Source organism: Cyclopterus lumpus, chromosome 19 (assembly GCF_009769545.1).
Source record: "Cyclopterus lumpus isolate fCycLum1 chromosome 19, fCycLum1.pri, whole genome shotgun sequence".
NCBI lineage: Eukaryota > Metazoa > Chordata > Actinopteri > Perciformes > Cyclopteridae > Cyclopterus > Cyclopterus lumpus.
This window is the reverse complement of record NC_046984.1, coordinates 7,922,140-8,051,171: the sequence shown is the minus strand read 5'-3', so window position 1 is coordinate 8,051,171 and position 129,032 is coordinate 7,922,140. Positions and strand designations below refer to the sequence as shown.

At 40.9% G+C, this 129,032-nt stretch overlaps 11 protein-coding genes across 28 annotated transcripts; 4 read left to right on the top strand and 7 right to left on the bottom strand.

Annotated features, from left to right (window-relative positions):
- Positions 1–17,756: 17,756 nt before the first annotated feature.
- Positions 17,757–29,175, bottom strand: LOC117748837 (vesicular glutamate transporter 1-like). Its single transcript, XM_034558937.1, has 13 exons — positions 29,114–29,175; positions 22,878–23,130; positions 22,504–22,622; positions 22,294–22,408; positions 22,092–22,179; positions 21,560–21,646; positions 20,900–21,036; positions 20,094–20,243; positions 19,799–19,931; positions 18,938–19,048; positions 18,581–18,708; positions 18,267–18,336; positions 17,757–18,087 (listed from the first exon to the last, which is right to left on the bottom strand). The coding sequence occupies exons 1-13, from the start codon at positions 29,173–29,175 to the stop codon at positions 17,792–17,794; spliced, it is 1,749 nt and encodes a 582-aa protein (XP_034414828.1). The 3' UTR covers positions 17,757–17,791.
- A 1,534-nt stretch (positions 29,176–30,709) lies between these two features.
- LOC117749180 lies at positions 30,710–32,834 on the bottom strand. The gene is made up of 4 exons (XM_034559418.1): positions 32,565–32,834; positions 32,060–32,261; positions 31,805–31,954; positions 30,710–31,304 (listed from the first exon to the last, which is right to left on the bottom strand). Exons 1-4 carry the CDS (start codon positions 32,733–32,735, stop codon positions 31,081–31,083), a joined length of 747 nt encoding a protein of 248 aa, XP_034415309.1. The 5' UTR covers positions 32,736–32,834; the 3' UTR covers positions 30,710–31,080.
- Positions 32,835–34,308: 1,474 nt separating this feature from the next.
- LOC117749176 (sodium-dependent neutral amino acid transporter B(0)AT2-like) lies at positions 34,309–45,022 on the bottom strand. 3 transcript variants are annotated; one of them, XM_034559409.1, is made up of 12 exons: positions 44,909–45,022; positions 42,475–42,694; positions 41,366–41,523; positions 40,859–40,979; positions 40,115–40,290; positions 38,348–38,458; positions 38,013–38,254; positions 37,703–37,886; positions 37,401–37,602; positions 36,882–37,041; positions 36,626–36,788; positions 34,309–36,315 (listed from the first exon to the last, which is right to left on the bottom strand). In XM_034559409.1, exons 2-12 carry the CDS (start codon positions 42,692–42,694, stop codon positions 36,073–36,075), a joined length of 1,980 nt encoding a protein of 659 aa, XP_034415300.1. In that variant the 5' UTR covers positions 44,909–45,022; the 3' UTR covers positions 34,309–36,072. The 3 variants fall into 3 exon arrangements, with proteins under 3 accessions (XP_034415300.1, XP_034415299.1, XP_034415301.1); XM_034559408.1 differs by lacking the exon at positions 44,909–45,022 and adding an exon at positions 43,577–43,674; XM_034559410.1 differs by lacking the exon at positions 44,909–45,022 and adding an exon at positions 43,286–43,395.
- LOC117749177 (epidermal growth factor receptor kinase substrate 8-like protein 1) lies at positions 43,204–54,694 on the top strand. 5 transcript variants are annotated; one of them, XM_034559411.1, is made up of 19 exons: positions 43,204–43,316; positions 46,453–46,489; positions 46,589–46,747; positions 46,884–47,033; positions 47,156–47,238; positions 48,348–48,460; positions 48,777–48,823; positions 48,917–49,046; positions 49,161–49,249; positions 49,343–49,417; positions 50,449–50,597; positions 51,222–51,354; positions 51,965–52,011; positions 52,103–52,211; positions 52,320–52,445; positions 52,559–52,712; positions 52,941–53,106; positions 53,279–53,411; positions 54,193–54,694. In XM_034559411.1, the coding sequence occupies exons 1-19, from the start codon at positions 43,300–43,302 to the stop codon at positions 54,277–54,279; spliced, it is 2,004 nt and encodes a 667-aa protein (XP_034415302.1). In that variant the 5' UTR covers positions 43,204–43,299; the 3' UTR covers positions 54,280–54,694. The 5 variants fall into 5 exon arrangements, with proteins under 5 accessions (XP_034415302.1, XP_034415305.1, XP_034415303.1 ...); XM_034559414.1 differs by lacking the exon at positions 43,204–43,316 and adding an exon at positions 45,019–45,248; XM_034559412.1 differs by lacking the exon at positions 43,204–43,316 and adding an exon at positions 45,342–45,653.
- luc7l (LUC7-like (S. cerevisiae)) lies at positions 54,678–61,197 on the bottom strand. 2 transcript variants are annotated; one of them, XM_034559417.1, is made up of 11 exons: positions 60,935–61,197; positions 59,368–59,438; positions 58,178–58,272; positions 57,899–57,997; positions 57,479–57,589; positions 57,201–57,344; positions 56,914–57,090; positions 56,681–56,769; positions 56,556–56,585; positions 56,289–56,444; positions 54,678–55,926 (listed from the first exon to the last, which is right to left on the bottom strand). In XM_034559417.1, the coding sequence occupies exons 4-11, from the start codon at positions 57,992–57,994 to the stop codon at positions 55,806–55,808; spliced, it is 924 nt and encodes a 307-aa protein (XP_034415308.1). In that variant the 5' UTR covers positions 57,995–57,997; positions 58,178–58,272; positions 59,368–59,438; positions 60,935–61,197; the 3' UTR covers positions 54,678–55,805. The 2 variants fall into 2 exon arrangements, with proteins under 2 accessions (XP_034415308.1, XP_034415307.1); XM_034559416.1 differs by lacking the exon at positions 59,368–59,438 and having other exon boundaries at positions 60,935–61,177.
- A 2,911-nt stretch (positions 61,198–64,108) lies between these two features.
- On the top strand, positions 64,109–69,152 carry fam234a (family with sequence similarity 234 member A). Of its 2 annotated transcripts, none has more exons than XM_034559146.1 (12): positions 64,109–64,275; positions 64,933–65,234; positions 65,321–65,431; positions 65,538–65,723; positions 66,037–66,161; positions 66,290–66,422; positions 66,692–66,824; positions 66,949–67,092; positions 67,319–67,400; positions 67,499–67,651; positions 67,734–67,836; positions 67,973–69,152. In XM_034559146.1, the coding sequence occupies exons 2-12, from the start codon at positions 64,964–64,966 to the stop codon at positions 68,182–68,184; spliced, it is 1,653 nt and encodes a 550-aa protein (XP_034415037.1). In that variant the 5' UTR covers positions 64,109–64,275; positions 64,933–64,963; the 3' UTR covers positions 68,185–69,152. The 2 variants fall into 2 exon arrangements, with proteins under 2 accessions (XP_034415037.1, XP_034415036.1); XM_034559145.1 differs by having other exon boundaries at positions 64,109–64,280.
- A 2,265-nt stretch (positions 69,153–71,417) lies between these two features.
- Positions 71,418–77,049, bottom strand: LOC117749084 (DNA topoisomerase 2-alpha-like). Its single transcript, XM_034559298.1, has 18 exons — positions 77,032–77,049; positions 76,776–76,922; positions 76,530–76,620; positions 76,359–76,422; positions 76,063–76,208; positions 75,461–75,558; positions 75,161–75,373; positions 74,520–74,693; positions 74,126–74,227; positions 73,811–73,948; positions 73,578–73,716; positions 73,347–73,504; positions 72,988–73,113; positions 72,627–72,737; positions 72,200–72,305; positions 71,957–72,066; positions 71,644–71,736; positions 71,418–71,561 (listed from the first exon to the last, which is right to left on the bottom strand). Exons 1-18 carry the CDS (start codon positions 77,047–77,049, stop codon positions 71,418–71,420), a joined length of 2,178 nt encoding a protein of 725 aa, XP_034415189.1.
- Positions 77,050–86,082: 9,033 nt separating this feature from the next.
- Positions 86,083–91,324, top strand: lrrc3ca (leucine rich repeat containing 3Ca). Of its 2 annotated transcripts, none has more exons than XM_034558271.1 (2): positions 86,083–86,618; positions 89,621–91,324. In XM_034558271.1, exons 1-2 carry the CDS (start codon positions 86,138–86,140, stop codon positions 90,496–90,498), a joined length of 1,359 nt encoding a protein of 452 aa, XP_034414162.1. In that variant the 5' UTR covers positions 86,083–86,137; the 3' UTR covers positions 90,499–91,324. The 2 variants fall into 2 exon arrangements, with proteins under 2 accessions (XP_034414162.1, XP_034414163.1); XM_034558272.1 differs by having other exon boundaries at positions 86,557–86,622.
- Positions 91,325–97,295: 5,971 nt separating this feature from the next.
- Positions 97,296–99,751, top strand: csf3a (colony stimulating factor 3 (granulocyte) a). Of its 4 annotated transcripts, none has more exons than XM_034558276.1 (5): positions 97,296–97,426; positions 97,846–98,018; positions 98,659–98,766; positions 98,859–98,999; positions 99,091–99,751. In XM_034558276.1, the coding sequence occupies exons 1-5, from the start codon at positions 97,411–97,413 to the stop codon at positions 99,277–99,279; spliced, it is 627 nt and encodes a 208-aa protein (XP_034414167.1). In that variant the 5' UTR covers positions 97,296–97,410; the 3' UTR covers positions 99,280–99,751. The 4 variants fall into 4 exon arrangements, with proteins under 4 accessions (XP_034414167.1, XP_034414166.1, XP_034414165.1 ...); XM_034558275.1 differs by having other exon boundaries at positions 97,302–97,426; positions 97,843–98,018; XM_034558274.1 differs by lacking the exon at positions 97,296–97,426 and adding an exon at positions 97,433–97,585.
- A 468-nt stretch (positions 99,752–100,219) lies between these two features.
- Positions 100,220–109,780, bottom strand: med24 (mediator complex subunit 24). Of its 6 annotated transcripts, none has more exons than XM_034558264.1 (26): positions 109,667–109,780; positions 109,230–109,360; positions 109,035–109,117; positions 108,910–108,948; positions 108,751–108,824; positions 107,946–108,178; positions 107,559–107,670; positions 107,267–107,417; positions 106,818–106,931; positions 106,379–106,432; positions 106,133–106,215; positions 105,955–106,041; positions 105,608–105,707; positions 105,212–105,354; positions 105,053–105,090; positions 104,772–104,944; positions 104,461–104,639; positions 104,051–104,150; positions 103,473–103,648; positions 103,089–103,353; positions 102,598–102,779; positions 102,410–102,503; positions 102,138–102,237; positions 101,044–101,124; positions 100,770–100,918; positions 100,220–100,527 (listed from the first exon to the last, which is right to left on the bottom strand). In XM_034558264.1, exons 2-26 carry the CDS (start codon positions 109,357–109,359, stop codon positions 100,411–100,413), a joined length of 3,057 nt encoding a protein of 1,018 aa, XP_034414155.1. In that variant the 5' UTR covers position 109,360; positions 109,667–109,780; the 3' UTR covers positions 100,220–100,410. The 6 variants fall into 6 exon arrangements, with proteins under 6 accessions (XP_034414155.1, XP_034414158.1, XP_034414156.1 ...); XM_034558267.1 differs by having other exon boundaries at positions 104,862–104,944; XM_034558265.1 differs by having other exon boundaries at positions 107,952–108,178.
- Positions 109,781–115,967: 6,187 nt separating this feature from the next.
- On the bottom strand, positions 115,968–126,510 carry kcnj12a (potassium inwardly rectifying channel subfamily J member 12a). The gene is made up of 2 exons (XM_034559484.1): positions 125,892–126,510; positions 115,968–120,480 (listed from the first exon to the last, which is right to left on the bottom strand). The coding sequence occupies exon 2, from the start codon at positions 120,329–120,331 to the stop codon at positions 119,033–119,035; it is 1,299 nt and encodes a 432-aa protein (XP_034415375.1). The 5' UTR covers positions 120,332–120,480; positions 125,892–126,510; the 3' UTR covers positions 115,968–119,032.
- Between the last annotated feature and the right edge of the window lie 2,522 nt (positions 126,511–129,032).

Below are 129,032 nucleotides of genomic sequence, written 5' to 3'. Positions count from 1 at the left end.
AGATCTGGAACTTTGCCAACAGCCACCTTAATGATGGTGAAGTACGCAGGGAATCTCCCAGTGTCTCATTGGCAGTTTGGTGCTTTAAATATCATATGACTTGGGAGCCTGAAATAGATGCTTATCAGGACAGATGGAACTCAATAAAATATCAGATAAAATTAGGACACAGATCTAAAATCATTCAATCTGATGTGACCCCTCTGATTCATTTTGTGATCCGTCATGGGGTTATTGACCCCTCAGATTGGGAACCTCTGGTTTAAGATGAGGCTCAACTTTAGGGAAATCAATTTTTTTTTACCTTTTAAAAACAAAAAGAGAGAGGTTGACCTAGATATTACTCAGTATATGTACACAAACTAGACAGGTCTGTTTAATGCAATGGAACAATACGCATTACAGTTACTGCAACTGTCTAAAGGCCATAATTCAGTCAGCAGTGTTGGATTGACAATGATTGACTTGATGCATGCATACAATCCAAGTCTGGACTGTTTATGTCTCACTAGCCAAGAGGAAGTCTTCTAGTTTCTGGGTAAAAGTGCAATACCACAAAGGGAAGAGGATTGGCAGTGGTTGATTCCCCAAGATGCTCTGAGACTGACAGGGTGGCCACTTCAACACAAACACAGCACTCTCTCAGAGCAAGCCATACGAGCAGGACAGAAAGAGCAAAAAACTCAAGGAAGGAAATTGTAACCACTTGAGAATAAAGTGTGTGATTAATGGCTCAAAAATGTTTTGGAGAAAATGTGTGGCTGGCGAATAAATATACAACTTTTATTCATTAAGGTATTCTAGCAACGGCAGCAAATGTAAGGGTCTCAATCGCCATCAGAGAGCTCAGCTGTTACCAGTGGCCTGCGTTTGTAGGGAATAGCACACGACACAACACACCACTGGACATTTTTGTATGTAGGATTTACAATGTATCATATTTAGGCCGAAAACCTCTCCAATCAAAAGCTGATAAAGAGTGGAGTGTTAACACTCACAAGGTTTTGCAGATTAACACCATCATTCAAGTACACCAGGAGGGAGCAGAAGAGGTTGATTTATGAACAAAGTCTCATCAAATATTGAACAACATTGAGTCTGCATTAGGCAAGATAAGGAACTCAAAGGACAGGCTGAGAGTAGACGGCAGCCTAATAACTGGGATGTAAAAGCAAAGGGCGGAATACACAAGAGAGAAAGACGAAAGGAGTTGTAGTTTGCATAAAGCAGAGTAATCAGATCGAGAGAAAAGAAGGGGGTGAGAGGACAGCCGTGACTGGAAGAGGAATGAGAGCGAGTGGAGAACTGAGCCAAAGTCAACAGTAACGTGAGGATAACGACAGGATGAGAGGAGGCATCGCCATGTTTAAAGTGATATTTGATTTCACATTCTAACTATGGCAACTCCAGTCAAACCTCTTGAAATGACCTCCTCAGCCTGTGCAACCCATTATAAACATCGCAACTCGTCTCGATTGACTTCCCCGTCACGTCACTCAACTCCCACGCTCTTCCACAACAATAGCTCAGAATTAGTCGGTTCCTTTTGCCAGCTGTTTGGCTCTCCTGTCTCTGTGCTGGCCATCAGCTGTCCAACTAGTCTTGACTTTTCTATCTCATGGGAGAACGGTGGTGGCAGCGAGGAATGGATTTCACTCCCCTGACAGAACAGTCTTTCTGCACCTTGTCAGAGGCAGAAAAACTCAATTGTCACCGTGTAACACCGAATCTCTTTTTTTTCAGCCTCTCATATGAGCCGTTCTTAAATATGTTTATTTGTATATTTCGCTTACTCTCTCTATCTCTCTCTCTTATTCTGGTAACAATGGTCAGAACATCCTACACCTCCAAAGTATGGCTTATGTGTATTGTCAGCAAGGAATTAAAGCTTATTTCACTGTTTAACTTATGGAACATGATTTAAGACCAGATTCAATACCTTATTTTGCTGTGATGGCTGATTATAAGATTGTGGAGAGGCGACAGTGATCTGCGGAAAGTGCAGGCCACCATGGACAGATAACATCCGGAGAGCAACCTCTATTGTGTGGTGTACTAAAAAGATAAGCGTGGGAAGATCCTCTCTTGATTTATCTACAACTTTGACTGCTGAAGCGTCATTTTAGCTTCAGATAAACTTTGAAATTATATTTTGTACACGGAATGAAGACTGTAAATGTGTTCCCGACTCCTGTACTAAGACAGACTTTAAAAAATGTGAACCGAGTATCTTGTAATGTCTGAACATTACACTACTATATTATATCATTTTGTCCTACGCTTGCCTTTTTTCCTGATCTCATGAGCTCTTGTCTCAAAACTTGGATAAGAATTTCAACAGTCATGTAATGTTAGTCGAGAATAGAGACATCTGAAGAGTTCAGAAGTAGGCGAGTCCGTCTACCGATGGGAAACCAATAGAGCAGCTTGACTTCTGAGGGTCTGAAGCCATGTGGAGACTTGGAGAGAGGAGTTTGATAGATTTTGGTGAGTGAGAGTAAGATGAAGAATCAGACACTGATTAAATCCTGATAACGAGGACAGGGATGGATACCCTCCTTGAGCACCAGGAAAGCTCAAATGGATGGATGTAGAGATTTGCAGAGAGAGAGCAGCGATATCTCTCATCTCTACTCGTCTTTGCCTTTTCTGAGATCTTTTCTGTACATCTTGCTTCATGCAAAGCTGCAATAATGACTTTGAAGCTTGTTTGGTTGCTTTAGTCCTTGAAGGGTTCCTTATAAACAAAACATTATGCAGCATTTTCAAGTCAAACTCAAATTTCCGACAAATAATGTTGTCAGGGTTGGACTGATTAAAAAATGTCATGCCTATTTAACTGTATTTAGAAAGAGAAATTACAATTAATATTATCTTCTGTTGAAATATCTAACTGTCTCTACTGTGTAGTTTGCTCTGTGGTAGCTGGCATGACAGTGTTGCCTGTTAGCTGCAGAGGGTTTCTCTTTCAGTCTCAAATGAATGAACTATAAAGACCATATGGACAGTCAGTTCAACTACTCACATTTCATCTTTGTGTCAATCTCTCTCTTTCACTCACCCACTCACTCTCTCCCTATGTAGGACAGAGCATGTGTATAGATATATTTTCAGTGGATCGGTCCCCGGAAAGTGGAATTGGAGATCATCCAAGGAACAGATTGTCCCACTTTTACGTCCTGCAAAAGTGGAGCGGCCAAGTTCTGTCCTCTATATCCCTCTCTTTCATTGGGTCTCTACCCTTCAGCCTCTTTCACACCGCCAGTGACGAGGAACCACCAAGAACACTCTCGGCCTACTCCAACACAAGATGGATGGAATGAGTCACTAAACTGTTTTATATGAATGGTGCATCGCTAGCCATCAGGTCTGGGGGTGGTGCTCTGACGTAGCAGTTAAAGTGGGAAGGGCTAAGCTGGGGTATGATGGGTACCCTACTGTATATAGCTTCAGCACTTAGATATGTTTTCCTATCCAACACAAACAAATGCATGTTAGTTAATTGCATATCTGATATTCATCAAGTACAACATTATAATCTTGCTAATCAGTAATTAGGTGAATGATTAAAATAATTACTCGCAGCACTCCCTTTCACAAGAAACATCCGGCTCTGTGTGATCGCACACGCAGTTTGACTCACACACACATGTCCTGAATGTTGGCAGCAAGCAGCATGAAGTACCAGACCAGTCAGCTTCAGTTTGGCTGGTGGTCTCCTGCAGATCAAAGTGGGCTCTCTTTCCCCTCAGACTGGGTATAATTGGGTCAGGTGGAGCATGCGCTAAGGGCCTCGCTTGGGCTAAACTCGGCTGGATGGGCTGGGAGACCTCAATGCAGTACAGATTTAGGAGTGTACGTCTCCTGCGCAATTTCTGAGACTTCCCCCTTCCCGTAAACATTGTTTAATACAGTGGCTGAAGCTCCTTTTTCCCATTACACAACAGAAATCAACTTTTACTTTACTGGCAAATAACTCTAAATGGACGATATGAAACATAACATGTATCCCGATTCGAATCTATTATTAAAATATATCAATGATATGACAGAAAGGCAACTGTGAAGCAGTTTTTGCAACAACGAAAGAAGGAGGAAAGCCCCGATGCGGAGTAAAAACATTTTCAATAAAACAGACCATCTTTTCAATTCCTGGTATCAAGTAACTTTTTCGAGAGCATCTTCTACTTTTTATTTGTGTCCCAGAGCTCATGACTAAAGACTTCAGGCCTTAAATACAATGAAAGCAGACACACAGTGATGCGCGCAAGATTAAGGTGGATTTTATGGCAGATAATGAGCCACTAATAGACTGTCCACTAGTGACAGTTTCACTTACCTTGCACATCCATTGACATAAAGGTAACAATGAGAGAAAAAGGTCAACAAGATACTAATAAATGTAGTTAGACATGGCTGACAAAGTGAGTACCATGTTGATACCTGTCAGGTCACATAACAGTCCGTCCACCTACCATGTGATGGGGTGTAATTGGCTCTACAGACAGGAAGACCCTTCATTCTTAGCTTTATGCATCTACTTATGAATATTACTCTGTTATCACTGCTGTATACATGGGATTTTCTAATAAGCCTTTTTACTAAGTAACATGTATAACCGTGAACCAAGAGGGCGAGAAATAAGAATAGTGAAATAAGAAATCCTCAAATGAATGTAGTGTTTGATATCAAATGGGACCATCACCTGTTTTGGGAGAGCATCTCTCCAAAAAACGAGGTTAAATGTTAGACTGGAAAGAAAGTATTAAATGTGCCGCTTCCATCCAAGATATTTTGTGCACTGCGTGTTTTTTACACCTGCTCTGGACTCTAATCAAATGTGCACTACCTTGTTACGACCCTAAATTGAACCAAAATTCACAAGCTTCAGGGCTTTTGTACCCTCCTGGCTTGAAACAGGCTGCTCAGCTGTTTTCATGTCATGAGATTTACATAATTTAGACTGGTGTTCCGCTGGTTCAAAAGTTAGCAAGTGCATAGTAGTGTTTCCTTCATAAATTCCCTTTAAGCAGTGCATCTGAAATCCAGTTGTTCCTTTCTGAGCCATCTGAAGAAGAATGTACTTGAAGTTGTGTTCAGACATCGTACAGATCGAGCTTTTGCAGCTCTTCATAATGGTGGATATGTTGCATTTTGTTGTCCTCTGTTTTTATGGCTTAGAGCAATCCTCCAGATCTTTCCCCTGGCGGAAATCTCCCTGTGTGTAATAATGAAAAGCCAATGGAAACAACTCTTCTCTCCCTCTCCATCTTAATGAGCATAACAATAAGACTGTGTCAGTTCCACAAATTACAATTAGAAGTTAATTACAAATCATATTAGATGACAATTTATATTGAAACATTAAATTAATTATTTTATTTGATGATGCCACTTTAAATGCCAGACAGAAGATGGTATGTGGCCTTTCTTTACAGATTCTGAAGTGTTTGTCCTTGAATTAAAAGCTAATGAATATGCATGTGTGTATGTGTGTATATGTGTGTGTATGTGTGTGTGTGTGTGTGTGTGTGTGTGTGTGTGTGATTTGAATGGGCACATGTGTGTATTGTATTTTATAACTACATACAGCGATAGCCCAGTTTAATACTCCCATGGGAGTGATTTAAGGAACATTTTGTTGTGGGTTTTGCATTTCTGCTTCATAGATACCATAGTAACTTGCAGCTAATAGAGTCTAACTGCATTCCTCCACAGCAGTGAGCTGTCGCTAAAAATAGTCCCTCAGCATGTCTGTCTTTTGTCCTACATCTCTCAATACCAAACCCTGGAGAATTACTGGACCATATAGCATTGTCACATCTGCTACTCTGGCCGGCCTGTGTATCGACTCCTGCTCTTCCTGCAGAGGTCGGAGAGGACAGAACAGGACTGAAAGAACAGCATGACAGTGGACAGGAGGAAGTGGACATAAGTAGGCAGTAATGGTGGAATCAGAGAGACACAACTCCACTGACAAATCAAGCTTTCTGGCCAATTCAATGTAATTCATGTCCGTCATCTTCCTCCCCATTGTCATAATCACACTCTTTTGGAATTGCCCACACATCACGTATAATCATTCAGTCTGCATTGCTAACGTTACCTGATGTTGTTTGTTCCATTATGATCAATTGTTCTGCGTTTCTTAGGAAGCCATTAATTTCAATGTGCCCACTTTGCTCTAAATTGCCTGGTTTAATTTCTGTCTTTTTCCCAAATGAATTCCGCCAGGTTTACTTCGCCAATAGAAAAATAATCTTTAAAGCCAGAAATGCTTGTTGTGCATTAATTACACTGTGATCTTAAGAGGCTGTGCAAAGTCAATTATGTTGCATCTGAAGGATGAAAGTGCACAGGGCTGGAACACACCAGTGTTTAGGTGTGTGTGTGTGTGTGTGTGTGTGTGTGTGTGTGTGTGTGTGTATGTGCGTGTGTGTGTGTGTGTGTGTTGTTCTATCGGGTCCTCAGAGGCTCTCCACCTTTCCACCATCTAACACAATAAATACTACGAGCAGGTAACGATTTTGACAAATCGCAGCTAAAGAAGTGTGTAAGAATATAGGAGAATATATGTAAAATATGAATATAGGAATTATGTAAATCTAGGATTTACTTAAGCAACATTATTAGTATTTCTTTCTCCTAACTCCCAGACTGATTTCTACCATATATTATCTACTTCAATTATTCCCCCATTAATTATGTACATGTATCACTGTAAAACAACAGGTCATAACCTACTTTGTAACTGTTGTACATACTGCAATGTATAATTCTGATTCATAATGAACATGGAATAACCTACATAAAACAGGGTCTTAACTAGTCACAAGGGATTTAATTATGGCCACAGAGTTGGATTCAGCATGAAAGACTCATTTAGTGAAAGGAACTTTTCCACCATCACTGCCCACTTTGTCCAGTAGAGAATGCCTGGCAGAGAGCCTTTCAGTTCAAATGTCACCCAAATGTGTCTTCGTAATTGTATTCCTTTATTCACATTAACCACGAGCAGAATTATCTGCATACCCTTCATTAAAGCTGCCTTATTCTATATACCATAGATACTAAAGCGTATATGCACAACAGCAGAGCACTCTAAATAATCAGTCTTAAAGCTGTTCTGGATTGATGGGCAATTACTTTACTTTGAAGGCTTGGTAATCTTTGTAATTCCGACTCTGTCCCACTTTGATCTATTTGCCCACCTACATAATACATGGGAATACGACCTCAGAGGACATTTACATTTTTTTCAGTTTTTGTATCATATACACTTTACATTACTTTGATTTTGAGATACACACGTTATTCAATTCCACCAAAGTAGAGTACAAATGAACATTTAAAAAGTAAATACCTTTTAGTCTGCAGTTCAGGCTGTGTTGCTCCTCATTGTATCCGCAGTGAACTCCTTGATAAACCACAAAGAGAGTAAAAAGGGGGCCGGGATTAGAAAATGAGTGAAAGATCCAGTTGATAAAATATAGATGAGAAAAAAACAAGAAAAAGTGATGTGCTTTTTCTCTTGCAAATCACATTTTCATGGCTTCTAGTCTTTAAATGTGCAGCGCTGTGAGCCAGCCGGAGCTACTGTACTGAGCCTCTCTTTCTGTTTTTCATTCACACACACACACACACACACACACAATTTCACCTACTCTATTCCCCAGCTCTCTCTCTCTCTCTCTCTCTCTCTCTCTTTCTCTCTCTCTCTCTCTCTGTGTACCGACTCTAGACCATCCATCTGTCAGTTGCTTCTTATGCTTTTTTTGTCGTATCCAAGTGCTCTTTCTTCTTTACTCACTCTCACCTTTTGTCACTCATTGTTCCACCTCATTTTATCCTCTCCCTTCTCTCTCTCGCTCACTATTTCAGTCACTCTATCAATCAAACACACTTACATTCGTCCCATGATGTGATTCCCTCCCCTTTATCTTTGCCCGCCTCACACAAGCATTAGATGGATTCAGGCCACTTCTTTGTCCCTCTTGTGCCTTTGAAGTTGAGAGGTTCTCATAGAAATACAGAAAAACTGCTTTTCTTAACAGATTTTTTTTCCATTCATAAAATGTGGCTTTCACCTATTCAGAAGAAATAAAAGACGATGACAGATAATGCATTTACATGTTTATGAATCTGTCAAGAAGGTGACCGCCCACTCGTCTGACTTTCAACAAACTTGAAATGTAAAAGGGTCTCCCGAAAATACAAGGACATATTTCTCAGTTTCCCCTTGTGGGATCTTGCCATGGAGACATCTCTGGTTCCATAAAATTAGGTTTTAAAATACTTGGTGCTGGAGCTAAACAACATTTAGTTTGTTATGCTCACCAGATTGAAAAAATGCATTTGAAAGACTAAGCAGCAAGATAAACAATGTCCTAATTATAATGGATGATCCACGGACCTCACCCTACAGTTTTAGTGTTTTGGGTGAACTAACCATTTAAAAACAAAAACATAAACTTATTAACCAGGTTGGTTGATAATTTCCCTACTTCAAAATGGCACAGATTGGCCTACTAAGGATGGTACAATTATAACTCCTTACAAAACACACTGATACATTGTACATAGATGTTCAAAAAGACCGCACTCAAATGTAGAGAGGGGCATGACATGATAACCGTTCAAATTGAATGGCGATAAATAATGTCTTGGTCGTAAGCTCGAAGGTGACGGAAGAATGAAAAGAGGGAGCTTGACAGAGATGTTTCAAATCAACCTAACTTCTCACCTCTACACACCTCGTTTATCATTAAGTGAATGTTGGATTGTCGGTTTTGGAATGTCAAAGGAGCTATGCGTTGGGAGATGGTTTTAAACGCTGTTCAACAAGCACTTCAGTTCAAAAATACTGACACGATAGTCAAATGTAGATTTAAATTTGAACAGATTACGTTTTGTGGGAGTGTTATTTAACAAATCCACTGATTGGACAAATAGTATGATTATTTCAGTGGCATTTTCACCTCATTAGTAAAAATGTGGGAGTGAAGAGTTATAAAGAGGTATATGACATGCACATTGCCATAATGTGATATGCACATCACCTTAGATTAGATTAGATTAGAAAACGTATTAATCCCCAGTTGGGAAACTCATTTGCCACCAAAAATGTATACAGACAACAATAGACAAAGTCCACAGATCACAACAGACAATAAACACACTACAAGGAACAAACAAAACCAGAAGATGCCCAGAAAACGCAATCATTCAGGCTATCAGGACTATAGCCAGTCCAGCTCTGATGAATCCGAGTGATAAATGTTGTCCGTGAAGGACTCAAGGAAAATCATCATCATCAACAGTATTACGACAATGTCCACAACCACAAAGGGAACAACTTATATAAGAAATTATATATTCAGTATGTAATATGTGGGATGATAACAAGAAAGATTATATCATCATTCTTAGTGAAGTGTTTGAGTGATAACTGTCCTTGTGCTTGCTTTGGTTGCTCTTAGAGCCCATCAAAGAGAAGGAAAGAGGACAGGAGAAAATGAGCTGGGTTGAAATGCATTAACAGTACTCAAACCTGTCATATCCCGCCTCTTGGACGACATGACACCTGCATTGTAACCCTTGACAAGAGCTCTAGTGGGTGCTCTCCTTTAATGGTTCACCACTCCATGTGGTTTGTATTTAATACACTTCCCTCCTACCGTGGTGCCACTGATATCTTTGCTGCCCATTGTCCTTATTCTGAGAAGGAGACACTAGCTCTCTTCCAGCTTTCGGTGTGAACGTCTCTCATGCCAAAAGGCAAGGAGAGAAAAGTGGGTCACAGGCAGATGGACCATACAGTACGAAGAATATGCTGGCTAGGTTGTTTTGTCGTTGCTTTTTTGCTGTGTGTTTTATTGAGTGCACTTACTTAGTAGAGGACTAGAGGAAGAATGAAAAAGAAGAGCAGAAGACAAGATGGGAGTATAGAGAGCTGGATGACTGAAAATTATTGATTTATGAAATCGAAGCTGTGAAGCACAGAGAAGGTTTTGCTTTCGAGCACAGGCTTGAAATGTGTCTGGTTATAAATTATATCTGTACATTTTCAGTGAGAGTATACACTGTCCACAATATTTATACTCTTATTAATAAACGATACGATCACTGCTTGTGACTGCTGCATAAATAAACCAAGACTGCTTTGCAAATTCACAGCCCTGTATACAGTTACTCACTCCTGAAAGGAAACATTTGATATATATCCTATGATGTAGAGTATAAAAGCTGCTTCCTGTATAGACGCAGTCAGCGACATAAGGCCTTTTTCCTGAATTATTTTCTCAAGGAAAACCGATGCAGTGCTGGACTCTGGTGGCCATTTCAGGTTACTGAAACAGAGACCTCAATCTATTTCTAAAATGTGAGCAATAAAACGGTTCTCTGAATGTTGCTCGTATTTTCAGAAATATGTCAACATATGCAGTTTTCTAGTTCTTGGAATGTAGTTGCTCAAAAGGCTTTATCTTCCTCTTATAAAAGTCTGAGAATCATGGAAATACACTTTGAAATAAAGATAATAAACTAAAGTAATATTTTACTTTATGAAAAGGATTAGGCTCTTTTTGAAGAAGTTTGTTTGAAGAAAATATTAACTGCCCTCTGTGAAGGTTTATAGGAATAATCTCAGAGTATTCTCAAGCATCAACGTCCAGTTTTTCCTTCTTCTTTATTTGTCTTATTTACTTTGAATTCACTCTGTGTCTCTGTCTTTCTTAACAATGAGCTTGTGTGCTTTGGTTCCTTAATATAGCATAAAGTATTTTTGAGTCGCCCTCTTGCATTCTCTGTCACAATGTATGATGTACTAGTTAAGTTCTGTTAAGATGTGGTTTGGTATGCTACTTGGAAAATGTTTATATTTATGGATGCAGAAAAAAAGATGTAACTTTTTGTTCTTTCTGCAACTCTTGTGTGCTTGGCTCAGCCCCTCAGCTTCCTCAACATGACTCAAAACAGACACTTAGTGTCTGGTTACTTCTCAACACATCAGTCATTTTGTTGTTGCTCTTGTCTGTTACTCCGGCAGTGGCATGAGGGGAACACAACATCTGCTGCTCTTGGCAGGTAAGAGGGACCCAGTGAACGGGATTGCAGGATTGCAGGGGTTAATAGTTTGCATTTATATATATATATATATATGTATATATATATATATATATATATATATATATATATATATATATACATATGGTATTCGTTTTTTTGTAGTTATATATATATATATATATATATATATATATATCATGTTCAAAGTTATATATAGTTATATTATGCTCAGCAGGAATTTTGTGAGATTTGATATTGCTTTAATACCAATTTTTGCATTCACCATTTAACAAATAAGATAAGGTGTTGCCTCCACAAAGAGCACAGAGGTGCCCTTTAGCAAGGCATTTAGGTGTTAAGCACTCTAACACGCTAGACGTCAGTGAGAGAGAGAATTTTCATTATCTCCAGGCAAGGCAAATAAAGGTTAAAACAAAATCGTAAAACTGATACATTTTTATTTAAAGGTGAGATAATATGAGGTCATTTATCTTATTATCTTATATTTTCTCATGTTTGACACTCCATAATTACAGCATTTTAAATGCAATTAATTTGTAATCAAATCGAAACCTTTTGAGTATGAAGTCAAATGTTTTCATGAAGATTTGTGATTGGTTTTATTATTATTGTTATAGTAATTGATTAACACTGGTACTGAACATGAAAGTAAAGCAATTAACAATATTGTTGAACAAGTAATAGTTGATAAATGTATACACTTATACTGATGCACATGCATGCAGATACTGGCTCACATATACTTGGGAGGATACTGGAGACTCACACTAACCCTATTAACTCACTGTGTTTGGCTCAATTTAAAATTGTATTTTTAATTTCAATTTGGGCAAGCTGATGAACATTGTGTAATAGTGATACTTGTTACCCAGAGAAGTTGGAAGGAGATGTATATGTTTCAACAATGTTGTGTTTTCTTTACTAAATACTTAATCAAATTAACCATTCAAATATAATAAAAAAGCACCACCTACAGAAGGTTTAGCTTATTGAAGGAACCATCACACCGTTTGAGTCGAAAGTAATATATTTCACTATGTCAACAAAAAAAGTGGATTTTGCAAATCAGCGTTTTTTTAAATGCCCTGCTCTCGACGGCAGAGACTAATGTGTGTGTATTACTACAGAAAGTGTATTACTACAGAAAGAAAAAATAATTGTTTTACATTTTGTTACAGAGTTTGTGCTCCTGGCAAGATGTCAGCAAAAGCCACAAGGTAATCAGTGTTCACAGATGTGTCAGCCCTCCATCTTCCCTGTATTCGCTCTCAGACATGTACAATCTCAATTGTTGGCAGCAATGACCATGTACGACCACCCTTTGACATGCCTCCACAACCTATGTGTCTTCTTTTCCTTTGTGTCCTGCCTCCTTAGTGTATATCTCACCCACACTCAAGCAGATCTTCTCAGGGGACTTAATTTTTCTGAGCTGTGACAACAGCACACGTGGCAGCGGAGTCAAATGGTACTTTGACGGCATGAAACAAACGCAGACAAGCGAAAACGTTAAGATCAGAGTTGCTGCGCCCGAGCACTCAGGCTCTTGTCAATGTGAGCGCAACGAGGAAAAGAGTGACGGTTCCTCCTTCAACGTCCTGGGTAAATGTACCACGTGAACATAAGTATTACACCTCAAACTCCCAGAGATGTAATGGGAGATACCCAAATAATTGTATAATTGATCTATTTACCATTCAGATTACGCTCCCAGTGCCTCACTCACCATCAAGACAGGCCAGCCAGTGGTGCAGACAGGAGGTTCTGTTGTCCTGCAGCTTGACAATGAAGATGGTCTGCAGGGATGGAACTGAAAGAAAAGACCCGGAGACCATTTTCTGGTGTACTGATACTCAACAGCGCAGAAATAACCAAATCACGGTCAGGACCTCAGGTAGGCCTACTGTTATTTTAATGCTCTGTTGTACTACTAAGCCAAGGGTACATGTAGGTTCAGGGCAATATTGTCTCTAGGTTCTTCACTACGAGCAACCCCTTTCACAATGTAACATTATCAGCATCATCTACATGGCACTAGCCTCAGAAGTGTTTTTTAGTCATTTAAATTACAGAGGTTAACTCAAATGCAATCATCTTCTTCTTTCAGAGAAGTTCGTATCGTTGGAAATGTATCCTCTGCCTGCTGTGGTTGGAGAGAGTCTGACTCTGAATTGCCTGGCCTGGGGCGCCAATCAAATTAGCCACACTATTTTCTACAAAGAAAATTACGTCATTCTGGAAGGCCAGAGTTATACCTACAAAATGACTAACGTGACAGAATCTGCAAAGGGGAGATATAAGTGTGATGTCACCTTCACATACAAGGAGCACGCTGCCGGGCCCCCATACCAACAGGTCTCTGATAATCAAGATGTGTTTGTCCAAGGTACGCATAATCAACCAACACCCTTTGACTGCTGGTGGACTGAATGAAGTTGCCCCATTTTGTGTGATACTGCATGCTTTACACATGCATCTTTTTTTCTCCAGGAGACATCTTCTCAAGTCTGTCTCCTCTTTTGTTCTTTTCCAGCACCTCCTATGAGGGCGGTTCTCTCTGCAAACGTTGGCATGTCGTGTTCTTGTCCACTTTGTCCCAGTTCCAGCACCTATCGTTGGTACTACAAGAATAATGGTCCGCCATGGGCCCTTATAGATGCCAGCCAAGGATCCATGATACCAAAAGCGAGTGGTACCTATGCATGTAGAGCTGTGTGGGAGACTGGGAGGTCTTTTCTCAGCAATGGTCGCTTTTGTGAGTTCCTGCTTTTGTTCCAGCTAATGGAATTGGACATTGTTTCCCTTGACATATTAATACACACGAAAAGCCGTTTACTCGTCATGAGCACTATCCAGCTGTGTGGGAACAGTTCCATAATGTATGTTGTGACCATGGAGAGACCTTATCAAAAAGAAACTGATGCCGTCATCAGAGTTATCCCACCTTCAGTTTGGAGACTTTTAATTCTTAAAAGAAGACTGGACACACTGTCACACTTTCTTACAAAAGGGGGGATGTGGAGTTTGAAAGATGAAGGTATTAACCAAGCAGGGAGGTTCTAGAAGATGATGCTACAGAGTTGCATGATGGGAATTGCAGGACAAACTGTGTTTTTGGCTCTTAATCCATGCAATGGAAAACAAGTCAGGATATATATACATCTCTGTGGCATCAATTTGAACCATTTTTAAAATGTTGAGCCCCCCCAACTTTATGGCAGTGCAATACTAGTTTTTAACTAATTGGCACTTCTGTTTGCTCAGATTATTTGGAGCTCTGTTGGTTGTTACACATTTCTTTAAAAATTCATATATCAATAATTAATACTGACAAATGCTGCTAATTCAATTAATATTTACCATCACAAGGTCACAGTCACAGAGATTTCAAGTTACGTATGTTCTGTCTCTGTTTCAGATGCACCTCCGATCAAATCCATTGTAATTGGTGTGTTTACTGTGCTGCTGATTTTGGGATTAGCAGCTGTGTTTTTTTATATATGTTATAAAAAGAGAAATACCACAGGTGAGTAACTATTACTCGTTTTCTCTTTTTTTGGTAAGCACACTATGGCATCAAATAGCACTTTTTTTCCTTCTTTTTAGTACCAATTTATGAGGATGTGCCGCTGCGTTCACGAGACATCGGTGATGACAAATATGAGGTGCTGGAGAAGGGTGCCCAAAGGGAGGGTGCCTATGACACCCTTCACCCAGAAGCACCAGACAGACAGATGAAAGACGGTGAATACGATGCACTGAAGAAAGAGGAAATGGCAGAGGAGATATACCACACCTTGGAAATGGAGGGGGCAGCCGGAGGTGAGTAAGGATGCAAGACCAGGGAAGGACAAGGATTGAGAATAGGAGATAGTGGAGGAAAAGAAGGAGGCCACGGCAGAGGAACAACAGACTGAGCCATAAAAAGATAGACTCAGTTGCTTTTATGCTTAAGAAAAATCAAATTTACCACAAACCACAAACACATACAACTCAGGCGTTATCTCTCTAAATGCGTGTGATGCGGAGGAGAAAACAAAAGTCAAACCAGTTGACAAAACTGGTCTTTAGAATGGTAGTGTCAGGTCAAGACAACAGCCAGTGCAGCCAGTTCAGAAACAAGAGCAAGCAACAGTTCAAGCTTTGGGGAATACAATCCTAAAACAATACCCACTACTTACTCAACAGGACTATACTCTCTTTGATTACAATCCAAATGTTGCTTTTTGGTCATTTTCCGCCATTAGCCAGTGAGTAGGCCGATTGAAAACACAGCGGCGTGTCCCTTTAAAGTCTTTCGCCCAGTCGGCAGTTGAGTCTGGATTATTTGTGATCAGATTCAGGCCCATTTGTGAGTACGTCACATCCCTCACGGCCATCAACTCTGGTGATTGCCAATAACGAGTCCTGTGTATAGCAGCATGGTTATTGTAAGTTAATGAGTGTGTGCGTCGCCCTCTAACTACAGGCCCAGCTGGGCCCTGTTTAAAAGGGAGATGGGTGTGCTGGTGTTTCATAGTGTGTGTTTGCTACCTCCTGATTGGGCGGTGAGTGCACAGATCATTATCACGGTGCAAAGGCAGAGCCTGATGAGATAACCCGATATTAAAGCCCGTTAGAGGGTCCAGGTGAATAGTATTTCTCTCACAGGCTGATGGATGCAGTATGATCTCATTGATTTTTAGAGACCAGAGCAGTGAATCCCTGAACCAAAATCTATTTTTCTTCTTTCTATGCTTGTATACTTTAGCTCAGTGATCGATACACTGTCTGGAGAGGAGTACAGCATTATGGGTAACATGAAACCACTGTATCCAAAGGTTTAAAGAGCTGCATTATCAGTGCCTGAATCATGCATGAAGCAGAAGGAAGTTGGCTCGATCGCGACGAAACAGGAGCTGAAATGAACATTTTAAAATAAGCTCAGCTGTAATCATCTTCTTTTCTTTCTTTTTCACCATGACAGTTTATACATCACCTAATAATATTGCAATATAAAAAATTGGAGTAATGCATAAGAATAAAGAGCCTATAAATAATAACTTAGATCTATAATTATTGTGCGGGAATTATCACCTCTAGGTTTTATTATACAATGCATGTACATGATTTTTACATATACATTTTTTGTTATCAATCCAGAACAAAACATTCAACAACGAAATAAATGAAAAATGAGATCACATGAACAATAAAAAGCCTAACATTTATTAAGCTAATTAATCAATGAACTCCACTTTATGAAACAGTATCAGCCAAAGGGATATCTTTCCATGATCTAACACAGGGATTTGTTTCCGTGCTTAACCTTCATTTTGGGGCTAGATACATTACAACATCTACTAACAAAAGTAAAACAAATTGCTAATGTACAGTGAAATGTCATTGTTTTGTTGTCCATAATCAGCCAGTTTACTGATATTTTAACATATGTTCAGCTTGCTGCACTATAAAATAAAGCGAAAGGTAATGAAAGTCCACCTTTAATTGACTGATTGAGATCTATGTGAGTTTTTTATTTCGACATATGTTACATAGCTGGCACCACACAACAGTCTCGGCTCAGGGTTTTTTGTGCCTTGCCGCTGTGACAGAGAGCAGACACTGGCATGTGTGGTGGATATTAGGTTATAAACTGATGTTTACACTTAGATCATCAATCGCTTTCACACAAAAGTAACATAAAATACAATCAATGAAGCATACATTACAAGTAATTTATACTGAACATAATTCTAATATTGGACAATTGGAAGAAAACGGTCTCAAAGAGACTCGATAAAAGTGTCTTTAAACTACATGGGTAATGACATCGCTGTTAGTGTTGTACGAGGCATTTTCATTCCCCAGTTTGTCAGCAGGCAGACAGGTTCGAGGCCTCGTACATAAGGAAAATCAAAATGCTGCATCTACCAATATCAGTATGGGCTATTTAGACTTCACAGAAAGATGTGTACATTAATATTTGCAGGTGTTCAATTATTTTCTTAGTGGATGAGTAAACCAATACTACAGAGCAAAATATGTTGTTGTATTGGCACAAGTAACATGCTAATTCTTAAAAGTGTGCACATTAAGAACAAGACTTAACATTGTTTTTAGGAGAAAAGCTTTTATAACATTGTGTGAAAACCATTTAGAAAACCATTTTTTACCTTTTTTTTACCTTCATTAGAGGGCACACTTTTGGTTGTGGAGGTTTTGATTTCAAACTCAATAGTTTTTTAAACAAACGACAGAAGTGTGCATGTGACCAATGTGCGCCGAAAGATTTGTAATTATTCAAGTGAGAAGCATACAAATGAAATCCTGTCAGATAATATAGACATTTCTACAATTATTACAGTGAATAAACACCAAAGAAAGCCACAGCAGGCCTAAAACCCAACCGCCCTCCGAGAAAGATTGCAGGGAGGGGGATGAGTCCTAATACACTCTTACTTAGGTTGTCTGTCACACAAGGTACACAATTGCACACACAAACACACATTTTACATTTACTAGTGTCTTCACCTCCACTGTGGAGTCTCTTTGGATTCAGTTCAGTTATGATAATATAGTCAAACTTGCTGAAAAATGGTCCGCTCCCGCATTCGATTTTATTCCACACTTTCAAAGTTCTTCATGCCATCAGATGAAACTCCACGCTGTTGATGTACTGTTTCTGCCTCACTAAAGGCTATGTGCAGAAGATCTGCAGCTTTTATGTTAACTCTCGCTCCCCCCCTCCTCCATAAAGGTAATTATTGGTTCCTGGTTGGACATACTCCTCCGTTTTGTCCCAGTCTGAGACCCAGCCTCCTCCTCCTCCTCCAGCCATGCCTCCGGCTCCATTGGGATCTACGCCCTGGTTCATGGCTCCATAGCCTCCTCCGCCACTTGTGCGATACAGCTCCTCTGTCTCGTTTGCAAGCTCATCCTCATCCAGGATGCCACATTTATCATCACTCAGCTGCTCCGGCTCGGCCCAAGCTTGCTTCTCTCCAGATGCAAAGAGGCCTTCAGCAGCCCAGAGACATGATCAATCCGTTAGATACAGAGCCGTTGCACAGTATTCAGACTTATGGCAACCAAACTACAGAAGATTGCATGAAGAGCAATGCACAGATTGTTGCATACTTGAACGCTCGACTCTCTCTGGTTCTGGAATAATTTGTGAAAACAGAAGTCATACACACCATAGAATATAACACCTCCATAATGAACAAGTGAGGCAATAAGAAACACTCCCTGCCACTCCTCTCGCGTCTGTCAAAGTAGGGTGAGAAGAAAAAGAAGAGGAAGAGCATTAAAAAACCAAAAAGCATGAAAAAGGTATAAATGAGCCAATACTCTCAGTACCTTTTACTCCTGTCAATGAAGTTGCTCAAACAACTTAAGGACATGCGACATACATGTTTGTGGAATAATCCATGTAATAACAAAAGCACCCCCTCAGACAACAAAACAAGAACAGAAATTGTTGCATGTATTTTACAACACAAGCTCTCACCTTATGCTTCGTCATGGCACCAACAATAAGTGGGCAAACCATACCAGACAAGGTGCCCACACCGTTGGAGATACCCATGAGGATACTAGCATATCGTGGTGCAATGTCCAGGTGGTTGACATTGAAACCTTATGAGGAAGGATAAATACAACATTAGCATATAAATGATAGGAAAGTTATATTCACAAGCTCTAAGGTTTGTGCTTTAATATTTGTGGCTAAAAGGTTCAAAAAACAAGTTGATGTCCTCCATAAAAAAGTGGCTTCTTGATGGGGGCAATGTAGATGCATTGATACAATATAGAACTACGACTACTGAACAGTAAGAATCATTACAAAAAGAAAACGTGCTTTCACCTGAAATGGCAAAGCCAGAGAAACCCACAGCCAGGACCAGGAAACTGATTGCAACAACTTTTGTATGAGAGAAGCCCACCACGAGCAGCAGGGTAGCCTCCATCCCAAACCCTGATGTAGACAAGTGAAAGAGAATCAAAACAAAGAATGGATTTAACTTGTTAATGGAAAACATTAACATTATAACGCAAGGCTTCTGTCATTTTGAAGTGGGGTTAAATAAGGTACTCAGTGTGTGATTCTTTTAGCTAAGTCTTACTCTTACGTGTCTTACATTTTGCTGCTGCCCCCGTCTACAGTAGTACACATTGCTTTGCTCCTGTACTGGTAATCATGTCTGCTTGTCTACTGCGGGTCAGCAGTATACCGACTATGATAAGTACAAAAGACCATAACTATCCCTTTAGGTCTCAATGCAAAATGCAAATTCAAGTCAGCTTAAGTCTGTCTTCCTCAGCCCTTTTTCTTCCTGTTTCATGAAATGCTGTTGACTGAACAGTAACCTGAAGTACCGACAGCTTCCCACAAAGTGATATGTACACTGTACACTTCTCCTTTTCACTTTGCTATCGATTTATCTGAAGTTCAAAAATAACCGACAGAAGCAGGGCTTCTGCTTAACAGTGAGTCATCATTTCCCTTATGCAGCAACTCTTTTCTCAGTACAGCTGACTAAATACTGTAGTTAACCCCACCATTAGCCAATAAGGTATATACTGTATATATATATATATTTGTTACATCAGTTTTAATGTCTTGAGGGGAAAAGAGCTGCCATTAAGAGCACAGCAAGTGAACTATATTAATTGTGTACTACATCTATGTATACCCCTTTCTGCAATTCAAAATGTGCTTTCTTACCTCCACAGTTCATAAGTTTCCTGACGTTAGTGGTGGTCATGATTTGGTTGGAGCGCAAATAGTCCGCAAGTTGGCCACCAATGGGCACGATAATGGTCATGACGAGGTGGGGAAGTGCAGAAACTATGCCCACCTGAAGAGAGATGAGACAAAGAAAACAATATTGTTATGGAACCGAACCAAACCTGGAAACAGACTTTCTAGAGCTTTGACATAATTTCATGTTATTGGACATTTGGCAAACATTTGTTCGTGGTGCAGTACACTGCACATAACCACATCTGGTTTCTGTTACCTTGCTTATCTCAAACCCAAACACCTCTTCAAAATATGCAGGCTGGCTGATGAGAAGCAAGTAGAAAGTCCAACTTCTGCAGAAATTTGCCACGATGATGGCATACACTGGCATGGATGTGAAGAAGGCTCTCCACGGCGTGTTGAATTTCTGTAACACAGCAAAAAATAAGTTACTTATTTCACTGATTTTGTCATGGAATTTTAATCCTGTGACTTGTTCCTCATACATAAAGGTACATAATAACCAGTTTTGTCTATTTGAGATTTTATTGTGGTCATAAATTAAAAACCAGCACATTGTGATCAATAAAATGATGGTTAGAATAAATTGAACACATGAATGCCGAGACAAATGATCAGAGGTTAAAACTTATACACACTTTCTAAATGTATTTTCTAAATTCTTTCTATATTTATTTCCGTGTTGCTTTCATTTTCATCTACTATACTATTATTAGAAATGGCTCATGACGATGTTTGACACCCTCTTAAGCTTCATCCAGGCAAACTTCCTTATTACTATTACATTGCGTTCCTTTTCAGCCTCTCTTCATTCAAATCTACTTTCAGTCTCGTCCTCATGTTATTTGCATTTTTGTAATTTTATGTAGCCGTAAAGCACTTTGAATTATCTTGTGAACGAATTGTGCCCTATAAATAAACTTGCCTTGCCTTGCCGTAACATTTTACATTAAACAGCAGCAACTCACATTCAGTTGAGGGAAATGTAAATAACAGGGTAGGCCACATTAGTACTGTGTTAGAGTTTGAATCATATTACACAATTCTATTCTACGTACTGACCGTGATTGCCTGTTGGGCCGACTCTCCAATGCTTTCCTCAATATACGTTCTCTCCTCCTCTGTGATGGTAGGATGGGCTGCTGGACTTTCATAAGACACCAGGAACCAGAAGCAATACCACATGATCCCAAAGCTTCCTGAGGGGAGGAAGAAGACAGGCAGGGAAACGGGAAAAGTAAGTGTCAAAACTCGTAACACAATATCTCGGAAAAACAGTAACGAATTTCTTCATCTGGACTCAAAGGACTGATAGGATTTGGTGTTAAAAGGTAACAAAACACACCTACCGTTTACAATTTCACACAAATGTCTAATAGAGTCAAATTAAAAGTAATGACCATTTGGAGAGACATGGATGTAAACTGTAACATGACTGGACTAGTTTTTTCTGGTTCTCATATTTATGGTGCTTGCCTTTTTGCCGTCTCCTTGTCCTTCTTTCAGTATGTGTCAGTATCTGCTGTGTAACTTAATATTGTGCATAGGTGTTGTCAATAACCAACTAATTACTGCAGGACTCTGTTGTTATGTTTATTATGACAACAATCACATTGTATTGTATTTCACTAAAGATAATGTGTATTTTCCCAAGTTATATATATAGAAAAAAAGTAGCCTAAGAGTAAAGTATCTACATTTGATTTGACAAGGGTCTCATACCGTAGACATAGAAGACTGATGACCATCCTGAGTACTGGACCAGGATTCCAGCTAATGGCATGGCAATCACAGCCCCAGCATAAGAACCTAGAAAAAAAGAAAAGTATGTGTTTAGGGCTGCCATTTAAATTCATTTAAATGACCCTGACACTTACTTTGACACTGAACCGTTAACTCCATATAGAATGTAAAAAAGTTGAAACCATATTGCGATTGGATCACATGAGCCGTAATGGCAAATCGGGCCAGGGGCATAAAGTGGGGGGGGACAATGGCCCCTTCAAAACTTCTTACCCCCCTATAATAAATGTCTTCCGCACCACAGTTTGCCTTGATGACACACACACAGACTGAGAAGGTGAAAACAACACCAGCCGCATGCCGTCCAAAACCCAAACAAGCTGGAACCAAGAATTTTAAATTATTTTTGCTAGCAATAATAACTATAACGTTAAATCAATTATCAAAATAGTTGCTTAGAATTTTTTGTTTTAATTAGCTAATGTATTAATTAGAGTGATAACGGACTCACCACAAAAGGCTGTTGTGGCGAGGCGACTTCTTTCAAGAGGCGGGGCCCATTTTGCCCAAATGCCATGACAAGCTGGATATGAAACCCCCTGTGAGATAGGGAAGAACATTACACTATGCTAAATGTTTTGAATAAAATGGCAATTGAAATATTTATTGTTCCCAATTTATTGTGTTTATGAGCAAGCTATATGGTCAAGCACCTCCACAAGTCCTTGACATATTCTGACAAGGATAACACAGCCAAAGTGCATCCGTGCTGCTGCAGGGATGAGCATGTTCAGGAAAGACGTGGCCACTATAGCAAAGCCAAACACTCTGGAAGAGGAAATAAGAGACAGGAAGAGACATTCAGTATGTATACAAGAATGTACAATTATCCCTGGCATACAATAAATAGTGCATTAACAGACCTGTTTGCTGCAAACTTTTGACAGATGAACCCTCCTGGGATTTGGGTTACTATGTATCCCCAGAAGAAGGAACCATGGATCATTCCCACTGTTTCTGGATCCCAGTCAAACTGAGCTTTCTGTTGGGACAAATTTAATTAGAGTTCGATCCCTTAAATGCACTGCGGTGATCTGCCCGTGCAACATATACATATATATATATATATGTATATATATATCTCAAACTACAAAAATCAGAGGAATCCACATGCTTTTGGTGGTATGGTGTGTTTCACCTAACATTTATCTCATACATAAATAATAATTAGATCATCTGAAAACCCAACATGAACACTTGCGGTTGTAGACTTCCCAACTCGACCACTGCCACTCACCACTATGACCTCCTTGTTGTCTTTAAAGATGGTGTGGCTGTTGACCATGCTGACGATGGCCACGCCCAAGTTACATCGAATACCAAAGGAGATACAGAAGCCAAAGCCTGAGAGGATGGCGATGATGTAGCGCCTTGGCAGGCCGAAGCATGTGCAGTCCACCACTGGCATCTCCTTCTCCTCCACCAGCTCCGGCCGGCCCTCCGCCGACAGCTCGATGGTCTCGCCATTTTCTTGCTTCTTCTCAAGAGCACTGTTCAGAAGGGATTAGAAAAAACCCAAATAATTGAATGGAACATTTAATATGTAAGCTATTGTAGTTTGGAGATTCAAGCCAGCCACTTGGTCCTGTTCCAGAAATATACACAGTAAACTGTCTGAAGTGCTGGTGAATCTGTTTCCTAAGAAGTTATATTTAATAGTTCAACTTTGATGGGCTGCACGGTGGTGTAGTGGCTAGCACTGTCGCCTCACAGCAAGAGGGCCGCGGGTTCAATTCCCGGACGGAGCGGTCCTTCTGTGTGGAGTTTGCATGTTCTCCCCGTGGCAGTGTGGGTTCTCTCCGGGCTCTCCGGCTTCCTCCCACAGTCCAAAGACATGCTGCAGGTTAATTGATCTCTAAATTGCCCATAGATGTGAGAGTGAATGGTTGTATGTCCCTACATGTGCCCTCGATGGACTGGCGGCCTGTCCAGGGTGTCCCCTGCCTTCGCCCTATGTCAGCTGGGATAGGCTCCAGCGCCCCCGCGACCCTAATGAGGATAAGAGGTATTGAAAATGGATGGATGGATGGAGTTCAACTTTGATATAGCCTCAATCCTTGTATATCTGTTTTGTCAGCTTGTGTGATTGCCTGGGTTATATCAGACATATAGCAATGTTGCTATCAAGACAGCTTTTCACAAAAACAACCTTGACAATAAGACATAAGAAAAAATGCCAGTCAGTGTTCAGTTTGCAGACTCACTGAACTAAACAGCTGTTCAAAATGTGTTTAAAGAGCCAGAAAACCACCCATTTACTCTGAGATTTTTATGTTAATGATTTTCTTTTAGAGCAGTCAGTCAGAGGGTGAGCAACCCAGGTTTTTTTCTAAACTCAGTGACAACAGATCCTGTTCTGAAGGCTTGCAGACTGACAGCTTGGCTCGATAAAAGATGTCCAGACAATCTTTCTCGCTTGTCAATTTGACTGGTAACATCTTAACAAGAGACAGTCGGCACAGTTATCTGTCAGCCTACCACCACTGGAGCTTGTTGACATAACTTTGACTTATCCTGTCTTCTCAAGGTGTTCATAAATTGGGTATTATTATAGCAGACATTTGTCTCCTGACAGACAGTGAGGAATACCGTGAGAGTTAAAAAATAAAAACCTGCTTCAGCATCCATGCTCCTCTTCTCCTTCCAAACAAGGTTAACTACTTTACTCTGTTTCTGCCACTGTCTGTAACTTCTGTTCATACGGTTGCAGAGAAACCCTGAGAAACCATGACCTCTGCCAGCCTCCAGTCTAACAGGCATCAAATATGTATCCAAAGGCAGCAGGTCATCTATTAAACATTGTAGTGCAATGCTGAGTTCTCAAACAGACTCAAGCACTGCAGTTCCAAACGATGGAGCAAAGAGCTCCTTTTATATCACAGCGGTATTGATTGTACATATTTAGTTTTTCATACATGTAAACGTTAAAAGCAAACATCCCTGTGGCCTTTGTCAAGTAATTGTAATTCACATCCACCATAGAGAGACACATACATGAGAGTATGTATCAGTCCACTCAGCCCTGCAGCTTTAAGCCAAAATACAACACCCAACAGGGCAGAGCATGAATAATGCTTGGACTGGGGGATGGGCATGTATTCTATAGACTACTCTATTTTACAGCTGGTTGTACAGGACAGGAAATGTGACTGGGATCCTGGGCTAGAACTTAACCGCATTTAAGTGTATTATGACTGGCCGGAGCCACTAGGGCAAACCATTGATAACAGTAGCCTACACCCACAGTGGCTATTGTGAGCATTCATCATGGTTGGCTTGAAAATCCAACAAACGCACTGCGATTACACAAAGTAATCTAAGCAGTAGGTCAGTGTTTAATGCCGGGTCAAACTACCAATGCTGTACTGTTTGGCAATGGTGACTTTCATTCAACCTTTATTAAAACCTTGAGAGACTTTCAAGGACATGCGATGCCCTCATTTTCAATGATGTTGAGAGTATAATTAAAACAAAAATAAATAGACATAAGAAAATAATAAATAAGATTGACATTCAAGAGCAGAGTAGTTTGTCTTCACGGTTTTCTGAACCTTTGTGTTGTGAAGTGTTCCACGTGCGTGAGGCACAAACACGAAAAGCAATGTTCCCAATTTAAGTGTTTGCAGCCACGACTTTAAGCCAATCACAAGTCAGATAATGACAATAGGCCCAATTTAATAAGGAAGTGATATATGATGACAAGTTGTCACTAAGGACTATACAAAATGTAACAGCCAAAGTTAAAACTTTTGTTTTCAAAGACCCCATTGCAACAACAACAAAAAAAAGCCAAAACAGCTGTAAAGCTTTGAATAAAATGTACTGAGTGTCATGCCATGTCAAAAATACTTAATCACAGCTTAAACTATTATATTGTGTGTCGACCAATCAGAGCCAGCAATACGTGATAAGGCACGTGCCAAAAGCATATCAGTAGGAAGTAATAGATCACTCTTTGTGATATACCTTGTTGATGTGATCACAGTGAATTTCTTTTGCATCATGACACTGATCCTAACTTCATGTTTTAACAGGAAACTGAAGGTCTGCTGAAACTGCACACGCACTGACCAGCAGCTTTAAATTGTTTAGAGAAAATTTAAAACTGTGCCATGGAAATACTATATTTTCACGGTGTGCATTGAGTATATGAATTAAGATAGATTAGGGTAAACTAGCAAACTCCCTTTCTACATTATTTAATTTGATATGTTATTTTATTTACATTATCTATTTATTTTCAAGATTATATATATATATATATATATATATATATATATATATATATTATTTTTCCCGCATATTTTTCATCAGATGTTTGATGATGCAGAGATTTAACACCCATCCAAAATCTCTTCGTCAGCACAAAGAATATTTTTAGATGCTTTGCAATGTCAGGACCAAGGACACCGTCATTGCGACACAAGCCTCACTCACGTTGTTCATCCTGCTTACATGTAGGCCTTTCCCTTTATTATCTCCGCTGTGTGCTGAGTAGCATTGTGTTCCTCTCCGTACTCTAACACCCTTCCTTAACTAGAATGTCACCGGGAATGAGGACCATAAAAATTCTGAAATACCAGGGAAAGAAAAGCAGCAGGTGATCTTGAAACAGCCATTATTGAAGCTCTCTGGCGTCAGGAGCTGTATACTTCCCATGGAGACTTAAAAGTGCATGGATACCAAAATATTGCATGAGAAAAAGACCGGTCTTCATGTTCTTGCTAACAAACCTTATCACAGCGGTCCCTTAAAATCAGTAATCAGAACAGGGAAAATAAAAGCTACACAATTATAAAACCTATAAGCTTTGTAAGCAGAGGTTCTAACAGTCTTCGTGACTGATCAAGTATTTATGATTCTCACTCTTGAATTATTAATAACTATGGCTCTCTTGGACTATTTTTGTCTGGGCGGTCTTCTGTCTTCATTCTTCTCCTCTTCATCTTTTAACCCTGCTTTTTTATCGTCAACTCCCCTGACTTGCATCGTCTCTCACACAATTCGCAACATTTCCTTCTTCTTCAACACCAATTTGTTTTCCCCGGTATCCAGAGAACGTCCACGAGGGGTTTTCATTCTCGGCAATACAGCAGCCAACACACATAGCACATATCGTATCTGCTGCAGTGACTTTACACGTCTGACCCTGAGTTAAAGAAAAGCCGTTGTAATCCTCACAAGCTACCTGACGTTCTCTCCGCTGCCCCTCGTCACCCCGTGAGGAAATGTTTGGGCGCTTCTTGTGAACCAGTTTGACTCGATAAGAAACGTGCTCAGTTTTGATTCTGGAAAGCATGAAAGAAAGCTGAATTCACATGACCTATTGTGCTAGGTGAGTATTCCTGGTTATGTCTTAGTTAATCTCTTAATTCATACGTCAAGGACAAATGTCAGGGCGGTCAACAGCTTGGTCCAACAGCTTGGATTCATTGATCGGATAAAAGAGAGTCAAATAACTGGTGTAGATTGACAACATAAAAATCCTATTTATACTAAGGGCAATTTGTCTAGCTAAGAGCCTCAGGAATAAGATGCTGGAAGAACCGAGGGGAACTGCACAGAATTTATTTGGAAATATTTGTACAGAAATTAGACTAACAATGATAAACTCTGTAATCCATTAGTCCATCTGCAACTATTTTGACAATTTATACTGTTTTAATGTAAAAATCCAAACCTCCTCTTGTCTAAGGTTCTCAAATGTGGAAATATTCAGTTTTCCTTGTCTTTGCATTTTAGTAAATTGAGTATTTTAAGGTTTTGCACTGATGGTTAGTTGCAGCCCAGATATAAATAGCTGAATGACAGGATACTTTGAGTGGGTTCTACTTCAATGAGATCACGTTTCTGTTTTGTCTCGACTTCAGGGGATTTAAATACATATTATAAATTGCTTAATAGGAAAGGACCATAGTTTTTTTTTTAAAAAGGGCTGATTTTATAACTGTAATTACACAGGGTTCCTATGCTGTTGACCGGATACAGCTCCACACATATAACACGTCAACACGGCATGCCTGTCTTCCCCTCTGAGCTCCCGTTAAGCATGTTGCGTGCAGGGAACAGCACCGGGGGACCGGCCGGTGCGCGTTGCGCACGGCAGCAGGGTACCATGAGCACGTGCGCACCACGGAAATGAAAGCGTTTAGGCCGCTGTGAGCTCTCTTCCGCGGGTTGAGTTGCCTAATCCTTGCTGTGAGATGTCATGCCCTGAAGAGGTGGGGGGGGGGGGGGGGGGGGGGAGAGAGAGAGAGAGAGAGAGAGAGAGAGAGAGAGAGAGAGAGAGAGAGAGAGAGAGAGAGAGAGAGAGAGAGAGAGAGAGAGAGAGAGAGAGAGAGAGAGAGAGAGAGAGAGAGAGAGAGAGAGGTGGCCAAGGTGTGCAGGGATTTACGTGGGCCAACAGCTTGGACGAGCAGAGGCTATTTATGGAGAGGATTTAAGTGTTTAGACGCTCCATCAAATCCCGAGAGGAAGAAAGGGGGATTCATCAATACCTTCTCACGTTCAGATATCTACCATACTCCTCCTGACTCCCTCACCTCAGCAGGGGAAGTTACGCTTCTTCTTCTTCTGTTGCCAACAGGACTGTTTGTGTAGAGCTGCGGGAGTTCTCACCAACACACTTGATTTCATTCATGTGTCTTGAGAGTCTAAAATCCCACACGAAGTAAAACATGATACATTGCCTGCCAAGTTCCGCCCTTGTCCACCATCACAGGGTTTGAAGCCTTTACTCGTGAGGGTTAATGAAGGTCCTATACCAAAGGACAGGTGACACGTAACAGGCCGCACGTCGTGTTTGACATTAAACACAAAGTCCCCCTCATTCAATTTGGTCAAATGGGCACCCTCTATCAAACGTAGCACGGAAACCCAGTGCCATGATACACCTGCAACCGTGAACACGCGTCCATGATGTAACAATGTGACAGCACTGCAGATAATGCCGGGGAGAAATTAATCCAGCTATCGATTCAACGCTTCGTTTTACACCGATACGACCGTTTTCACGCTAAAATGAAACCTTAATTATCTTTGATTGTTTCTCTGTAATAAAGGAGAAAGATACTTTGGGAGACCAATTCAGGATCCAACGCATTACGTATTGAGAAACAATATGTGTAACTAATATACGAGTATAACTAAGCTACTGCTTGAAAGCAGTGTCTTATATCGGATACATTGTGTATGTCTTATGTGACAGATTCATTATTATATAGAGGGACAGATGTTGTGCGAGGTCATCTATCCACACTAATCAAGGCCTCTTGACACCTTGATCTTCAAAGGAGCGTGTTTTCTTCTTCTTAAAATCAATAACTCGTAATACAACCAGGTTTTGAATGTAGACTGTATCGGTAGTATTCATTTTGAAAGTATGAACTTTCTTTTTTAACACAACAAGGCAATTACGCCTTTAGCTTTTCAACACGTTATTGTTCTAATTTGTCCCAGACAGATTTTACATACCCGTATATTTTCCCGAGAGTCTTGGCTGCCGCGACTTTAAACCTGTCCGGTCGGATCTCCATCCTCACGACTCCAGGATCCGACCAATGTGCAGTGTTTGCGCGCTCCCGATTGAGCGCACAGCCTTCTCCTCTACTCCCTCCGCCCCGTCCTTGTTACTCACACATACAAAAAGAAAAAGAAAGAAAAAACTTGATTTGACTTGATCGCTGGACTCCTTAACCCGCAGCTTCCTGTGCACCGGAAACTGTAGTCAACGACACTGAGGTGTAATCTGCTTCAAACGCCTTTATATACATTCAACCGAGCAAACATTGTCTGTCCCCTCGTTTGCCAGAGTTCTTCATGTCCAAATGAACTTCCTCACACTCGTTGGTCTCCGTGAAGGTTCAGCGCGCGCCGGACGCAACTTTCGACGGGATTGGTGGCCAAACGGTGTCTCTGGCCGTGGTCCTGAAACCAGATTACCGTTGCCTGCGCGCTAATCTCTCCCAGTGTGTGTAGTGAGTGGAAGGGAACATGTCACTTCCTTTCTCGCAGCCAGCCGGTCGTTTTAAGCACTGACTTTTCAAGCAGCGTCTATTCTTGGAGCGACGCAAGACTTGAATGGAGACAGGAGGAGTAAACAATGTCCGATCGGAGCTTGTGATCAGAGTTCCCAGGTATTTTATATTTGGGAGTGGCAGGCTGCTCCTGGGACGCTGCCAATGTATTATGGGTTGGATTGACGAATATTTGAGTTTGATTGGCCTGCGATTTAAAAAAGAAAAGAAAAGAAAAGAAAAATAACACGCAACAGTAACGGAAAACAAGAACAATAGGATTTTAAAACATCAGGTTTCCGATTTTGTGGTCTACCTTCTCGTCTCAGCATTGCGTGTGTCAGATAACATAGACGAGAGAGGCTAACTGATATGGAGATTACTGTATATATTAAAGCAGCCAAAAGGAATAAAAAAGACTTAATATTTATAGTATTTATATTTATATTATTGATGTCCAATCTATTGAAAACCAAAGTTTATAAAAAAAAAGGATATATATATATATATATATATATATATATATATATATATATATATATATTGCATTGCAGCTAAGTGTGTATTTCCCCTTCTTCCAACGACAATGTGTCATCAATATGTTCACAATATTATTGAATGCATAACTTGAAAGACTTTAATTTATTTCTTTTTTTAAATCATAACATCATGAGAAGTGACGCACACGTTATTTTTTTATTCTGATATCTTAAACCTAAGGTGTAGCTGAGTCCGGAATAAAGGTCCATGACATGTGACAGAGGACATGTGTCACTGCGGGGGAAATCCGAGTGTAACTAAAATAATCAATAATGGCTTGATTCCATTGAGCCGCATCAGTTTCAGGGTCCTGGTATTGTGCATGCCGGCTCACTGTGAAGGCTTACTAGGCCACTTAGAGCTACCATTAACGTTATGACAAAGTATTCTAATAAAGTCTGATGTGGTGTAACAAGAGACTGTAATTAGAAATAAATGCGAGACAACATTTCTTTAATGACTGGACAGTTTATTTGTTTCGAGTATACCATGCAAACCACTGGTTGGCCGATATAAGGTGCAAGAAATAGTTTAATGTAGCTAATGTACGGCTGCCGTTTCTACATAAGGTTGTGTTGCAAAGGCAAATATTTAAGGCAGATTAGGTGTGTGGGCAGTTAAAAGGCAACAGGTCACGAGGTCTATGGTGGACAATCATAACTGACAGATGTAGCAATTGCAGCAGGTGGTGGAGATACTTCTTGTATCACATCAGAGGACTCTCCCATATCTAGTCTACCACCAAATGCCGCCGAAAAAGTCCCTTCATTTCTAGAAGGGTTGTGTATGTGCAAAGAAATTTGCCTGCAAACATGTGATGTGTATAGATATTGGAAAACATTGTGCACATTCAAAAGTCTCACACCACTCGCTAAGCATTCATTATCAGATACAGCCTTTCTCCAGATCCCTTGCTGATATAGTTCTCAGGGAGTGAGAGGAGAGGAAGAGGGGAGGGAAGGGCATGGCAGAGGGAGGAGGGGACAGGCTGGGTGGCACAGAGATGATGGATGGAGTGTCCGAAAGCGAGCCATAACCAGGCCTCTGCACATCTACCACACTGGAGCCAGCAGAGGCGGAGAAGAACACGGGGGGGTCTCTGGTTAAATCTGCAGACAGATACATGAGGAACCGCTCTTAAAAAGTTGTAGATATTTTCTGTTAACATTTTATTTGATTGATCTACTGTGTTAACACGTTTGCTATTGTATTTCTACTACTAAAGCAACACATAATGTATTAGTGTCTCCAAATTACAGCAAGTAGGACGTGTTTCAGTTCCAGGAAGTCCATAAACACAATACAGCATGCTGGTGTTTAATAACCCAGCCTGCCTGTGATGCTTTACAGCAAATGATACCCAAGAGACGAGAGAGGAAAAAGATCAGATGTTGACAAGCCCAGTCTTCTCTCTGTGTCTGCTGAGGAGGAGACTGTCTGTATTTAAATCTTTAGCTTCCTTTTATCACTGAGTTTCTATTCCCATAGCTATCACTTTTGTTTGAGTTTTCTCTGTAGTATCACGTTTTACTGACAGTCCATGAAGGCAAGTTTAAGACCGAAAGAAGCTTTAATACAACAATAATTTAATAAAAGTCTATTTATCTACCCAAGTCATCGTCAAGCTGGGTGTGCAGGTACTGGTGTTTGGTGTAGAACTTGTTGTAGATACAGTAAACTGCAGCCATCAGAGCGAAGGTTCCTGTCGCCGCGGCGATGAACAGACCCACTTTGGCGTTATCTTTGCCTACACGTGCATCTGTGGAGGCACAATGACCATCAGTCAGACTTTTCCTCACCCAAATTCTGTTTTGCTGCAAATATTTGCAGTTGTACTGAAAACATTTCTCTGAACTGGACTCACACGTTCGCTTTGCATTTAAATGAGTGGTTTCCTCTTTTCTGAGTAGGTCCCGTATGTGTGGGGGAGGAGGAGGGGCGGCCGGGGCCTGATGGGCGTGGATGTCCTGCTCAGACTGCAGGGTACTCTGGGAGCTGCTCAGTGGAAACGCCATCAGCAGGCAGAGAGCTGCAAGGCCCGCCATGTGGGTCATCCACTGGTACGTCTGCAAGTGGATATTAAGACACTTAAAAATATAATCAATGAAAACAACAATAGCATTTGTATCTGAAGGTTTTCTACTTGTTTTGTTATATACATGCTTTCTCTTTGCCACCAACCGTGGAGTTTAATAATAGTAAAAATTATATTGCAGTTGTTTTTCATACTCTACTACAACTTGTTGTTCATAGTTATCCTGTCCCAATAACTACATTTCAAACTCGATACTATACACACAAAAGCAATTCCACTGTTATTCAGAGGCAAGTTTTAACATTTAAAAACGTATCTTATCATGAGTACTTACCTGAGGTGGAAGCGAGTAAGTGTTGTGCTTCTCTCTGCCGGGTGTTGGTCCTGTTCTCTCTGCCTTTCTGGCTGACTGATGTGAGGCTGCTTCCAAGACAACTGGACTCCCCCGACACCTAATATTTCCAAGGGCACACCTGAGAGTCCTCTTCCACTCGCGCATACACATATGAGAATGTAAGTGTTTTGTTGAGTCCGACAAAGGGAAAATTGATCGGCTTTCCTTTCACAGTAGTTCTGCTTTGGCACAATGTTTAGTAATCTTTCAAATATGTTCATGTTTAAAAAGGAGCAGAGAGAGGGCAGGGCTTGCTTGTCCATAACAAGTGAATTTATTTTATTTATGTCTTTTCTAAGAGCAATGTAACTAGATAAACTTAAGTGTAATTGTGTTTGCAGGTCACACAAGCTGCTGGAACACAAGGGTGATCAGCAAAGGCCTCTGATATGAGTGCAACAGAGCTCCCTGCTGAGACATAAATGTACTGATTTAATCTCATATGATTGTTATGAGGTCCCAACAACTATTATGCAAAAATATGTTTTAAGATTTAGAATTACAAACCTCTCTGTTTTATTTAAGTGTGAAAAATAAAAGAATTTAGCAACCCGAGGGACTCTCTGGACAAAGACATTTTTGTTATTGTTACAATAATGCATTGTATCCACACACACACACTCTGCATTACTTACTTTTTTTTATTTCATGTTTAGTGCAATTAAAGACATGCTTTTGACATCTTTAATGCAATATGATCAATGCAAGTTACAATGCTAATTATCAGTACGGAAAAAAATATATCACCCTGTCTGTTTACCGTTACCATTTTGATTTGATTTTTGATATGCTTGATATGTAGGTAAAATACCACAACGATGTGTGTGTGTGTGTGTGTGTCTTTAGTCCTCCCATATGGGTGTGCTGGCGTTTCCTGCCCAAATGCGTGCCGGACACGATGGGGAGCTGCACGCTGACCGTGCTGTATGAAAACACCCTGCGCCTGAACAACATCTTCACCTCTGCCGACATCCACTGCCTCGACATCAGCGTCCGCAATGACATCAGCAAGTTGCACACCTCCTTCAGCCTCTATGTCAGGAGAAATGGTGAATGAACACACACACACACACACACACACGCACACACAATGGTGTAGATGGGCCGCAGCACTTAACGAGTGATGGAAGTGGATTTTGGTGGCCAGCATGTTTTCAGAAACAGTCCACAAAGTATTAATCATGTATTTCCATTGTACATCTTTAGCTTGAATATGGACATTGTTTTATTCAGTTGTGCATTTATTATACTTTTGACAAGTTATAAAAATCAATTTCGAAAAAATGAACAGTGCTCTGATCCAGATTGTTGGTGCCACTACAGATACTAATCATGGGGTCTATTTGAAGCTTTGTATTTATTGTGTAGGGTTATATATTCATTTATTTAACTATTAACATAATTGTATATAAAGTTTCAAAATTAAGAAATGAGAAAGTATCAAGACACAACTCACAACTGGTGGTCATTTTAGTTCAAATATCAATTTGATTGGCTCTTCTGGTCAATCTTTATAGATTACCGATTAAACCATTTAGATTGCGATTGGTGGTCATCAAAGGGCACACTTACTATAAATGTAAATATACAACACCAAGTCAATACTGAGACCTTGAGAATGTCTGAGCAATGTTTAAATTGCCAGCTGAAGCCGCATGTCAAACAGTAAAGATTATTTCAATAGTCATGCTGAAAGAAATGCTTTATTGAAATGTCCAAAATATATTACATTATCTCACAAATTCATTTTATGCAGAATTATAGAGCACATAAACAATTAAAAAGTCGCTCTAGTCTGCCTGACTAAATCTGAAGGCACATATATACAGAACAACGTGAGGTCAATTCATTTTGATACTAGCCCACTGAAAATGTAAAATAAACGACACCTTGGTTTTCCGAAAGATGACCGTAAAAAGACAAAGATGACCTTGAAAAGACAAAGATGACAAAGATGACCTTGAAAAGACAAAGATGACCTTGAAAAGACAAAGATGACAAAGATGATCTTGAAAAGACAAAGATGACCTTGAAAAGACAAAGATGACCGAGCATTTAAGTCTAACAAAACACAACATTTCACAAAATGAACACAACACATTCTATCTTACACTAAACTTCCCTCTGAAGTAAAGGAGTACTTGTCTGGTCCGTGGCTTCGTTGAGCCGGTTTAACTCAAACACGCAGCTAGTTTCCTCTTAAATCTTAAAAGAAAAGAAACATGTATCATACAAATTTACAAATATTAAAAGACGTATTTCCAATTACATTTGTTCTTAAAGAGCTTCTACAAGTACTTTATACATATTTACATTAAAAATAGGAGTTAACTTTAATATTTGTACTATGACAAACGGCAGCAAGCTGCCAACAGCCCGTGTACCGACAAGAGGAAGTAAACTTTCATGTTCAGTCTGATTTGATATGTTTACCAACGTAACAAAAAGAAAGTCATGTTGAAATAATAACCAGAAAGCTATAAAAAAAAATTATTAACAAACGACTGCAGCAGTTGGATTTAAGGTTGGTTTGAATGGAGGATGTTAACATACGTACATGTGTAGTATGAATTGTTGTATGAATTGCAGTATGCTCCTGCAGACATAAAGCACACCAACAATATCACACTGTAGAACCAAAACAGTTTTTAGCTGTACACATTGCGAGAGGACTTCCATGTAGTGAATAGCACTAATACTCTACCCGATATCTGAAGTTAATCTCCGTTAGCTGAATTTACTCTTGCCTGATCCAACAGTCTCACAAACTACTGTAGTTGATTAGCTTTGAGGAAAATACATCGACGTAGCAAAATAGAGCAGATCCATTTCCTTTAACAGTATCTCCCCTTCATCCACTGGCCGTCCTGGTTTGTCCAACACTGAAGTTACATTACATTACAATACATGTCATTTTATCCAAAGCGACTTACAATAAGAAGTAACATCCAGCGAGAGCACAGTGCAGCATCTGACTAGACACCATCTGTGCACTAGAACAGTGTACTGCACCTATTGCTGCCTTACACACAGATACGGTGACAAATCATTTTTCATAACAATTCATTCATTCACTTGTCTGGAAAATAATTTGATAAAAAGTTGGATAGATGGACAAGTAAACTCTGCGTACAAAACTAAGAAATGACATGTCTATGGCTTGTAATGAAAACTAAGCTCATTTGGACAACTCTAACAATGAACAGTTATTGGAAATTCTACCAACAGCAATAAGTTGTTTATTCCATATTTTTTATAAAAGTTGCCCTCGTTTGGATATGTTGGACTTAATTTAAATAAAAATACAAATAATTTAAAAAAGTGGAAAGCTTTTAAATATTAAAATAACATTTGTCCCACTTTCCCACCAAAATCTGTGTGATTCAATTGTCCTTCACTGAAATTTGTATTGCGTTTCCACTGTGCATCATCATCATCATGCCCAGGTTTAGGAAAAGGAAGCCGCGGTACCGTTTCTTTGACTCAGTTCAGTCATAGGAGTTTCACAGTTGTCATCAGTGCTAACAATGCGGTACTGACCAGCAGTCTCTGTACCTCTGGCTGTTTGCTTGGTCCTGTCCTGCAGAACAGCATGGATCAAGCCCACTGGGACAGGCATCATAGCGAAAATGATCAGTAAAGCCATAACAGCCAGAGCCCAACCTGGGTACTCCAGGTACTCCTCGGAAGCCTGAAGAAAAAGGAATGGAATAATCACTAAAAGACCATACAACTATTCTGCTTCACAAGAGAGAAATACACCATCAATGCGTTCCTTCAGGTTGGGAAGTAGGTGTGGACAGAACATTTGCTGAAGTTATTTAAAGGCTGTTTGCCTTAAACATCTCTTGCTGTCATAGATAGCTGAGTAAATAGTTTTCAGACTTGATTGTACTGAACAAACTCCATAAACAGAAACGCACCATCCCATCTTAAATAGCTGGTTTTCCTTTCAGCATTACAATGTTACGGTTGTATTATTTCCATACAACTATCCATACCGTCTCTCGGTTCCATGCCAAATAAGTGGGGCGTTTGATGAACATGCGAATGGTGGTGGCACCCAGCAGCCCCAGCATAGCAAGCAGGCATATGTATTTCCAAAGGTACTTGTAGATCACATGGGGACGCCAGCCCAGCATTGCCTCAATGTCATCAAGGAACCTTCAGAAACACAGTTTACAAATATGAAATTTGTGATTATTTGACAATTACATTGAATTTAAGATTTCTAGAGCCAAGACAAATATACCTCACCTATCAGCTCCATATAGCCAAGACACACTGAAGGTCTCAAAAACCACCACAATGATCAGGGGCAGAGTGGCGGAGTAATCATCGAACATCATCACAAAGTAGTTCCCACAACGCTGGCTGAAGAGCAGGCCAATTAGAAAGCCCACGATACAGCTGAAAACTGCAAGAACATCAACATGTCAGGGTGAAGCACAACTTGCATACGCAATCCAGCACAATGGATACATTTATGGATTATTCTGAATAACATTAAAAGGAACATTTATTAATTTTGCTACTTCTCTGCTTAAGGTGTCAGTGAAATCTGCATATAAGTGTGAAAAGACATTCATATACTTGGTAATAACTTTTTAGGCAAAATGACAAGTGAGGTAAGATTTTACTGTCCAATAGCACTTAATGGGAAACACACAATTCTCACTGACACGGTGTTGTTGTTGGAAGCATTGTGCAAAACGTTCCATCTCCCTTTAATAATAAAACTTGATGGCTGAGGTAACAAAAGAAAAAGGTATGTACTTGTGAATTTGGTCTTGTTGTTGGCCAGAGTTTTGAAGCGGTCAGTGAGTGGGGCGAGGATGCCTTCCATGGTGCCAAACATTGTGCTGAGCCCCAAGTTGAGCAGCATGAGGAAGAAGAGCGCTGACCAGAAGGGGCTGCCAGGCAGGAGTGACATGGCCTCTGTGAAGGCAATAAAAGCCAGGCCCGTGCCCTCCACTCCCTGAAAACAAACAAGTGTGTCAACTTTAGCTTAATGTACAATACACCAAATATAAAAAAGAAAGAAAGCATTGAAGTCAGTCCAATAACTAAATATGTACCTGCTGCATCTCTTTTTCCAGGTCACAGTCTGTTAAATTGCCAGGCACCTTACTTCCATACTGATTAAACCAGTCCCTGTAGACCTCTAGTGCCACAGAACTGGGATCAGAATAGTTGAAGCTTGGCATCAGGTTTGTGTCCACATTATTACTGAGAAACTGATCTGATAACTCCTTCATATTACTAAGAAAAGGAAAAGACAAAACACAAGATGCTGTTTTTGAATTAGTAAAACAAGTCAGATGCCGAGTGACTTACAATTGAAGGCATCATGTTTTTGCATAACTTTTATACTTAGATTAAACATACCTGGCCACACATTCCAGGGCTTTCTTTTTGGCTCGGAAGCCGAGCACAGAAAACACCACCAGAGAGGCAAGCACAGATGTGAGGAAGTTAATGCTGGAGACAGTGAAGGCATCACGATGGCAGTTGTTGTTCTTGGGATTGTAGGAGGAGTAGGCGATAATGGACCCGAAGCCAAGGCCTAAAGCAAAGAAGACCTGAGTGGCTGCCTGCCGCCACACCTGGACGTCTGCCCAAATTTCCAGCTAGAAATGCATAGAAGGAACAACAGGTGCGTCAGGGAAATATTCATATCTGCATCGTTCTTCTCCACTTAACCCAACATGTTACGCAGATACCTTGGGGTAGAACATGTAGGCAATTCCATCCAAGGCCCCATCCAACAGGAGCCCTCGGACGAGGAAGCAAAACAGCACAACATAGGGGAAGATGGAGGAGAAATACATCACCTAGGGAGTGTCAAAGAATTAATATTATAACAAAGGAATCCACAGATTAGTTAGTTGGTTTTGCCTGTCCACATAGGCACCGTGGGATAAAAAAGGCACAACTTTTCTGAAGTGGCTCTCTATTTGTTCAGTCTTTTAGTGAGTTCCCTGTTTACTCCTACTAATTTAGCTGCTATAACAACCTTTTACCCCCACCGAGACAACTTATGTTTCATCTAATCTTAAAATGCCAGTGTGCAGCATTTCTAGTGATTGGTCAGCAAAAATAGAAAATACTATTCATAACATTTTTATTAATGTATCATCACATAGAACAAAAGTATTGTGAGCTAGGAAGGGGCCTACATAGGAGTGGGTCCACTTCACAGAGTCCACTGTGGACAAACTGCCGTCTGACTTCCATTGCTCCTTAAGTTGTGGTATTATGGTATGGATGGTGAACGGCATTACCATGGCTTTGCCTCGGCGACTGGCGTGACTGCAGTCTTGAGAAGGGACTGAGCAGAGGGGTGTACAGCTAGTTGCAATCTGCAACCACATCTCTAGATGCCACCCAATCCTACACACTGTCCCTTTAAGTGTAAAGCCTGCTGCTTGTCATACACTGAACATATGGCCTTTGTAATAGAGATGATTAAGTCGGTAATTGTGTGAAACACCTGATGAGAGACTAAGCAGTGTTAAACTTCCCCTCAGATATTAGCTTTAACATCACCAGTAAATCCTTTTTCCACACCTGATGCAGTATGTTTGCTCCAGGCAGGGTTACATTCCTGTGTTTGTTAAGTAAACATGAACCACCACCGGACATGGTGACACATCGTAATACAAATGCCACCTGATAGAACTTTGGTTAAAGGTCTGAAAAGCTTTGCTGTTAATTATATTGTATATATCTAAAAAATTCTGTTTGGGAAAACAAACACAGGATTAAATAAATGCTAAATTACACCCACAACTTTAGGACAGAAGGTCCATGTTGCTACTTGAATTGGGTCAACCTCTAAACCAGACATTCCAGGGAGATTACGTCACCCGCAATAACCCTGAGATCTAAGCCCCAACACATGACTGGGATTTGACCAGAAAACATGTACCAAAACAATGTAGCACAGGATACAGTTTTGTCATTATGTCACTCTTTTTCATTAAGGGTTTTGCTTAAAAAAAATGTGGTTATTTAACAAAGTAATCACTGTAACGTAATCAACTTATCACCACGGTTCAAATGCAATGTTGTGTTTAGTGAAAACAATTAAAAGATCTTTCTAATATCACACCGAATATTCCCAGCACAATTTCCAATATGAACCATCTGACTCTTATATGCACATCATAACAAAGATAAACAATCCTTAAAACTGTAATGTTCCAAGTAATGGAACATTACTTATGGATGGAAAGTGTTGGGCGCTACTATGACAACAAATTTCACCTTGGGGATTAATAAAGTATCTATCTATCTATCTATCTAATAGCTCATCCAGGAAAATGCTGCAGTTCAATAGTTAGTGTTCAAAGTTCCTGATTATCAAAACTCTACTGAAACTTCTGAGAGCTGTTCAACATCAGCAAAAAAATACCACATCTTGTGAACAGCACAGCTTCATTGATAGTCAAATCAATAGCAGGAGCCACAACAGAACACCCTGTTACCTTGACAGAGGACTTGATACCCTTGAACATTCCCAGGCACACGATGGTCCAGGCCGCCAGCAGACAGCAGATGATGTAAGGGTTGAAAGAGCCCACCTCATCAATTGAGTCTGTGATATCCAAAGCTTTGCGGTACCAGAAATACGATGTGGGGGTGCTCTTGTCGCATTCTTTTACTGGTGTTAAAAGAAGAAGAAAAAAAAGATGATTTACTATTCTTACATGTGACTCACAGCAAATACTTAAAAACTCATCTTCCCCAGAAAGGAGAGGAGAGCCGAGATGGACGCCAACCCAGCTGGGACCTGAGGCTGCTCCACTACTACTGTCTAATGGCCGGTCGCAGAAAAAAAAGACTTGGGCGAACTCGGCAACGGGAAGTGAGTATTTTGTCAACATCTTTACAGAGACCTGGCTCCATCATTGCATCCCAGCTCAAGCTGCAGACCGCAGGACAGAGCGCAGGACTCCGGTGGGACGAGAGGTTGTGCACTCTGTGTTTGCATCATGATGCTTGGTCCTGCTGTCGAATTGTAAATGTTAAAATGTCAGCCATATTATCTGCCCAGAAAAGGTTTTTGTTTGTTTTTGTTGCTGCCGTTTAGATTCCTTATGATGCAAATTCAAATGCACGATAGTTTTTGTTTTGTTTGTCATGTTTTTTTTGTGCTCCAACTCTTCTCTAACTGCATTTAGTTGTACATCCCTGTGTTGCATAAAGGATCCTTAAATCTGTGTGTTTACCTGTTAGATTCCCCTGTTTTGGACACTGTTCCCAAGGTAAAGGGAACTGGAACGAGTTCCCAAGATAGAAAATACTCCACGCAAGGATCACATTGTAGTAGAGGGCCACAAAGAAACACACCTGGGGACATTTGAGAACATTATTATCGAGTTCATTAGAAAATTATGTGAAACCAAAAATATGTATATGGTTGTGATGTCAGTCCAACAGAGGAAGTGCTCCTTTCTACAGCTGCAGTTGCATGCTGACAATCGAGATAAAAGAGAAAGTCGCCACATGTTTTAACTAGACAGACGATAAAGCAACTGAAATGGCTAATTATTTTATCAAATCTGATAAATTTGCACTTTTACAGCTCTTTTCTAGACGTGTCAAAACGTGCGCTGGCAAACAGATAAATAACTGACTGAAGCACAAAATGACACCAGGAATACATTTTACATCATATATTAAACAGTCTGATAGAATAAGAAGGTGGGTCAATCATTTAACAAACAGTATCTTACCACACAGCTGGAGTAGCCGATCCCTGCCAGCCGGGGGGAGATGTACTTCCACACACCGATGCTGCCCTGTCGGATGGCCTGACCAGCTGCCAGTTCCAGGAAGAACAAGGGAATGCCCACAACCAGCATCAGCAGCACATACAGGAGGATAAAAGATCCTGAGGAGAAGAGGTGACCAGCCCTCAGTTAACAAATGAACGCCCCAATTTGATACTTTGAACAAAATGTATGGAAAGGAGAAGCAGATATTTGTGCTAGATCGTGTTCTTTAAATCTCCCGTCAATCTAATTACTGCCACCTACAACACAATGTTATTTTCTCTCATCTAGGGGTGTCCCCAGCTAGGAATTTAAACAGTCTTGCCTATCAACTGATTGTCGAATTATCATTGTTTTTTTTGCATAACCATTTCCTGCCACTGTGGCGATATGACTGTGAGTTTGGCTGTCAAATCAGGCTCCGTAGATCGAATAGTCAACAATTTGGTGTCACCCATAGTTTTATACAACTGTCAGGGTAAATAACACTCATGAAGCTCTTTTGGATTCTTTTTTTTTTTTTTTTAATCTAGAAAAAAAATGCAGTTTCTTGGTGACTGGTTAAAACGTTCCAGGTTAAATTTCAGCCAGGGAGCTTTGCTGCATGTCACAACCCGTCTCTCTCTCCCCTGTTTCCTGTGAGCCTCTACATAAGGCGCCAAAGACAAAAGTCAAAGTTGTGGCTGTCGGAAACCAAAAATCTATTAATTCGTTGTGCGAGTAGTTTTCCGTTGACTTAACATTGTTTCCCCGGGCAACAGATGTGAGCAAAACGTTGAAACATCAGACTTCAGAGCAACAGTGTTAAGTGTTGACAGATAGTCAATACATATAAAAACAACTTGTTAAAGTGTGTAAACCGTGTACTGCTCATTTGGAGGCGTTGGTAGTAAATGCATTTACACCCATGCTCTTTCTGGTACTCTCTCTCTTTCATCCTACGCTCGCCCATGTGACAATGTCGCTGACGAATTAAGCGACTGTATTCTCTGCACCCACAACATTTGCGTTTGGTCCCATTGAAGTCCTGTGATAGCTATCTAACATGGATGACAATAATAGGCACTCACCGCCTCCATTTTGATGGCACAAATATGGAAACCTCCAGACGTTGCCGAGCCCAACACTGAATCCCACCTGAGCCAAAAAATACTCTATTTTACTGTTCCATCCTGCTCGAGCGACAGGCTCAGATGAGCCCTGCTGGGTGTCCTCGCCAGCGTAGCCCTCCATCTCAGACTGTCTGGTTCCGGTATTGTAGTCATCTGTTGGCAGGGGCTGCTTCTCCATCTGATACGGGGGGCAAAAGACAAAAAAAGAAAGACACTGGTCAGAATGTGGATTGTGAAGTAGCACATAACCCCTGCATTGATTATGCAATACTGTGGCTGATCGTCCATGATGATCCACACAGTTATGCTGTTGATTCCTTATAGATTCATGGAAACTATTCTTCAGCTGAAGGCCGTGTGTGTGTTTGTGTCTGGACAAAATATTAGGTACACTTAACAAAAATAGCTGTAGTGTAATACAACAGTCCTGTAATGAATCCTACCTTCATTGATGTGTCATGTTCTGTTTTATATAGTTTCTTGTGTTTTGGAGGCTGTAGTTGTGGTGTTGATGGATGTGTTAGAATAGAAAGTGTTTCCTATCTTTTCTATCAAGAGGACTTGTTGCATGGGGCAATGCATTGGACTGAAACTGGTACACAGTCCTCGCATTCTCCACCTTACTCATAGCAGTTAGTTCCTAACACACGTTGACGTCATTTCCCCTTTTAAAGATAGTCAGTTGCTACGTTAGCTTCACCCCGGCCGCCTGTCTTTGTCTCGACTCACTGAACACAGCCAACTGACACTTCTCATGAACCAAACTGACCTCGTCTCCGGCAAATGTCGCACGCGAAGAGGTAGAAGAAATACCGGAGATGGCAGAAAATAGGAGAATGTCGGCACTAATGTTGTATTCTTTCGGTCCGTTCAAAAGGAGTTAACGAGCACGTGTGGCTGCTGTTTGGTCTGTCACTGTGTTATCGGCCACGTCGCGAGTTATTCTTCTGTTCATATTTGTCAAATTAAATGCAACGTGATGACTTTGAGGCCGATATTTAACTAATATCTAATTAAATATATAACGTTATCCTGTTAACGTGAGTTGAAATTATCTTACCGCCCGCGTGCTCTCGCGGTTCATTGGTGGATTCGTGTTTGTTTCTTCCGCGTGTTGTGTGGCTTACAATAAACCGCACCCCTACGATGGAGAAAATGCTGCTTTCAGGGGCTACACGAGATCTGTGTATCATAGCACGGAAACAGGTATCCTGTTGCGAGCGACTAATAGTTATTTTCATTAAAAAGAACTATTCATTATGATCTATAAATATATGAACTTTAATAGATCTACACAATTATATGAAGAATCCAAGACCAACTCCCCCCCCCCCCCAATGCATTACATTTAATTGACGAAAACCAGCAAATTATCACCTTTGAAAAGCTGGAATCAGTGAATGTGTTTCTTTTTCACACCAACAAATAATTAATTGTGAAATTAGTTGACCATTGCTTCCTGTCAAAAAGAATAATGATGGTGAGTAATCGCTTCAGTATAACGTGTATAAAGTTGCAGAAAATACTCAAAAGTACTCAAATAAGTTCATGTAAATAAAAATGATGAGCTGCTTGTATATAATACTGTAAATAGTATAGTAAATGTTACTTTCCATCACTGCTATGGTTCTGTAGTAAAAGGGTGGCTGGAGCTGTTTAGATTTAATGACCAAAATATGAAGCTTTTAGCTCGTTTTAAATAGTCCTATAGATTCAGGAGCCCTGAACGCAGCATAAATCCAAACACGGATCCTGTTAAATTTTAGGCTATATTCCGAAACGTGTGACTGATGCTGCAGGGTTAAACCCCCAGTGTAACAGTGGAAGTGGGACCAACACCTTTCTTTTATTATTTGCCATAGCATGGATTGTCTGTAATTGACATGTCGACACGGTTGATGGATTTCACCATTTGATCTACGTGGCATATATTGTTGAACATACCACGTGGAACATATACACTTTCTCCACCACACCTAAAATGTTTATATTATTACGAATTCCCGGTTTTAGTTCACTTTAGTTCTAGACCATTAAACGAAAGACGTGGCTGATGCAATAGTCACCCCGTGTCATCGAGCATGGTTTTCTGTTAGACTGGACGTCCTGGACATGTTTTTAATTCAGCAACATGTTACACTACTTTTTCTTTAACACCTCTATCAGTCCCATGTTAGTATTCATCAAAGTTCACGTGGACCTGCAGTGACATTTCTCTGGACTGCACCGCATAGTCACACACACACGCGCATGCATACACACATGTGCATGCCACGTAAGCTTGTTTTGGAGGCAACTAAAACACAGTCTACAGTTACTATCAACTTACTATTAAAGTACATTGCATGCACTTTGAAATGTAGTCATCTAGTTATTAATAAGGGAAAAATACCTTGTGGTATGAAATTATAGAGATCCTTGAGAAGATTCCAGGGTCCTCTAAGCAGGTCAAATGGCGCTCTCCTCGCTGGCTGCCATGCACTTTCCCCGACTCCGCCTATCTCCTCTATTGGCTGATAAAATGAAGGCTTGTCCACCTCCGATAAAGTACTATTATGACACGTGACACTCCACTTCTTTCAACTCTAAATGCATGATTGCCCCCAAACCCTTATGCACGTGGTATAGAGATGTTTAATCTATTTTCAATGTGCTATGAAGTTACTAATATAACTGGCTGAACAAGGCAACGGTCCAATGATAACGTGTTGTCCTTCCTGAATCATGTTCTGGTGAGTAACACGTGTATTGTTGTCCATATAATTTGTCAAAGTAGTCTAATTTGTATAATAAGCTTCCCTCAGGTTGCTTAAAATCCCAAATTCCAAGAGAAAATACAGAGAACATGTCTTAAGTGTTGCCAGTTGTAGCCCTGTACACTATTTATGTTTCTCAGTGTGACATCTGTACACGTGTTAGTAGGTGTAAGGGAAGGAGAATAAGTCAATATGTGTTAACTCTCAGGTGAGAACTGGGCGGGACTGCAAAAAGTGACACACCTCTGTTCTGTAAAAGCTTTCAATTCCAAAGAGAGGCGAGTGAGTTATACTGAGACACAGAACAGGTTTTACTGTTAGTAGAAACAAACTCACACAGCCATTAACCAGGAATAACATATTGGAAGCCTATCAACCAAGGTAAGTTAATATGGATTCGCTCTCTCACTACGTAACTCTTACATTCATGTGTACACCACGTACAGAGACAAGGACTCAGAAACTGCACCGAAAGCTATTGTGAAGTTTTACTAAAATCAAAATCTGAATCATGGGCCATGCAACACATTTCTATTATTTTGCAAAATTACAGTTATATGTGGCATTTTCTGTAACCTATCAGCGTCAGTCAAGATCTTAAAATGTATTATTCCTTATGATTAGTGTGCACAAATTGCCATGCTAATTAAATACTTTCAATTACATAAGTATGACACCAACCTCACCAGTTTGCCTCTTGTGTAAGCACAAATAAGATAGAAAACATTTTTGGTCAAGTATTTTTTTTAATGAAACCTGTCTTTAGGAAATGTAAGTGAAACTGGGAGTTTGCTGTCTTGATCCCAGTGATTCCATTAGGCTATTCATGACTACTGAGGAGCAGAGAGATTGAAGGGTGAGATACATGTGGTCAGACTGGTTGGGCGGCTTACACACTCTCACAGCGTAATCCCAGGTTATTGAAGCAGTGGCTGGCGTAGACTTAAATAGGGGAAGGGGGAAATGTAATGAGGATGTTGCTTTTGCAGGTGCTGGATAAGACTTGTTAGTTTACAGTAAGACAATCCAAGATTACATTTCAGCCTGCCTTAACACAACACCATCCGTACCAGTCAAACTGTGACAACACCCTTTGTAACTCCACCTTAAATGTTTTTCTTCCACTGTGTACTCGTAGGAAGCGTCTCTATCTTAAACCTCTCTGTTTTCTTCACATCAGACAAAGGATGACAAACATCTCACGCCATCTTGTCAACGTAAGTCGTTCCTGCGACATGCACATACACCGTTTCGAGTGTTATTTAAGGGTGTCGTTTGCCTCAAGTCCTCATCCTTTTTTCTCTCCCTGCTTGCAGCACCTGCTGACATACTCGCTCCAGGATGGGGATGTGCAGAATGTGGAGGAAGCCCAGATGCGTCTCTCCACCCTGGCTCAGAACAAAAAGCTGTGGAGTCAACAGATGTTCCTGGATGTCGGAGCAAAGGCCATTCATCTCCGAGACATACAGAGCCAGGTGAGAACCGATGCAGGATGGTCAATGAATAGGCCTGCATATTGTGAGCAGTTAAATGCACAAAGGTGAGATATGTAAGTGCTCATCAGTGTATATGTGCATGCATAATGACCTTCAGTTTCATGTACTCGCGCAGGACGAGCTGGAGAACTACGCTTACAAATCCATCCTGCGCTGCAACGCCATTAACACAGAAAAACACTTCCCATCCCTCCTTCTGTTGGTCTGCCAAAGTGAAGAAGATCCAAAGCCGGACATTCACTTCTTTAGCTGCGAGGCGGTGAAGGTGAGTAATAGCACCTGAACAGCTTCCCCAGTCCATCCCTTCTGACTCAGTGTGTCCGTTTGAATCGTCAGCCTGGTTCAGGTTTTACGAGTGATGCCACTACCTGACTCTCATTCTCCCAGGCAGAGAAAATCTGTGACGACATTGCAAACGCAGTTTCGGGTTCCTCCACAGGCCGGATTAAGAAGCTCACTGATGACCTCAGGTACAGTGAATGTCATGGTCACAAGACAAACAACGAAACACATTGAAATGGCTCTCACAAAAACTGAAAACCATTCATTTGATATTAGTTCCCGATGAATATTCAAGTGTATATGTGCCTGATGCCCATGTCTTATTGTGGTCTTAATGAAATTAAGTGTGTCTCTGTCTCTGTATGCATTCATATTGAATGGGAGCAGGTTCATGGTCAGCCAAACAAAAGACAGATACGGATAACAGATGATCATTCAGACCAATCCCCCATGAAACTGTTTGCATTTTCCTCTTTATTATGTAATATTTTCCATTGAATCAAAGCAGCCTGACGTCATCATCCACCTGTCTGAGAGAGAAAGACACAGAGAGAGGGCAGAGTAAACAGCTGAGCAAGAGAGAGAGCAAAAGAGAGAGAGAAAGACCTGTTTTACCAGTTTCCACATAACTTAGGAAGGTGCAACAAAGATAACAAGGCCATTGTGACAGCACGCAGAGAGAGCAGGGATGACGGTGAGCATGCTCACGGCCTGAACGGATTACCTGCTTTGAAAAGCGTCCTCTTTAAAAGACGTGTGACGGACAGACGAATGTGGTAAGATGGACAGGCAACTGTGTTTCTGCGTTCAGATTCTGATTCAATTGAGCGACTGTAAAGTTTCGAGTCAGCACTCACACAGCGGTGTTTGCATATTTTGCAATAGGTGGCAAAGATACAACTTTGATACCTCTGATCTGTTTAAAAGGAGAGTTTAGATTGTTGTGTGCAATGGTGGCTATAGCGGCGAGAAAGCACAGTCAGGCTGTTGACTGTACTTTCAGTGGAATAAGGGCTGCGGGATTACATTTCAAAGGCATCATATTCTGTCTACTGATAGATGACTGTGTTGTTTGGCTGGATTCTCTAGTCTCCAAGACTGCGTTCATGTGAGGCTCTCAGAATGAGGATGAGCCTGTCTGCAATCCAACGTGTGTTTGCCTTCTTCTAGGGCATTTCCTGTTACTGCACTGAGTACACGGCCGCTGCCGCCTTCAACAAGAAGGCTGTGAGCATTACCTGTCGTATTAAGTGGTGTGGGAGTGTAGCAGAGTCAAAACACTCCTTTCGTCCTACAGGCTTCCTCAGAGTGGGGGTGAGATGGCGGACCCCTATGGAGTCCCAAGCCCCCCCATCCCACATGCTCCAAATCCACCACCATCCAACCCCCCACCTTACCCTGGACACAAAGGTAGGGGAAAAAAAGATTTATATATTTTCACACGAATGCTTGTGTACGACTGTAAGGGTAAAAGTATTTGGAGGGATTCGTCATGAGGAGAGGCTAGGAAGAAGGAAAAGAGAGAAGCGAGAGGTATTTCGGAGCACAGAGATTGCTTTGTGTGTTTGCTTGTGTGTGTGTGTGTGGGGGGGGGGGGGGGGGGGGGGGAGTGTGTGTAAGGGGAGTGTGTTTCAAGGGTAAAGGGGGCAGGGATTACAAATGCTGGGAAAACCAGGGTAGTGAATGGAAATGGATGTACTAAATCTTCTCCTCTCTTCTACACCAGCAAACAGTGGGCCTGATATCTCCTTCCTGCGAGCAGAGAGAGAAGTGGTGCGCCTCCTCCATCACCTTTGTGCCTTTGCAGTCACCTTTGGCCTAAATTCATATCTGAACAGAGTAACAAACTGATTCTCCCTTCCTCAGGGGATCCTTAATCACTGTTTCGATGACATCGAGAACTTCATGGGCAAGCTGCAGCAGACTGCGGAGGCCGCGACGGTGCTGAACCAGAGGAAGAAGAAAAAGAAGAGAAGTAAAAAGACGAGTGCCGAAGGTGAAGATTTTTGCAGGATGGATTTTTGCAGATGACACTCACAAGAATATCAAGTCAGCTATGTATCCTGATAAAACTGTCAAATCTATTGTTTGTGTGTTTTCTGAACAACAGAAGATCTGCTCACTGCAAAAGCCCGCCCTCCGCCAGAGGAGGAGTTCATCGATATCTTCCAGAAATTCAAATATTGCTTCAGCCTGTTGGTGTGTATCTAATCAGGTCACAGTTCTTTTCCTTTTTTATTTGGATTACATTGCTGTCTTACATCGTTAATTCCTCTATCTATTTATTCTTAGGCCCGTCTGAAGTCAACTATCTCCAGTCCTTCATCAGAGGAGCTAGTTCACCACGTATTTAAACCTTTGAATATGGTGAGTCTTATAACCTCTCCATCTCCATCTATCTGGCTTGCTCCTGGTGGTGCTGTTGATGTAAACACCCTTTTATAGCAGCACAGACAGAAAAAAAGCAGCACAGACAGAAAAAAAGCCTAAGTCGGATGTGTAGAATGTATAAATCTAGCGTCCCATTTACTATATGGGGAAGATGAAGAGAGGATGAAGATGTAGGTAGCATTTACAGTAATTAAGATATATAACCAACAATATTCTGGTTATTTAACCAGAAGGTAATGGTTCAAAAGAAGGATTTAGGCAGTATGTTCCTCCCTGAGCTGGTGTTGAACACAAATGTATAAAATAAAACAGCATGTGTCATGTCGAAATAATTGTCTTAAGTGTAGTTGAGTACAGAAACTACAAGTTCCATTCAGTATTTACACAGGGCGGTTTCCTTTGTAATAGCCTCATTGAAACTCCAAACTCTCAGCATTTTTGTTTCGTCTGGATTACGTGGCAGAATTTGTATGCAGGTGTGTTCTTGGTGTACGAAGACTAAGAACACTTAGATTTGAGCCACATTGTTGTCCCCCGACTGCTGTTGTGAGTTACAGCACTGATGTATTCCAGCTGTCAGAATTAGGTTGTTTATGACAATCTGTAATAAGTGGTAAGTAAGTAAGTAAAGTTTATTTATATTGCAAAAAAAAAAGAAAAAAGAATCAAAGGGTGGAATGGGCGTGTTTGATTTGTGTATACTGGCACACCTGAATATTCCTGAGTGTGTATGTCACTTCTTCCTGTTTTTGTGTGTGTGAGTGTGTGTGTGTGTGTGTGTGTGTGTGTGTGTGTGTGTGTGTGTGTGTGTGTTTGCGTGCGTGCGTGTGTGTGTGTGTTGCCTCCATTAGGCTTTTGTTTGTTCTCTAATAGAAGAAAAAATATGTGTCAGAAGATTGTATAATGTGTATAAAGCACCAGAGATTGTTAGACTGTCGTCATCAGACCTTGTTTTCTTTCAGACTGGGAGCCTGAGCACTGGTTTTGTCTTATCTGGTTGTGTGTAGATGGTGAAAACAACTGGGGGACCGGCCCTCGGAGCCTCAGTGTCCAGCCCCGCCCTGACCAGCTCTGCTGTCTACCTGCTACAAGACCACCTGAGCGAGGACGAGAGGCAGCTGTGGACGTCTCTGGGTCCCAACTGGACGCTCCCGTGGTCAGTACCAACAATCACTATAGGCCAGCCAGTGTAACAGTGGTATTTTTTAAGTTAGATAATATTAAATAAATCCAGTTCTACTTCATTTTGCCTGGCTTCTCCTGAAATAATTAATTTCACTCATTCCTTTAAAATAAAATAAAATGTTTGACTTATCTTATTGGATTATTGAATTCATAGTTAAGAGCTGGACTGATTTAGTTTTCCAATAAATTTAGCTGATAGATGTATATTATCATATATATTATCTTCTCATTCACCTCACATATGATGGAGTTTCTTGACTAGCAACAGCTGCATGAAAGCTTATAACCTAAGTGACCTATTCTCTCAATACCTTTAAGTAGTTAATGGGGAATTTTAGTGTAATACACATTTTCCTCCAGCAAATGGTCCAACGTCAAGATACTTATTATTAACACAAAATGGTGCTAATAATAAGTATCTTCACGTACTGGCAGCTTTTAAAAATCAAAATATAAAGATTGGTAGTGACTTTAAAAAACTGGATGGAACCTTGTTTAACAGAAATCCTAGTTTTGTTCACAGCGTGAAGTGAAACCCAAGTGCAATCAGGACTGTAGTCACACAACGATGTAGTGACTGTGCGTGCTCTCTCAGCTCTCAGCTCACAGGACCTGTAGCTCCCTACACTCCTGTGTTTTTGGATGGTTGGAAGCCGGAGGCCTCGAGGGCAGACGGGCAGGTTTGGGAGGATCCGGTCGAGTCACAGCACAAATATGACGCTCTCCAGGTAAAGCCAGTGGTATACCACCGTGATCCGGGTTAGACATTCGCTCCATTCACTGTGTGTCACACGAGAAGAGCACTCAAAATATGTTTGTGTAAAAACAAAAACACGGGGGTGGGGGGGGGTGGGGGGGGGAGCGCAATAACAGACACACAATAATACGTAAATAACAAGTACAATAAACACTGGAGATGAACTTTCCTTTAAAGTGGCCTCAGTTCACCTCCGTATGACTTAGATATTTTTCAAAGGCCTTGTATTCCCGTGCTGTCAACAGTTTTTGGCATAATGATTATTAACGTAGATCCCATTGCCACATGGAATTATTGCTGAAAAAGGTGTTTTGGCTGATGAATGCACTCACTCAATACAAACACCTGATAGTGAGGATATTTTGACTCATCTTTACGCTTTTGGTTTGTCGCCTAAATTCTCTTCTGAAAGCTTACTCATACTCAGGTAACTGTCAAAGCTCTTGCTGTACAAGTTGTGTATATTTTATTTTGTCAACCGCCCCCAAGCCTCTATATAATAACCCTTTATCCGTTTCTCTCTGTCCTGTTAATGCCTGCGTCTGTATATTCATGAATGTCCATCTCCTTTTAACCCACAGCAGCAAAAGCCAGTTGGTCCTCAAGACACTCTCGTCAGCGATGAAACGTAGGTCATCTTTCAGAAGCAAATTAATCAGCTGCTTCAGTCCCCCCCCCCACGATCACATGATAACAATGTCTATCTCCTTTCCTCTCAGAGACAGCAGCACACTCCCACCAGAATCTGAGAGAATCTACAGCTGCACGTATGACTTCATAGCCAGGAACAGCAGTGAGCTCTCAGTGCAGCAAGGGGAGACACTAGAGGTAATGAGGTCAAGTAGTAGACAGTAACACATGTACGTGGTGCATTCAGGAACACATCGTGAAGCTTGATACACCCAAAATCAGGCTGACAACTCCTTCGTCCGACAGGTGATCGAGTCGTCCAAGCGCTGGTGGAAGTGTCGTAATCGGTTCGACCAGATCGGATTTGTTCCCTTCAATATCCTGGATCCCTTGGCCCACGTAGACAGCCCCGTCAACAATAAACCCCCCAATGTAAGACACAAAAACACAGCCATGTGCACACACACATGAATCACACATCCACAGAGGTATGCCCTCACCTGTCTGTACCTGAGTGAATTCAACTGTGGTTTTCTCCCCTGCAGACTCCAGCTCCACCTCCGCTCGCCAAGACTTTCTCTGTAGTCCCGCCCAGCTCTACTGCTCCATCCCAGGCCCCCACCCACTCCCCCAAGCGCCCACACAGCCTACCGGCATACAGTCAACATATTCCAGCTGCAGAGGACCAAGACAATAAAGGTATCAGGCTGTTGTGTAGGAGGTGTGTTGCATAAATGCTGTGAAAAGGTGGCTTGAATATAGGGAATCTAAATGTACTAGAGTCTCGGACCTGGCACAGATATTGTGTGAGTCAGAGATTAAAAGCATAAAGATTTAATTAGATAACAAGCTGTCTTAAGAAAATACATTTTAAAATGACAAGTACACCAAAAAGCTGCTTAATTATGTAACTTTTAATCTTTCCAGTTATGTTGATGAATGACGAACTGCTCCAGAGGCTGACCAATGGAAAGACCCCTCTGAACAAACCTCTGGTCATCCCTCGCTCCTCAGAGACCTCCGTGCCTCTGGACTACCACTCTCCTCCAGACGAGGTAGCCGAGTGGCTCCAAGGGAAGGGCTTCAGTGAACCGTGAGTGACGCCATGACTGTTGACTACATGACCGGATTCACCACATGATGTTTATTCTCCCAGTACAATGTTATTGGTTCATTAAAAGGTCAACCTAAATGACCTCCTACCTTTAATACTGAAACAGCTAAAAACATTTTCTTTGGAGTCATTTGTACTTGTTGTCCCTCAGGACGGTGGCATGTTTGGGAGTGCTGACAGGCGCCCAGCTCTTCTCCCTCAACAAGGAGGAGCTACGAGCTGTGATTCCAGACGAGGGCGCCAGAGTGTACAGCCAACTCACTGTACAGAGATCCCTGCTGGAGGTACATTTCAAAACAAGGATGGCCGTATTTTCCTGTTTTGTTTTGTTTTAAAATAAAAGTGAATCAATGACAACGTTATTCAGTACGCTCAAAACACATTTAACGGCTAGTCATTATTTGAGTTTGTGTAGAGATATCAGGACAAGTGTAGAAAAAAACATTTCTGACAACAGGCAAAGACAACATGGTGTGTAATCCATGCAAAATTCAATTTTGCGTTAATTTGTTTTTCATGCAAATCGCATGCAGTTAAAACCACAGCAAGTCTCAAAGGTCAAACCCAAAAGCCTATTTGTGCACGTCATTTCAGGACAGTAACACTCACATTAAAATGCATCCAGTCTTCTTCACAGAAAAGCGCCCTTGTTAAAGTTTTTTGATATATTTCAACCAGCATTAGTAAACTAGGGATAGTACTTAATAATTAAATAGTAGTTAATTACTATTTAAGAGCTGATTCTACATTCATTAGTGACTGAGGGCATAACAAAGTTGTTTTACTGATGACCAAACTTATTGATAAGGCTGTCAGTTTATTCTGTCATGACTATTTTGTGAATTACTTTAAAAATCAGCATTTTAATAGTAATAGTATTCACTGAGGTCTCTATCAGCCATGTCGCCACATTAACACCCTCTGAACTCATTTTAAACAGGCGCACATATCAGAAGCTGAAGTATGTCACGCTATAGATCTGTTTAAACAAACAGAATACTTGTTAATAAAAATAGTGCGCCTTTAAACCTTCACCGTGTTTGTTTTGCTTCTTGCCATTTACAGGATGCCAGAAGGGCCACAGAGTTAGAGACGGTCATGGAGAAGCAGAAAATGAAGGTGGATCTGAAACTGGAGAGCAGCACATTGTGAGCAGCAGGCGTCTTCATAGCGAAGTTTCAGACGGAAGATTGTGTCATTCTGGTCGTGCCGTTACTCGAGAGCGAACTCCTGAATTATTAATGCTATTCACTAGAGACAGTGGCCGTCAGGCTCCGTGGGCCTTCATGGCATAATTGATTCATCCTAAAATTAAAGTATTTGGAAGCGAATCAGAAATGTACGTTTTTAATGGAAGGAGGCGATGTGCAAATTAAATATTTTCAAAGTTAAGTACACCATTTGTAATGTATGTTGTGGATTTGAATGTGAATAGTTTTCCTGTCTCATTTCTTTTTAATATGGAAGAACTGTAGTTATCTTATACTTGCCTAATAATCCAACCATGATTAATATGCATTGACCATGGCGAGAAAGGCCAGCAGACAATAGAAATTGAAATGGTGATTTTTATTGAGACTTTAAAGAAAGATTTCCAGCAGAACATGAACAGATATGACTTCACACATTAGGTAAAGCAATGCATCCATTAAAATCCGTTTTCAATTATAAATCTATTCAGAGGAATTTGTCCAAATTGGACCAACAAAGGTATGTACAGTTATGGCATTGGATTTCCAATGTATCATTTCTGAACCTACTGCTTCACATGCCGACACAAACTTTGAAGTTACAATTTATCTTAAATAAAAGAAATCCAGAAGGAAACAAATTATAAAACAAGAACCTTGCCACCAATACAATTCAAAACAAGTATTTACTAATACTGGCCAAACAAAATCAAGTAGAATCGTTTCACTACCAGCAGTATAAGATAAAGCTTGATTAGCTAAAAAGAGAAAAAGGGGCCAATGGGAAACACAAGATCGATACCATACTAATATTCACAAGTTTAACCTTTTGGTTTTAAATTGGGTTCCGAAATCTTTAACTGGGCTTTGGCGAACAGGACCAAAAATAAGAAGGAAAATGTGGCCAGATATTCAGTACTGCACTCCTGCAGTTCATCAGGAGTGGGTGAAAAGAAATCTTCAGGAGACGAAAAAATTAAAAAGGTATTGATAGGACGAGGCTCTTCAGACAACAATCAGTCAGCCCAAAACATATTCAGATATAAGATATTCTGACAAATTCGGTATCAAAAGACTATCAGTTAATAAAATTATATGGATTCGTAACACTTTATGCTTCAGTCCAGCAGACCATCTGTTTACGTTTGCTCCATCAGTTGGAAACATTGCGGGGTAGTTTATAAGAAGGTGTGTGTGTTGCATACAGACAGCCACCAAGTCACCGATGTGGGTATTACAATACACTCCACTACTGATCAATAACTAACTCCCCGATCCAAACGAAATCTTCTGATATAACTGGATACTATACAATATTTCAGGTATGTGTACACTCTGGGTCGGTTGCATGAACTGTTAAAGCAAAGAAAGGACGCAGGCGGGAGAACAAATGGGTCAAGGCAAGGACTGTGTGTGACATTAGGTTATTATAAATGGACAGACAGGTGAGAGAGACAGGAGGAGGCTGTGTGTCATGATGAATGGTCCTCAGAGGTCCCCCATGTCCCTGTCGTCTGCCCGGCGGGAGTCTGACCTGCCGTTCATACCGTCCCGCCTGTCCCGCTCCCGTGACCTGTCTCTGGATGAGTGCTCCTGGTCCCTGGACGACCTGGGTGAAAAGACAGTCCAAGATAGTCAGTGAAGTACAAGGATACAGAGGGAAGAAATGTCAAAAGTAAGGGTGTATTTGTAAAGAACTAAATTATAATCCCCAACAGGATGAGTATTACTTTGTTTTTATTTAATATAAATGACCACAAGTGTGAAATATCCTATGTATTAAAATAGTACACACAAATAACTTCCAAGCTTCTTAAAAAATATGAATGTAATGTTAACTGCCGAATGATGCAATCAAATATGAAACAGCATATTTGTTAGATGAGGCAACACCGGCAATTATTAAATGCAAAACACATGCATCCAATGACAAACGTGTTCCATTCTGTGAGGACTTTGTTGTGTATTTACTTGTGTCTGGAGCTCTGCTCGTGGTTGTGACGGTGTCCTCTACTGCGGGATCGGCTGCGATGCCTTCTCTTCCTCTCCCTGGAGCGAGAGCGGGACCGGCGCTTGTCTCGGGATGTGGAGCGCGAGCGCCTCCTTCTACGGTCACGAGAGCGGGATCTGACCAAAAAACAACGGGCAACACTTGAGCTATAATTTACCTTCGATTGGCTCTTTAAGTCAGAACACCTGATCGATTTCAGATGTGGATTCATTGTGCAACTTTCTTACCTTTTTTGCTCTTTGCTCCGTGATCTGGTCCTATGAAATAATCAGATGTGAAACCACAAGTTTTAACGGTTAAAAACAAATTAACTCCCATAAATGTCAAACGGCCTTTAAATGTCTGTACTCACCTCTTCTTTAACTTTTCCTCTTTCTCCCTCTCTTCTCGTCTCTTTAAGCGCTCCTGGTTCCTTATCTCCTGCTTTTCGACCACAGTTTTCTGAAATAAAAAACGCATTACCAATTGAGATGAAACCATCTGTCCCAAAACTCCAGGACGGTTTATGGCCCATTTTTATTTTGTCGGTTTGCTAGTAATCAGCCTCATGTCACTAATTACAAGATAGACATGCAATACACATACCTTTAGTTGGTCCAGTTTCTCTCTGATCTGGATGAAGCCCAGATGAAGCTTCCCACCAAAATGGTCAGCCAAACGACGGTCATTGTCATGGAGACCAAGGTAAGCAGAGCACACCTCGCACACCCGCAGCTTCTGTTGCTGAAAGCTGGAGGCTGGCATGGAGTTTCTGTACTCTTCCTGAGGAGAAAGAAAAAGAGACACATTAAAAGGATGCAATGGAAATTATAATACATGGAAAAGCCACATTATCCTAAGCTGGAAGCACCTTCCAAGCACTTCTTCCTCACCTCTGCATCCTTCTTCTTAGTGCGAACCTTCTCGACTTCCTGCAGGACCTTCTGGGCCTCGTCAACGTTGCCCTCTGCTCCAAGCTGCTCAGCCTTGGCCAGGAGCTTCCCTATTTCTTCATTCAGCTCATGAACTTTCTCTGCCTGCACAAAGCGGAAACACAATTAACATCCATCTTTCCCAAATCATTCCCATCATGTTATAGCAAAACTATAAACAGGTGACTGTACTACATGGCTATCACAATGTCCGTGTTTACAAATCTTGTGACACTAACCTTTGCTGCCACCTCAGCACTGATCTCTTCTTGAGTCTCAGCCAGGCGCTTCTTGGCCAATTCTGTCCTCCGGTCACAGTCGGCAATGAAGGACTCCAGGTGATCCACCGCCTTTTGGAAAGAGAAAGTGTCAACAAAAGAAACAGACTAAAATATGGAACTTGGTAGATTTGTATTCATAGGCACACAGAAAACATTCAGTAGGGCTATACTGATTTGGAAACGATGCAGTTACTGTGGTCATGCTAAATAATGAGCTGAAACTACCGTCACTGGCGGTTAACCACTCGATTTTTATACTTAAGCAAATATAGTTGTGTCTTCAAAGCCAGGCCCCGGCACACCTAAAGTTATTCTGTGCTTTTCTGCAGAATTCTATGATCTGCACAACTGTATTATTTATTGCAGGACAGCACTTACATCAAGCTCAAAGAACAGATCTTTGTCCTTGGAAGCGATTTCATAATCTGCCCGAAGTGCCAGGTCATGGATCTTCGTGCACTCTCCCAGGTCCATACGCTATCACCAAAACACAAGCAGACATGAATCAAACTGCACAAACATTTTAATTGAATAATCAATGATTTAAGATTACTTGTAGTACATAGTTTACTTTCTCTTTAATTCAGCATGTTACTGATATCATGTACTGGAGTAATTTTTAGTTTAGTAATCAGACCTAAATTGCAGGCCACTTACAGTTCCAGACAGGATGTCATGTGGACAGCAGTTTAGAAGATGACTTTTGCAGACTCGCTCATCAGCGTACTTGACCCTCTGTCGCGTCTCATCCCCTGAAACAGTCCAAAAAACAACCAGTGAGAAAGACCTCACATATTTGTTATTAGGGGCGAGGTAACCAGTGCTTTAATATACACGACTGTCATTGTACAACATGAAATGGGCCGATATGCGTCACTATAACTGCATTCAAGGATTCTGTACACACCTAAATGAGTGAAAACCAATTGTTTTATTTCTGATTGTCAAAGTTTTACATACATTTCATTTGTATAACATTTGTTACCAATAATAAATACTGTGTATTCACCATTTATGTGTCAAGATTGAAGAAGTAAAAAGTTACATGTGGCTCTGCATGTATATGGAACTTCCTATTGTTCTTGTTTCTTACCATACCCACACCTGGAAATGAATATGGCTTTATTTGAGCCTCAACTCAGTTTAACTTGTAATAAGGCTCAATGTCCACTCTAAAATGTGGAGCATTATGAGATTAAGCTAACAAGGACACAAAACAGGTAAATAAATATGAACTTGTGTGAACAGGGGTACCTGGATTTTGTAATGTTTTCATTACATTTCAATGCATACGACTACACAGGGAAGATGTAAACATTTCAGAAGAATGTTCCAGCCAAGCCTTTTACAAATACAAAACATTGAAAACAAATGGAAAAGAAAAATATAAAAGAAATCCAAGGAAAACAAATTATTTTATACACACTGCGATCTGCACCACATACTGTACCCTTCTGCATCTTCAAGACCTCAGCTGCAGAATTTTAAACCCGCTGTAGAAAAGTATAAATGGGAACAGTTTTCTTGCCCATACCTGTAGTAAGAAGTTGGGAGTCATAGACAAGTCAGATTGTAAATGATGTGTGCCAAGTTTTTTTCTTTTTCTTCGATGATTCTAAACTTGCCTTCTGAAAACAGACGTCTCATTGAAAACTGAGAACTGCTCCTTTGGATTCTGCGTGATCAGACGTCTTAGCTCGAGCTGCATAACACTACTCAATTGTAGTTCTAGTGCCACTGAAGATATACCCATTTGTGTGACTAAAAAAAAGCTACAGTAACTTCCGGAAGGCAAACAAATGGTTTGGATATTCATCATAACAGCTTAAAAATTATGTGTGACTCACGGCTCGATGAACATGAGGCTTTTCTGCAACTCCTTTGCAGATTGTTGTAGGCTGGCAAAGATACACTGAACCTTAATGAATAAAATAAAGGGGCCACAATTGTTCAGTTTGTATGCAACAAATGTATGGGAAGAATTTGATATCAATCTCATCACACATACACCCACAAACTCACAACACAAATTCATTCTTACTGTTGAGATCAAATGATCAACTTATTAAAAGATAATCCACAGTTCCATTCAATCAACTGTCAGGATGAACCTCTGATTTGTACAAGAACTGGGCAGCAATAAGCTGTCACTTCTGCCCATAAAAATCAGACTCGACAGCCGGGTTTCCTCTTAATGTTTGTATCCAAATTGCTGGAAGCAATGATTAAAATTGTATTTATGCAAGTCAAAGTGCACATAGAGACAATGGTTGTTCAAGTATCAGGATAACAGCATTCATTTGTTTTTAACAAATTAGACTTGTTATGGGTTAACTAAATAGGCTAGTAGTTCAGATATAACTTTCCTATTAGATTACTATACATTAAAATGCAGAGCAGCATTGCTATGCATTTCTGTAAATTCAAGTGCAAACTGAATCTACTTTGACCTCACTTGAACATTAACATGTTATGCTTCTACCTAATTTCAGAGGCAAATATTGTACTTTCTACTCCCTGCTGGAGTACTGTGACAGCTGGAGTTACAGTTTAGCTGATGATGATTTTGCATACAAAACATATGATCAACTTGCAATGTAAGATAAGACACACACACTTGTGAAATAAAATATATGTATATACACCAGTTACAAACGAACAGCATTCACATTAGGTGCATTGGTAATAATGTACAGCGTATTGGGTGTTTCACTTATTATGCAGGATTTAAGCATGATATTAATAATCATACTTGGGGGAGTATTACTACAGAAATATTATGAATACAACCCCTTTGCTTGAAGTTGAGTATTTCTACTTTTACAGATGCGAGTACCATTTTCAACAATATCGATGCTAATATTCTTATGCGTTGGCCCTCTCACATTATGATGATGCCAGTTGAGTAACGTTAATACAGTTCAATAAGCCTAATGCCAATTCAGCAATAACTGGCAGACCCTGGGCGACGCTCAGCATGGCTGCTCTTCATAGCGTATCAACTGAGTTTTCTGAATGTAACGCAGCGGCTTTAACGCTGTCCACTAAAATATAATTAGTTATCAATGAATTAATGCCAGTGATCGACAAATGGTTGTATGCCGTTCAATGCTAGGTACCGTTAGCTAACTTAGCTACTAAGCTAGTTAAAGCTACAAATGTAGTAAACGCTCAAAGAGGGGGGAAAAACGTGACTCGACTCTTTAGATGAACCTGGCGGTAAATGGATACAAACATTAAAGCCTAACGTCACTCCGTAAAGGCTACTTGAATGTCAAGTTACTGTATTTCACACAGCCCTCTGCAGTACCACATCCATTCATGCAGGTCTGCCATCACACACCAACACAAGCCGCAGCAGTGGCTCCATCTTGGCTACCTAGCTCGCTCAGCTAGCATGCAACAGCAACTCACCGTCCCTCGCTGTTCCCATTAGCTGGTCGAGCAACGCTCTCATTTGAGCTTGGGCAGACATTGTTGGGCGTCTTTCGTCGACAGCGCTTTATAAAAGCAAGCAACTGAAAACAGATCCTTCGTATTTCTGTTAGGTTATTTGATTATTTATTCGTCAAAGCATCGCCTCTCTCCGCTTTTCTCTATTTCGTGGACTTGCCAGTTTCCGTTTTATATTAGGGAAATGACGACAGCGACAGGCCGTTTGAAAGTTTCGCTTAGCTTAGCTAAGGGGCGGGGCATCGGCGTAAACTCGACCAATCAGTTGGACACCAAGAAACAAACCGTCAAACCGGCGTACACGGTTACTTTGGAACACGTCAAGACCACGCCCCATTTGCAGGGATAGACAGCGAGGAGCCCATATATGTAAATGACGTGATCAGTAAAGCAGAGGTCACGTGTATTATTTGGGGGAAACAACCAAACGTGAGACAGAGAAGAGAAAGGGAGACATTTATATAATATTCAAAAGTGTCAAAGTTACCATGGTAGGTAGTTGGAACAAGATAGAGGAAACAGTGTTGACAAGGTTAAAGTTTGGCGATAAACAATACACTAAAAATGATAGAGAGGGTTGTGTGAAGTATGTGGAGAAGAGGAGTCAGTTGAGCACGTAGTTTTGAGTTGTAGTGAGTATGAGATGCAGAGAGAGATGATGAGGAATCATCTGAGGGAATTAGGGGTGCATGGATGCACATTGAAATGAGTACTGCGCATGGGTGAGGGAGCACAGGTTGGGGTGCTTTTGGTTTTCTTAATTGACACTGGGATTTTATTTTATAGGACATAATGGAAATGCCGGGATATGGCACAAGGGTGTAAGAGGATAGAGTATTGGTTAATGTGTTATGTGTGGTGTTTAAAGAGAGAGCGGGGAGGGATATTGTACGTCTATTGTCTGATCCGCACTCAGAAGGTGGCGGTAATGCACTTCTTAAACTTGATGACAACCGCCGTAAAACCAGAAGAAGAAGAAGCTGTACATTACGTGTGTTTGGATTGTAACTTTGACTTGTTTGTTTGCATTTATTTATTGTTAAACAAACGTTTACCAGACATTTCTGATCATTGTTTTTGTGAACCTACATCCAATTTCTATCTGCAGCACTCCAAGTCATCCATCTCGGAGAGACTGGAATTGATGCAATACATTAGCAGGCTGAACTTGGCAGCTTCAAGTAAATGCAGCCTTTTGCTAAAATATATTCATATATAATTATACACCTTTTCTACACTATACAATACTATACAAAACGCAAAAAACTAACTCAGTACCATAACCGGTGAGCCGGTTGTAAGAAAGTCATGCTTATTATTAGCATTTTAGTGGCATTACAGAAAATAGTAGCGGTGCCTTTGTCATAAAACCATTTAGGAAAGAATATAATAGAAGTCAATATAATGCCAAAAATATTAGCTTTGAAACAAGTACACAAAAGCATTTAAATATACATGTTTACGAACTGTGTTGCATTAAACAGTGCAACGATTAATTGAAACTTGATTATTGCTGTGCACCTGTAATCAACTACTGTTGCTAACATCGGCCCAAGTTTATTTATTCATATTGATTAATTTATTTTCTTCTAATGTTACTTTTGTGTGTGTTTGCATTATAGACTGTAAATAAAAATGTCCTGCCTACAATCCTTCTATTGCTGTGGCTTTTATTTTGACAGTCTCGTGTTTCCGGTCACCAGCCTTGCTACGGCTCTCTTAAAAATAAAAAAAAATAAAAAAGGATTTTCAAAAAACTAAATCGGGTCGTTATTTAAGTTTGATTCTCTCGCATTTCCGTTTTTAGTTTCAATCAGAAAACGAAAAAAACATTTGTTTTTTTCAACTAAAAACGATAAAACGTACACAGACCATGCTGTGTCTTTGAATTTTAGCCCTACGTTTTGCGTAGTGTCGTAGTTTATTTGTATTTATTTTTAAAACCTAATTGGGGTCTATGAATCTTGACCGCAGAGAAAAGTAAATATGTTAAATGTGATGAGGTGTCTTACAGGATCAGAATGGGGAGCCAGCAGGCCTGCAATGAAACATCATTGGATCAGCGGCAAAAAACGTCACTAAAAAACTCTGAGACTTAAGAACAAGTCCCGTGACTTCTCTTCAGGTGCAGGTGCGAGATGTCCCTGCATTTGTGGCGTAAGCAATTAACGTTGAGCTCTTGGGCCCATCTGCAAGGACAAAGGTACTCCTGCCATGTTGGGAAAGTAAAAGGGCCAAACAGGATGGCTTTGCGTGGAGCAGTGGATCAAATAACATTAATTTCTACCTTGGCTATTTCCCTCAGTATCAGTTTAATATTATTTTCTTAATTTGAACAAAACCCAAGCACTGCAACGTATTGGTAATATTGCAGGAGTGGTGGAGGATAGACTACAGACAACATATCAGTCATTTACCCCAGCATACACAGATGGATCTAAAGATCCTAATACAGGTAGAACCGGTTTTGCTGTCACCATTCCATCCTTTCAGTATGAAGTCAAACGAAGAACATCTGACCGTCGAGACACATAGAGGGGTAAGGGGAAATGGAGCGGCAGACAAATTAGCAAAGCAAGCATTGGAACGCCAGAACAAGACAGACATTTTATTCAGCAAAGCAGAAACTAAATCAATAATCAAAAGAAACCTTATTAAGGAATGGCAGCACAGTTGGGATGCAAGAGGCACAGGAAGACATCTGTATGCTATTCAGAAGGAAGTTGAAGGGAGGATAACCAGAGGAAGCACTGCAAAAGAAAATATATTAACCAGACTGATGATTGGACACACAAGGCTGAACAAAACAATGCAACTAATAAATAAACACCCCGCAGGACTATGTGAGCACTGCAATATAGTGTAAACTGTAGAACATATCATTTGCCATTGCCAGAAATTCATAGTTGACAGAGACAGGTGAAGAGGAAGCTGGAAGTATACAGGAAATTGGGGGCCGGAAAGGTACTGCAAGGTACTGAGTGGTAGGAGGTTAGGTTTTTATTTTTTAATTTTTTTAATTGTTTACATTTTTTTAAGGGATAGATAACTCTGGTCCACACCCCAATACAGTAGGTGGCGGTAATGCACCTTTTGTTGGATACCATCCGCTATAAAGCCTAAAAAGCCTAAAAAGAAGAAGAAGAAGAAGAGAAAAGTCTACCTGAGAGACAAACTCAGGGCACTAATGCTCTGGAGATTTGTTTACGCAGCTGAGAGTGACGCGCTGCTCTGTTGGTGTGTGTCCTGGCCTGCTACCTGTAGTTAGCCACACAAGTGACCCCCGGAGACGATAGTGTGGGGTAAGGTAAGACTTTTATTTTTAGTCGGTGACAATTCTTAATTTGACCGTCAAGTGGCTGGTTAGCCGGCAGTCCTTCTCCCGCGAGGCCTGTGCTCAACAAGTTAGCGAACTAACCGTGAACTCCCCAGACCAAAGCTAACTGTGACTTAACCTAGCTAACATTGTACGTTACATAGTCTGGACAGCACGTTAGCTTGCTAACTTAACCTGACCTACTTAAGAGCAATACGCCCGAGGCTGTACAACAAACAACAGCCTGTGCTAGCTTCGTTGACGAGGATGGGTCATCATGGGTTTGTTGTGTTTGTGCTGAGAAATCTCTGGAGCCTGAATGGGCTCTGATCCTCAAAAGGTTGATGCAGCAGAAATGGCTGGGCTGTCATACACTTCCGCCATCCGTATTTTATTCATGTGCTATGTCTGTGCATGCCAGCTACTTTTGTCTGTAATTATTGCTGTTTTTAAGTTGTTTACACATGCACGTTTGTAGTTTTAAGTCACACTTGGGACGGATACAGCAGCACATGCTATGCCATGATGGGAGTATTCACTCTGTAGTAAATACCCAGGTTTTATTGTATTGTAAGTGTTTATTTAAGACCAGCATCATATTGAGATGAGGTTTTTACTATAAGCTTGTTCCCCTCTCGAATAGATCTGTAGGCCGGTAATGCATTGAGGCAATAATGGAGACCACAGGCAGTGCCACTGAAGGTGACCCTCTGAATAGGGGCGAGGACGGGGCAGAGACGAGAACAGTGCCATCAGCAACGGAGCTGAAGAAGAAGGGTTGTAAGGGAGTCTTGGGTGTTTCCAAATTGACCCATTGGCGAACTGCAGTCTTCTTCTTCTCCCTGTTCCTCTGCCTCACCATTGTGTTTGCCTTCTCATTCATCATCCCCTGTCCTGTCAGACCACAATATCTCGTTACCTGGAACAGGACTTTCTCTGAAGCAGGTGTGTAGAATGGTGTGCCGTTCGCCGCTTGGTAGTGTTTTACTGTTTGTGGAACTTACTGCTTTTACCTCCCTTCTCCGCCACAGCAACCTATGACTTCTTAGCTATTGAGGATGCCAGCAAAGACAAGGTGATGGATGTCCTGTTTGTCCTCCAAAACACAAAAGGCAGTCAGAACAATACATGTGAGGATGCAGGTATAAAGTGTTATTTAATTCATTAATCAGTAGGAAATGAGTTGGATTACTCTTTTTATATAGTGGATCGAATATGTATAATTCAGAGACACTCTGTGTTTTTCAGGTCTTCCCTCGCCATGTGTATTTGTGTTGGCAGTGGATGGAACAGATGGAGAGACCCTGTGGGAGTGCCCGCTGGCCCCCGAGTTCCACTGGGCCCAGTGTGGTCTGGATGAAGAAAAAGGCCAAACATGGGACTACTGTCTGCTGTCTCATTCTGACCAACTCACAGCTGTTGACAAATACACTGGTTGGTGACTCATTAATCTGTATTCTGTATACTATCAATTATATCACATTTTCATAATGTACAATGTTAGTGTTTTTGACAGATATGAAAATGTTTAAGCCCATATGTGTAAAAGTTTGATGTGATTTTTATAGCGCTTACAAGTTGTCCGGATGACATGCATTTGGAAAATTTGCTTTAGTCCATGTATTGCTTTCAGCTCTGAGTGTCCCGAAGTCGAATTTGTTGTAACAATTCAAGCGAGGATACAAAGCAACGCTGTAGTTTTATATTTATATATCAGTGCCCCTTTTTCTATGTGATGTGTCTACAGGTGACATCAAGTGGCAGCAGCCTCAGCCTCCCGGTCTGAACAGCACTGTGCCTGTTCTTATTGTCCCAGATCTGGATGGGGACAAGGTCAGCGATGTGGCTCTGGTGGCATCTGACAACACCCAGGTAAACACCAGTGATGTCATGCATTTATTTCCTTACTTTGCTTCTTGCTTATGGTGTAAGGCTTAAGTCGCATTGTACTTTTGAGTTTTCTTCAACGATAATGATTTCAATGTCTCACGTATCTGCAGACTCAGCTGGCATTCCTCTCAGGGAAGACAGGTGTCCAGATCGGTTCTACGGTGGCTCTTGACTCTACAGAGACAGCCAATCATCTTCCCTATTACACTACAGAAGGTTCTTACTATGTACTTCTACAAAAAGGTTTGTATCTTAAACAAGCGTTGACATGATTCTCAACATGTTAGTTCCCATCTGTGCTGCACTATATCTAAATAGTTAAGATGTTAGAAATTAAAACTGCATGTCAGTTTCTCTGTAGGAGAGACAATAACTTAAAACTGTGAGGAAGTTAAAAAGCCATCATTACCTTTTTATCAAAAGGAAAACTACACTTAACTCCAGGTTCCAATAAAACTGTTGTACATAGATATACACTGGCTGGCAGTGAGTAATCTTGTTCTCATTCACAGACACTGGCTTGTATGGACTGGCACTGTGGAGGATTGCTGCCAAGGCTAAAGCAGGGATGGAGGTGGGCCTCAAGAAGGACAAACACTGGGAGAAGGATGCCAGTGCAACATCTGGCCTTGTACCTGTCTACGAGTATGAACGCAGAATGCATACGCCTTTTGGTTATCCCTTCAACAAGAAAATATTTCTCTTAACAGCTCATCGTCGTTGTGGCTTTAGCCCAAAACTTTTGTTCATATTTATTTCTTCTTTGTAGATCTGATTCAGTGAGACAAGTGCTAAGAATAAGGGTAATGGGTCGTCTACCCAACCTGCTGCTTGTGACTGGAAACGAGGTGGCATTAGTCGATGGAAAACGTTTGCAGCTACTGTGGAGATTCAACACAAGCTCAATCTTCGGGTAACCCTTCTATTTGATTTTTGTATTGTACACACAAACAAATCAGTTTTATCACAATGCAAGACAATGTTTTTGGCTGGGAATCAAATTTTGTTGTCAGAAATATCATCTGTACATACATTTTGGTTTTAGGAGCGCGCTTTAAGAATCACTGTAAACTATATTCTGTCATTATAACTAGGCTGGTTGAGTCACATACGTCTTCTCTGTGTTCACCGTCATTCAGGAAGCCCTCATTTGGCCACTTTAACAAAGACGATGTCCTTGATGTTGTGGTCGAGGAGGATATTGGCAACTCCACAAAGAGGGTAAGACTGCTGTGCTACCTGAATAACATGTTCTGTCCAGCTTCTCTAATACGGTGATGAATTTAGACTCATACATTCACTGTCTGTGTGGTATGTAGGTCATAATTCTTGATGGGAGGTCCGGTGGTGTGCTGTGGGAAGTCACCCTTTTGGCGAGTCCGAACTCCCCGAGACCAACCTCAATACACACCACCAACTCCTTCTCTGTCTTTATGTTTTGGGGCATGATGCCCTCAGAGACCAACTCATCTGTAAGCACACTGTCTTTATTAAAAGATTCATGTTACCAGATTTCGCACAAAATGCTAATCAAACTCAAATGTTTAATTCCAGGAACCATTTGCAAGTGATCGACATTCTTACTTGCTCCTCCCTCTCTATTCTAAAGTCCTCCTTGAGTCGACCAGTGTCCTAGACCACATCATAACGTTTAAAGGTGCTTTTTCCTCTTGATTTTCCTTTTGCTTTAGTAAGGTTATATTGTTTTTTTAACAACTTGTGAATCAGTGGTTGTAGGGATGGGGAATCACAGAGTCCATCTCTTTGTGTGACTGTTTGTGTTTGCATCTTAGCCACTCTGTTGGAGAACGGGCGCCATGCTGCCTACATCCTGCTGACAGGTCCTGCGACGGAGGGAGTTGAAGGCACCGTGGTCCTCAGCAAGCGAAAGCTGAAGCAGGACGTCCCTGACAGCAAAGTGCTCCGTATTGGTACCGGCGGAACTACGGATACCAATAAGGACATCAAAGAGGCCTTCAATCGTCTCCGCTTCAGCGATTGGTGAAAGGACCAAATGTAAAATGTAGAGTGTATCCTCAATGTTGAAAGCATTTTGGCACAGCTGATTCTGGTGGCTTAAAAACCAAAGTGTGTCCACTAGCTATGACTTTCAAACTACTGACAACCCAAACAAAATCTGTTTCTGTTTAGAGACTTGGGTTGACAGCTCTTTTAATCTCCATTGGACAAACTGGGCATTATCCGATTTCAGACTTGACTTCAGCCATACATCATATGGAGTTTGATCATACTTAGTGTCCAAAGAACCACTGGCCTCTGACAATCGCACAGCATGTCTGCTCCTCTCCTGCTGATAAATCCATGAAGAGTTCCTGCCATGCAGTACTGTTTCTAGCACTTTCATGCATTAATGCAATGCTCTTTTTTTTTTTTTTTTTTTTCATTGCAGAGGCTGGATTATTATTTGAATCTATGCAACTTTGTCGTACTGGGCTTTGATAGCAGCAGACGCATGCCACCACAGGTGGTCGTTCAAAGTGTATTATTTGAATTATAGCAGCATAAAAGGCAAAGTCATAGGGCTTTCTTTTTGGTACCTTTCCGAAAACCTGTGCAGTAAAACAGAGCGATGTACACTGAAACTTGAAATATGACAGAAACCCCACCAACCTGACACGATGTGGTTACATTTTTAGTTACATTTTCTGTTCATTGTAGTCAATGGTACTGTTGTCGACAATCAAGATGTGTGTATTTCACTTTTTCAATCCAAGATGCTGTAACTATGCTCTTTAATGCACACTGACTTAACCTTTGAGTCTCAACGGTTCTCCATAATATTTAGTTACTGCTGTGGGTTTTAACTCAGTGATTTGTTTTAGTTGAATGGGTTCAAATGAGCTTCCTGTTTTTGCTGTACATTAATGTATTGAACCTGTGGGCCTTTGTCAAAGCTGATGTTTCTCTCTAACTTTGTTTTAATTTGAGCAATATTAAACTATTTTAAAATGACTGCCTTTGTGTCATCTCGCTAACTTGCTGTGCTCCACAGCAAGTCAAACTGTTGGTGTTTGTGAAGAGTTTTAGCAACGGTTATAATGTGCTTGCGAACGTCGTTTAATGCTCGTTAGTAAGTTGGTAACATTTAATAACATCGTTAACGCACTGGTGAAGAAAATAGTTATCATACTATTACACGTTTGTTGCATGAGGCCCATACGTTTTTAGAAACCATCCAGGCTGACGTTAGTTGCCTGTTAACCCTGATGTTCACGCTGCATTGTTTCCTCATACAGTGGTTCTCAAACTGTGGGGCGTGGAGGTATTACAGGTGGAGCGCAAGGGGAAATGCAGATTTTCTTTAAAATTTCAAGACCTTTATTGAGGACTTCACATATTACAAAAGTACACGGACATAACACTCATTCATCAATGTGCTTAGATGGATTGGTTGGTTGGCATGCTGGGGGCAGAGAGTGCCAAACTCACAAACCAGGCCCGGTTCATCTTGGAGAAAATCGAGGCAGCTTGGTCATTGGTGAGTGACTAGAATGTGTTTTGATTTTCTTTCATCAAAAGTATTAATGACGTTCATCTTTATTTAGAGAACAAGCCAAAGAAGGAACTTATTTGCATGTTGCAGCAGACTCAAATAATTGTTACTATGGAAACGGTGACATCATCTGTGAGGTGTGATGTCACAGAGGAATCAAAGATTCAAATAACTGCTACGACGGAAACAGTGACGTCGTCTGTTCTGAGGTGTGGGGGAGGGTGTAACTCTCCCCTTACTGAGAGGGTGTCCTACACCCTCTCCATACTGGTTGCGTGCCTGCCAGAGTCGCGGGACTTTGGCAGGCGTGCAAGCAGTAGAAGGGAGGTGTAGGGAGCAGAGACGCTCACGGTTCTGAATTTTACACCCACCCTGAGGGAGAGGGTGTAGACGGCAGAGACACTGGCGGTGCCCAACAAATGCTGGTCGCGCCTCGTGCCTTCTGCCTAATCCCTCTCCAACGAGCCTGGTGGAAGTCACTTATATTTATAAACTCTGGTCTTGTGCTCTGTGATGTCACTGAGAGAGATCAAAGACTCAAATAATTGCTATACGAAAACAGTGACGTCATCTGTTCTGAGGTGTGGGGGAGAAGCTAATTTTCTCTTTTTGTCGCAAAATGAACTGATCAAGAAATCAAAGACTCAAATAATCGTTACTATGGAAACGGTGACGTCATCTGTGAGGTGTGGGGGAGGAGCTACTAGCTATTTTTTAGTTGCAGAATCAAGTAATCAAAGACTCAAATAACGGTTTCTATGGAAACATCGACACATATAACACAATATGGGATCTGAACTGCACTACAATAACATAATGTCTTCGAGCTCTATTTAAAGTTCCCCATGCCACACGCCTTCTCCGTCACAGTGCGAATGTATTCATTATTTTTGGAGCAAATTTATTTATTACCTCTGACAGAGTTACACCCTCCCCTTACTGCTTCCACGCGCTCTAACTGGCGCGCAAGCAGTTTCTGTATTTGTAGTAGTTTGTATTCCATGGGACACCCGTGTAATGAGCTCCTGAAATGTTGAACCATAATGGACCACGAGGATCCATATTTATTAAACTATTCATTCCTTTAGCTATTGTAAGCCACAATTAACACATTTGCAGAAAACCAAGAACTGGGACGAGGACGACAGCTTTCAGGTTTCAGACCAGGAGGCAGCAGCTCTCGTGGCGGCGCGAGACAAACGTGCACGGAAACCTGTAACCTACAACCAGGACTCGGATGAAGACTTTTAAATTTGACTTGCCGAGTCCGTTTTAGATTTTGTGTTAAAGACATGTGATTGTCTTTGATTTTATCACTTGGAAGGATGGTTCCATTTTCGCGAGTGGCTTGCATAACCGGCAGTCCAAAAAATATATAAAACTCATCCTGTCTAGTTTTAGTCTTGGAATTCTTTAATTGTCTTTAGTAATTCACTTGTTTCTTTTTGTTTTGTCTTGTAAAAATGTCAATGGCTGTTCATTTTATATTTAGAAAAAAATAAAGTTAACTTTTTTGTATTGATTGTGCTTGGACTTGTTATTATCTGTCTGTACAAGTTAGGTTCTCAGTTTTCAAATGATTTGTGACTGAGGAGCATCACCTGGATGTAAGTGTATATATATATACTTATATATATGTGTATATATATATATATATATATATATATATATATATATATATATATATATATATATATATATTTATATACAGTGTTTATCAAGATTTACAAGCGTGTTCTTTCATTTAACATACCGTCCACCAGGCAGGGGATGGACCTCTCATTGTCAGAGTTGGAGAAAAGTACCAACTCCTTGTTGACAAAGTCGTTGTACGAGAGGGACTTGGTGGACTGACTGTACAGGTACTCCTGTGAGGAGACAGCAAGATACAATGAAACCCAACAGAACACAGTAATAAAACACATCAAATCCATCAGTTGTTGGCGTTACCTCTGGCAGGTTGTGAGCCCTGCGCTGACGCCTGTTGACCATGAAGTTGGTCAGCCACACTTTACGCTCGTCCACCTTCTTCTTGCTAAAGGCCTGGGCGAAAAAAATAAAATTTAAAAAAAATCACAAGAATAGATATTAACACAAACTTATTATAGCATCGTCAGGAAGTTAGAGATACTTTAATAGTGCACCCTGTAATTGGTTTACAAAAGGGCCTCGAGGTGTTAATTATATTTTATGTGAGCCTCCTCGGGTGTACTATAAATTGCATTGGCTGATAAAACAGCCAACAGGACGGGTGACATCTTACAAGGGTGATAGCTTCATCATCTTCAGTTCCAGAGTACTTGAATGGGATACGGTGTCTCTGCATATCAGAGAAGTACTCCTTGGCTTCCTGCGATGTGCTGGTTCCCAAACCTGGATGGGCAAAGGCCACAAAAGGTTAGCTAGAGCATTATAAAGACACAAGGTTATAACCATCACATTAGCCAGGTATGAAGGGCTGCTTACTTGTCGTGTATACTACCACACAGGGTTTTTTATAACAAACCTTTGTAGTATTTTGTTCTCCAAGATTTGTGGTTGGGCTGGCTCTCCTTCCATGCAAGGTATTCAGGGATACTGTAGAAATACAGCTGAGTTTTCTTATGCGATGCCTAAAGAGAAGGAAAAAGGAAAGAAGTCTGTTTGTTGACAAAATGGTAAAATAAGGATAGAATAGCACCATCAAAAAAGATTTATGAAGAGTGAGATATTTACATAAATGGAAGAATTGTTGTCGAATTTGTTGGTTTTGACACCAGATGGCAGTGTTGTTGCAAATTCAGGGAGACAAATCAAAAGGTGTGGACCTCAACCAGGTCTAGAAATCCTCCTTTGTCTCACAATATATATTCTTTATTCCCATATAATTTAGCTTTAAATAACTTGTCAAACACAGGCCAGATATCTTGTGGTTTCAGTGAGAGACTATGCACCTTGATGATGGGGGTGATGAACTCCTCCAGGAAGTTGTGGCGCAGCAGTGACGGCCAGTTATGGTGGATGAAGTTGATTAGAAGGCCCTTAATGTGGGAGCCATCTTGATCCTGTCAAAATCACCAGAATACAGAAGATTCAAGTGTTATTATTGTTATCAGTAAAGATGAATCTACTCTAACTTGTACATGTGGCACTGGCACCTAAACTAAAGTGGGTGATGTGAAAAGAAGAGTTTACAAAGTGCTCTATGACTGCACTAAAAAGCAGTGAAACAAGTTTTAAAGGATGAACACAAATGTAATACACGAAACAGCAAAGCAAAAAGATGGAAGATGAGAATAAAGACTCCTGTCACACCTGATCTGTCATGATCATGATCTTGCCATAACGCAGACTCTTGAGGGATTCTGGGCTGCTGTAGTTCTTCTTGTACTGAAGGCCGATGATCTTAATGATGCTGTTGATCTCTGCATTCTCCATGATCTGATGAGGAAGAATAAACAACTTCACCCTCATCTGTTTGCTGAACTAAATGAGGCAGATAATGCTCAATACGGTTCTCCGATTGAACCCATTGTTATTATGCGTTTTAAGATATCGTTAATGCATCCGTGTCCATCAAAAAGGTAAATCCAACAATACAAGCTGCACCTTTATGATATGCAAGACATGTGCATCTGAACATGCAGCTGCCATGTAATGCTGTTTGGCCTCACTTGCTTGAGTGTGGCCTCCCGGACGTTGAGCATTTTTCCTCTGAGAGGGAAGACGCCATAGTTGTCCCTGCCGATCACTCCCAGCCCAGACACAGCAAGTGTCTTGGCCGAGTCTCCCTCAGTAAGGATCAGCGTGCAGCCGATGGAGTCCTTCCCACCTACCAGAGAACACGTTATTGCAGGATGATAGCGGCTAAGACTGTGCAGAGAAAACTGGTGTGTGTACAATACCTGCATTATTGGCATCATCCAGTTTAGGCACCCCTTTGATTTTTGAGTGCTTAACACTTGAACATTTCTTGTTTAGCTGGGTCTGGGCCTTGAACTTCACCCAGTTCATGATACTTTCTACAATCCCACAGGATGTGGCCTGTGGAGAACATAAAATGAAGAGGAATGTGTGATATCTGAATGATTACACTTCTGTAGGTAAAAATCCAGTTCCAGGGATTCTTCATTGGCACCTGTTTAATAAACTTGTCACTGAGAGGACAAGTGGACCCAAAGTTCTTCTGCTGCAGTGTCATGTTCTCTTTGGTCTGAGAGTCAAAGGTCGGGTTCTCAACCAGGCAATTGACAAACAGACACAGGTGGTTCTTCACCTGGATGGAGAGGGAGTGGAGAATTATCAGTTATGTGTTCTGCGAACAAGAGACTAGAAATCTCTGGATCATTTTCCACTCATCTACTCAGTATTGCTGCAGCAATTATGACAACAATGTAATCACGTGATTTGAGCTCCATACAACCCCCCAAACATCACAATGAGATGACTGTACCTGGAAAGGCTTGATGGCCACCCCAGCTTTGTTCTTCTTCTTCACCACTTCAATGAGCTTGCTAACCAGCTGGTCAGCAACATAGTCAACGTGCCTCCCTCCCTGAGGTCCAGAGGACAAACACAAGATCCCAGTTAGAGAATAAATGACATTGGTCTTAATCAAAGTGACACAAAGTGTCCGGGAGAACTGCCAAACATTACTTTGCTGCAAAAGCAGCCCGTTCTACTGGTTCAGTCAGCTTTAATGCTTCAATTTAAACAGGGCTGACACATTAAGATAAAAATAATATTGGTGCCCAGAATTCCACCATACTTAAAAAGAAATGCAATTATTGGTTTAGCTGTCAGAACCAGGAGTAAATCTATTACTGTTACACAATCAATGACATTACCTTGGTTGTAGCGATACTGTTCACAAAGCTGACTTGCTGGAAACCTTTCTCACTCATGGTGAGGCAGACCTCCCAGCGCTCGTTGACAATCTCGTGGACCACGATGAGGGCAGCGCCAAGCTCGTCCACCCGGTCCTTCACATACATGTCCACGTAGTTACGGAAACCTGTAAGCTGGAGTACAAGGGTGGTCTTAGTCTGGATCACAAGATTTACCCTCGACATGCTTTTATGCAACGACCGGTAAAAATATAAAAAAGGTAGAAAATGAGGGTTGCGTTTATTTATGTACATTAAAAACCATCCATGCAACTACTGCATTAAAGCCATGTACAAGTTTAGGATGTAAAAAAGGCTTTGAGAAATGCCATATTATATAATTTAGTACTCCGAATGGAAATTCAATTTATTTTTACATTTTCTCAGCGCAAGGAAGTTGGCTTCAAAATGTAGTATTAAGTTTCTGGAAGCTGTGTTGACATTTGTTGACGATATGTGAAGGGAATTTTGACTCTATCAATGATATTTGAAAGGACAAATACAACCCGATTTGTAGTTTGGTAAGATAGCCGATAGGTAGGGGATTGAGAAAGCCATAAACTGAAAGTGAGAAAGAAAGATTAAACAGCATGATAACTTACTGGCAGCCTTTTGCCATTGAAAAACACACGGACGCCCTTGGAGGATCCAGCTATGTCGTACGCCCTCCTGGTCATCAGAGCCACTGTGTCTTTGTCCAGAGTGCTCATTTTAAACTTGGCGAGGTCCGGCATGAAGGTGATGCAAGTGTATTCCTCTCCATCAAAAGGTTTGATGTGGGAATCTCCTGTCCTGCCCATGTTGTCGTACCAAGTCTAACATGGAGATATTGTGAAATTACATATTTCCCCTTCAAGTTACAATAATGACAAAAGAGTAAATGTGGTCAGCCTCCCTCCTACCTGCTTGAAGGTCTTCTTTGACTCTTTACAGGAAGTCTCTACAGTGAACTTTGTGCTAAAGATGTTGCAAAGCTTAGCACCATATCCATTGCGTCCACCTAAACAAGAAGTATTGGTATGAAGACGTGGGTTAGGATATTAGAAAAGCAATCGTCAACTTATTAAACACAAAACATGGCTGTATTGTATGTATACAAAACCCCATCTGTTGCTTTAAATTACATTTCTGTTGACTACCCAGGTCTTATGTGCATAGTTTGCAATGGTGATGAAATATAATGAAATGTTTTTTGGACTGGGGATGTTTAAACTATATTCTTACATGGAGTCTGTGTGATTATTATAGTTATATATTATTAGTGCATATATATTATAGTGTTTGTTTGAATGTGTTTTCAAATAAAGTTTCAATATAAACATTTGTTATTGTGTAAAGTGTAAAGTTGCTCAAGCATCGTCATCACAGACCGTTGCAATTGTTTGTAATTTAAAAAATAATCAAAACCAAAAGCCAAAATGGCCAAAACAGAAATAAAAACCTAGGATGTTAAAGTATGATATATTCCAATAAATACACTCCAGTCTTCCTATATCAGTCTCACCAGTGACTTTCTTCTCGTCATCATCGTAGTTACTGGAGGTGAGGAGCTGTCCAAAGATGAGAGCAGGCACATAGACCTTCTCCACTTTGTGCTCCACCACAGGGATACCCTTCCCATTATTCCACACACTGATGGTATTGTTCTCACTAAAAAGGAACAACAGACACACACATTTCATCATGTGCTTCTGGTATCGCAAATGAGCTGGATATGGAGCCATTTGACAACATAGAAGCAAAGGGACCGTGTGATATGTTGAGATCTTAATTGGTCATCCAATGTTATATATTACTCACACATCTATGTTGATCTTGATGATGGACATGCTCTTGTCCCTCTGCTTATTGTCAGCTGCATTTACTGTAGGAAGGGGGGGAGCCTCAGTATAGGAAGACTGCCAAGTGATGGCCTGCAATTTGTCTTTTTACATTACACACCGTCTAAAATTGTGTGAGCTATTTACTCACCAAGGATCTCATCAAAAATCTTGTAAAGCCCAGACACAAACATCACATCACGGCAGTTCAGTCCATCCTCCTTATCGTACACCCACATTTGCTGAGGAAAGAAGTATAATGTGAACCATTCATTCTTTGTTCTCCTGATCAACAACCTGCAACTCTTCTTCGGTGAGATTTAACCAAGGACTTAAATTGATAAACGTTTATTAGAGAAGCCGTCCATTTCAAAGACATTGCCATGTGACCTCTTACTTGGGTGACAGGCTCTACGGAGCCAACGTAGGAGTCCGGTCGGAGCAAAATGTGCTCCAACTGCGTCTTCTTCTGGTAGATCCTCTCCACTGACATCCGCTTCGCATCTTTCTTCGTCTTCTCCACCGGCTTGTTTTCAAAGGTTTGCTGCAAATGACACACGGTTACCTTTTGAGTTTACTTGCATTGCACGACTAAGGCTTAATTTGGGCTACAAGTAACCGTTGAACGTTACCGTTTACAGATGCTTCTTCACCCTCTCCACTCTCTTCATATATTTACTGCTTAATGCTGGAGTTTAAAATGTTATTTAGCTCACACTCTACCACCTGAACTCTTGCCTGGCTGCACTAAAACTGACATCTGAAATCTGAAATCTTGGACCCACTTTGAAAATTCAAAACTTGGAGCTAACCTCTGCACTGACCAATCAAACGAAGGCCTTCTGAAGTTTTCCTCCAATAGAAAGCAAACCCTCTCTTTTTTTCAATCAACTTCCCAAGATAGAAAAGAATAGAATAGAATCATACATGCTTGAAAAAATAAATAATCTGATTTGGTAATAACTGGCCAATGTGGAAATAAGCATTCACTTTTGTAAACAGTGATCGCTTAATTGAATAAAGTGATTACATTTGTCATTGATCACATGTTCATGATTAAGCCACAATTAATACACCAACACTGATTAAGGTTAGCTGAGACAATCTACCAATATGATATATCTTACAAAACATGATCAAAATTAACCTTTTTCCAATATATGACTAGGTATATATAAATGCACAGCTTATGTGTCATTTATAGAGTGGTGACTGAGTATGAACTGTGGTATGTTTTGTTTGTTTGTTTGTTTTGGCTGTAGCCTGCTACAGCACACTGGAAACACTCACCTTGAGATTGCTAACTTAGAGCTTTAAAGGTGTTGGGTGAGCAGCGTCAGAACAACAGCCCATTTATGCGTAAAAATGGCTGCAATTTCCACACAGTTCACATTGGGTTTTGATGTAAACACCAATAAACCTTTAACTCAGCGCTTGTACTATAGGCTACAAGTGATAGCCACATATTTTGAAAAAACAAATTTAGTGGTGTAAAAGTTCAGAGAATCTCGAGCTACCTGGTGCTTGGAAGAAGAAGCTCCGAAGCCAGAGATATATAATCAAAAGTATTTAATTATAACAAACAAGAGTCATCAGTATACATACATGGTGCAGGCCCGGACGCGCTCACATGGCTTCGCTTCCACAGTCTCCTGACGTAGCCAGCAGTTTCTGTCTGGCGTCACCACGTAAGAGACCAAATTCATGTCTTACAATTAGTTTTATTCGCAGTCCATTCGCTGAGCTAAGCTCCCATTGGTTAGTGGAGGTATTCATGCAAATACCTTTCAGAGACACAGCATGCTACGCTGACCAGCGAATAAGACATGAGGTTCACACCTGAAGGTTAGTTCCATTGGCCACTTCAAAGAATGCCTCAAATCGATAAATTAGCGGGGTCAAAGCTCACACTTCCGGTCAAGGACAGGAAGTTCCTCTTCAGAATAAAACCCTATTATCCTGCCTTCAGAATAAAAGTAACATCTCAGGTTTCAATCGACATCCCTTTAACTATTGTCTAAACAATAAAATATCCATTCATTCTCATGCATCATACAATTAATCATTACATTTGTCATTAACAAACAGAATAATAAAACAGTGATCCTCTCTTATGCTTCATAATACATTCCTCAGAATATTCCTCAAATTAATTATCATAACTTTCTTTATGTATTAATTTAAAACACAACCTCTCTTATCTACATGTGCATGTGTATATGAAATCCACTACAACTCAACAGTGGCAAAACAGACCTCTTTTGACTCGTACTAGTTCTATTAAACGCACACTTCCGTTTCAGCGCTTCTAAAGCTTTTGAGCATATTCTAGGTGAAAACATGCGGTTAAATCCTCATCAAATTATTTACTAGATTTAGTTTTCTCTCCCATTATCAAGTCTGTGATACAAATGTATTCTGTTCCATAATACAATTGCATAACTAACTTATTACTATGCCTCACTGGTTACCAACTTATAGGCCTGTCTTTATTGATGGCATATCACTCAAGCTACTGTATGGCACTTTTAAAGCTTCTCCATTTTCTTTGAAGTCTAATATAATCCTGCAGAAGTTCAAAGAAACTGTCATATTCACACCTGCATAATGACATTCAGGAAGCCGCAGTATTCAACGTCTGTCTGCACATTCCATCTTATTAACATCTCGTCTTGAAGCTACACCTGCTGAGTCTGCAAAACATTTAACACCTCACCGAAAAGTCAAGTGTTTATCAGCACCTGAGGTACTTGTATCAGCCAAAGTACCTACAGCCGGGGACAGCTGCTTCTTACACAGGCTAAATATGTTTCATGCTGAAGCTGTAAATCTCGTCAATGAACGAAATAGTAGCAGGTTCAAAATGCATCACTTTTGATTAATCAGAGAGTCAACATCACTGGCACAGTTCAGGATATATATTCACACTCGATAACTCAGAACTAGAGGGAAATTTTTTAATCCGTCATAGAAACACTGTTTGACACGGTCGCTCGGATGATTCAAAACAAACAAGCACGAACCACAACAAGCTCACCACTGCACAACACCCTAATAAACCACTGTGTATGTGTACCTTTTAGTCACCAGGGGTGCAAATGTACAGAAATTGGCTCGGCTATAAAGTGTGTTCCTGGGAGTGCAATGTTATCTTTTTCTCAAAGTGTTCAGTATCAATTTTGCTTCATATATCAATATCCTCTCTCCCACATTTCCTTCAATCTCTCTGTCACACACTCACGCACACCGCACATGATAGCTGCCTAAAAGCTATTTAGTTTATTTAATGAGTTTATCTCCCGAGAAGTATGGCGGTGTAGTTTCACGAGAGTCCTCAACTGATGCATTTGCAGCGTCGTCGAGCAGAACTTTCCTTCGTGTCTGCTGATGTAAAGTGATTCAGACATTTAAGACAGCATTATAGAGAAAAGACAGGATTCTATTCAGCACTAAGCAAACATCGGCCTTTTCTTTTCTGGTCCGGTGGCTATCAGTGAATGGAAATGCAGTGCCCTGATTTATCTAACAGCTCTATCATACTTATCTGTCTTCCTCTGCTTTGTTGTTGCCCACTCATCTGACCTTGGCATGATAATAATAGGGCTGAGGAGCTTGAACTGTAGTCCAACGGATGTAGTATGTACACAAATACACCCACAGCTGCACACATGAATGAAGGTGCCAACACACATTACAGTTTGATTTTGCTAGAAAGAATGATTGTTCCTGAGTCCTTGAATAAATATAATAGAATGTCAAGCCAGCCGCCCTCATCCTTGTTTTCATACCTGCAACACAAGGGATCAGGTATGCTACCTTGAAAATAGAAAATGTTTGATCCCACTGAAAAGGAGACAATTTAGACTCAAAATGTACTTTTTGAGCCTGTATATGTACTTTTTTTCTTCAGAAGAAGAAACTTGAGCATTGTTGAGTCTTGTGTAAGATAGAATTCACTGTTACCTTTAAACCCCATCCGTCATCGTTGCATAATCCAAAGGAAAAAACAACAACAACAACAACAACAACAACAACAAATGAGTTAATTTGTGAGTTTTAAAAGGTAGAGAGCTGTTTCCACCTGTTTCCACCAGTCTGTAGGCTAAACTATGCTAACTATTCTCCTGCCTCTAGCTTCATATTTAACGAGTGGTATTAATCTTTTTAGCTCCCAGCAAGAGTGCAAATAAGCATTCTAACCAAAATGCTGAACTAACAATTTGATGGTAAGACATACAAGACAATCTGACAAATTAGGTACTTTGGCAAATTCATGTTGATGTAGAATACCTTCCATTGGCTTCTGATACCATTTTCTAAGAGTACTTTCAAATGTATCTATCTTCAGAGTAGAACATTTAAAGGTAATTGATGTGTTTTGTCGTTGTTGCCACTATGCCATTACTATTCAAACCCTGTAGCACACACACAGGCTTCCTCTTATCTAGGTTCTAGTGGCCAGTTTGAAATGGGGAATACTAAGTACACGGCATCCAAAAATAGTCATCCATCTGAAGTTGCTGAGAGATGTTATTAAAGTAGATGGACACGCTCGCTCTCAGTACCACCTGCTTCCCTGTTTATTTATAGATGGGTCTGTGTTTTCTGAGGCCTCAGCTTGACTATTGGGCATAGATAAACTTGATGTGTCATAGATATGTTGATTGATAGCTGTCTGAAGGGGCTGTTTGGTACAACTTGGTGTCATACAAGGATAGAGCTGCTTTACAGATATTGGGGTGACAGGAGTATGTGACAGAGTATGTTCCAGAAGGAACCGGGGTTGTGAAAAAGATCATATCTGTTGACGACAAGGATGCATTTAAACATTATCTCTTCATTTAAAGGTTTTCATGCATGCAATCCTAATGAAATGTAATCTTTATGACATATGCTCATATACATTTGTAATCTTTAAGAAACATTTGAATATAGATGAATGCTTTAAGATGAAATGGATTGATGACACTGCAGATAGTGCATTACGTTGTGGTGTCTGTGGTTGACTGATCTGTGGGAAGATACACAAAGTGACCCTGGGTCATCAGGTCACCCTTTTGTTTGAGCCCCTGCTGTGAAGAAGTTTGGGATTCCCTGCATATGTGGAAGGCCCCTGGTACGAGAAAGCCTTCTACGGCTAAGCTGTTTATATGCTTTCTTTGTTAATACTACTTTATAAGGCTGAGTGTAACACACGGTAGAGTGCTCAGTCTCATTAAAGATCTGTCAGCGAATAGAGGAATATTGTATTTGTGCGTTTTTTGCCTCACTCTCTTCTCACTGCAGACAGCAACTGATGGATCATCAGCAAAAATGTAGTTATTTGAGACATTTTATTGTGGATTTTGACATACGCGCACTTTCATTGGCTCAGATTTCGGACCACTAACGCCTACTGAATTGCTACGACTTGATCTTCAAGAAATAGTTTAACAATTTGTTTCACCACTTTTTCCCCCTCTTAAAAGAGTGGTATTAATTGTTCTCATCTAACTCCAAGCAAGTAAGTGTACTTCTCAAAATATAACACTTTTTCTGTTTATAAAGGTTGTTCTTGATAAAAGTCACTGGGTGAGAGTTGGAGATGCGTGCTCTTCCCTGCAGTTCACTCCCTCATGAGTTTGTTAAGTGAATTCACTTCTTCACTTTCTGAGTAATTATTTCCTGGCAAGAACGACTCACACGTCTTCCTGTCGGTGTTAGAGGAACAACAGCAAGTAGAGCATGTCGAGCGTAATGTGGGTACTGATATGAAAACGCTCGTCTAGAAAGAATTAATGGTGGAACGGAAAACATTTAATTTACAGATCCATGCTTATTGTGAGTATTTAGCTCAGGTAATTCCAGGTGTGTGTCAGATGAAATAGCTGGCAGCAAACTGTAGAGGGTAGAACAACTAATTCATGTTCATGCTCACAGGAAAACATACAAAAAGCAAACTAGATGACAAAAAAATAAGATGCGACTTGTGGATAGTCAAACCTTTAACACACCTTTGAAGACCTCCCACCAGTGTTTAGGGAAGTCACTGTTAACCTCTAACCCTTATTGAAAGACTATTTTGGTCATGGTTTGACCGTCACATTTCAAGCAGTGTCCTTAGAAGTCCATAACATGACCTTTTAAGGTGAACACCCCTCCCTGGTTGTCATTGTGAACATGTCAGAGAGACACAATGAAGGACTAAGAATTATGAATTACTTTAAAAGGGCAGTGGAAAACAGCTTGAACCACCTCCATCCTGTGTTGGCAGGCAACTGTAACAACTTAACATTTAAGATGCCATACATCACAATCACTGACGCCACTTTGATGATTGTGCACTGAGTGGTGCATGTTACCACTCAGTGTTTTGCAAACATAACAAAACATTTGCAGTAAAAGGAACACATTATCTTTTAAAGAGTAAGAACTGTTTGTCTTTAGCAAGGTCACATATGGATTAAAAAAAGGAAGCAGGATGGATTAACCAGCTTCATCAACCGGCAGAGTGAAATATAGAGTACCCTGACTTTAATAGTATTGACTGAGATAGCCCAAAGAGCACTGACTCCAGTCATTAAAAACATGTACAGCCATGCATGATTGGAATAAGTTTGGTGATCCCTTGACCTTTCATTTAGTCCCATCATCAGGTCAAAGTCTTTTCCAGTACATTGTGTCAAATGCTAATGAACAAATGTTAGCATCCGAACTTGCGAAACAACGATAGTGGACATGGTAACCGTTATTGATGCTAAACATCAGCTCGTAGTCACTGTTAACATGTGAACATGTTCGCAAATCACTACTATGAATATATTTATAAAGCAAAGATTTGAAAAAGGCCAACAAACTTTGCATTGCAGGTTTTTGTTTTTTAGTAACCACTTTTAATTCATTTTTTACAACCCCTTGTGGGGGTACCGATCCCCAGATTTTGAACCATTGACCTAAAACACAACATGTATTCTGGAAACGTGTAATGGATGACCTACAAACTCCATTAACCCATTTGAGCACTTAGCCATTCATGATCTGCTTTTACTGAAGACTCCACACTCTTGAGGTCGGAAGCTTTTGAGAAGACTCAAAGCTCTGTGAGCGAGGGAATTCACCAAGGATCAATTAATGTCTACAGCACTTTCACATCACCAGTCCATTGTTCCCTTCATGTCAATGATATCAGACTTCAAAGACAGGGATCTTCACATGGGAAGATGAAGTGAGGTTACGGGCAGTAGCGGGGAAATCCTTTTAATACACATTTCTCACTGTTTTTGATTTAAAGGTTCAAGACAGGTGAGGAAATAAATATTTAAAGTGCAGCGGATTGTTGAATTCATAAAGACAAGGCTGTGGTTTGATCTTACTCAGGGACGATGACTAAGCAGGGAGCCAGAAACAGACTGTGAGTGTCTTTGTGCGTGCTTATATGTATATTCATGTATGTGTGAGCAGGCGAGACAAAGTAGGATCTTATTAATACTATCTACTGCAACTCAGAGCACACAGAGGAGACTGATGGTGAACTGTTGCCACCTTGTTCAGATGACATTATAGAATTTATTTTAGCTAATATTTTCTCATCTAAAATCCCACTCATGGATTAATGTCAGCTTGCAGGTATGCCACCTGCACAGGTATCAGGGTAACAGAGAGGATGCCTGAGCCTGAGTGCTTGACAGGTTGGAGAGAACAAAATAGAGAGGTGGAGGTGGAGGGGGAGTTTGATCCACTTTAAAGTGTAGTCAGGACTAATGCTTGGTTGATAAGGCATCCAGCGCCCATCTAGCTGCCAACCACAGCAGAGCATTTTAAGTAATCTGATCAAGCTGGGGGAAACTGACTGCCAGTGCACTCTCTCCTACCGATCAGGAAAGTAATCCTATTTTCTGCTGTTTCGCTGTCATGTGCTCCTCCACCTATCTGATCGCCCTCTAATTGACAAGAGCAGCCTCTTAACCTCAGGCCTGTAACAGCAGTGACTATAGAGCAGCAACAACGAACACCAAGTTATGTGATGTGTTTCTCATGACAAGGTTACTGAAGTGTATAATGGCTTCATCGATCAATCAACCAAAGACTTGAAACATTATTAGATTCAGTTTTGGTTTTGACTTTGGCCAATATATCTACAGGTTAGTGCAACATTGAGATAACCCACCTCACCGTAGAGAGTACAGATGTGAGTTATGTGCTGGAGTCCAAATAAATACAAACTTCAGCTGACTTGTTAACAGTTCAACTTGGACTTAATCAGCAACGCTATTATTTGGAGGGCTAAACAGATGTAACAATAAAACATACTAGCAGCTCAATAACCCACGCTGTGGTTCCATAGCATAGCACTAGCCATGCTATGCCTTGTGGGGATTGGGGTCAGACTTGTGGTCAGCGAGGATTGGCTTGATGCTACTGAGTTGTTAACATAAGACTTCATTTTTCAATGCAGATTTTATATATATTATATGATATTCATGATATTTATATTGTATATTATTATATATCATATTATACTGAATATTATTATGATATACTGTATATGTATATATATCATGTTAATATACTGAATTGTATGAATAAGATGTCCTTATTATGTCAGTGTTGGAATATATATTGAATATTTAACTACAAAGTAGTAATGCGTGTTTGATACTTTTTTTGCATTGAATCATACTGGGATGTTTGCTGAAATTGATTGTATGGCCCTACCAAAAAAAGATCCCACCAGCCGCCACTGCTTACACATGATAATTTACATTATATTTCACAGCATAATCTACAGGACTGGATCTTGATTATTACATGTTGGGTATTCACCAATCCAAAAATAAGTAAAAGTGTTTATCAGTTAAATGTATTGGAAGTATAAAAGGTGTTCACTCTGCCCCCACTTCGCTCCTGCAGATCACAAGCAACATTTCTCCACCTTTCCCTTAATTTCTAAGGAAGTTTCAAGATGATGCTCCTCATAATGGATGGTCGGTCCAGTTCCTTCATGTGCATCATTTGCTCCGTTAGATTTGAGCATCCTCGAAAAAAAGAGAGAGAAGGATTTTAAGGCTTTAAGATCTTCACTTTTAACAGGTGTACAACCAAAGAGAACGGAACATTATTACAGTTCCATTACAAGCCTGTGTCTGGAGGTGAATACAAATATATTAAATATACTTTAATTTCATGAATCCCTCTCTGTCATTCTTTTAAGTCAAGGCAAGAAGGAAGTTACCCACTTTGCAAAAAAGCATAAAAGGTTAATAATCCTTTAGAGTCTGCTATTGCAGAGCACCAGGGAGGGAGTTAGGGTGGAGCATCCCACATCATTGATTTTAAATCCATTAATACCTTATGACCGACTGCTTGGCCGACTCGCCACTGCCCATGAACGTCTGTTTTCACAGTGGATTTGATTGGGCTTCCTTATCGGGTGGCAGCAGGCAGGAAAAGGGCCCGAAGGCAGCCAAAGATCCACCGCCCTGGCAGCCAGGCTGCATGTTTGAGACAACAAGATTCAGATCAAACATGATTAGTGCGGGCTGCCAACCAACCCGCACTGGTTGTGTGAGTGTGTGTGTGTGTGTGTGTGTGTGTGAGAGTGTGCGTGTGCGTGTAGGTAAGTGCGTGTGCGTGCGTGCGCGTGTGAGTGTGTATGTTTGAGAGAGTGTGCGTGTGCGTGTGCGTGTGTGTGTGTGTGCATGTGAGGAGGGGGTACCCCTCAGTTTACTGGCACCTGATGCATGCAGATCCACTCAGCAATCAACAGATGCACGTGAATAAATGCAATCAGCCCCTCCACCACACGTCTACATTAATGCATCAGATCCTCCCGGCAGCGACCAGACGCATCCAGCCGTGAAGGCTTTCTGTGCATGCATTGCGCGTCATTTTACGGTCACATCCAGGATCAGAAACGGTGTGATACCGCCATCACTTACATGCTTTGCCTCGGTGCTTCGTCCATCCGCGCCGGCTCCAGCAACGCTACTGCCTTTAGTTGTTTCTGTTGGTTGCGTGGAAACTAAAGGCTGCAGCACCGAGCGAGCCCTGAACTGGAGGAGCATTTCCAGTGGCGCGTCGCGGTTGCCAGAAGCGGCTCTCGAGCACAAGTTGAACGGGCCGCGAGAGGACCCCGATGGAAGCGAACCAACATCTTGGCCGGATCCGCCTTCCGGAGAGCGCGCTGAGCTGCGGGACCAGTTCACTGTTGGGCACTTGCTGAGATACACACCATGGACAGGAGAGGGGACGCGACAACGACGTGAGTGAGCACTTGTCTTTGCTTTGGGATATTTGGGATGCGCGTCTTGGTCCATAACATAGCAGCTCATTTCTAGTTTTAATGCGTTTTTAAATTTTTTTTTTTTTTTTTATGTGATCGGCTTGAAACGTGCACTGTGCGGCGCTGACTGAAACCGGATGAAAGACAAACTTAACAAGGGTATCAATTGCCACGAGGCATCGCCTTTATCTCCCGTCCTTTGAGTTAATTTCCCACCAGATGCCTGATGCTTAGAATTAGAATTTGAGCAGGAACTGATACTTAACCCACTGTTGCGCTTTAATTTTGCAAATTTCCTCCGCTTGTATTGTGATTAATGTAACGTAAAGTAATTACATTATGAGTGTTCCTTTAATTAAGTTAATGTTGAGGATATTTATCTTGAAGGGCTATGTAAACTGATTACAACAACTGTGCGATTAAACTCTTAATAATCTCTAATAGTGTACAGTTCATACATTAAATGTCATTACACTATTTAAAGAGCAGGCAGTTCTTATTGCTATCAGCAAGATTGATCTGTGGGGGGAAATGGGGTCTTCTGGTAAACAGTGCAATAAAGAATAAAAAAGAGAATATCTAGTAATCGAGATTGGCATGAGGGCTGGGAGTTGATAAAGCCCAAAGCACTGAAATATGATTACAGTTACATTAAAAGCCTATGTTTGAAGTTAAACATGTCAGGGATGCCTCATGTTCCCTTTCAGTCATCCCCACCCGCCCATTCATAACTAGAAATTGCCATTCATGCAATGCTCAAAGCTGTGATGTGATGTGTCAATTTCAATTTCATACATGAACATTACATCACAAAATGTATTAATACATTTGTGTTGCATTTCATTGCCTCTCGTGTTTGAAGCAATGACTGCTCCTAAAATAATTGGTACAAGAGACTTGTCAGTGCTGCACAGACAGCAGTCAATTTATGAAGTGAGAGACTGACCTTCATGAGCGCTCTATTTATTGTTAAAATTAAAAGCAGGAGGGTTATATATCACTGAAGTAATGACTTTAGGAACACTGAATGAGACCTCACCAGATTTAGAGATTGTATTTGGCTGTAAGAGGGGTTGGATTTGTTGTAGGGGTGTAGTAAAATGACACACTTTTGTCTTTGAGAAGTATATTTTGGATGGAAAATCTTTTTAAACTGGCGCCCTACCTAACCTGCCACTTATTTGGTGAACACCCCCCTCTTTTCTGTTTATCTCATCTCTCCCCTTTATTCTTTCACTGCCAGCTGTCTTCATCCACTGTCCCCAACATGTGCCCAACCTCGATATCTCTTTATTATCACGCACTGTTCTCTGGCTTGTTATCGTGATGTCACCCCCTCTCCTTAAATCCTTTCTCTCACAACCCAGTACTGGTGTGCCCACATGCTCATCTCTTCCTCCTCTGTCACAAGGGAAGTACAGCCCTTGCAGGGGCATAACATTTCCCATTTAGTTTAGGCAAAACGTGTTGGCGACTCTGGGTCAGTGGTTAGCAGGTCCGTCTTTCAATCAAAGGTTCAGCGGTTCTAGCACTAGTCCATGTGTCGTTGAACAAGACACTTAACCCTGAATTGCTCCCCGTAGCTGTGTCTACGGTGTAAGAATGTAAGTCGCTTTAGATAAAAGTGTCAGCTAAATGTAAAAAACCTTTTAATCCTCGGGTGTTGAACTGCATTTGTAAATGCTATTTCATATTCTCATACACCCTGCTGACATAAATTGCAGAGGGACTTCCTCTGGAAGGTACTTCGCCTAAATGAAGACGTATACATATATAAGAGCTTCTTAATAGCAGAGGCTTCATCCGCCCTTTGCTCTGCCTCCAACTCCCCCCTCATTATTGGGATTGTGTGTTACGGCGTACCGTGTTATTTGTGTCCCGTAGACAAGACATCTATCCCTTTAACACACACATACACACCACCATTGCCACTACACTCTGTCTTCTACCCCCCCCCCCCCCCCCCCCCCCCCCCCACCACCACCAACGCCATGTGATACTTTGAGGTACTTTGAGATCGATTTCATTTTTTAATCTTGGTAAGTGGATCTTGCCCAGTCTCCAGCCATTTTGAAGAAATCAAGAAGTCTGGTTGAACTCAGTGGTTCTTTTTTGTCTCAAAGAGGACAGACCATCACATTGTCTGTTTTGTTGTCCTTGGTGCTGTTTATAACATTAGCATTTACCCCAACAAAGGGATTGGGTGGCCAACACTGGTGCTACACTAACTTAAGGAGTTTTTCCTTAAGAGGATTAGTAACAGGATAGGAGGTAGCCCTGTTCAGCTATTAATGAAGTGTGTTAGGGTGGTAGTCCTGCTATTTTCAAAGGCTTACATACAAAATATAAAGTGTAATTTACAGGACACACAGACAAGCTTTTACTGTGTTACTTGCACTTCTAAAGTAAATTACCTTATGTACTAGCGACTGCATAGCTTGATGGACACCAAGTGTGGACATTTTTAATGAACACTTTTAATAACACATGTTGCATCAGAATGGCAGCTATAGTTTTAGAAATAACTAGAAATATGATAGATAAACTTTATAATTAAATAATCACATCCCTATGTTAATGCCAGTATCTGTGTACTGAAATAGCCCTGCATAGCAGGGATGTCAATTATAAAGGAGGCACAGTCACACCAAAGGATTTTTGTAGCTTGTTTATTTCGTTGGTATGAAGGCAATGTTTGATCCTCAGACTCTCCTGGAAATACAACGGAAGGTCATTTGTTTCTGGCCAACTACATGCTGAAATGCAACCTTCCCGCTGCCTGCTCACTGCAATTAGACAAGCTACTGTAGACTACCCCCCCCCCCCCCCTGATTTCTGCACTATGGCCTATGGAGAAACATTGGTAATCACTCATGCTTGCTTGATTTCACAGTACAATCAGCACATCTCTTTTTAAAAAAAAAAAAAGGGTAGTCTTCCTCCCCTTGCTAATGTGACTTTCTGTTGTTTTCATGTTGTAGACTCAAAAGCTACTGGGGAGGTTGATGTGGACTTCACCCCCTGCCTCCAGGTGGTCCTTCTTGGAGCATGCCCGTATCCCACAATGCCCCTACTCGCAGACTGGTTACTGCGCCACTCAGTGGTCATGTGTTTGCTGCTGCATAGCCTGGTGCTAATGACCTTTTGCTTCCACCATGCTGCTACCAGTTGCTCCAAGAGCTGCTACTGCTCTGAGAGCGAGAGCAGCGGCAAGACGGTGCGCTGCAGCAATCTGCAGCTCACAAAGATCCCTCAGGATATCCCCAATGACACACGACGCGTCTACCTGGACTTCAACCTCTTTACTACGGTCCCAGCGAATGCTTTTGCAGGTTTGCCATACCTGGTCGAACTGGATCTATCGCACAATGAAATAAGCCAGTTAGAGCCAGGGGCATTCAGAGGCCTTGGCACCTCACTACAGTTACTTGACATTTCTTCTAACAAGTTAGTCAACTTTAACCCTGAGGCCTTCGAGGGCCTGCGGTCTCGCGCCAACCTAACAAACAATCCTTGGCATTGTGACTGCAACTTGCAGATGGCCATGCCCCACGTGGACCTGGAGCCCACGTCGCTGACGGGCATTGTGTGCCAGACATCAGATCCGAAGGAAATAGGAGTTCAAGGACTTGCCTTCCTCTTGGCACCAGACATAGACCTATGTGTGGTGATGAAGAGGACTACAGATGTGGCCATGCTGGTCGTGATGTTCGGCTGGTTCACCATGGTCATCTCCTACCTGGTCTACTATGTCAGGGCTAATCAGGAGGACGCCCGCAGACACCTGGAGTATCTCAAGTCGTTGCCCAGCATACAGGGCAAGTCAGAGGAGTCTTCCACCATTAGTACTGTGGTATAGGGCTGATGGATCTACACGTGGGACCTGCAGGGATAACCCGCGCCAAAAAGAATGGAGCTACAACCTACAACTACGATCATCATCGGATGACTTTGTTCAGTTGTTGTCACGAAGCCACGGTGGGCAACAAGACATGTGCATCTGCACAAGAAAACCAGGCCTATGCAACCTATGAATAAGTAATCTTTCAGCGACCCATTAAGAGGTTTTGTTGGCTCAGTTGATGGTCTAGTAGTCTGTGCGCTAAAGGAGTAAAAGCAGAAGCAGGTTTTTTGATATAAATGGGATTTATCCAGTGGTGCATGCACCTACAGAAGAAGAGGCACCTCGCTCACACACAAAGACAACATGAACGATAGGAACAGGCAACGCCAGAATGACAATCTCCATGTACAACTGTTTCCATTAAAACCCTTATGGCATTCACTAGTATATTCTAAGTAAAATGATGTTTTCCAATTAAATTGTTGTTTTGGAGTTTCTCTTACTGAACAACTATGTCAGTAACTGTGCGGTAATTAGAATCTGAATGACTCTTTAGCAAATGCATATTCTGCTCACTAAGCGGATGAATCAGATCGCTGTGTGATGAGGGGCTTATCAGTTGTTACTCTGATGTTTTTGCTAGTAGCTACCAGAGCTCCATGCTGATGAGAACTGCAGACCTCCAAGCTGCCTCTGTATGTTAAGAGTATTTGACAGGCAACCCCTGCTAGCTCACTCCCATAACCAGACATTATACAGTACAGCAGTACTCTATACTGCACTCAAAGAGTCCATGTCAGCCCATTGCGAGTCCGTTTCTCAAATGCATGGGCGTAGAATGTTGTTGGTTTGTGAGGAGGGAACAAACAAAAAAACATCACTCGTTAACCAGGGGTGATGAAAGATTTGAGTCCTTTTAACTGGTACCAGAAACCAACTGCAGCTCCGGAATTACTCCTCTGCACAATATGCTAATCTTTAGCCACAAGCCAATAGCCCTGCACATACCATGTAATTGTCAGAAAAGGTTGATATGCGAAGCAGAGAATTAGAGGTTACTGCAGTTCAGCTGTCAAAGTACAAAGAGATGAGGAGAGGGATTTATAATCAAAACAGGGACACATTTTTCATATTCTGGTAGGAAAAACCCTTGAGCAAACAAGCTCCCACTTCCATTCGGAGTAATTAAGGGAACACAGGAATCCTTCATGATCATACCTGGTTATACAGACAGAGCCTCTGCTTTTGTGCTGTTTTTCATTATCTCTCATGCCTTTATATGCCCCCAGGGTGCATCTGATATCCATATTGTCTGATGCGGTCACTCCCATGGGTTTTCCAAATATACCTTTTATGGGGCCATGACCAGCGTGTCCATTTAAAAGAGCTGCCAGGGATGTGAATCTCCTATTGCACCAGACCGTGGCAAAGAGGAAGACGCTTTAGTGTCGTCAATGTAAAACCGAGACCACAAAAAGTGAAATGTAGTTGGAGGCGTAATTTAATTCACATCAGACTGTGCTCTAAGACATGCTCTGGTCTGTTCCACAGAACAAGGTTAGAATAACCCAGTGCAGTCTTGAATAATGAAATCTGGTGTCTGAGATGTGGGAAATGGTTTGTCAACAAGGATTTCCCCGTGTCACACACACAGGCCTCTAGAGCACAGCAGAACCAATACATGATTTATGATGGCCATGAAAACACCAGAGCAGAAAGTCTGGGAATACACCCATCATCCTGTGTGGCCCAGTTCTTGAGGAGAAATGAAGGGAGAATGCCACAGGGGATCAGCTGCCCTCCTCTCTGCTGCCTGGCCTACGCTTGCTTGGGTAAAGCACTTTCCAAATTCCCTTGGGCGACTCTATGAGGGTCAAAAGTACTCACAGTGGCAGCCAAAGTCAGTTCTACCTCATCCCAAAATATCCTCTGTCCCAAAGGCAGTTATCACTCTTTAAATGAATAGTTTGACATCTTGGAAAATAGGCTGAACGTTCTTGATGAGTTGGATGAAATGATCAATAACACTCTGTGGTGTGTACGGTTAATACGTAGCTACATCCTGCGAGCGGTTAGCTAAGCTTAGCATAAGTTAATTACTAAGCATTAAAGCCCTTTCACACAGAAACTTATAAAAAAGGATTTTGTGGGTGGTTATGAAAGCTTGAACATTCCTGTAAAACATACATGCTGGGGGGGAAATAGTGAGACGGTCCTCAATTTCACTGGATTTCCACCTGTGGAAATAGTTTATATGTTTTTTAACTCTAAATGGGGAATATTTTTTTGCAATTTGGGTTTCTCAACCACAAAAGGGTAACGGCTTGTTATGATGAAGATGTCGCTGATATCAACTTGCTAACGTTATATGTTGGTCAAGGGGAAAGCCACCATAGCTAACATTAGCTTATGTGGTTTATGTATTGTGTGGTTAACTTTCGCACCTTACACATTCTCTACCTGGACAGGTTTTTGTCTTGTGAAGCGGACATGCGTGCTTCGCTACATAAAAATGTTTTTTCTTTTGTGACAAAATGGTAACGGCAATAATCACACTAGTGATAAACAGCTTATAGATGTACTGGAAAGCCTTGTGATAGAGCCAAGCTAGCTGTTTACCGCTGTTTCCAGTCTTTATGCTAAGCTAGCTAACTAGCTGCTGGCTGTAGCTTCATATTTAACAGACAGACATAAAGAGTGACATCAATCTTCTAAAAGATTCCCAAAATGTCAAACTATTTCTTGCCAGAAGAAAGGTGGAAGGAAGGAAATGTTTATCTTTTAGTAAACCACTCTTTGATTTGTTTTCTCTGTTGTCCTTTTAGTAAAGAAAATCAGAAGTGGTTGTTTGTTTTGTCATCCCTCCATGCTCAACAGGTTCCATAGTCCATAGATTATATTAACACGCTGAGGTTCTTTTACAGAAAACAAAGATATTGATCTTGACAGAGTTAATCTTAAGGAAGCCCAGGTACAGCCTCCCATGACGAGCAGGAGGTTCAACAGTACTGAAAAATAGATGGTAAGCCTCTCTCTCTTTCCTGCCACACACAGACACAGCTCCCTCCTTCGCTCTTTCCTCTGATAACAGACTCTCACGGTGGCTTTGCAACCAGCCACTGTTAAGAGAGGCTCGCCACAACAGGAGGTAAGAATAAAACTAGCAACATACATGTGCAACTCTGTATTTCATCCAACAAATATACGTGAGTATTTACATTCTTTTGTTCACCTTTATGTACGGCAGGTGTGTGTGCATGGCGAAGTGAGGGGACCTGTAATGTAACACTCCTGTTCTCCAGCACACATAAATGTCACTGAGGTTAATTTAAATTTCAGGCCAGCTCAGCTTCCCCCGCCTGCTATCTTAGACACGTTACACTGGTGTGAGCATTACAACTGCTGGGTAATGGGACACAAAGTGGGGGATAAGGTGACACATCCAATCCCACAGAGCGCATCCTGTTTGGGGTTGGGTTGCAGGTGAAACTGTTTCCAGGCTCCAAGATCACATGGGGTCTCCCAGTGAGGGCCTGCATGGGCACTTGATTTCCTCTTTCAGCCAAAAAAGGTAAGTGACACCTTGGATGATGCATGTAAGGACAGAGACAAGGACGTCCATGTCAAAATTCTGCCATGTTCTAGATGATTACAGCCATCTCGGGAGAAAATACTGTTTTCAAGACCCTAACTTCATTTTGTGCAACATAGCTCTCCCTGTTGCAGAACATGTGTACATGTGAGTCCCATAAACCAACTGGAATACTACCTTCCCCAGCTTTGCTGTAATTTAGTTTGTGAAACTTACATTTGTCAAAGAATATGTACAATGGAAGCATATCAACTGAAATATAAAAGGTATTAAAAACAGAATTGACATAGGGCCCATCTATAAAGCAGCCTTGGTTGAGCATGCTAATCCACATTTTCAATGAGTGTAATAAATGAGCAGAAGTTCCAGAGTATCCATATATGAGTATTACAGTGCTAATCATAATACAATATGTCAAAATCTAATGTTGCAATGCAATACATCACTGTCAAAGTGGTTACTTAAACAGCTATTACACAGTTAATGGATATTACAATTGCACTATAGCCATATTAATGAGTGATTACTGTTATACTATGCATAGTTCAGAGGAGGTGAAATGTCTGAGTATCGACAGGTTTAATGAACATTATACACAATATGGCATATGCATGTGTAACGATTGCACAGTACTTGCAATGTAGGCTCGAGAGTGCCCCGTGGACAAATGTAAATCTGGATTCAGAGATGTGACCTACTAACACGTATGACGTGAGTTTACTGGAGGTAAGATTCTCGGTGTGGATATACCCCTTCAGCTCTTGTGAAAACCGTAAAAGCAAACATGGAACGTAAAGAAAATCGCCGGCGTAAGATTACACACGAGACAAGAGACAAATCCAGCTGTCTTGTATCCCAGTCAGATTTTTTATGGAATAACATATCATTGTTATTTTTGAAACAAGCAACAAGCAGTACCTGCTTGTTTCAATCTAATAATTATAATAATTGGATTAGGTGACACAACGTTAAGGATGAATTGAGGCATCAGATTGCACAACTTTAAGGGTTAAAAAGCAAGGACATGCTTGTCCTGCGTTTCTCTGCCCAGCCAAAGGCGAACAAGCGCATTGTTCCACCGCTACAACCAAATAGTGTTTCCAACTGGGTCATTGTCGGGGCCATAGTGAGGCCTCAGCAGTGGATAATGCCCTCCTTTCATGTGCAGGATTGATTGGAGATCAGAACAGTGTGGATTTCAGGGATCAGATTTGATGGCTTCACTTCACAGCTTATCAAGCATGGCAAGATGTTACGTAGCTACACTGACTGATCAAGAGAAGCAAACTGATCCGTTACAACAGAGGCAGAGGACTGACCTATTGGGTGATTACACTCTAACGACACTCTCACCACGTAGCTATATGTCTAGATTTTACAATTTTGAAATGAGGATTAAATGGACAACTTGAGGTGGTAAAATAGGTGGACTGACACTTTGGGTAATGTGCTTATTATCTTTCTTGCAGAGTTAGATCGGAAGATCAATACCACCAGCATGCCTGTGAGGAACATATTACCCGGAGCCGGGAGCCAGTTAGCTTAGCTTAGCATGAAGACTTGAAACAGGGGAAACAGCTAGTTTGGTGCTGTCTAAATATAAAAGAAGCCACCAGTCACTTCCTGCTCACCAATTAACAGGCCATAAGTGGTGCAGGCCTAAGGGGTACAGATTTATCTCTTTACCGTGGCAACAACTTCATGGAGTCTCCCTTGTTTACCTAGAAACCTCACACCTACCGGTCTTATTACAGATTAAACGAACAAAACATACCGTGTAATTAGTGAGGCTGACTTTTTGACCTTTGGAAAGAGCCACGCTAGCTGTTTCCCCCTACTTCCAGTCTTTATGCTAAGCTAAGCTAACCCTTCCCTGGCAATACCTTCATATGTGGCATACATTTATGATATTGATATGGATTTTCTTATAACTCTCTGCAAGAAGAACATAAAAGTGTTCCCCATCCTTTAAAGCAAGGATTAACTGAAAGCCCGTCTGTATCAGATATATTACAGTTACAAAACTGTTTTACATTTTCACTGCAATTTATGCTCAGATTAGTTTTCCACTGCACTTTGACCACTGAGAGATTTATGAATGCAATCAATGCAAGCAAACATTTGTTTGCAGTGGGACCACAGAGCTGAGGGAAAAGGCCTTATTCCACCAGGTGGCACTCTTGTGAAGCCTTCTTGTTACCTCTCTTCACTGCCGATAGACTGAAATTGTACATTAAGGTGAACTCACTATGCTTGAACCAATGGGCACCTGTGTCGATCAAGGACACTCTTAGGTAAGAACAATATCAGACCTTTCTAAATGATGCAACAGGGGCCACAATTAAAGAATAATGTGTGTAATGATGCTCTTTTTTGTTTTTGTTTAAGGTATTGTGTGTTTCTTTGCTTGTATTACAGCCAGTTAAATAGAGCTGTGTGTGTATTTCTGAGCATACATATAAGATGTCAGATTTGACAAACTATTAATAGCAAGACAAACAAGTCATTTGTCAAAGAAGAATCACATTGGCTAAAAAACCCGCAGGATGACCACAGACATCATAAGGCGAGAAAAACTTCCTCCAGAAAAACCTAGATTTCAGTAAGATTCTGATTTAAGCTTCAAAACACTTTCAATTTTCATTTCCCTCTTAACAGAGGAAAGGCATGTTTCCTCTAGATCCCGTTAAGTATGACTTTGAAATAGTTTTGTGCAACTTGCGGAGTCATATTTTAACTATACAGTCTGCGTTACATCAATGTAATCAGTAATGACGGAATTCCAGTTCCTAAAATTGTCTTGAATTGTGTTACTTTGGAGACTTACACAAAAATGTAATGACATAATATATATAGAGTCATCTCTAACTAGTTTCACCCTTTTATTTTAAAATGTATGTTATTTCATCCTTCTGGAAAATATATATAGATTTTTTTTTTAATCTTTAACATTTTATTTTCTGATAATCTTAACAGTTCTTTGTTGTTTTAGTGTTTTTATAAGTAATGTGTGGGATGATTATGCTTGAAAAATTATTTAAAATATAAAGTGTACGGTTCTTTTAAGAATCCAATATTGTTATAATAAATTAAACATATATCATTATTATCAATTACCTCAATTTGGATCCATTTAAATTAGGCTCCCAAAACAATGACAAGGCTTTACATTTCAATGTGAAAAGAACGGAAATCTGCTGACAAGACTTCTTCATATGAACAAATAATGGAAAATCCCTCTCCATGGGCCTGCTATATATATAAGACTATACTTGTATTGTCAATCATTGTGTTCACTTGAAGTAAATACTCAAAGACATTCCTCAACACAGGCCATGCACATCCTGATTGGTGAGTAGTGGTGAGGTAATGCTTGTAAAATGCTGCTTTCTCTTCCTCTGCTGATCATCTGGAGCCACAGCAGAGACTCTGGAGGAAGTATTGGGCTAGTGTTTGATGGAGTATCTATTCACTGGGAGTATTGCAGAGCATCTGGATCTGTTTTAAGGAGTAAATATGATATTGCATTTTTGAGTTGACATCTGTTCAAACTGTTACATTAGCTATGTTTATGGTGCTGTAGTCACTTTCTGGATGAGGTTTCACATTACAGGGACTATTCTCAACTCATGCCGCTACTGAGCCTGAGGGGAGACATGCCCAGTGCTTGCAGCAGAGGAGAGAGCCGGGCTTTGTTCCGCCTGTTGCCCCCCTCCCTTCCTCGCCCTCTCTTATTTTTGATGGTGCCGTTTTGATTTCCTTTTCAGCAGTTTTCGCCATTCCCTGCTACATGGCCACGTTGGCCCGCGGCGCGCCTCTGCGGGAGAGGAACGCACTTGTTGAGGGGGAGCAGTTTCAAGACATCGTGCAGAGGAGCCGCAGTTTGATCCTAAAGATCCTGCTCTCCATTCCCGACACGCACGCGTCATGCATTCACATCGAGGTGAGCTACGCTGGATCGGGAGATGTCGGTGCAGGTTCTTCTGACCACGCGCCTTCCAGCGGGCACTGTGCCCTCTGACAGGCCGTTCAATGAGTTCGTGTCTGCGGCTTTACGTATTTGAGAGGTTCTCAATAGAATAAAGATGTGGTGCATCGTTATATTTAGTTAGTAGTTGAGCTGCTGCTAAAGAAAGGACCAGCGTCAATCTCTAAATTGAGATCATATGCATGAAGATTGCCAAACTTTTACCTTTTTTTTTTAGTTTTCACTTATTTGCACTCATCGCTGAACTTTACACGTTTAAGGTACTTGCATTTAGTTACTTACATGTACTACAATCATTTAAAAATGAGTTACTAGTAACTATACAGGTCGGGCAGTACATACAATGGCTATAATGGTCTCATAAAACACAATGCATCATCCAGATTAAACTACCCACAAGAAAAGAAAATAGTACTTTGGATACTCGTATTTTTTGTGATATTACTTTTACTTAAGTAAAAGATGCGAGTACTTCTGCACCACTGTATATAAAATAAAGTAAATAGGCCCACAAATGCATATCAAGGTAGTGTGTGCTTCCTGTTGCATGCTAAGCTGCAGTTTCTAACATAACATCTCCCTTTATCTCCACCAGACGCTACAACTCAATTCTTCAGAAAACGCCAAGCTGGTGTTCATGGCATCCACCATAGGCATCCCCTCTGCTCCTGTGCTCAGGGGGGTGTCAGAAAACTTCACTTTGGTAAGCATCTAGCAGGGGAATCATTCGGTGTGGTCAGATGATGGTTGAAGAACAGATAACATGACCCGTTTGCTGCTCTTCTTTCCTATTAGGAGACCAGTTTGATACACATGTCTGAGGGTCTTCAGCTGCACCGGGCCCTGCTGAGCACCGTCTCTCCTCAGCTGGCAAACAAAGACAAAGTGACTGGGCTACAGGCTGACATCAAAGACCTTGTCATTCAGATCAATAAGGTAGAATATTACTTACAAACCACTGTGGTTCTTGGAAAACAATCCTGACTTTTAGGCACTTTCATGATGTTGTTGTATGTGTGCCCTGCAGTTGCTGAAAATGGCCCAAGCAGAGGCTGCGGTGCAGCCCTCACCAATGTCCGTGGCCTTGCGTCTACCAGGAGAATATGACGTTCAGGTGGCGGCACACCTCACTCTGGTGCAGCTCCAGTCCTTCGGGCAGGACACGGTCCGCTGCCTCAGGAGTCTAGACCGGAGCAATGAGGAGTCAGAGAGCTGACCAACGGGTGCCATACTGTGACTGATTTTGGTTCATGTCCAAAACACTCTTTTTTTAAATCATGATATTTATTTATTTATCTATCTATCAGTTAAATGATTATTTGTTATTTTAAATATATTTATATATTTATTTATGGAATATTTATTTGGGGAGTATATTCACCACAAAACTCTGTCACCACAAACTCTTTTTTGTTCCTTCCTTCATCACATAGCAATAACTGAAAAATCATCCAGTCTGACAAAAACAATATACAGTATATCATTTCAACATTCAAATGCTATACTTTTAATTTCCTTCCATCGCAGAGTTTCATTAAAAGAATGTTTAGCAAAACAGAACTTTTAGCGACAGCTTAATATTTATAACTCAACTATTAACTTATTTCATGGGATTGGGTGCACATTTAGGATTAATTACACATTCTGTAAACCTTTTAAATGAAACTAAATATTTTTGTATGAATCTCTCTTCCTGTACTGTAATGTTTATATTTTCTGATGATTCAATAAAAAAGCATTTTTCTGAAAAAGGAACCATTACTTGTTGTGAACGACATATCAAGCACCGGCAGTGGGTCACGGCCGACACATGCTCTCAAAAAAATACATCTAAAATTCCAGTGGAGGTAATACTGTAATAGAGAAGTGCAACTAAAAGTGAAATAATAGCTTTCGTGTCATACGCTGCCAGACAGATTTCCTTGAGGAAGTGTTGCAACTGGTGGATGACGGCCTGATGAGCACAAGCTTTGTCACTGCTGAGGACGGTACAAACCCCGCTGTACGTAGTGTCATGTGTTGGCCTCGCTAGCATGTGACCATCATCACAGCGGTTGAATCTCATGTTGTCCCAAATATGATGTAACCGTAACCAACACACACACACACACACTAAAATGAGTAAATACTGGCAAGCAGAAACAGAGGATCTTCAATCTTTTTTTCTTTTTTTTACTTATTTACACATTTCTTTAAGTGTGAAAAAGAATTAAAAAAACACAATAGCAAAACAGTGTTCACATAAACATGGTTATAATCCCTTTAAATGGATGATCCACAGCTATATTTCACCCACTTGGGGTGGGGGAAGGTTGATTTGGTGCCGATGTAAATTTAAACCCACTGCTTACAAGGCGGAGATGGCTTTGGCCGCTACTCTCCTCCCCAGTGGCAGAGTCAGGTCAGTGATGGCCAGGACAACTCTAGGTTTGGCCAGAGCAGGCAGCTTCACCAGCTCAGAAACCTGGACGCGCAAAAAGACAAATGACAGTTCAACGGTCATCACGCTGCTCAAGGCACAAGTACATCTGCTCAGTTATTTGATATGTGAGCAGTCTGCAACAGAACCCAACGTGACTAAGCTCAAACAACCAAAAATGTAAGACCCAAACCCTTTCCCAATAATGAGTGGTGCAACAGCCACTCATCTCCCTCCTTATCGCAACCTCCCCTCCCAGTTTCTTCACATCTCAGCCCACGACTCACCATTGTAAAAGGCATGAACTGCAGAATGCTTCCGCGACTTCCCTGCTCAAGGCAGTCGACGCACTCCTCCATAAAACTCTGTACAAACTGGGTGTGAGGTCCCGCCATCTTGGAGCCCAGGACAGAGGAAATGAGGAGGAACAGGTTGGCTGTGGAAAAGACAACATGGTGTGTTAATGCAATGTACACACGTGTATGTGTTCATGGCATATGGCAGGCAAGGGGTCGTTATTGTAGGAAGAGGGCATGCAGAGCAGACAGATGTGAGTCTTACCCAGGACTCGGTTTAAAGGGTCCCTCATGTTGACAGTGTGGAGCTGGGAGGCAGAGAGGGAACTGCTCATAGATCGGTCTCCTATGAGATGTGACGTGAGAAACAGAGGAAGAACTGAACATTTTTGTTTCATGTTATTTTGACACAAGACAAAAAGAACATACGAAACTGAATGAGAAAATGGTAATTGTTTGTGAAAGTCAAAAAGGCTTCCCTCCACTGCCGTCTTACATACACTTCCTGTTCCTAAAATAACTATTTCTATTTCTTCTAAAAGACGATGAGCTAATTATTTTATTATCCATATATTCAAAACAAATGTAAATTTCTCATCACGAATATCATTAAAAACAAAACAACTAACGAGATATATATTTTATGTTTTTATTTCATTTATTATTATTATATTTTAAAATCTATTGCTTCAGGTATAAATTGAGTCAAGAGTCCAGCCAAAACTTCTAGTATGAGATCTTGAGATCATCTTCTAAATGACTTGACATGACTAGACATGTCTTTTCAAAGGAATGGGTGGAACTTTTGGGGAAGAAAAAAAGAACAAAACTCAGTTTCAGTATAACAAGCAAAGTAGCTCATTCAAGTTTTTCCTAAGTCATGCAACACACTGATCTATTAACTCCATGTCTGGAAATGTATTTATGTAGATGTGGCTCAAAGTGAAAAATCCCAAAGCTGAATGCAAATGTTGTCAGTCAGGTTGATGGCATGATCGTAAGTGTAGTTTAGAACCACAATGCCTCTCAAAATCAATCTCCCTTCTGTTGTTTAACATTGGTCAAAGCAAAACAACTCACATAAAACTGCAGTGCTCAAGTCAGAACCTGCTGACGGTTTAAGACACTCAACAGATCATAAATGTTGAGACAGGCCGAGCTTATTGATGCTTATCTGATTTGGTTAAAGGTGCTTACAAGAAGCAACTTGCTGGTAACAGGGTCTTAGAAAGCCCATTTGCTTTTGAAACCCATCTGGTATTTGTATAATCTCCGGCTCAGACTGACGGACAAATGACTGAAAGACCACAGGCTTCAGAATTCAACTGTGTATAAAAACTCAGACAGTAATAGACTGACCTGGACTGGAAAGGGCAGCAGGCTCATCCTCATTGGAGCTGAGCAGACGCATGAGTTTAGACGGTTGAGTGTCATCCAAGGGAAATAGGCTGTTGTAGTCCTGCGGCCAATAAAACATATTAGACTGAATTGTAATACACTAGAGATCAATGATAAGGAATTAAATCACAGTGTTCACACACTTCATTCAACATGTCATTTTATCACGCTGAAAAAAATATTTTCAAGAGTGACATACGTGTGCCAAATATGGCCATGCGAGAATGTTTTACCTCAATATCTTCGCGCTGCCTTTTGCGTTGACGAGCCGAGAACGAGCCTTTGTGGTGAGAGGAGTAAGAGCTGAGTGCGCACCACACAGACAACCTGAGGAGTTGCCCCGGAGAGTAAAGTTAACACCCAATCTCAATATAGCACAACCACTGTCGCCCGCCACGTCAAGGTATTAAGCTTCTCTTACTTGGCCAGCGCCTTTCCAGGTGGGTCTGCCAGGCTGTGCCAGTGGGCAGAGTCTGTGAGCAGGTCGGGCAGTATGGTGCCCAGCAGGGTGAGGGTGATCTGCTGAGTGTCCAGGCAGAAGATGCTGTAGAGTAACTCCACTACGCGATCGGCCCACTCCTGTCGAGTCTCCTTCAGCAGCTCCTGGAATACGACGCATTGCTCCGATTATTATAACGAGTGGTCATCATCTTAAAAAAGGTACAATGTGGAGTCTACGACCACTAGCTGTGTGATGGAACAATGTTGTAATGGGTGGACCTTTTATTTTTTATCTCACAAGCATTGGTCAATTAATTAACGTTCAACTATTTTTGATTATGGGTTAATCATCAAGTTAATTATTCCAGAGTAAATAACAATGAAAATAATTGTTAGTTGCAGGCTTTAAATACTGCCAGTGTTGCCGATGTCGATCCTCAAGCTATCGGTAATATGTTTTGGTCCTCTTACCTTGACCAAATTGTTAGTGAACCAGAAGACCCCTCCCATGTTGAGAAGACTCTCAAACAGATGCAGAGCCCGGCTGTCCACCCAGCCTTTGCGCAGCACCGTCTGGAACTGCTTGCTGAGGGCCACGTGGATGGGGTCTTTGGCCGGCAGCAGGTTGCGGTAGGGGATCGGCTCCTGGCCCTCCATTGGGGGGCGCAGGGTCGCGGCAGTTTGTTGAAAGACGTCAGCACACATGTGCTCCATGATGGAACTCATAATGATCACGCTGGTGAGAGACAACATCATTTTTAATCAATGTATTGATGGTCAGTGAGGGAGACCACAACTGATCATGGGAGGAGGCTGTGAAGTATAAGATAGTGTTTGTGTTTCTGATGTTTGTACCGTTCATTGTAAAACTGCAGAGTGTTCTCCCCGTATAGCGGGGTCACAAGCTGCCGGATCATAGTCTGGGGCTTCTCACGCTCATCCCTCCCCAGCATCCTGACGTGGGCCACCAGCCAGGCCACCGCACAGATTGCCATACTGCACACTTTCCCCTTGATATTGTCAGTGATCTTCTACACTCAGAAAGAGATGACAGCAGCAAGAAAAAGAGGAAGGAAGGATGTGGTTAGAAGAGTGCGGGGTATAGTTAAGGAGATTGGATTATGACTAAAACAGCATCAGTCCACATTGCGTGATATAAAAACTTGAATGGAGGAGAGAAAAAATGAGAAGTCGACTCCTAAAGGACGTCACTGCTGTTGCAAGTTCTTACACATTTTTACTCGTCAATTTCCACAGAATCAGCCTCACTTGAGTAATCAATCAAAAGGAAAAACAACATTTGTAGACATGGAGTATGGTCAGGGAGGTTACTGGTACTGCCTGAGCATCATGTGACCCTCTGACACAATATTTTCCAGTCAAAGGGAGGATGAAGAAAAAAAAAATAGTAAGAGCGTTGAAGTTGAACAGACCTGCACTGCCTCCACAGAGAGAACGCCATTCTCCCACGCATTCAGAACTTCCAAGATGGCTGCTGGTGTGCTCAGGCAGATTTCATGCCATTTCACCTGACTGTCACAACAGATAAACGTTCTTCTGTATTTAGAGCATTCATTGCATGAGATAAATAAGATGAAACAAAGCAAGGATCTACATTTAAAAAAGGCCCACCAAATAAATAATACAGATTAAATATAAGATTTTATATGAATCTTCACTGGAAGACCATTTTAAGGATGTGCAAATACATGTACAGTTTTTTACCAACAGTTTGTAAAGAGGGAAACAAATATCAAGCAGGTAATTCTTCAGGAAAATTGTCATCGGTTGGGTAAAGTATGTCAAATCATTGGCAGTAAAGGAATAAAGTATGCACACTTACACTAGCTTCATTTCTGAGGCGTTGTTCAGCAGGGTGACCAGGCTCTCCACTTTACCAGGCTCTGGTCTGAAGCAGGGGTGGTCTGGGTTCAGAGTCTTGCCCTCTTCAGGCATACATGTTTGTAGCCATGTTTCAAAGAAGGGCGTCTCCCCTGAAGGGCTGGGGTCTGACAGGATCACCTGGAAAGGAGAGATACAGGGCAGCCGTGTGCTGTATGGATCAATTTAGACTCAATCGGTCTAATCGGACAGAAATGACAGATCTAATCAAATCTACAACATTATGTTCAATGAGCAGAATTGTGACCTCACCATGAAAGAGCAGGCCGATTTGCCGAAATATCTACATAGAATAAATACTCTTGCCATGATCATCATTATATAGTATTGCCATGAACTAACCTCCGAACCATATGTCTGCACCACATGGCAGAGCATGAGGAAGGAGATGTCGAAGAGCAGGGCTCGTACTGACGCCGACTTGGCTGAAGAGGGGGGAAATCCTCAAAGTTAGTATCTCATTAAAAGAACAATGTGTCAATAAGGAGAGACACACCCACATTGGAACATGCCACTCTTGTATTTGAACTCACATCCTTCGCCGCTGATGTGTTTCGGAAACTCGTTAAGCCTAGAACAAAAAGGGAGAAACAAAACACTAAATAAAAATGTAAGTCAATAAACAAGTCAGCATTCAGGTGACTAAGGGGAATATTTGTCTTCACTTGCAACTCTATTTTGCATTTACTCACTTAATGAACTTCCGGGCAAAGGATTTGAGTTTCCCAGTGGCTGCTGCTGCTGCCAAGAGCAGATCGAGGCTCTTTCCAGACAACATGTGTCCCAGGACGCCCAAAAGGCCCTCGGGCGACTTGGAGTGATCTGCATCTACTGTCTAATGAACGGGATAGTAGGAGTTATGCTCAGTTGTTCTTTTATAAAAAAAAGGTGTATTTATTGTAGTTCAGCAATCTTTGCGAGCAATCTGTATTCACTGACACGTGACATTTTACTCTAGTTGTTAGCATCTCCTTGTCTACCCGAGATGAAACACTTACTGACAGTGACACACTAATGCATTTCCTTGATTTTATACAATCTACACAATGCACTGAGAACGCCTTGAAAAACAGGTAATGGTGCTCTACCTTGAGAATATTAGTGACAGTAGGCTCAGCTCGCAGGATGAGACCCGGGTTAGGCTGGATGTTAGCATTTTCTGCTGTCTTTAACCTTGGGGCGAACTCCCTGTAATCGGTCCTGAATCAAATGTGCAACGGGAGAGGGACAGGAAAGGAGGGGAAGAGGAGAGACAGACACGGTGCAGGGGTTGGGGAATATGGTGTATTGTGTGAATATGGGGAACTAAACTTCATTCATGAACATTTTAACAAACAAAATTGTTCAGAAAAGAAGGAAAACCGATTTTTAAAAATGCTTAATTTTCCTTTTTATGAAGAGATTTGCATCATATATGTGGGATGGCAACCCGTACCGTTTTGAAGTGAGACAGGTTGTATTTGGATCCGACAGCAGACCAAGCTTGTTACACTCCTGCAGGAGCATGCCAAGGCAGTCACAACTGTGGCAAGAAGCACAAGAAAGACGATAAACATTTTACGGGGAGATTACAGGAGGGGAAGATGGTTGTGGCAAGATTTTGGAGCACTTACTTGCATCTCTGATCAGCTTTGTCCAGTAATGGTGTGAGCTTGAGTAAGTACTGAAATGCAATATTCACATCCTCCATGAAGTCCTGGAAGACACATTTGCCATGTTTTTGAGAGTGAAGGTTACATCAAATTACATTTAAACAGTTATTCTTTTTTTCAACTATGGCTGCTTAGAAATACTAAAAGCTCATGATTGTGCCAGTGTGTTCATTTGTTAGAAAGACATCAGTGAGTCTATTGTTGTACCTGTCCTTTGTCACCCTGAGGATACTTCTTTAGTCGCAGAAGAACTTGTGGGATCTGACATAAAGAAACAAGAAATTCATTGTGTGGCTGAGTTTTTATGTGCACGGATATGACAACACGTAATCTGGTCTCAGGTGCCTTTTATCAGATGTAAATCAGTTTACCTTTTATACTAAATTGATTACGGCATGTAACAATAAACTAAAGTCACTTTAGGCAAAAGAGAGTCTATTTAAGACGAGAGTGTGGCAATAATACTGTCAATATAAACCAAAAAGAGGAAATAAACATACTAATACAAAATGTATTTATATAGAAAAATCTAAAATTCAGCATTTAATTAGCCTCAAGTCAAAAGTACATTAAAACACTTCGGCCAAGCAAAAAAGAAAGACAGAGGCAGATCACAGACAGATAGGGCTAACAGCTCTCATCTTACCTTGAGGAATGTGAAAGCAGTCCATTTGAGCTCCTCTGTGCCCTCTGGTGACTCGATGAGGCCAGTGAAGCAGGCCTTCCAGATCTCCAAGACAAAAAGAGGCGCAGGGATTCGCTGTGGAGGACAAAGAATTTGAGTAAACTGCAACTAAAAGTTGAAGAGTCTTATGACTTATTCTTGCAAGAAGAAACTGAAAAATTTGAAATGTCTCCACAATTAAAAACAAAACTCTTTCCAGAGAAAGTTGTACTCTCTGGATTTAGTTTGATCTTCAACCTCTCTCGTGCCTTTTTTAATTCTTAGCACGACATGCAACACCGGCCACACTCTGTGTTCAATTTATCAAGCTATATTCATTTCTAGGCATTAAAAGATTGTTCAGTCACTCAACTTTCACTGCAACTTTACGGAAGATTTAACATGACATTTCATTGCAACTAAATGTTTACCTGCATTCTCTTGATCATCATCAGCTGCTCCACCAGGGGCTGTGTCTCCCCGGTCAGATTCATGGTCCCTTCCAGCATAATGAAGGCATGGACTGATGGAAAGGAGGCATGGAACTTAGGCTCACTCTGCTCAGACAGCATCATGGGAATACTGTGTAAAGTGAAAAGAGTTGGCATAACAAAGATTATTTGTGATGTCCTTTAAATTAACATCTTGCCACGTCTAGGAGGGGCAGCCTCTTGCCAAAGTTAAATAGATCTATGTATTTAGGAACGAGGCAGGAATCTTCACCTTTTTACTAGTGACACGCTCTCCTCTAATTTTGTTCTCAGTGTCTGGTTAGGTACACTGCCAAGGGCATCTGTCACTTTCAGCACTGATTGCTCGACGTTGCTCCAGGAACCTGTGGAGGAATAGCAGCAGAATCACAGTAAGATGTCTGGCACAACAATTATGCACAATAAGATTTGACCAAAATGTATTGTTTCAGGAGTGGTAGCCTTCTAACATCCAACTTGCTGACATGGAAAATAATAAGTTAATCTAGACAATCACTGGTGACTAAAACTCTCAACAATACTGCTTCAAATGTCCCATTAAGTTCACAAATTGAATTCACGTGACTTTGACAGGGATTATTTAGAAAAAATATATATATTTGTGCAAACACACACGCACACCCACCACCTTGTTCCTCCAACCGAGCGATGTGGACCAGGGCCCTGTTCTTGGTGCTGTTCATCAAATTATAAAGCCTCTCCTGGCAGGCTCTGAGACTGGCCTCTGTGCTGGCTGATGAACCCAGTTCTCTGAGCCTTTCACAGTACCAGGCACAGCCCTGCAGCAGCCACACTACCACTCCGAGCAGAGCCCGACACAACCCAATGCATTCCTCTGCTTTCCCGTGACAGCTTCAGAGTCAGAGACGAGAGGAGAGGTAGTGAGTCAGTTTGAATTCGAAGAATAGGGTATAACTTTTTCCAAGCAATAGTGTAGGTAAACAGTAAGAATAAAACATTAGGTTAACAAAGATGGCATACCCAAGAATACTGGGCGGCTAGTTAAGAGTGGTATGCATCTGTAGCTGATGCTTGTTATTCAAACAAAATAAGTAAAATGTAAAAACTAAAGATTAACTTATGATATATGGCTAATCTTAAATCACAATTCAATTACAATTCTCAGTTTCATAATATATCATCTACATAGCCCATTTAACATGTTTATTAATGATTACTATGCAATCAGTGATGATTGTCATCTTTTATGGTTGTACTAGGTATTAATATATCATTACAAAAATGTAATAATGTGCTTTCTTAATTCAAACCAGGCATACACACACACACACACACACATATATATATATATATATATATATATATATATATATATATACACATGTACATGTGTGTTAGACTTGTTTCACAGGTAACACTAAGGATGGAAAATGCACAAAACTATCATGGATAATTTGACATACCTGAGACGATGGCAAAACATGTCCATTATCTCCAGCAGTGATTTTACACACAGCTCCCGAGAAAAATCATCAAACTATCAGAAAAGAGACATTCATGAAAACCGCTCATATCTTATAGTAAACTGCATTATGACATTATTTTCCTCAAGTACAAATTACCTTGCTGAGAGCTGTGAGCACACTGGAATAAGACACCATCTAAGGAGAGAGAGAAGGTAACGTTGAAGATGGTTTGACATACACCTCACTGACACCATTTTCCAAATAACAGATTTTTCTCTCACCTGGGAACTTATAGCATATTTGAGGTAAGACAAAATAAGAGGGTTGGGAGAAGGACCAATCATCGCCTGCTCCATCAGGGCCTCTGGAATACATAAACATAACTTTAACCCAAAATAGAAATGACAATACTATCACTGGTATTAAGTGAAATAATTCGTTTGACGGCAAGGGAACTTCACAGTCTTTCAGCTAACCTGCAAGGTTAAGATAGTCCCATGTCGCTCCCTTTGGGAAGTTTTTCTTGATGTTAATGGCCCACTGGTAGTCACTCCATCGTTCTTTCCAAGCCTGTAGAATGGCTTGCTTCAGATTGACCACCTTCATCCTGGTAGAAACGAACATGCACTTTGTGAATATATAGATTTTTAAACCCGAACCCGAAGAGACGACTATTAAAGCAATTTTACAATACACTTTTATTTGAGATACTACTCAGTCGAGCTTACTTTAGCTAACTTGCGTTGTACATAATTTGGCAGGTTAACGTTAGCCATTAGCTGCCAATGTCATTCATGAGCGTTAACTCCTGAGTTAAGATATGGATGTATTCATGGTTGCAGAACAGGATGTGTGCCACGGACCATAGCACGAAGCCAAGAGTCGATATGTAATTACTAAATGTGATGCTTACCTGACTTTTTCAGTTTTTCAAAAAATAAAAGATATTTGTTTGTAGCTTCTCCACTTCACAATAGATAGGACGCCATCTTTGCTGTGAACTACGTCCGCGCTCATTGGTCAATCCGTTGGCGTCCCAGTATTCTTCTCGCTGATTGGTTACAGAGGGGACCAACTTCAACGCTCAATGGCGAAGCAATCACCCGACAACAGCGCAAGATGTCGCTCTTTACAAAGTCAAGACGTAAAGTCAGGGAGCAAAGATATATCCTCCAATTAACCATGTGGTTAAAAACAAAACGACAAACTAACCAACTGAAGAAGTGCTTACAAATGACTCATGAAGCTCTGTCACTTAACTGAGATTTAAGGCTCAAATAGTTCATTTTGCTGAGAAAACCAACCTAACGTCCGTTAGCTAGCTTCAGGCACTAGCTAAGTATTATAACGTTAACTGTCGTGTTGCTGTCAGGGTTATAACGTAACGTGATTTCAAATAGTACAAATTATCTTTTCCAGGGGATACAATGAAATGCTGTGTTGGCTTATGTAACCAGCCCATTCAGTTGTGTGATTCACTGCAGTTACATCTTTTTTGGGTGTCAGTTCAGCTGTTTTTCAACAGGGTTTTTGTCTATTATGTCACACCCAAGAGATGGAATAAAAAAGCTAAACACATTGTCTTGAAAACATACAAGAGCATAGACATAGCAGGTTTGAGGTAGATTTGTGAGACTAAATCCAGTTAAGTCCACGTTTTGGATTGGTACCCTTAATAAAACAGTAATGCTGGTATAACTATGTATTCACAAAAGAAGCCCCCACAAACCACATTTACTGAAAGAGTGTGAAAAGGGGTTTTGATATAAAAGAATCTACTCGAGCAAGCACGGTCTGCAAAGTTTTTCTAACTGTCCTCATTTCCACTTTTGCAGTCGGTTCTTCACGATGTTAAAAGGGATACTGTTCTTCTTATCAAACCAAGCAACTACTTCTGAGAGTGAAGGTCCTGTATTGGGTCTGCCTGAACAAAGACCCTCATTCTACCTGACACTGGAGACGTTGTCCTGGCTGGAGCAAGGCGTGTGTCCTGGGACAGAGTGATGCCAGCCAACAAGAGATGTATAGGCTAGGGATGAAGGGGGTGCAAGGTGTATGTGTGTGTGTAGGCGTATTTGGGGAGAAGTACCTTTTACCGGTTGCCATTCACTGAGAGCTGCATTAGAGAAGGGTGCTGACAGATGTGAGTCTACCCCTGGGGAGACCAGAGAGTCTGTAGTCGCAGCTCTGTGTCTCTTCTCATGACCTCACTTCTGGGACCGACACAGTTTTGCTGACTCTTATTTATCTCTTATCTTATTTTACAGTTACTGTGGGGGTTGCTTACGTTTCAAGCTATTGGCTGATGCTTACTCTAATACAATAAAGCTTACTGGCATTTAGTGTTCGGTACTCAAGGCTTCCCAAAATCACCTTACACTGAATACTTTCCTCGAAGACTTGTTTAAAAGAAGAACGATACTGTTCACAACATGCTCCGTTGATTATATTATTTTATTCATGCGTGTTGTTCTCAAAATTTAATTTAATTGGTATTTTGTGCTCCACAAAATACCTCAGAGCTCCTTTGTTCTGGGCCCAACAGCTCACTGAAGCTATGTGGATTGTATTTATTGTGTTTTTTGTGCAAACTATTTATTGAATCCATCAGGGTAAATGAATAACCATTGAACATCCACCTGTATGTTGCACAGACAAAGGAGGATAATCTTCATGAAATAATAGAAGTAAGTTGAACTAATATGTCATGGCTTGTGTCTCTGAGCTGTTGTATGTATGTTACAGTAGACCTGTTCATAACTTCAGTACATAACTTCACTATCTTGGTCTTTCTTTCTCTCCTTCTCTGAGGGACACTGAGGGCCTTTGGGCACACATAGGTAATTACCAAGGGTTGAGAGCAAGGAAATGAGAGTGGCCCCCTTATGTCCCCTCAGGTTGTCTATTCAAGTTGCTTCATGAATCAGGACTAAATAGAGGCACCTGCTGTTACCGAGAGAAGATAAGGCACATAATGTGTCGTCATCTTTAATGCTACACACAACCCCTTAGAGCTCCAAATGGCTCGCCTTGTCAAGGTAGGACGTTGTCACATTGTTACCTTAATTCTTAATTCTTAAAAAACTAAACACTGGCTCACCCACACAGATGTTTTCAATTAATGTTTTGCCTAGTTAGACCTCTTCTCAGGACAGTGTGAGCATGATTGGACATGCTTGATTGACATCTCTCTCACTTTCCTGAGACATCATGTGTACCATAAATGGTGTACAGAGGTCTAATTAGCCAAGTAGAAACACCTGTGTGCAGGTCTTTAAACAGTTTTGACATATCTTCTCTAAAAGAGCCCAATGTATTTGAGCTCAAGATGTCATCGACCAACAGTATCCCTCCGTGTCTTTAGGATCTCGTACATTTTCTGTGTACTTGAACACTGTTGACAGCTAATAACAACACAGTGGGCTCTTGGCTTATCTGACAAGACAACAAGCGTGGGTAGTAGGACAAGGCTGTTGTGTCTCTTCCATTTAGGCAACAGACTTGAAAACATGTCTCAGTTACTGGATAAGTTCCCATCACACTTGAGACACTTGTGATGTGTTCAGAACAACGCATAGTCGGTATCTCTTTATAGAATCAGTTCATTTATCCCTCAGTATGTACCAGTCATTGATCTCCTAATACAGTGAATTGTGTAAGACAGAATGACATGCTATTTGATTTAAAAGTGGATTTAAGTTTGTACTATATTGTCCGATTGTAAAAGCTTGGGATGAGCTTATATATTCATGCTTATGAATTCCTGTGTAGTAGATAATATTTTCAATGTATAAAAGGCGTACAATAATATAGACCACAGGTACGTATCTTTGATTGAGTATCGCAGGAACTTACATGGAGAACCTTTAGCGGTGAAAGTGTGGCCAGAGAGTGGCTTGACACTGAAGAGCTTTATATAGCCCCTTCAGCACGATTTCCCCTCATTTTACTGTCATCAAGAGTTCAGTCTACAGGGAGTTTGTTCCAGCTTTAATTATAACTAGTCTATATGGGCTGGCTGGCAGGGAGCCCAGTGAGGCTACTTGCTGCATCTTTTCATATCCTTTAACTGGCTGCCGAAGTCTTCTGTAGGTGTAACGCTCCTTTTTAAATGTCATGTGAGGAAATGTGTGAGTCCAGGCCCCAGCTGGCTTAGTCAACTGTTCCCTGGGAGTCACAGGAGGGACATTCTCAAGGGATCCTGGGTGTCAACTCACTGTTGCGTAATTTAGAACAAATATCATCCATCCATCCATCTATCTATCTATCTATCTATCTATCTATCTATCTATCTATCTATCTATCTATCTATCTATCTATCTATCTATCTGAACTAAAAAATAAACTATACAACTAAATTCCAACATTACAATTTACATTGTTTTTTGTTGAAACTTGGGTCTGGTTGGGTCCTCAGCTTCACACTACTTATTTTTCTTTTGGATAGCAGGTTACGTGGCAACAGCTTCCATATTGAAATGATAATGTGTTTTTTTTTATAGAGCCGTGAATGTGAAGCTAAAGGCTGGTGCACATTCATAGCTCTGGCATTCAGAATTGTGGTATATTTAGGCAATTTAAAGTTGTCTTGTTGCAACAAATAGCAACTACTGTAAAACAGCGTTGCACCAGAGCCCTGAACCAAGTTGGTCAAGTAAAATTGTTGTCATAGATACTCAAAAATGTCTATAAATACTTAGCACAAGAATACAACGGGATTCTACCTGCTGAGAATTACTCAAGTAAGTTCATCCATTCCAATAGGCTGCCCATCCCTCCTGAATGAAATGTCTTAGGGGTTAGCAACCATCTCACTTACAGGGCAGCTTTTCCTGACATGCCCTTAATTATCCAGGACCGCTTGGCATCTAATCCTGCTATGACAGTACATCGGTTTGACATCACTGCATTAAAAAAAGGCTCATTTTCAGAGTGAAGTCAAATTCTGAGTTCCAGAACCCGGGTGACACTTGTGAAAAATCTAATAATAATGCCGTCATGCATTAGGCACTCATTAACACGGCCCGCCACTAATCCTGGAAGCTTCCCTTTTACTTTATGTGTGTGACACCAAGCCATACAAAGCCTAATATACACTTCCCAGGCCCTGTTACACAATACAACTTGGCAAATGCTTCCAGCGTAGCCTCCATGATCCCAGTGTCAGTTAGTGCTGAGACCCAATGCCTGAGCTCAGCACAACCAGTGGCCAGCATTTTAATCCCACATCTGTCGCTCACTGTGGGTGATTTAAACACCCCAACCTGAATTATTTAGAAAGAACTGATGGCCACAGATCTCGTGCAAAGAGTTCAGGATTATTCATCACCAGTCAAAAATGTGTACTGTGGTGCTGATGACGTCATTGTACTAGCGAGCTCGGATATTTTCATACGTCTTAAACCAGAAGAGTCACAAAGTGTTGTTGAGTTATTTTGAACCTGTTTTCCCTACACTTAAATTCTCATTTGAATAAGAATGTGGTTTTAACCAAGCTGGCGGCAGCAGTCCCACTGTTTTATTTTAAACTGTAAACGGTAAATTTGGAAAACATTGTTATGAGCATTATTCTCATCCCATATTATATTGTACTTGAAAACCAAATGACTTAACAGCAGAGATGACGAGGTTTAGCTGCACCAATATTGTAGACCGATATTAGCGTATCTTTGTTGGCCTTTAAGTAACAAGAAAATGACGGTATTATATACCGCTCCGTAGTATGCCGTGACAATGGGCCAGCATGCATGATACCAGCCATCATTCATTTTATTTGTTACGCCTGTGTTATTCCTGCTGTTATTCATTACATTACATTACATTACATGTCATTTAGCTGACGCTTTTATCCAAAGCGACTTACAATAAGTGCATTAAACCATGAGTCCAAACTCAGAACAACAAGAGTGCTACTTAAGTGCTACTAAAGTGCTAAACAACAAAGTGCTATCAGTAAGGGACATTTAAGTGCTACTAGAGTGCTACTACGGCTCTACCCTCCCTATTCAAGGTATAGTCGAAAAAGATGTGTTTTTAGTTTGCGACGGAAGATGTAGAGACTTTCTGCTGTCCTGATGTCAATGGGGAGCTCGTTCCACCAATGAGGAGCCAGCACAGCAAACAGTCGTGATTTTGAGTGTTTAGCTCGAAGTGAAGGAGCTACAAGCCGATTGGCAGAAGCCGAGCGAAGTGAATGAGCTGGGGTGTGAGGTTAGACCATGTCCTGGGTGTGAGGTTAGACCATGTCCTGGATGTAGACCGGACCCGATCTGTTCGCAGCACGGTACGCAAGAACCAATGTTTTGAAGCGGATGCGGGCGGCCACCGGTAACCAGTGAAGGTCGTGGAGGAGCGGAGTAGTGTGGGTAAATTTCGGGAGGTTGAAGACCAGTCGAGCAGCTGCATTCTGGATGAGCTGTAGAGGTCGAATGGCATTAGCAGGTAGACCTGCCAGGAGGGAGTTGCAATAGTCTTGCCTTGAGATGACCAGAGCCTGGACCAGAACCTGTGCTGCCTTCTGAGTGAGAAGGGGTCGTATTCTCCTGATGTTGTACAGCATGTACCTACAGGAGCGTGTTATTGCGGTAATGTTGGCAGTCAGGGAGAGTTGACTGTCGAGCGTCACACCAAGGTTCCTGGCAGTCGGAGTCGGAGCCAGCACTGAGTTGTTGAAGTTAATAGTTAGGTCGTGGGTGGGAGAGCCTTTTCCTGCTGTTATTCCTGCTGAGGCACAGTACAATAAGGTTTCCTTAGTTCTGAGGTAGTAGAGTAATAATGATCTCTCATGTGTTGTTACTCCATTGATCTGACAAAGCCTCTTGCCAGTTCAGTGGGGCCAAAAGGCCTCTGGCCACTGTTTTTTTTGTGTGTGTCACAGTGAATAATTTATGAGCCTTCTCTAATAATTGGCTCCAGACCAGGAAGTCATCTGACTGTGGTGACTTCCTTGTCTATCATCTTAACCCCCCTCCCCCCATGATGATTATTACTACCTCAGCTACCACTTCATCCATTCATTACTCCATCTTGAGGACGTCCGAGGTTTGTCTTGCATTTTGCATTTCAATACAGCCCATGGCCGGTAAAGCACTCAACAAAAGAGATGAAAACAACCTTTTTTCACAGTTAGTTTTTAATTTAATAATTTAAATGACTTTGAATCAAATCAAAAGCCCAGTAGACAATTTGCTGGACATAGGAAGACTTCTACAGAGGTCAAAAGCTTTTCCAATCATCCCTTTAAGAGAAATACCTGTTAAATCATGAGGATCTGTGCTGAAATGAAACGACAGAAATCAAAGCATTGAAAAGGGAGACGAGAATCATATTTTTGCCTCTCATTAGTGATTTCATTGTAGTACTCTAATAAAAACAGATACATATTGATTGCGGTATTCTATCAAAAAGAACTTTGTATAAAAATAAGCAGGTTGTTCAGCCTCCTGCTCCCTATTATACTTTTTATGATTCTATGCTTTTTACACTAGAAACCTTTATGTTTTGCTAAAACAATTGTGTGTGTTTCTTTTTTAAGGGCTGAGGTGGGCATCATCAAAGCTAAAACAATCTGCAAAAAAAATATTCAGTAGAAATGCTTCACCTTTTTTTGCCACTGTGTAGGTGCAGAGGCTTCACACATCATTGTATATAACCTTCCCAGAAGGCAATAATCATAATAAATATTTTGGGCTGGGTAAAGAACGCTTCACTTATTTGCCAAAACATGCTCTTTATATTTTACTACATCCCACAATGTTCTAAAAAGCAACATATAACCTAGAAATATAATATACTGAGTTAAATGACTATTAGGAAAATATTAGTCATTGTGACCAACATAACAACCATTTTATGGTTCTCTTCTATGTGTTCATGTTGTACTTTTTCACCACATGTGTAATCTTTTATGTATGACATTTAACTAAAATTGATCCACACGGACATAACGTCCACATTTTAGTGAGGTAATAGATAAGCTGGACTTGGTAAAGAGTATTTTGTGATACAAACATTAACATGTTTAGGTTTGAATGACTAGGCATATACAATAAGGGATCTTTTTTTAAATGCTATTCATGCCAAAGAAAAAAGTTATCATGCATCATGATTGTGTCTTTTAAACTACCAGCAACTGATTGAATCAGGTTTAGTCGAACAGAGATTTGCTTTTAATTAGTGGCAAATGTTTCGGAATAATATAAATCTAGAGAGACTATCTGCAAACTGGAGACCAACAATGACTAACCATTTTTCTAGATCAGTCTAAACAGTTTTTTGGAAGATTACTTTGGGAACAAAAGTTAAGACTACACTCATTACTTTGGTATCAAGTCTGACAACTCGTATGCATACGAGTACAATAAGAAAAATAATGCAGGGTCCTTCTCCTCCATGCCTGACACTTGTTATCTGGGAATCAAGAATTATACAAATGTTCAGTGTATTACAAGATAATCATTAAGGACATGGCTACTAAAATGTATTCAGAAAGATGTGCGTTTTTTTTGCTTCTATTCAACCTTGGTTCAGTGTATTAACTCTATGCTAAAAATGCATTTATAGCATATAATGTTTGTAAATGCCAGAGGAATCAATATGAGGAGTGAAGGAGAAAGCTATTTTCTCATGTATAACTATATCTGTTTAGACAGCAATGAGGGTGATAACAGGTTTTAGTCAAACTTAGTCTTGCACACGTTACTTGTTAAAGGATACATTTGTCATATAATTATTATATAACATTTTCTGATATTGACTCTGTTGTTAATAATATAAGGAGCATCTAAATGTACCCACTTTTGATGTAAAATGAATAGAAATGTCGGGCCGACTCCTGTAAATTTAAACACGTTTGGACGACTCTAACCTTGTGAGCAAAGTGTTGAAGACACATTCACCCTTGTGATGCTCGTCCTCTTACTTGGAATGGATGCTTGTTGGGTGGTTAGCAATAATTATCATTCTTGCATTCTTCCTGTGTACATTTTAAAGGTTTTAGTGATATATGAAAGTTTGACTATCAATTTATTTGAATGGATGATTAGATGATTGGTTGGTTGATTGATAACTTTAACAGCTACCTTTAGAAATTCAGTTTATGATTTTTGTTCCTTTTTCAGGTTAAGCCCTAGGTATTAATTAATTAATGTCATAACATAATTTTATCTCAAACAGAACTCAATAGGTTTCATCTCTATGTGCATAGATTCATTTTTAAAGAGGACAAAAACATTTAGTGTCATCAATTTATGCCTGTTTGTTAGTCTGAATTTCCCTATGGAAGAAAACTTGTTATTAACTATCAGTATACAGGTTTTAGTTTAACTTAGTTTACACGATTTGTTCAAGTTGTGCAAGTTAAGGTACACTTTAAGGTGCATCTTTTTGTGGAATAACAAATTGCTGCTATTCAGTTTTTTATTTAATCAATAGAAACTTGGATATTGCAACCTGTATCTTGCAGATATGCTGTTCTTTTTTTAGGACAGTTGTCCTCCATCTGTGCTTTTGTTTTTTTTTACCTGACTACTTATCAATGTTTGAACATGTGTTGGCCAGTGCAACCAAATCATGACGTTGGTGGCTTACATATGGTTGAAATATGAGGCATTAAGAGAATATAAATAGTGATGCTTCATACAATGGGATTTCATTATTGTTCAACATATCCCGATATGTTATTCATAGTGCAATACATTTTGCCTACAATGGTAGATTTTGGGATCACACCAATACATAAATGAAGGTGTTGAATTATGTTGTTCTCAGTGGCTCACGGTCAGATGTTTTATCACGTCTCATTGCATCTGAATGCTGCAGTGCACGCAGGTCCAGTACATTACAGCAATGTGAGGAGAGCTCAAGAGAAGCCTTGTAACACTATTATTTGTGGAAATAATAACTTTTTTTTGGGAAACTGATACTGCACACAAAACATAACTTATCAATGTATTTACACCTAAAATTAGATTATATGGTTCTGTCATAGTTTTTGATGCACTATCATTGAACACTCTGAACTCTGAACTCAAAATGACAAAAGATTCAAGTTTCCATTCAGGAAGAAGGTCTTTCCTTAGCCTTTTCCTTGATTGTAGACATTCCTTACCACAATTTCTAAGATGTGTACTCTTGTTTTTCCCCATGTCCCTTTTACTGTGGTCTTGTTTATTTTCCAAACTTTTACAGTAGTCAGCTTTTCCTATGGCACTTTGCATTGTTCTGCATTTCACCCTTGGATACAGTTATTGAAAGTTGGTCCAGGGTCAATGGGTCGAGGTCATATTTCCGACTCTCTCCGATATGACCTTTGATCCAGCGTCCTGGTGGCCTGTAAGCGTTCAAACTCATGTCGGCTGTTCCTGTCTGGACTGAGGTTCAGTGCCCTGCTACCACCACCTACATCCTCCTCCTCATCCTCGCGGCTCAGGAAGGCCAGCTCATTTTCATAGCAGAAAGAGTTAGAGCTTGGGACTAAGAACTTGTTCTCAACCATGTCCTTGGCACTGCAGCGGGGGGTGGACGGCACCTCGTAGGTTTTGTGAAAGTGAGAGTAATCCACCTTGTACACGTTCTTCTCCTCAAACAAGACTGGCTCGAAACGGTGACCCCAAAGCACCTCAGAGGCCAAGTAGGAGCTTCGAGCCTGTGTGGTCATGGCGGTTGCTTCAACCATCCCCTCCAAGATGACGACAATCTCAAAGTCTGCTGTCTCTAAATCCTGTTTGCTGATCCCAAACAGGGGACTCTCCTCATCTATCTCATGGAGAATAGTGATGGGTGAAACCAAGAAAATCCTGTCCAGACCTTTATCAAAGCCCACATTAATGTCTATTTGGTCTAGAGGAATGTATTCCCCCTCATCAGTGATCCGAGGTTTGATGAGCTGTGCCCTAACATGGGCCTCTACAATGTGGCTCTTGCGAAGGTTCCCCACCCTCCACATTAGGCACAGCTTTCCATCCCGCATGGCAATGACAGCATTGTGGCTAAACAACAGTGTTTGTGCTCGCTTCTTAGGCCTCGCCATCTTGGCCATGATGGCGCCAATCATAAAGCAGTCAATGATGCAACCCACTATGGACTGGAAGACCACCATGAAGACAGCCGCTGGGCACTCTTCAGTCACACAGCGATAGCCATAACCTATGGTAGACTGTGTTTCAATGGAGAATAGAAAGGCAGCCACAAATCCATTGACCTGGAGGACACAAGGAGTGAAGTTATCATCTCCGGCGGGGTTATCCAGATCTCCATGCAGCAAAGCAATGACCCAAAAGGCTAAGCCAAAGGCCAGCCAGGAGACGACAAACACGAGAGTGAAGACTAACAGCATCCATCGCCAGCGAATATCAACACATGTGGTGAAGATGTCGGCCATGTAGCGCTGCGACTTATCTTCCATATTGGCAAACTGCACATTGCACTGGCCATTCTTTTTGACGAAGCGGTTGCGGCACTTGCGGCGTGTGTGGATCTTGCCATTGCCAAAGCCGTTCATACCATGCATGGTAGTGAGGCGGAGGCCCTCTTCCTCGGATGACACAATGCTGTAGCGATTGATTCTTCCCACACTCATGCTCCAGGCGGCACTCCCAGCGGCAGGGTCAGTGCAGAGGGAAGGCCGGGAGTGATCGAGGCCCCTCACCGCTTGATCACTGGCTAAGTTGCATTTTAGTGAGTCATAGACAGGGAGCTGGGTGGGAGTCTTGAGCTTTAATCCAATCCCTGTAGAGAATGTCAAGAGAGGAGAACAATGTGAGCTTCTTCCAGTGACACAATGGTGAAATCACATCATACATGACTATGCAATCGCATACACAGTCAACAAAGAACCAACTATGACATCTTCCAGTGGCAGAACTGCAAAACCTTGTAAAACTTACATAACACTCAAATAGTTCTGCTACTGGCCCAAAAATAATACCACTAATATTTATAGATCCTTTCACTGAATGAGCACAAATGACCAATTCACCATCATCACTTACAGTTTCCTACGTGTTCTTCTTATTTGAATAAAAACCTTTTGGGGGGGATATTCTAGATACCTGCAATAGATTAACTTGATTTACATGTTTGATATATGACTTTTGGCATATGTTTGTTTATTATAAGTCTTCCTGTTAACTAATGCAGTAAGTGGTCAGTCTACTGGGGACCAGCTTCTGATACATTTTTCCTCTTGAAAAGTCTGATATTTCATTACAGATTCATTCGTTACATTGTTATGTGTTATTAGATCACTCTTTTCCCTGTCCCGCTTCTCTGTACAAGGTGTATAGTGTCAGTATCTATAATACCGGTTACTTCAGTTAATTCACACTCCTTCTCCTCGCCATCTTGCTCTCTTTAAACATCACGACTCAAAATCCAATTGGTCCTCACTGAAGGGTCCTCATGTCTTTTGATGTCGGCTGTGTAAGTGAGGAGCTGGTCTCACAGCAGATCCACTTCTGTCACATGGCTTTTCCTGTGCTTTTCTCTTTCAAATTAGACGGTTGGCAGTGGAGACAAACTAAGTCACCTAACAGATGTTAATTATTCTGTAATGGAAAAAAAAAGAAGACCATCCTGTGAGTCACTTCTAATATCTGGTTAGGTGTTTTATGAAATTAGGAGGGCTGTCATATTTCAGGCCTACCAGTGATAGGGAAGGCTAGCACATGTTAGTTTTCAGCACACTTGCTTGTATTTATAGATTATCAGCAGCATGCCATGCAGTCATCACATATTCAACAGACAATCTGTGCGCCTCTATTTCTGTTGTGGTCTTAAGTTTGTCATTGTCCTTTCACTACAATACTTTTGTTTGGGGAGTAGACTGGCTTGTGAGTATTTTAACATACTCCGAGGGGACTTGGATGTGTGCCACTGACTCCGTGCACATGCAATTCCAGATGCTGTGTACAGGGAATGGGCATGTGTAGGACTATTAATTTGACCCCATTCTGTACAATTTGCAGTTATATTATTCACGTTGTGAGGATGCGGTAAACTTATAGCACCTTCCCATGGTGCCCCATACAAGTAGATAGTAGAGTTCTCCCCTGTTCAATGCCCTGTATTATGTATTTATTGTAATTACATACTGGTACTTTAGCTTACACAACAAATACAAGATTATACACATACAACACACTTGATATGTGTCAAAATGTTAATCTGTAATGTTATGAATCTACAATATGTCAGTGCAGCTGAGAAATGGTTGTCTCGGTCAGTCGACAGATAACACGATCACTGCGCTGGATGCTGAGCCTCAGGGTCAAGGAGTTTTGCCCATTGGGGCTGGACTGAGGCCCTTCTGGGTGCAGACAGCTTTTATCGCCTGGCCACATCCGTTCTGTGTCTACTGGCCTGATTTGGGCCCTGAAGACTTGACAGTTCACTCATGTGCGATCCCAAATCCCGGGTGCCCTGCCGTCTGCCACACACTCACGCTAAATCCATCCTCACTTACATTCTTTCAGGTGGAAGTTCTCCTGATCTGGAGCCAAATTACCTCATGCACTAGAAAAGTGTCCCTTATAGGTCAAACACATACCTGTATCAGTAAAATATACTGTAGATAAATGTTATGTTCTATTTTTATACTTCCAAAATAAATAGTGAACCTCATCCGCTCATTTCAAATCTGTAAAATTGTCAACCGAACTAGATTGTCTGATCCTTTCTGATCATAGTGCTGGCTTTTATAGACAGACAGTTAAATGGGGTATATTTGTGCTCATTGGCTCACCTGTGTAGTGTCAGGTGGGTCTGGTTGTATGGTATAGTAACCACACTGACTGTGTTATATAATGGAGATGAGTCCATGCAGCATTTCACATTATACATCTTGGTCTCATGACCTGAGTGCTGTCGTCATGCAGTGTCACGTGTCCAGAGAATTGGTCAAAAGTAAAAACCCTCCTTGCGTCTTTGGAGTCATTAGATAAGTGCCTTAAAGTCCCATGCAGAAAGCCTTTGCTGTAGCTACACAGGACGCTCTTTAAATCAGAGGTTATGCATGTACAGTTTGAATGTACATGTTAAAGATTAATCTTTTTTCCCCAGCTCTTTGACTTGGAATTGATGGGAGTCTCTACCGTGAGAGGAAGTAACTGCTAGTGACAGCTGAATAGTTATGAATCTTAAGTGCCTTAATTTAAATGAATTAGACGGTAAATCATCAATCTGTAGTCATATAAATTACACATAGAGCATACATTTAATGGAAAAGCTGGTCGTCTAGAATAAAGATAAGCAATCTTTGGTAAATATACATCAGCTTTAGGGCTGTTTTTACCAATGTTTTTGAACCTGTAATTAGTCTGTATTTTAAAATTCAAACAAAAGGGTAGTGCCCAAAATTAAAAACACAGGATTAGAACCATATTACCCTCAAATTAAGTTTTTAATTTGGAATCATGGAACCAAATGACAACAACTAAGACAAGCCTACTGCGTCTGTTAAAGTGTTTAGTCTTTGTACTGAGAGACAATCAGTGTGAAAGCAATAGCCGATTCCAATCCTGTGTTTTAAATTGTGGTAATTGGACAGCCTTTTTGTTTGTATTGGCATCAAAGTTTAGGCCTTTAATACTGCACTACCACCCAACTGTTGCACAACAAGCTTCGTGGAATGACAGCTCAGAAGGAGGCCATTTGTGTGTATTGTTGTATTCATATTTTTAATGTGGTCTCAAGCACTTTTAGCCTGAATTTTAGAATACATGCACCTTTGATCCATAAGGCAAGAAAGAGAAAGTGATTCTACCTCAGCCAATAATTTCATAAATAACCTTTTGTGACCTTGTCTGCTGTGTGTGTGTGTTCTTGGGGAGTTAAGAGGACTAACTTGGGGAGACGGTGAGCCTGCAGCTGATTAGGTTCAATAGAATGAATAATTGGATGTGCAAAATAATTGAAGGGATTTGGAGGAACAATGACGAGTAGTGGGAGAGGGTACTTCATCTCAAGAGAAGCTTGCAGGAAACTGAGCTCAACCGCTACGATCCCAGCCCACCTTCCAAGGCCATTGTGAAGGAAGAGCCGAGGCTCAGGTGTCATTGTATTTTCCTATAGCTTGCCACGCGGAACTCATCCCGTCTCAAGTAACCTTCAGGTATTTTCCTATAGAAAGTAACACCACTTCACCATGCAGAAATTATGTCTGATTGACAATATGTACAAACAAGATCAAAGTTTGTTGTTATTGTTTTAAAAACATATATATATATATATATATATATATATATATATATATATATATATATATATATATATATATATATCGCAATAATTGAACATTTGTCAATTCGAAGGCTGTTCATGGTTCAACTGTTAGACTCGGTGTGTAGGCCATCCCCTGTGCTGAGACGCCATCTCAGGTGGTCGTTGAGAGAAGTGTTCATAAAGAACTGAGTCACCTTCTCACATTGTTTTAACCTCTAGACCTAAATCTGTAGTTTCTTTTTGCTAGCTGCACCTGTAGTTTTTTTTCTCCACTCAAACACCTGGTTTCCTTTGATTGATCATTCCCACATGTAAGCTTCTCACTGGGCTTTTTTGATCTTCATTTGTGCAGTTTTTTAATTACTCTTACCCATTCACAAAGGCTGAATCGCCCATATTTAACCTAAAGTCTGTAATTTCCAATTTTAAGCGGCACCTGTTGCTTAGAGCTCACAAGCTTAGATATATTACTTTTAACACTGTATTACTGCCAGATATTCTACATACAGTTATGCAAGACGATGCATTAGTTGTAGTCCATGTGTTTGTTGGGCCTTTTTTGTGGATGTGTTATATTTTATGATTTCAGTGGGCTCACTAAATATCCTTTTTGGATCATAAAAGTAAATCAAACTGAACTAAGCTGAGATGAAAAGCAGGGTGAGGTAATTGAACTGTCAGGCTATTCTGCATAAATCTTTGTCCTGTTCATCCTCTGTCTCTTTTGTACCCTCGCATTAGGGATTTCTTTATACACTGATAGAAAAGTGCAGCACCCAAAGCAACACATTTATCTATTGATACCTGCTCATGTCTCTCCTCCAGTAATATTATCCTAAATCACGAGCCATGGTTAGTTATCTGATGTAACACTCTAAGGATAATTAGGGGCATAACAAGTGATCAAGTGGTAACCAATGCATGTATTATCAAAGTGTAAGTTGAAGTTGATTAGGGAAGATGGAGTGCAGAAATGAGTGTTTGTTTACATTGACTGGATGTTTGGATTGGTCCAGGCCTGAAAACAGATGAATGTTATTGTCTATTGAATGTTTTTTTTGTCATTAATTAGTCCATCAAATCTAAAAAGTACTGACACATTACCTGAAATTGCTTATTTTGTCTGATTCATTGTCAATAAACCAATTATTCAGTTTACGACAATGAGAAACATAAAGAGAAGCAGAAACAATCTAGGATCTTTGCTGCATTTTTCATTAATTAACATAATACATAATAATACATTCTCTGTGGACTCAATAATTTATCATTTCAGAAGTGCTGTCACACAATATAATCCTTTTATATCCTCTCACTGTGCTTACCCTCTCCCGTCTTAGAGGGTAAGCAGAGTGAGAGGATATTGATGGAGACGATGTAGAGATGAATCTGTCGTCAGTGTAGATTCGAACTTTATTGGTAAATTCAGGATTCAAGTTTTGCTCAAACTGATTGCTTTCAATGCTCGTCTTTGTCCGCCTTCTACATTTCTATAAGTTTGTTTGTTTGTTCGGGCGCCTGCTGATATCACAGCCTGACATCAACAGGCATGGCGGCCTTCTTGGCGAGTCGTGTGGTGGAGAAATCAACATAATTTAAACTATTGTGTTTAACCACATTCTGCAGAAAAAACATCTGCTGTAGTAAAGATAAATAGTGTGCAGTTGTAATTATATGATCAGTAAGATATTATTTGACTTCCAGCTTTAAAGTGTGGTGTTTACATTCAATAAATTGTCATTAAACTTAAGCAATTATTTCTAAATTGAAAATATTAGATGTGTAATTTCAACAAGGTGACTATGGATTTGCTTCAGAGTTCACATCATAACACGACTGACCGGACCTCCACATCTGACTGATGTCGATGTGACAATCAGGCTGCAAGTTTGAGTTGAAGTTTTCTGTCCTTCTCTTACCTTTATTTCTACCTGTCCTCCCCCAGGCTGCAGAAGTAAAAGGTGGTATCTTCTCTCCCAGTGTCCCCGTTAACCAAACTGAGGCATTATTTGCATCTGCCACCGCAGCTGCTCCTTCTTTGTGTGTTACTCTAATACTGGAGAAAACCACTCCATCATCTTCAGCACAAGGTATAGACCCCGTTTGAATTTCTTCATCCTTGCTCGGATTCTTCTCTCTCTCTTTCAGGTGCTGTTGCGAGCGCGGATGAAAAGCAGTTCTGACCAGACGGGCTCACACCAGAACCTCGGGCCGAGGCACTTTTGCTCGGTCAGTGCCTCCGCGTACAAGACAGGTGCGAAACGTTTAACGAGGATTATTCCAGTAAAAATTCAGGTTTTTGTATCTCCATCTTCTGGGGCGATTTCTTCAGCTGGTCTTCTGCTCATCCTTCATCTTTAGGGACGTGAAGTCTTTCCTTCACTGTGTACCATAAAACTGTTCAATACTCCTCACTGCTTATTAACTGAACATCTCTCTTTATCAATCTTTTGCAATCTGATCTAGTTGGACTGCTAATCTTTCTCTCTCTCTCTTTCTCTCTCTCTCTCTCTCTCCCTCTGACTATTTCTTCACTCCCTCCCTCTCTCCTCTCTGTCTCTCCCTCCCTCCAGTGGTGTCACAGAAGCTGCCATTTGCAGCCTCCCTCCCTCCCTCCCTCTTGTTGTCTCTCTCCCTCCCTCCCTCTCTTTTCTCCTCCCCTCCTCTCCCTCTTGTTGTCTCTCTCCCTCCCTCCCACATCATGGCACTACCAGTTGACAGCAACTTGATGCACAGACGTATCATTCAGAAAGCCCCAGCAGACAATCAACCATTGTATTTGATCAGATGTTAATCAAAAGTAAATGGAGGCAACATTATGAAGATGAATGGCTTTCACAATGACTTCCCACATACAATTAACAGCCCGGAGTTTGCTGCATTTTAGTCCATCTGCTCTGCTTTTCCTCTGAGATAAGTGCCGTTGACATGACCGTGTCAAATATTCATGTGTCTTTTTGACTTGCGATAGTCTGCGTCCGCAATGAAAGATTGTGTGTGTGTTGTGCAGTGTGGACCAATACATCATGCTGCTGGGTGCTGTGTCTCTGTGAAGAGAGATGCCTTTCACACTTGTCACCAAAGACTAATCAATAACATTGGACCCGAGGATGTATATGTGTTTGACAATAGGGCTGTCTTGCCACACCACGACTCCCGTGTCAGAGGAATTGAAAGTGAAGCAAGCCAATCACTCCCATTTTATTTCATCATATTCTGTGACACTGTTCTACAATAGGCTTCGAGAAAAAAGCTGTCCTCCTAAGGAAGAGTTGTTTTCAGTGTTAACAAAGCACTATTGTCTTGATGTGTTACTATGCCTGTGTCTCTGACAAAATATTTAGTGTCCCTGGTTGTTGCTTTCGGTTGTTGTTGGGAGCAAACTGCAGCTTTTTTCTGCATCGCCACCACTATTGAGTACATTACGGTTACCCTTGACAGCTTCAAAGTGTGACATTAGCGTCAGACCTGAGTGCCTGCTTCCCTTTTCTCACGTCTTTTCAGTGAGCCAGTCATCAGTCAAATGCTAAAAGAGATGACAATTAGTGAGGGGGTGGGGGGTAGTTGGGGGGGAGAGTGAGAAGTTTCTAAATACAGCCATACTGGCTCAGCCCCAGCTTTATCACTAATGATTCATCAGTGCAGGAACCCTCTCTCTCCTTTCCCCTCTTTCTCTCTCTGGGCTCCTGTTCTTTCTTCCTCTCAGCCTCTGATTTCAGACTTCTGAGGGTGATTTGCAATAGCCTGTGTGTGATCATCACCAGGCTATTGTGTTTGCTGAGGACGTCAACTAATGGAGCTCAAAGCGTCCTTTTAAAGCGCCTCTTGGTCTGTGTCGGCAACAGGTACTGTACCCAGTTCCTGCATAATGTAAGGCTTTGACGCCGTGGTGCTGCAAGCCTGGAGAACAGTAGATCACAAGGTTCACACATCCAGACTGTAAACCTGGTTATGTAACTGCACCATAATCACAGGTGGCAGCTCACATATCCTTTGCATGTGTGTGTGCGTGTAAATGAGAGGGTTTTGCCTCCCAGGGAGATGGCTAAGTGGGATTTGCTGCCGCTTCCATGGCTACAGGTATAACACATTTTCACTATTTTCAGACCAATAGGAGCTGGTAGAAATGAAGCAAAGAGAGAGGCAAGAAAAGAGAGGGAGGCTGTTGGTCAACAAAACGCTTTGGCAATACTAACCCTTTTAAACATGGCTCATCAGAGAATTTGTGTTGGAAACATTTAATACATTTTAAGTTATTTTATGTTCATAACTTGACTGACAAGCTGGGATGATTGGCTGCAATCACTAAACATTAATCCAAATCCTTCTCGTCCTGTCATTTTACAGCATTTTACTGACATCCCTCCATGCAGTGCATGTAATTCAAATTACTAACTAAAAAAAAAACTAAAAAAGAATACATTTCACAAGGAAAACAGCCAAATGTCAGCCAATTGTATAAGAAAACTGAACAACAGACATACATGGGACGTTTGAAATACAGACTTAATGTTGAAATGGAAGTGTCTTAAACAGCAGCTGAGACGAGAAAGTGATGAAATTGGAGAGTTGGAGATAGTGACATTTTTCTGCTGCTGCCAGTTGTATGCAGCAAGGTGTAATTTGCATTAATCAGAGGGGCCTAAGAATAAACTTTAACATTCTTTCTTGTGATAGTGATTGTGGCGTTTCCTCTTTTACAAAGACGTTCGCTTTAGGCAGACAGTGCATAGAAGCTCTATTGCTGCTGACAGCTCGATTTCCCTCAATCATATTTATCTGACACACAAAGGGAAATACATCTGAAATATGTGCTGTGTTAGTAAAATGTGATACTTGGAGTTAATAAAATTAGCACTCGTATTTTCCAAATTTAGGTATTCAAATTTGGTGAGTTTTTGAAGGTGATAGATTGGCCTCGCAGATTGGATGTGTCTTTACAAAATGTATAAAACTCCTACTTTATGTCACACTTAAATACACCTCATTGAATATAACATTACTCCATATATATATTTATTACTGAAAACTACCCTCTGTCATTATGATTCTATAAAACC

Excerpts from the sequence above, each read along its gene's own strand:
- LOC117748837 (XM_034558937.1), bottom strand. The coding sequence starts at position 29,175 with ATGGAGATCCGACCGGACAGGTTTAAAGTCGCGGCAGCCAAGACTCTC. Across the intron at positions 22,623-22,877 it reads ACAACAAGGAGGTCATAGTG|AAAGCTCAGTTTGACTGGGA; the intron begins GTGAGTGGCAGT and ends TTGTCCCAACAG. Across the intron at positions 22,409-22,503 it reads CAAAAGTTTGCAGCAAACAG|AGTGTTTGGCTTTGCTATAG; the intron begins GTCTGTTAATGC and ends TTCCTCTTCCAG.
- LOC117749180 (XM_034559418.1), bottom strand. The coding sequence starts at position 32,735 with ATGTGTATGCGCGAGTGGAAGAGGACTCTCAGGTGTGCCCTTGGAAAT. Across the intron at positions 32,262-32,564 it reads CTTACTCGCTTCCACCTCAG|ACGTACCAGTGGATGACCCA; the intron begins GTAAGTACTCAT and ends ATCCACTTGCAG. Across the intron at positions 31,305-31,804 it reads CCAGCTTGACGATGACTTGG|ATTTAACCAGAGACCCCCCC; the intron begins GTAGATAAATAG and ends ATCTGTCTGCAG.
- LOC117749177 (XM_034559411.1), top strand. Across the intron at positions 49,250-49,342 it reads AATATTGCTTCAGCCTGTTG|GCCCGTCTGAAGTCAACTAT; the intron begins GTGTGTATCTAA and ends ATTTATTCTTAG. Across the intron at positions 53,107-53,278 it reads GGGAAGGGCTTCAGTGAACC|GACGGTGGCATGTTTGGGAG; the intron begins GTGAGTGACGCC and ends GTTGTCCCTCAG.
- LOC117749176 (XM_034559408.1), bottom strand. The coding sequence starts at position 43,600 with ATGAACCGCGAGAGCACGCGGGCG. Across the intron at positions 38,255-38,347 it reads CCTACATGTTCTACCCCAAG|CTGGAAATTTGGGCAGACGT; the intron begins GTATCTGCGTAA and ends ATGCATTTCTAG. Across the intron at positions 37,603-37,702 it reads TGGAAAAAGAGATGCAGCAG|GGAGTGGAGGGCACGGGCCT; the intron begins GTACATATTTAG and ends GTTTGTTTTCAG.
- luc7l (XM_034559416.1), bottom strand. The coding sequence starts at position 60,995 with ATGTCTGCCCAAGCTCAAATGAGAGCGTTGCTCGACCAGCTAATGGGA. Across the intron at positions 57,345-57,478 it reads GTGCTGAGGTGGCAGCAAAG|GCAGAGAAAGTTCATGAGCT; the intron begins GTTAGTGTCACA and ends CGCTTTGTGCAG. Across the intron at positions 55,927-56,288 it reads GAGCAGAGCTCCAGACACAA|GTCGTCCAGGGACCAGGAGC; the intron begins GTAAATACACAA and ends CTTTTCACCCAG.
- fam234a (XM_034559146.1), top strand. The coding sequence starts at position 64,964 with ATGGAGACCACAGGCAGTGCCACTGAAGGTGACCCTCTGAATAGGGGC. Across the intron at positions 66,825-66,948 it reads GGCCTTGTACCTGTCTACGA|ATCTGATTCAGTGAGACAAG; the intron begins GTATGAACGCAG and ends TCTTCTTTGTAG. Across the intron at positions 67,652-67,733 it reads CCTCAGAGACCAACTCATCT|GAACCATTTGCAAGTGATCG; the intron begins GTAAGCACACTG and ends GTTTAATTCCAG.
- LOC117749084 (XM_034559298.1), bottom strand. Across the intron at positions 76,621-76,775 it reads CCGTAGAGCCTGTCACCCAA|CAAATGTGGGTGTACGATAA; the intron begins GTAAGAGGTCAC and ends TTCTTTCCTCAG. Across the intron at positions 73,949-74,125 it reads TGGCCATCAAGCCTTTCCAG|GTGAAGAACCACCTGTGTCT; the intron begins GTACAGTCATCT and ends CTCTCCATCCAG.
- lrrc3ca (XM_034558271.1), top strand. The coding sequence starts at position 86,138 with ATGCAATCAGCCCCTCCACCACACGTCTACATTAATGCATCAGATCCT. Across the intron at positions 86,619-89,620 it reads AGAGGGGACGCGACAACGAC|ACTCAAAAGCTACTGGGGAG; the intron begins GTGAGTGAGCAC and ends TTCATGTTGTAG.
- csf3a (XM_034558273.1), top strand. The coding sequence starts at position 97,456 with ATGCTGCTTTCTCTTCCTCTGCTGATCATCTGGAGCCACAGCAGAGAC. Across the intron at positions 97,586-97,842 it reads ATCTGGATCTGTTTTAAGGA|CAGTTTTCGCCATTCCCTGC; the intron begins GTAAATATGATA and ends TTTCCTTTTCAG. Across the intron at positions 99,000-99,090 it reads TTGTCATTCAGATCAATAAG|TTGCTGAAAATGGCCCAAGC; the intron begins GTAGAATATTAC and ends TGTGCCCTGCAG.
- med24 (XM_034558264.1), bottom strand. The coding sequence starts at position 109,359 with ATGAAGGTGGTCAATCTGAAGCAAGCCATTCTACAGGCTTGGAAAGAA. Across the intron at positions 106,433-106,817 it reads CTGCTTTCACATTCCTCAAG|ATCCCACAAGTTCTTCTGCG; the intron begins GTAAGATGAGAG and ends TCTTTATGTCAG. Across the intron at positions 102,504-102,597 it reads CCTGGAAAGGCGCTGGCCAA|GTTGTCTGTGTGGTGCGCAC; the intron begins GTAAGAGAAGCT and ends GCAACTCCTCAG.
- kcnj12a (XM_034559484.1), bottom strand. The coding sequence starts at position 120,331 with ATGAGTGTGGGAAGAATCAATCGCTACAGCATTGTGTCATCCGAGGAA.